The following is a 144,179-nucleotide window of genomic DNA, read 5'->3' on the forward strand; positions in this document are numbered from 1 at the left end:
TTTTTTGAGCCCAAGGATGGCTATGGGGGTTAGTGCTGCTGGTCAGAAGCAGTTGCTCTTTTATTACCTGTGTCGTGCTCCATTTTATGGCAATGACAAAAATACCCGCCCTTTTCTGTCCACCTCATGGCTTCTGAGTTGTTTCCTCCTATGTCTGCAGTTGGTACTAATAGTTTAGAGGGGGGATAAGTTTGGTTAATTAAAAGGAAAGTTATTTGCAATCCATCATTTGTTTTGGTGGCTCTACAATGAAAAGAAAAATTGTGATGCAAACCAAGGCTATTTTCCTATTGCTCTTGAGACATCACCCTGGGGACCGTTCCTGGAACCCTGTAAAATCATATTGAGCAGGGGGACGACGTGAGAGCGCCTGTTCCAACATCAGAAATAAGTCGATTGCCATCAAACAATGCTTTTATGTGAATCCCAGCAAGAGCCCACTGTAAGCTACTTAGTTGGGAAGGCAGTAAATGTCTCCACCAGCACATGGTGTTCCTCTTCAGAGCAGGAGATGTGTTTCCCTCCCCGAACAATCCAAAATAGAATCTGGAGCCATGGACACAGTGTGCTCTCTTTTGTGGTAAATGAGCAGTTCCAGTGTGTCAACGTGGACAATTTAATAAATCTCCTCAGTGGGCCCATCACTGTAACACATTGTCCTGATTCTGTTTGTCTGTTTTAGTTGTTGTTGCTTTGCTCAAGATTTTTTATTTTACTAACCTTGGCCTCAGATTCCTTTGTCAAGGAGGAAAGAACACTCTAAATTGATTAGCTTATTCATTTGGATAAAAGTACACTTTGTATTTTTTGCAACCTGAGAAGAATAGTCCCAGTCACTCTCAATGCACAGCTGTAAGAGGGCACAGAGATGGTTTAACAACCATGGTTTTCTGCCTTGATTAAACCCATTTCTATAGTTAATAAATTCGACTAATTTTGATAAACGTTTCTTTATCTCACTTTACCGTTTCCCTAATGCAGATTGGAATGAGTTAGTTCAAGTAAAAATAGCGTCTAAAAGAACAAAGAGAAAGAGATGAGACTTGGGTACTCAAGATGGATATTCAGGCTCTTGAAACATGAAGCTGTCTGTATAGATTCTTTGAAGTAGTCTCTGAGCTGGGCAGAGTTGGCGACGCTGCCCAAGGAGGTTTACAGACTTAGATTTCAGTCATGTTCCCTAGCTCCCCTGAATGACTCGGTGTCCAGTAGCGCAGGGAGCATATACATAGATGTAAGATTCTGGACTGTTGCAAGTTGTTCTCGTGAAATCCTTTGCTGTTATAAATGCAGTTTCTATATCTAGGGAATGGAGACTATAAATATTTCCCATATTTAGGGAATGCCCACTTTCTCTTCCTTATCCAAATAATCTCTGTGAATGAGTGGGATTGATGCTCTTTTCTTGCCTATTAGTTCATTTAAAAGTATCCGAGATCCTAGTTCAGCAAATAGTACCTGCTCTGGGCCAGGCTCTGTGTCAGCACCTTTTCTTTCAGTTACTCCTTCCAGCCACCCTGGAGGATAGATATTATCCATCAATTTACTGATGAGGACACAGACTCACAGAGGCTGCTGTCGCCCCTGCACCAAGCTGCATGGTGTTATGGGTGACTTAGAAAGACCTCCTTTATTTATTCATTGCTAACAAGTAATGTTTCAGGCAACTAATATATAAAATGCCAGACATTGTATTCAGTGTTGGGGATGAAAAGGTAGAGGAGTCACTGTTTTTGCCCTCAGGGGGCTTTATGCCAAATAGGACGATGTGGATTTTATTTTTCATTATAAATTTGAGTTGCTGTGTTTCTTGTCGTTTTAAATCTCCTGTATTGTTTGTACTTGGCTTTAAGAGCATACTTGCTATATGGCCCAGGCTGAGCAGGACCTGTGGGGATGGGCTTTGCCCATGACAGACAAGCAGACATAGCCATCACAGAACAATGGTCAGGCAATGGCAACCTGATTTGAGCTACAACAGCGCATGGATCCGAGAATCTCAAATTTTGAAAAATAAAATTCACCCAATAAGTAAAAATGAACCTTTGAAGAACCCAACATACACCACATCTATTTACCTTATTTGCAGGAGGAACATTCACGCCCTCACTTTGAGCCAATTTAGTCTTATCTCACACAGAATTTTAAAATGATTGGTTATCTACTTGCAGCCAACAGTAATTTAAAAAAACAAAAAAAAGAAAGAAATTAATCCTTGGCCATTAGGTGGACAAAAGAAGAAATTAGTTTATAAAACAAACAAACAAACAAACAAAACAACCGCAACCATACTAATTTTGCTGAGGGCTGATTTTGTCCACCTGATCTGGGGGATAGTGCAAAAAGTGTTTTTAGCAACACAGAGGAGTTTAAATCATGTGCATCTGATTTGACTCTCCCCTAAAGAGAGCGATTGAGTTTAACAGTCTATTTTCAGAAGCACTATACATTTTATTGAAAATAACTGCATCCTTTACCCTTTTGCTCCATCTCCTCTTGTCTCTCATTGGCTCTAGTGTGTTGATTATACCAGCCAATCATTAACTATAAAGTTTCTGCAAACCAAAAGAGAGTGGCTTTCAGTCTCACACCCTCACAGTTTAACAGGGACATGGACTTGCGTTGGAAAACATCAAGCTAGAGTTTCATTACCTTTTGGCAAAACAGTACTTCCTGGAAGCCTGCCTAAGTTGCTTCGTGCTGTCAGTCACTAGTTGAAGCTTCTCCAAGGAACACCCACACTAATGATAAAGAAGGCCCCATGAATCAGAAGGGAACCAATGGGCACACTGAATTCAAGTGTGAAATTGCTAGCCATCTTGGCAGGGGGGTTGTGGATCTTTGCTTAAGAACTTCCATTTCCAGTTGGCACATGGGTTACTTTGTTAACCTGTAAAGAATCTGTTTTTGAAGGAGCATGTGACTAACTATTTTTGAGAGCAGAGTTATAAAATTGCATGCAATGATGGCTCTTGTCTTGAGGGGGGGAAAGAAGAAGTAAAAAAAGGGCACTAGGAGGACTTGCGTTCAATATTTTAAATAACTATAATATGCTAGTTACCTCAGGAGAAGTTGCTCTTTAAATCTGAAGGTGAGATAGCAACCTTAAATTTCTTTTTCTTTGAATGAGGTACGCAAGAGATTTGTAGTGTTCTTGTCTGTGTAGACACAGAGCAATTCAGGATCTGAACCTGGGGTAGCAGAGTAAGACAGATTAGGAAGAGTTAGAAATACAATGCAGATGTCTTGACTTGAACTTACATGTTCTACATGCTCGTCTCACGTTTTTATAACTCATTTGGATAAGGTGCCCGCTCTTCAGAGATTGATATTTTATAGCCAGATGACTGAAAAACATCGATCTCTGGGTCATGATGGTGAGAGAAGCGTGCTGTGAAGGAAATCCCTGGATGAGAACAAGACAAGGAATAATCTGGTATCACTCTCAGTAAGTCCTTTTGCCTAATTTTGCAAAACCTTACATTTGATTATTTTTAATGCCTATACTTGAAATCTAATGTTTAGTTTTAATGTAATTATGTGCTTAAAGCAATGAAAAGAATTTGAGATTTATTTTCCCAGTGATCAAGTATCTAAGGCACCTAAAAAGGATAAACATAAATGACACATTAAAAAATTCCTCAACTGAATTTCTCCTCTGACTACTATATAATCACATTTTGTATTTTCTAGGTTTTATACAGTTTTTAGATTATCCAAATATTTTTATCTTACCTTCTTATCTCATAACGTCCAGTTCATAAACTCATCCTCACTAACTACCACTACTAACGTCACTTCAACATTTTCATCATTATTATTGAAAATGTGTTAAGCTCTTGACACATATGAACTCCCTGATAACTCCCAATTATCTGATGAGGTAGATCTTATTATTATCTTGAGGCGAAACCGGGGCACAAAAAGTTCACAATTTGCCTGTATTTTCTCAACTTGTTTATATCACTGAAGAGGACATTCTCTTACACATTTTTCTCCATTGCCTTGGACCTGGTGAGTGAGACCTTAGGGAATTTTTAATTTTAGCCCTTTATTTTGCAAAATGAGGGCACTAAGGATCACATAGAAGAAATGACACTCCTTTGACACTCAGCCAATACTTGACAGAGCTTTGATTAGAACTCACATTTCCTGATTTCCAGTACATTGATCTTTCTAATAGTACTCATGGCCCTTATTTTCTAGGTAATGCAATCTTCTCCAGAATGTCCACTTCATAGGAGAAAAATAAATGCAGAAACCAAAGCTTTTTTACTCTTCCATAAAATGTTTGGTAGGAATGGAGACAGCCTATAGATAGGATTCTTAGGATATTTTTATATTCATTGCTACCTGCCAGGCCCTGTTAAACTGGATATTTCATGGGTAGCATAGAATAGCAACCATTTTTAATCTTTATAGAAGCCACTTCATTACCAGTGTCTTTAATTATGAAAGGACATAGTCTAGTATTATTACACTCACTCTCTTTAATATTATTTATAAATGAGTCTCATTGAGTTATATTGCAAAAACATATAGTATACATTCCTGTATCTAAAAAAATAAAGTTAAATATCACATCCTTAGAACAAGTTGAGAAATACTTGAGCAACTTTGAATATTACTTGATTCACCTCTTCAGTCCTTAGAGAATTTTATTCCTACTCAGGACTAGTTCTTCAGGCCAATGTAAGATAAGTTACTTCTTTTGAGGGAAAAGGAGGTGGGGAGTAGGTGGAGGTGGGCAAAAGGTGATGGACACATGATACAGTGTGCAGATGATGTTTTATTGAGTTGTAGACTTGAAACCTGTATGGTTTTGTGTACCAATGTCACCCCAATAAAGTCAATTAAAAGTGCATGGCTCAAAATGGAAAATTCATTGTTGATTAATAAGTGTTAAAAACAATTAAAGATTCAAGTACACTAAGGAATGTGTAGAAAACATGTTTTCTGTCCATTAATGGCTGGTATTCTAAAAAATATGACTGTATAGGTCTTCTAGTATTTTAGGGTGCTCAATGGTATTTAATTGTAAAAACTAAATATGATCCTTCTTATAAACTCTGTTAATTGCAGAAGAGAATTTCTGTATGAAATTAAATTAATTTTAATCCTTTGTGGTGAGGAATTTAGATTATGAAGTACCCAAAGGACTTCATTATGAGGCAGCTTTATTTATAAACAGGGCATCAATCCACCTATTTTGCTTTTGAGCAAGATGCAAACTTAGGTAAAATATCCCTTGGGGTGAGGCAGATGCCTTGAAAAGTTGCATTAATGACTATTTAGAGTAACTGTTTATGATTCATGAGCTAAGCGAGGTTATTTTCCTGTGGCTCATCAGACCATCTGTAAGTTGGCCTGCCACCGGGCTTCAAAAGAATAAATACATAGTAAAAAATTCTGAGTTAGAATTGAGGCTGTTTTCTTAATTTAATTTGAAAAGTGCTTTAGTGTTTTTATTTTTAACCCAGTCAAATAGCTTTTATTTAAAGCTCTTTATATAAAACACTTCATTAAAGTCTAAGAGTGGACTGTAGGTTAATTTCAGCATATCAACATTAACATAGGGTAATTCAGTAAAGATTTCTCATTTATTTTGCATACATTTCCTAATGTTTGAGTATATTGAGTATACCAAAAAGACAATATACATGTCTGGGAAACTCAGAGAAAACTAAGAAAGTAATAATATTATATAACCACTTCTCCGTTCTCTAAATCAGTGGTTCTCAACCTGTGGGTCGTGACCCCTTTGGGGTCAAACGGCCCTTTCACAGGGGTCGCCTAAGACCATCGGAAAACACATATATAATTACATATTGTTTTTGTGATTAATCACTATGCTTTAATTATGTTCAATTTGTAACAATGAAATTGGGGGTCACCACACCATGAGGAACTGTATTAAAGGGTCACGGCATTAGGAAGGTTGAGAACCACTGCTCTAAATACAAATAAGGTGTCAATGATTTTAATTATGAAGAGTATATTCATATATTTAATGATTAATGATAAGTATAACACCTAACAACACAGAGTGAATAAAAAACAAGGAGGATTATCCACTGCTTCCTCCTATTTTTTGGATATTCATAAACTTCCAGGCCCTTTTACAAGCATACCTAGATATATGCATATACATACATGTATGTAATTTTTTTTTAAAAAAACATTGACACCAGATTATACTTATTCTATGATAACTCATGTTTTTAAATCTTAAAAGTTAACAGCCCTGTATAAAGAATACACTAATTTTTAACAGCAGCACATTATGCCATGTATCCCCTTTAAAAAAATCATTCCCTTGTTGATAGGCATTGAAATTATCTTCATTTTTTAAAATAAACATACTTTCTATTGAAGACATACTTATAAATTTTCCAATAACATTAATTATTGCTATTTTAATAGGTTACATTTATACTTGACTCAAAATTTAAAAGATACATGAATATATGACAAAAAATAAATCTCTCTCTCACCCTTATATCAGGATCATTCAGTTTTCTTCCTTTAATTGTAAATCCTTCCAGAGATTTTCTGTGTGTATGTGTGTGTATAAATTTTCCCATTTTGACAGTTGCCAGATGGGAGGGGCATGGGGAGGGTTGGGTGAAAAAGGTGAAGGGATTAAGAAGTACAGATTGGTAGTTACAAAATAGTCATAGGGTTGTAAAGTACAGCATAGAGAATATAATCAAAAAAGATTATAATAGCTATGTATAGTGTCAGATGGCTACTAGATTTATTGAGGTGATCACTTTATAAGTTATATAAATGTCTAATCACTGAGTTGTACACCTGAAACTAATACAATATTGAATGCCAACTGTAATTGAAAAATAAAAATTTATTTAAAAAATTTTCCCCACATATGCTGCCATAATCTATATGCTTCTCTGTACCTTGCTTTTTAACTTAATAATAGATCAGTCTATTCAAACTGCCTATTTCTTTTTATTGACTTTGGAGTATTCTTCTGTATTGGTGTGTTATAATTTATTTACCCTACTGAGTGGTAAATAATTCCTTATTAACTTGTTTCTCATTTTGATTATTACAATAAAGTGAATATCTTTATATGCATATCATTTTCATAAGTGATCATATATCTGTAGCATCTTAAGTGTGGAATTGTTGGAACAAAGAGTATGTGAAACTTTATTTTGAAAAACTTTTAATCTCAATCATTTTTTTTAGAGAGGTTGTACCAATATACTTTCCAACCAACAATACATAAAGGAATACACATTTTTTATAATTCATTTTGCATAATGCATTTTCCCTTCAACTCTAACATTGTTCCTCTTCCTCTCTCGATTTTATCATGGCAAAGTGGTAGATGAAACTGTCACCTCATTAGGATTCTGTTTACTATTTTAAAAGATTATCAGTGAGGCATATTCATGTGTTTAAGAACCATTTGTATTATATTTTCTATTAATATTTATTTTTCATTTTCCTCAATTTTACTCTTGGACTTTTCTTACTGAGTTATGTGAACAGTTTACATTAAATGCTATTTATTAGCTTTTTTTTTTTTTAATTAGTGAAGTTGGTTGAAAATTTCCACCCCTCTCCTCCTCAAAGTTGTCATTTGTCATTTGACTTTGGTCTTTTAGCAATGCTAAAAGTTTTTTTTATATATATAGTAAAATTTATCATCTATTTTTAATGGTTTCTGAATTTTGTTTGACATTTAAAAAGTTTATTTCCTTTTCCAAGTTGTTTAAAAAGATCATTTGATCTTTTTAGTACTTTTATGGATTAATTTTTTTTCACATTTCGATCTTATATTCATCTTGAAATTATTCTATTTCTTTTTCTGTATCAATTTTTGACTCTCCGTATAGTGATTTAACTCTCAATTTACATGACACAAACCTTTACAGATTTGAGAGCCTTACTCACTTCACTCATTTCCCCCAGTTGTTTTTTGGATATTCTGAAAGGCTTATTTCATAACCATCTGAGTATGAGGCAGGATAATCCCTTGCATATACTCATAGTTTCTGGAATGAGACAGACTTTGATATAATCCTGACTCTGCTATTTATAAGCTGTGGCACCTTCAAAAGATGTGAGTAGCTGATGGTCATAGCAGCAATAATGCCTACATCTTAAGTTTGGTGGGGGTATTAAGTGAGATGGTACATGAGATCCTGGTACACAGTAACTTCTTGCCAATGTTAGGCATGTTTATCACCATCATTATTATGTAGATGTTAATATCCTAATATATAAAAAGCCAGGGGCCATCACGACTGAAACAATCAGACAGATGATCGAACAGCAGGCTGTGTGGGGAGACCAGGCCGGCAGGGGGGGCAGTAATGGGTTATCAGGCTGGCAGGCAGGTGAGCAGTTAGGAGCCAGAGGTCCCGTATTGTGAGAGGGATGTCTAACTGCTGGTTTAGGCCCGATCCTGGTCGGGCCTAAACCAGCAGTCGAACATCCCCCAAGGGGTCACAGATTGGAGAGGGTGCAGGCTGGGTTGAGGGGACACCCACCCCCCCTGCACGAATTTAGTGCACCAGGCTTCTAGTTGAATAATAATGTTGTGATTATTATTATTATCATTATCAAAGTCCATCGGGAAGGTAGAGTCCCATTGAGATAGCTTCTTCTGCTGATCTCAAGAAGAGCCTAAGTGATGTCAAAGGTACACCTAGTGGAGATGTCACTGTCTAAGGGGCTGTCTCTGGCCAGGCCACACTCCCAAAGCCACAAGATTTTAAAGCTGGATTATGTTGAAAGGTCGGGAAAGAGCCTGTCCCCTGATTGTGCACTGTGCATTGCCACCTGCGCCCTAAAGAGCCTTGCTTATGTTCACCATGCTTTTCATGAAGGCTGCAGACCCACACTTATCTCATTAGGAGATTGAAATGCAGGCCATTAGGCCTTGTGAGTAACAGGTATAAAAAATAAAAGTGAGCATATTTATTACCCCAGGGATTCAGAAAATTTAGAAGTCATAAAGGAAAGCATCAATTGATTTTAGTATTTAAAAGTTCCAGAATTTCTGTACAATAGATGTTAAAGGCAAAATTAAAAGACAATTGTCAACCTGACAAAAAAAAATTTATAAAAGACTTCATAAAAATTAAAAAGGAAGAAAACCTAATTGAAATTCAAAAGTTACAAATAGTTAATAAACATGTGAAAATGTTCAAATGCATATTAAAACAGATATATTTTTGCCCTTCAGCTAGACAAACATTTAAAATATTTATAATAGCCAAAAGCAAGGTACATGGCAGGTAGAATGCAATTTGGGAGTACTTGAAAATGATACTCTACCTACACTTTGAACAGGCAAATGCCACGTCTAAATACGTTTTCTACATACATGTATGCACTGAGATATATGATTAAGGGAATCAATTTTCACATCATAAAGAAAAAGTGAAAATACCCTAAATATCCATTAGTAGAGGAATGTGAATATGGAATCCTAAATAATGGTTAAAATCATATACACTGTTTATTTTTATTTTTCAATTACAGCTAACATTCAATATTATTTTATATTAGTTTCAAGTGTGCAGCATAGTGGTTAGGCATTTATATAATTTATGAAGTGATCCTTCCACTTGGCACTGTAATAGTTATTACAATATTATTTATAATAGTAAAAGAATAATATGCTAATTAGATGGGACAGGCGAACGACCTTCTGGACATCCTTCTGGACGAAGCCACACTGGTGGGGGCCGAGGCAGAGGTGATTAGGGGTGATCAGGCAGGCAGGCAAGCAGTTAGGGGTGATCAAGTAGGCAGGCAGGCAAGTGGTTAGGGGCAATCAGGCAGGCACGCAGGCAGGCAGACAGGAAGGCCAGCAGTTAGGAGCCAGTAGTCCCGGATTGTGAGAGGGATGTTCGACTGCCAGGTTAGGCCTGATCCCGTGAGGGATCCCAGATTGAGAGAGGGTGCAGGCCGGGCTGAGGGACACCACCCTCACCATGCATGAATTTCGTGCACCAGGCCTCTAGTTAATTATATTGCCTATGCTGTACTTCACATCCCTGTGACTATTTTGTGCGTATCAATTTGTACTTCCTAATACCTTCACCTTTTTCACCCAGCCTCCCAGCTCCTAACATCACATAAATTCTGACAAGGAAAGATTTCCCAAACATATTATATGGAAAAGCAAGTTGTAGAACAAGTTATATAGTGATAAGAAGTCCTCCAGACAAAAGTATGTAGTGTACATACACCTATGTAGAAAAAACGTCCGGAAGTTTGCACACCTAAATGTTAATTTAGAGTGCTTCTGATAAGAAGAATGGGAGCCTTTGATAAGGTGGGCACAGTGGGCGATAGGTAGGAGAGAGAGTGTGGGAGATTTTCACTTCTCATTCTCCCCACAGGCATGCCTCGGAGATACTGCAGGTTTCTTTCCAGACCACCGCAATAAAGCAAGCATTGCAGCAAAGCCAGTCGCAATCTTTTTGCAATGTGTAAAAAATGCAATGTCTGTGAGGCACCATAAAGTGAAGAGCAATAGAACGAGGTGTGTCTCTACCCCTTTGTTGTTTAAAAGATTTATGATTAGAATGTATTTGAATAATTGTGTAACTAAAAATTTGTATAAACTCTGTCACATTTAATGGTGAAACTTAATGAAGTGATTACTTCAAAAACCTCACTTAAGAAAATTTATATTTTCAGAATACAGTTGGAAGACCACTTATGAGATCACAAATAATCAGGGCGTGTAACAGGATTGTTCACAAACTACAAAAGTTGAAGACTGGCTTCACCACAGCACGTGTTTTAAGAAAATGCCGTGGTCCTCATTAGAACTGGAGCTGGGTTATAATGAGGTGATTTTGCTGACAAACTGCGCCCAGCCTCATCTGCTAAATTCTGCACTGCAGCAAGTACTGTCAGCCTCTGGGATGGACTTTCCCTGCTGCAATCCTGCTGAACTTTGACTCTTTAGCATATAAGAAAAACAATGGCAGAATACAACGTCCCTGGTATCATTAGGATTGGGAAACCGTCTTGCAGTTGTTTGGCAAAGCTATTGCACAAGGACATCGTTAATCTTCCTTGAAATTTCATGAAAAGGAGATTTGTACTCTAATCTTCCTGAATTATCTGCCTCTAAGATTGGCCTTCTGTTCATTGTTTTCCTGTTTTTGACAATGGCAAGGGTCCAATCTACAGCGAGTCCAACAAGAGCTTCTGGCCAGTTGTCCATCAGCTACAACTGGAAGCGCAGATGGAATCCAACGTGGACCCACATTCCAACCCATGATGGTGAATGCCTAGAGCACTGGTTTGAGGAGACTATGAGACTGTGATGAGATTTGGCGGGAGAAGATCAGTCATCTTTTAGTGATGAGTGATGCCTACCTTGGGCATAGGCCAGGGGAAATGGGATACATGGGTTGTTTCTTTGCTGACCATGACCCATTGGTTAGGATCTATGTTGTAGAAAGTAATAGGTATTTAAATCTCTCCATGATGTGAGACCTCCCCTTCTCTAATCTCGTTTTCCATTATGTTCTACTTCATATGTGAGACTTCAGCGACGTCACAGTATTTGTTGCTTCCCACACAGGCCATTCTGTTCCTTGTTCTGTGGAAGTTTCACCCCCCACCCCCTCCCTTGCTGGCTGCCTCCTACTTGCGGTTTGAGGCTCAGCCTGACATCTTCTAGAGAGGGTGATTTGTCTGACCTTTTCTTTCTCCCCTTGTTATTTCAGGATGGATTCAGTGCCTTGTGCTTCCTCCTCAAAGTGTCCTAAGAATATTTCCTTTATAACATGTGTTTCCTGTTATTAAAATGATCAGTTTGCACTTGCCATTTCCTCTCTAAACCGGAAGCTTTCCCATTTTGAATATTTTATTCATGTACGTATAAATATACAATATGTTATCAGATTATATGACTAAACTGCATCTGGTACATCCATGGTGCTGAATTAATATTTATTTAGTTGAACTTTGCCATTTTAATTATGTATAACCTTGTAGTATATATAAATATTTGTATTGAAGAGAGCTTTCTGGCTGAATTATATCTTCCTTAAGGGCAAGGTACCTGGAAACATAGATATTAAAAATAAGTTAAAGCTGCCCTGGCCACATGGCTCAGTTGGTTGGAGTGTTGTTCCATACACCAAAAAGGTTGTGGGTTTGATTCCCCATTGGGGCATATATTCTAGGTTGTAGGTTCGACCTCCAGTCAGTGTGCATATGGGAGGCAACCTATATTGATGTTTCTGTCTCTCTCCCTTTCTCTCTAAAATTAATAAACATATCCTTGCGTGAGGATTAAAAAAATAAGTTAAAGCATAAAGGTGCTTTAGACATTATCTTGTTAATATACAAAGTGTCCCCAAAACTATATAACAGCTGATAGTTCAATTTTGAAAATGAAATATATGCATGTTTCGGGACACCCTATATTTCTCCTGCAATTATATACAAGAGGAAAAATGAGGTTAGGAGAGGAGGGTAGATTATGTGGTTAAGCTTGATTTCTGGAATCAGACTGTCTGGGTTCAAAGCCTGGCTCCACACTTCCTAGCTGTGTGAACTTAGATGTAAATTATGAGCTTCAGTTTTCTGGTGCGAGAATGAGGTCAATAATGTTAGGTCCCTAATAGGAACTATACGTATGTTTGTTCAGTGAGAAAACCCCTTTTTAATGCTTGGTAACATTCCCATCATGTTGCAAGGACTAAATAAATGTTAGCTGCTGTAATAGTTTAAGCAGTTTTCCCCTGAACACAGGAGTTAGTGCAAGAGTCAGGAGAATCTGTTTTCTGACTTCCATTGCAGACACTTGAAGAGTTTAATTGTTCAGTTTCTATGGCAGGCTAGGTGTTCCTAGTTCTTGAATTGGCTCAGCCCCCAACTGCCTAATACATAGCATGTTTTCTCAGATGAGGGCTTTTTGCTAGAGCCTTTAAAAGTAAGTGTTAGGTGAAGAGATTAGCCCAAAGAACATATATGCATAACCCATAGACACAGACAACAGTGAGGTGATTGCCAGAGGGAAGAGGAAGGGGGGGCTGGGTGGAGGTGGGCAAAGGGGAGGGGGGAACATCTGAAAAAATAAAATTAAAGTAAAAAAATATGTGTTAGATAAAGGGAATGTGTTCTACAGCAAAAACAAAACAAAATGAGAATAATAACAAAATATTTTGGACTAAGTGAATAGACAAATTCTATTCCTCACACGTGATAGATTATGTAAAGCATTTATATTAGTCATTGAATACATTTAGAGTCAAGTTTGCTTACAGTCGTTTTAAAAAAAACCATCCAGGGTGAGTCATGGGGAAACATGCCTGGCTGTGTCTTCTCAATGACTGTGTGTGTATAAAATGACAAGCTTTTGCAAGTCATTGCTAAAATCACTATTTGAACAATATAACCACTGTGAATAGTGCGAATAAATTATTCTTCTAAACATTGTTTGTAGCATTTCATTTTGTTGAGGTTCTTGTTTTTAAATCAATTGTTCAGGATTCTCATTAATCTGGAGAAATAAAAAAATATATATTTTTTTACCATTGCTGTGGGGCAACCAGTTGTGCATCCCTTCAGCTCTATGTAGAATGTTCTGTGTGCTGTAACAGAACACCTATTACCTTGCCTTGCCTACAATATCAGCTATGAAGACTAACAAATATTATTTCATATTAACCATACTCACTAAAAACTAATAATATGTATATGATCAAATTAATCAGTTTTTTAAAGATACCAGTTTTTAATAGCTATTTTAAAAAGTTAACCAGTTTTACTAGGTATCATCAAATGTCTTTGAATAATTCCAGCTTTGAAGAAGACACAATAATTCTGTTTTTACTGAAAACAATAATGCAAAATTATAGATTTAGATTAGTGTATGGTAGGAAACAGTTCTTTTTAAGAAGGGGTACAAAAAAGAAACACAAAAGAAGGGGTAGATGTTATTTATAGAGTTTAAACTAGCATGGGACCTCGGTTCTTTATGACATTGTGATCAAACCCCAAACTGAGACTGCTCACCCGCAATTTCCTTGTTAATGAGTAAGAACTATGCCATAGGCCACCGGCTGACCCATCATTGGCAAAGTGGAGCGACTTAAACCAATGAGAATTCATGCTGTGGGGTCAGACTCACTGCAACCCAACAAATCAGAAGGCAGGAGATAATGAGTGATGGAGAAGAAACCAACAGTCTGTGCTATATCATATCTAAAAAATCTATTCAAAGACTTAGTACTTAGAAGATGTGTTATCTCAGACTAAGGATGGCATTCCCAATGATCAGGCATTCATGTTCATAGACAGTTAAGAGGATAGAAGGTGCACAAAAGCAGTAACTATTGTGAATTTAGTTGTAGTAGTAAGCTGTATCCTATTTACTTAATTTTATTTTTTGTTGTTAGAGGGGGTGGGGAACTACATGGTGCAGTGATTCCAGAACCCTCTCTGAAGGTGGGTGTTAGGTATTAAAGCCATACATCCCAAGAAAATAGTTACTAAATTAATGAAATTGATAAAGGGATTCGTTTACAAATTCTATGCCATCATAACTTCAGCTCTTTTTAATGGCTGTAAAAATGTGTTCTTTTAAAAAATTTTATCTTAATTGTTGAAAGTATTACAGATGTCCCCCTTTTTCTCCATTGATTCTCCTCTCCCCCTATCCCCCCAGGCCTTCACCAACTATTGTCTGTGTCCATAGGTATGCATATATGCGTATAAATTCCCGGGTTAATCTCTTCACCCCCCTCCCAATTCCCTCTGAGATTCCTTATTACTGCTTTAGTGTCTATTCACAAATGATATGTATTTTGGAAAACTTTTATGATTTCAGGCTAGTAACTGGTGCTCATTAATAAAGAGGTTTGAATTAATCAGTAAGACTAATGTTACAACAAGAAGTTCAGTAATACTAGTTGTTCCCAAACCTGGCTATAAATCCGAATCATATGGGCTTTGAAATTCCAAGGGGTTATGGGATAGTTGAAGAGCATTTGTGTGAAAAATGGAATGAATGGTTCCAAGTATTTATAATTTGAACAGTTAGAGACATTTTGTGACCTATGGAGTTTAGAGTAACAATATATAATGTAAACACATCTGCTCTGAGCACGCTGGCGTTCTTAAATGGGGGGTAAAATATAGTCAGGTGTGCGTAAAAAGATTTTTAAAAATTGAACACACTGACTTGTGTTTGCCTTTATCCGGTGGTTTTTAACTTTCTTGATTCAAGGGCCTCATTGAGAATCTAAACAAGGTTATGGAACATTTCCCAGAGAGATTCACATTTGCATATTCACACAATGTTTTGAATATCAATAACTTGTTCTCTAATGTTCTTGGTCCTATTAGAAAAACTGAAGCAGCATAACTAATAACAATAGATACTGTTAATGGAGTCCTTGCCAGTTTTCCAAGTTCCACTTGAAACTACTGAATTAGAAGCTTCGGGGGCTCACAAACACACAATTTGATAAAGTTCCATTGTTGTTTCTGATGAAATTAATTGAATCCCTCTTGATTAGTCAGAGAAACAAGGGCTTTAGAGTCAGACAAACTTGAGTTAAAAATCAAAACTTTACACTCAGGAGCAGGGGCAAGTCAGTTAAAATCTCTGAGCCTTAGTTTACCTCACCTTTAAAATGGGAAGGGTAGCTGTTCTTATGAGAGTATGGTAAAGATAAAATGAGATAATGTACAGCAGCATCAGCGCACATCCCGAGCAGACAGCAAGCACTATCACATCTGTGCTTTACGGTAGGCACTCATAGGAGGCTTGATTTGTTTGCAATGAGATTATTGTCCAAATATTCAGTAACTATTTGAACCAAGAAATTCGTGGTTATAATATTTACATGAAATGTTAAAAACAGAAATTATGATACTAAAACAAAGATAAAATAGCAATGACATCAGCTAGAGATGGCTCTTATTTGAAGCACAAAATGTACAAATACATTAGCAAGCCAAACCTTCACAAAACAAAGCTCACTGACCCCGATACCCACAGGTCTCATCTTTAGCCCCAATTTTACAAGGCTTTTGGAAGGTTTCCAATTCCTAAAGCTTTCAAATTTCCATGCCAATCAATAAATTCTTGTTGGTGTGGAAAGAGACTATTTCGAGTCCAAAATAGTCCTGAATTGGGAAAAGGATAAAACAATGTGTAGCAACAAACAAAAAGGATTCTTTGAACATGATGCAATAGGCATCATGGAGAAGAGTTAAGATTGGGATATTTACTCTGATTGTTTTATTTGGTGAACAACAACAAAAATTCTTATTGCAAATGCTAGCTTTGAAAAGGACAAAAATGGGAAGTCTGGGTTAGGAAAAAACCCTACACAAGAACAAAACAAAAACAATAGTAGAGGCATTAAGTGAAATACTTCAGGAAATGGAAAAGGAGAGAGTGGCCCAAAACTGGGGAAGCAGTGATGCCTGCTGGCATTTGGGGAGGGATTTTAAGCTAATTTACCTGTAAGTTTTCTATTAGTTCTTATGTTAATGAATCTTTGACTCATCCGAGGATCCGGAGGTGGGGGTGGGGGGATAAGGCTACAGAGGTGGTGGTGGTGGAGGGGAGGGGGAGGGGGGTATGGGCGTGTGGTAGATCTGGAGCATTAAGATCAATGATGGAGTGTTCAGAATAGTTTCAGATCAATAAAAGAGCTTACTGACATTTAGTGACCCATTATTATTCTTAGAAAAACAAGATTTAACATATATATGTGTTCTTAGCTCCTGAGTATTCTCTCAAAATGGAGTGTGGGGAACTGTCTGGGAATCAGTACCTTCACAAAGGACAGAGCTAACTTACGTTTGCCTTTTTGTAGTGGTTTTTACATTTTTTCATTCATGGACTTCATTAAAAATCTGAAAAAGATTGTATATACCCTTTCTAGAGAAATAGTTTGCATTCACATATAAGCATAGTATTTTATGGATTGATCATGACTTTTCTAATGTTCTTGCTCATCTAGGGAAATGGAAACAGCATACCTGGTAATAATAGTTTCAATTATTTATTTTTTAAATTAAGCTAATATTGGCTAGTAGCTATTATTAATCCTTTATTATGTTGAAGACATTGTGTTAAGCCCTTTATATCATTGAATCTTCACTTTGACCCTATGAAATAAATAATAATTGACCCCATTTTATAGATGAGAAATCTGAGGGCTTTAGGGGTGTTAAGTAGCTTGCTTAAAGCTCTACAGCTAGCAAGTGGTACAGCCTGCAATCAGACTTAGGTCTGTTTGATGCCAGCGCATATATTCTTAAGCAATCCTTTGTACCACCTCTAATTTATGTATATAATTTTTAATAAGCATTTAAGATCCCATATCTCAACATAGGCTCTAAAGGACTAGTGAACAACATTCTGAATTGATATGCTACATTGTGTGTGTGTGTGTGTGTGTGTGTGCGCACAATATTTGTTTATCCTGGAGGTCCAGACCTTTACTCTGATTCCCTCAGGCTATCTCATTTAAAACTAAAGTGTTGGTCATTTAACTCTGCCAGATTTTAGTTAAGGATTAAGTCAGGCCATCACAGAGCCACATATTTGGGCCACACTGACCATCTTTCCTCCACTTCTGTCACCCCACAAAATTGCTGCTATTGAGTAGTTTTTGGAATTATGTCCTAGTCTTAAATTGAAGAATGCTAGCAAAAATAGCTGAATAAAATCTACTACTGCATTTACTTTAGGAATATTTTAAGTGTATTTTAAAATTTATCTTTCAGAACAAAACCTCAAGCAATAAATTGCTTTTAGATGAAAAAATCATCTTCCTTATGTGTAATAAAGAACATAATAGTGTATCCCTTTATTTAAAAATGTCAGATTCAAATCTACACCAACTTTAGTATCTGTGTAGGGGGTTTTGGGCTACATATTTGCATTTTACCTTTTCCTAAGTTATGGCCATTTACTCTAACTTGTATTTTCCCTTGTTTGGAATATATCTGTATATATTTCCATGCATTCTTGTAAGGTATCTCTGATGTTTTATGGAACATGGAAGAATATAAACAAAAACGTAACTTTCTCTTCTTCCTTCTTTTAATCACTCTATGCTTAAAAAGAGGCGGAGCCTTGAAATCTTGCATAATTTGTTCTTTAATACCTTCACCTTCAAAGATACAAGGAAATGGTTCCCAGTTAGGGGAATATAGCAGGCTAAAATTCATACATAGAGTCAACTATTTCTCAGGAAAGAACTTTGGATTTTCTTAAGCACTTGCAATAAGTGATTGGTAAGAGCCTCCGTGCCTTTGAGCATGGTTCTTAAAAACATTTAAGTCAGTTGAACCAATTGTGAGTTTTGCTGGCAGACTATAAAAACATCCGGAAAGATCTGAAGACAGCTTCAGTGGATGTCTGCTTGAAAGCATGTATCCCTAACATCTTACCCATAGTCTTGGTTTTAATTACCTCCTGCACACCAAGAAAACTTACTTTTTCTTCTTCAAGTCAAGATCAATCTTATAAACCCTGGAACTATATATCTAACTACGGGCTCCTCAGCTCTACTTGGTGATCCAGTCATTTCGAAGTCAATATCCGAGATGGGATTCCTATGCATACAACCTGACTCTTCTCAGTGTTCCCTCTGAGTGAATGGCATCTTTGGCCACCCAGTGCAGACCTCAGAAGCCTGGGTAACACCATGAATAATTTATTTCCTTTCCTGTATCCTTCTCTCTCAAAACAGTTCTCTCCCCTCCATCTTCCCCACCAAAATTGGTTTCTGCCAAAAATATTTTCGTCACCCAGGTGACTGAATAATTCTCCGAGCTACTGACCTAGATTTTACTCTTGCCTAGGCACAGCCCACTCTCCACATTAGATGCGCCAGTGATATTTTAGCACTTCAGTATGATTAGCCATTCCCTTTATTGAAATTTTTCAGTGACTTCCCATTACTTTAAAAATTAGGACCCAAATCCTTAATGTGGCCTAAAAGACACTGTCCTGATCTAAAGACTTTGGACTCATCTGTAGCAGAGAATAGGTTTACAATGTACAAGTACTTTAAATCATCAAATGACATTAATTCTTGTGTAATACTCACAGTGAGAATTCATTAGAAAGGAAATGGAGAAACAAGGACTAACTTGATCATAGTTACACAGTTATCAAATGGCTGATATGACAATAATTCAAAGGTCTCAACAAAATAAGTCCACTTTTTTGAAACAACAGGAACAAATTTAACTTTTCATGTATTATAGGAATGTGGAATAATACATTCTGTGTTGTAGGCATTTAGTAAATATATTCGGAATAATTATGTTGATTTATTTATATTTTTATTAACAAAAAAAGATGCTGAGATCTAGGTCTGTTTGACTCAAGTGTCAAGGAACCATTTTCTTCACATAATGGTCACTCCATTGAAAGAATGAGTGAAGAAAAGACAGGTATTAGTAGTAGTGTTTTAACATACACACTGAAGATGTATTAATGATTCAGAAAATATAAAATTTAAGTGAAACCTTGGGGCTTTGTGGAAGTAGTCTTACCAATCAAGATATAAAATGCAAGTTTTCTATCTGCTTCTATGCCTTGTGCCATCAGCTACTTTGACCTTTGAAGTTTATGAAAGAGTATAAAGAAGTCCTTGTTCTCCATTTCATTTGTCCTAAAAACATAAGAGCTTGCTAGAGTGTCTGTACTATAGCATGACATGTTCCAGGACCTTGAAGAGGAGATGACATGACAACTGGTTGTTCACTTCTCTATCTCTACCTTATTTTCTGGGCTTTGTCTTTTAAGACATAGTGGCACCAGGGTAATGGGACAGGCCAATCTCTTCAGAGAAATTCATCTTTGGTGCTTTCAATTGAAGACTTGACTGTCAATCGTCCATAAAGATAAACCTGGTAGTGCAGTGATTGGGTTCCTCACTACTGTGTGTGTGTGCATGCACACACACACACACATGTATATGCATGTGTTTTGTGCATGTCTGTTTTTTGCTTTGGATTCTGATATGACTCCCTTGTGAAGTGGTAAATCCACATCTATATGGGTGGGAAAAGGGGTCTCATAATAACGTGGTAGAAGAGGAAGATTCTTGAGGGGAAAAATAGAACATTTAGAAGACGGACTTTAAAAAGGTCTAAGAGCACATGTCTACTGTTCTCCTGGGTCAGCCTCCACCCATTGTTAAAGAAAATTTCTGCCCAATAGTCCACAGGGTAATATGCCTGGAGCTGGAGGGAAATACCTCTTTAAGAGACCACAAGATAAAATGAGCAAATGATATTTTATGAACTATGTTGCTTGGTTGTATGTTCCTATTTGGTTTTGTTTCCTTTTTCATTATATCTGAGCTTTCAATGGAGTTTGTTTCAATGCTCCAACCCTGTGTCAACACCAGTTCTAGGAATTTAGAGAACAGTTGTGTTTTACATTTGAACAGGAATATTATAGGGTGAACATTCTCTTCTATGTGCTCCTCATGTCCCCACTCCCATGTGGTGGTGTCAGAATTCATTACTGAGAAGGTTATCCATTCACTTCTTTCCCTCATTACAATATTCTCTCCATTGAAACCTCAGAAATTATCAGACTTGATGGATAAAGCCAGGCTCTGGTCATCTTAGAGGAATAGCTGTAGGATCTTTTGAGAAATTGAGTTTCTCTATAGCTTTCAGATTTCTTTCTAATCATATTGCTGTTATCTGAAAGAGATTTAAGAAGAAAAAGTTTTTCTGCAAAAAAGAAAGAAAAAACCTTAAAGGTACAATATATAATTACTTGACACAATACATAAATAGTCAACTATTGTAATAGCCTGATAGAATTGCATTCAGTCTGAAATATAATTTATCAACAAATAAAGCCATGATTTCATAACCTTTCTTCTTGGAATGGGTGAGAGACAAGGAACATTTTGTGTAGGAGATAGGGAGCAGGAGGGTGGGAAGTAAGAGAGACTAGAAATATCAAAGACGAGCTGGGGTCACTTTGCCTTTTTTTCCTGGAGCAAAGCATATTTACTTTCAGCCAAATGTGGGCCAGCGGGCCCTGCTCCGAGTGTGTCTGCTGTGTGTGGGAAGTGATAAGCTGTAAGCTAACTTGGTCTTGAGTGATGGATCAAGTATTGGGTGACTTTTCCTCCAACAAGAGGAAAGTTTCTTAGGAAGAATCTGAACCCAGACAGTTCGTAAGTAGAAGTATCTGTGGTTTTTACCACTCTCAACACAGTAGATAAGTAGATAGACAAGGAAATAATTTACCACATCTTCCAAGATGTTGTGGTTTGCTGTATAGTTAATAATTCTAATGTGGAGGTCATCTCAAAGAAAATGGGAGGTTTGATAGGGCTGATTATGAACTTTTAAGAGCAGAGACACTTTAGGGGACCCTTATCATACGTACCTCACCTGGCAACAGGATAGTCAAAGCTATTGGATCACAGACAATCCAGCAGGAAATAGTTGAGTTTGGGTTTTATTGAGATCTTCCAGCATATGTCTTCACTCTCCAATTGGTACCTCTGGAGCTTCCAGCAGCAGTGCTTTCATCATTGTTCCCTTCAGTTTCTTGTCTTGTTATGTTCTAGAACAGTGGTTCTCAACCTTCCTAATGCCGTGACCCTTTAATACAGTTCCTCATGTTGTGGTGACCCCCAATTTCATTGTTACAAATTGAACATAATTAAAGCATAGTGATTAATCACAAAAACAATATGTAATTATATATATATATAATGTTTTCTGATGGTCTTAGGCAACCCCTGTGAAAGGGTTGTTCGACTCCCAAAGGGGTCGCGACCCACAGGTTGAGAGCCGCTGTCCTAGAAGAACCCCTGACTTCTGAGTTTAGAAACAGGTGGCTTGCTCCTAAGGGTAGAAAGTAAGACTTTTAAAAGATGTTTTTATTGATTTTACAGAGAAAGGGGAAGGGAGAGAGAGAGATGGAAACATCAATGAAGAGAAAGCGTCATTGATTGGCTGCCTCCTGCACACGCCCCGCTGGGGATCCAGCCTGAAACTGGGGCATGTGTCCTGACTGGGAATCCAACCGTGACCTCCTGGTTCATAGGTCAATGCTCAACTACTGAGCCACGTCAGTGAGCAAAAGTAATACTTTTTGATAAACATTTTTCAGGGCTTTGTCATTTGCAGTCTTTTTTATTTTGTACATTTTTTAAAATATATTTTATTGATTTTTTACAGAGAGGAAGGGAGAGAGATAGTCAGAAACATTGATGAGAGAGAAACATCGATCAGCTGCCTCCTGCACATCTCCTACTGGGGATATGCTCACAACCCAGGTACATGCCCTTGACCGGAACCGAACCTGGGACCCTTCAGTCCGCAGGCCGATGCTCTATCCACTGAGCCAAACCGGTTTTGGCTATTTTGTACATTTTATGTTTTATATTTTGCTTTTGAAAAATTGGGGGAACCAAGGCCGGGCCAGACAAATAAACAGGCAAATAGAAACAGATAATCATGTGGTCTCTTCCAGTAGGAAACAGGTCTCTCATGGCAACCAACATCCGTACATAAATTTCATTCATCATCATGACAGAAGAGGAAAACAAAGATCCTGTATTCTCCAAAGAATTTCATCAGCAATAGTAAATCCTTGTAAATTGTAATTATATTTAAGCATTCAACTTCTTTCTTTCTCACACAGTGATTAAAATTCTGCTCCTTATATTTGTTCTACTTTTTACAAAATTAAAAGGACTTTTATGTCATCTTTATCATATTTCATATTATCAAAGATTTTGTCATGGCAAAATATTATTATCCCCATTTTGTGATAATAATAGTATTAACATTATATTTGCACAATTATTTAAAAGCATTCCATTCACAAAATAAGCCTTGAGGATAATTTCCCCATTTTATAAATGAAGAACATAAAATGTGGTGAAGTTGTAGCTAAATCAGGCTTAGAGGAGGTCTGAAACCTCACTTTCTAATTGTAACTTTAGAAAAATTAATCAACTTGCTTAAATTTTGGAAACTGAATAGAATCCTGGGCTTCTGTATCCCAGCTTGTCATTCCTTTTTGACCACCCACACTTTGAACATTGATCCCATTTGGAGACAATTACCTACCATATAAATCCCTACCTCTCTCTATAAAAGCCTGGTGCTCAGCTCCCAAGCCTCCCTGGAAGCTGCAGTGAAGGTGAAGAGAGCCAGAGCTAGTGTTCAGATGTGGCAGTTGGGAGGTTCTAGCAGAATCATCCACTGTCCAGCCAGACAGTTCCTTAACCAACACTGTTTGGTCATTTTTAAGGTTTACTCTCTCCCTTATCCTTCACTTTCTACCCAAACCACTGTCTCTGGTTTAGCAATATGAATACAAAGGGGGGTGAATCTTTAGTTATAAGAATGCTGCAGTGTTGAGCTAACTTATTTATTCAACAAATTTAATGCTAGGAAAAGCAGAATTGGGGTCATGTGATCGAGGGTCTTAAATGTCATTTATTCAACAAGTATTTATTGAGTGCCTATTATGTGCCAAGCTTATTTCAGATGCTGATGTTAGAACTGCCAGTGCTAGAACTGGCAATATGTCTTAGATAGTTTTCAGTGATAGGACTACGTTTGTGCTATAAAAAGATCCTTCTGGCTGAAGGGTTGGGTGGAAATGTTGAGAGGAGTGAATCTCAAGAGAAGGAGACCAGTTATGCACCATTTGACATCCTATATAATAAAAGGCTAATATGCAAATTGACCAAACAGCAGAACAACCAGTCGCTATGATGCACACTGACCACCAGGGGGCAAATGCTCAACACAGGAGCTGTCCCCTGGTGGTCAGTGCACTCCCACAGCGGGAGCGCCACTCAGCCAGAAGTCAGGGCTGATGAGCACAGTGGTGATGATGGAGCCTCTCCTACCTGCATGGCAACACTAAGGATGTCCGACTGACAGCTTAAGCCCGCTCCCCTCCAAGGGCTTCCTGACTGTGAGAGGGTGCAGGCTGGGGGCTGAGGGACCCTCCCGAGTGCACCAATCTCATCACTGGGCCTCTACTTTCAAATAGAAGAAGATGGTGATCTGAATAGAAGGGTGGCAGTAAAGTAGAAAGAAGTGAAAAAAATTGAGCACTTTTTATAAAAGTTGGACTCTATAGTAAATGCTACTTAATTGGATGCGAAAGATAAGGGAAAAAGAAGAGATGAGGGTGGGGAAAAACAAGGCATCTGGCTTGAGTGGTGACAATTACTGAGATACGTGAGACAGGAGGAGAAGCAGGATTGCGGAGCAGGCTACATAGGTAGAGATGACAGTAGGACATATGAATCCAGAGTTCAGGAGCAAGGTCAGGGCTATAAACAAAGATTTAGGTGTCTTGAGCACATATCACAAAAATAAACGAAAATCATGGTCATGGATGAGAACACCTGGGAATAATGTAGAGAAATGAGATAGTGTAGTAGTTCTCAAGGTGTGGTTCAGGGACCCTGTGGGTGCTCAAGACCATTGCAGGGGTCAAAAAGGTGAAAAGCACTTCCATAAGTAATACTAAGATGTAATTTGTCTTTTCCACTCTCCTTCTGGTACAAATGTCCAATGGAGTTTTTCAGAAGCTACATGAGGTGTCATTATGTGGTCACTTCGAAGGCTAATGGATTGTGTGCTTGTATATTCCTGCATTTTACGGATTTTTCAATTTATATTTCTAATAGGGTAAATGTTGATAGATATAACCCACCGGAACATAAACTCTTTGGGGTCCTCAGGATTTGTAAAGTATAAAGGGGTGATGCTATCAGAAAATTTGAGAACCTGTGTGCTAGAGAATTTCGCACTGATTCTACAGACAAGGGTGATCATTAAAGATGTGTGGGCAGGAAGAACATAATCAGAGTCATGTTAGTAGAAAATTGTTCTGATGGCAGTCTTGAGGATACATTTTGATAGGGATAACACAAAGCTGTGAAGGTTAGTTGGAATTACTCCTCAGGTATGAAGTTATTATGGACTTGGACTATGGAAATAAGAGTATGAATGACAATGGACAGCACAGAAGGAAAGTAAACCTGTTTTTATTATGAACTGAATATGGCTGCTGCTGAAGAGGTGAAAGGAGTAAAGATAACTGAAGCTGGACCTATGTGAGGGAAGAAAGGTCTTGCTTTTCCTATAATTTTAAGCCCAGAGAAAATGATTCCTAACATCTGATGAGGATCCAGGAGATGAGCATTGTCCAACAGAAATATAATAAGAGCTACATACGTAATTCTAAATTTCCTTCTAGCTGAATTAAAAATGTAAAAAGGTAAAATTTAATAATATATTTTATTTAACCCAATATATCCAAATAGTATCATTTCAATATGTAATTAACATAAATACAGAGTTGGTTTTTTTAGGGGGGTTACTAAGTCTGAAATCCAGTGCATATCTTACACTTACAGTGCATATCAATCCAGACTAGTCACATTTCAAGTGCTCAATAGCCACAAGTGGCTCGTTTTAGACACAGCCGCTTTAGACGACTCTTTTGCTTGAGTCAATATGATCAGAACCCTAATGTCGATTTGTCTGTGGTTGAAAAAAAAATCCTTTCTGAGTTACTTATCCAGAAAGGGATGGCTTTGTATTGAGCCATCTAACTCTCTTACCTCTTTGTGACCTCACTCTGGTACAACATAATTATAGGCGCATTGTAAGGGGATGACCCAATAGTGGTGGCTTGCTTACTTGGAACTGATTCTCTGACCTGCCTTTTACAGGGAGAGCCCCTATTGAATGCAGCTAATCAGCCCAGCACATTGACATTGGTTAGTGGAAGGGAAAACATAAAGTTTGAGTAATGTGAAAAGACCATATTAATAGTTTTAAAAGGATATGACAATCAATGAAGGCGGCAGCCATTTTGGAAGGTAGGGAAAACAGATAATTTAAGTACTGAAAAAAAAAAACCTAAGCTCTTGACAGTGGCTGATGAGCTAAGAAACTGCTTTGATATTTCTCATTATTCATGTCCACAGAGTGATCATTATTTTCCCCTATGTGAGACCCGAGCTGTCCCATAATACAGGCACATTGAAGGCACATATGATAGCATCTCAATAAAGGTCCCTGAACACGTGACGATGTTTATGAAAAATAATTAACAAAAGAAGAAGAAGGAGAAGGAAAAGAAGAGGCCAAGATTTCCTAATAAGCTGAGTGGAGATGAATGTGTCATGCACTTCTTCAGGGAGACTGTAGTTTAGGGAAGAAAAAATGCAGTAACACGATGAAAGATTAGACCTTGATTGTATATAGAAAATTATCATAGTATGCCTCCTCACCATATGCTCATTCCATGGTAAGTTTATATGCCAAAGTGAAATAAGAAAGTAAGATGCATGACATTTGGGTTTTTGGAAAGAATAATAATAAACAAATGAACAAACAAAATAGAAACAGACTCATAGATACAGAGAATAGATCAATGGTTGCCCAGAGGTGAGGAAGGTGAAGGGGCTAGGTGAAAAAGCTGAAGGAATTAAGAAGTCCAAATTAGTAGCTGCAAAATGGTCACAAAGATGTAACGTACAGCTTAGAGCAAAGAGTCAATACTATTTTAATGACTATGTATGGTCCCAGGTGGATACTGGAAATATTGGAAGGTTCCCTTTATAACATATATTATTATCCAACCACTACTCTGTACACTGAAATTAATACAAAATTATATTGAATGTACTGTAACTGAAAAATAAAGTTAGAAATGAATAATAAAAGAAACCTGCATGATAAAAAAAATTCCCAAACAACCACATCCAAAGATTAGTCATTTTCAAAGTTCAATTATCACACACACTTATTTGCCTTATTGTTTTGGAATGCTATTCTGCAAATGTATCAGATCTTTTTAATCTCAGGTCCCTATTTTTGATTCCCTTGCTTATGTAAGAGTTACTCACCCATAGTCTGTTTTGCTGATGGGTTATGAACTCCTCGATTATTTGTTGTTGAAGCTTTCTTTTGATTATGAGAATCTAGGAGTCATGATGTAGTGTTGCTATGGTAATGAATATGTACAAATAGAAGATTAAGGGTGGGGGGAGGTTAAATCTTGTGACACATTAGCATATAAATTTCTTTTCAGCGAAATAAAAAAGTCTCAAATGTACATTTTTCCATGTTATATATGCAAAATATGAAAGATGTTATATCACATCTTGAACCATGTATTTGTATTGTTTACATTAAATAACAGAAGTTAGTCAATATACTCCAAAGAGTATTTTCTTAATAATATTTTATTTAAAATATATTGGATTAAGATTGAGTTAATTGCCCTAACCGGTTTGGCTCAGTGGATAGAGCGTCGGCCTGCAGACTGAAGGGTCCCAGGTTCGATTCCAGTCAGGGGCATGTAGCTTGGCTGCGGGCACATCCCCAGTAGGAGATGTGCAGGAGGCAGCTGATCGTTGTTTCTCTCTCATCGATGTTTCTAACTCTCTATCCTTCTCCCTTCCTCTCTGTAAAAAATCAATAAAATATATATTTTTTAAAAAAGATTGAGTTAATTTCCATGTATGTATGTGTGTATGTATAAATAACTTATACTTTTAAGTAAAAAATGGGACATGTTGTAAGGATGAAGATCTTTTCTTGGTTGCCATAAAGGTGGCCTTAAGGACTGAAGAATATAGAAATATTTATAATTGCCCGAGAATGTCTTTTATTTTCCAAGCTTCTGCATTATTGATATTGGAAGAAGAACATGCACAAGAGGACAGAGGGAAATGGTTTTTGAAGACCTACATTAAAATACTCCTACAAATTAAGAACTTGGATTTTTGACATATTAACCTTTTGTTGTTGTGTCACAGAATTTTGCACCCAGAATTCATGATTCTTTCATTGGCTGGCCATATACCGACTGTCAAGGCACTTAACAATTCTTTTGGTGTTTTATACTGTGCTTAAGACAAAGATCTTTGCTACCTGATAAGGATTCATTAGACCAGCACTGCCTAATTGAGATATTACATAAACCACATATGTAATTTAAATTTTTCTAATAGCCACATTAAAAAATAAAAAGAAGTAGGTGAAATTCATTTAATAATATACATTATTTAACCCAATATGTCCAAAATATTTTTATTCAACAAGTAAAATATATAAATTATTAATGATATATTTTACATTCTAATTTTGTATTATATTTTTAAATTCCAGCATGTATTTCATACTTACAGCACATGTCAGTTTGAACTAACATGTTTCCAGTGCTCACTATCCACATGTGGCTACTGAAGACCACACCGTGTGGCTAGCAGATTACCATAGGCACAATGCACCATTAGACTAAGAGGAAAGTGTTGAATTTGTTAAACTATTGAAGTTTTTCAACACCAGAATTCTCTGGAAAAGAACCTTGCTTCCTTGGAAGATCAGAGCTTTCCAACTTGCAGGGATGTTACTATTTTCAAGAGACAAAAGAAATATGTGGGGAGTAAATTCCTGACATTGGTGTTTACTGATGCCTTATGACTTGGCACAGTGGTCACATTCACTGCCCTGTTAATCCCTGTCATGGGTCTGAGAAATAGAGGGTGGAGGGGGTGCAAGTTCCATTTACTTTTGAGGAAGCAGGCCCATAGAGGACTCTACCTCCAGCTCCTTCAGCTCCGAATCTCTCCAGCCAACCATAGATTACCATGTAGGGCACAGTTACCAAATAATGAGCAAGCCAAGCCAGACAAAACGTGTGTCCCAGCAATTGGTTGTCTTTTTTTTTTTAAAGCATCTGTTTTGTGGGTGTCTGAAAGGGCTCAGGCTTGTCCCACATCTTTTTTTTTTTTTTTTTTCTGTTTACTTGATCCAGAATAAAATGAGAACAATGTCTTTTTATGCTTGGGAATGTTTTGATTCAGCCAAGGTGGTGGTGGTTGAAATCCTCAGGACTGTCACCATCATGCATCAAAGCTCAACAGTCATCCCCCCTCCCCCCCGCCCCACTCCCAGCCCCACCCCAGCCCCGCACTGCGGGGTCCTTGGATGGTAAAGTCAGTTGTATATATCACTCCACCATAGGTCTTTCATAGACCTCAGAAAGACCACTTGGTTATTTCCAGCTGAGCTAGGTGAAGAAGCAAGTAATCTCTCTTACTCAAGGCAACTCATTTACATGACAATCACTTTTCAAGGTGCCCCATAACAGTAGAAATAACACCCGTACTGGATTCTTGGCTTTTGGTTGTTGTTGTTGAGGTTAAAATACTACCATTCACGTCAATGTGCGCGTAGGATTGAATTTAGGCTAATTGCTATTAATTGGTAACGTTACCTTTGTATTTTCCATCACAATCCACATGGGGAGCACACCCATTACATAATAAGCTCCAGGGATTTAAACAGCACTTAAACAAGTTTCTAATATATTACTTTAAATCGTCCTTCACCTCCCCTTAAACCTTGTATATGATGTCCGCCCCCCCCCCCCCCCCCCCAATTTTTAATTGCTGAAAACTGTAGCTGCCGGAGATATATTCCATAGGATGAGTCCTCACCCTCATCATCTGGCGCAAGGGGGTCTAGCTTGAGTCGCCATTTCATACAGGGGAGGGCCGCAGGAAATCATCCCGCAAGAGCTGAAGTTTGTGAAACTAAAGCAAAGGGTAGCCAATGCAGTCGAATAATTGGTTATTTCCGGGGCTGAACAGAGAGGGCGCCCTTCCACAGACCTGTGCACAGCCCGCACCGGTGGTGGGACAGGCCCGGCGGGAATGCACGGGGGTGTCTCAGGCTCAGTCTAGTTGGAAAACCCGTAGGGCACCGGACTACAAACAAACGCCAAGAGACCTGGACGGGCGGGTCTTCTGTAGCGACCTGCGGAGCGGACCACCAGAAAGCAATTGCTGCAGGGCTTAAGTTTCCTAAAGTCTTAGCAGGGCTTTCCCTGCCGTCCTGACTCCCACCTCCAGGCCAGGGGCTCCACGCCACCCCACTCCCTTGCTTCCCTCCAGCTCTGGGCGGCCTCTGCCAGCCGGCCCGACAGCGCCAGGCCCCAGGCGGTTCCGAGGGCGCAGGGGGCGGAGGCGCGGCGGGGGCGGGCCCTGGCACCCTCCTCCCCCACCCCGCTCCCCTCCAGCGCGTCCCTGGGGTCAGTGGCAGGAGCGCGGCGCACCGCCAGCCACGAGGGGCGTGAGATGGGGGAGGCAGAGGAGGGGTGCGCCCTCACGGATTAGAGCCAACCGCGCACTTCCGAAGGCTGCGGGGCTGCGCTTCCCTCCGGCGCCCCGGGAACTTCAAAGCGGCGGGCGCTGCCCCGGCCGCCAGGTCCGCTCTGGGGCCTCGCAGCCCCGCGCGGCCGCCCGGTGGCCATGACCCGAGCGCTCGGCGCTGCGCTCCGCCAGGCTCTGCTGCTCGCCGCGGCCGCCGCGCTCTCCGCAGGTAGGACGGGCGCGGCTGCCCCGCGCTCACGTGGGGGTTGGGGGGTTGGGGGGAGTCGGGGATCGTCCGCGGGCGGGCGCGGTAGTTGAAGAAGGTGCTGGGAGCAAACTGACCTTCCACGGGGCGGAATGGGAAGCGCCTGTTGGATCGAAGGGGCGCGGGCACCTGACGCCTGGCAGGCGTAGGGGCAGACAGGTGTGTTGGGGACAAAGCCACCAGGGGAAGGGGAAAAGCGATAGGGACCGTGTGGGGTTTGGGTGGTGGGTGAGGTAGGTGACAGATCTGGGGGCAGTTCGCAGCGGAGGAGAGTGTGTTGCTGGGTGTGCGCGGGGCTGGGAGCTGAGTGGCACCAGGAGTTCGCCCTGCAAGTGCCTGGGGGACGCTCTGTGCTGAGCTCCGCGCGGAGCCGAGCCAGGGGGTGGGAGGCTGCGGAGAGGTGGGGGCGATTCAGACCGAGTTTGAGGAGGCCAGGGATACCTCAGAAGCCGCTGGTGCCAAGCTATGTCGGCGGGAGTGGGAGCTTAGATCTGCGTGGTTTGCAACACACGTTGCTTTCGAGGTACGATCTTTACCAAGAGTTGCAGGGGAAAAACATTCTGGCAAGCGTCCCAGCGTTTATAACAGGTCTGTTTCTTGATAGGCTAAGTAGCCCGAGCTAGAAACCAAACGTTTCTTGATAATGTTTACTAGAAACTGGGGCAAATGCATCTTTGGTAAAAGCGAAGTGTGCTGAGATGGAAAACACATTTAATTCAGAAACTGTTTTCATTATAACATTATCCTGGGTTATGGAGAGCAGGAGCAGGATTCCTTGCTAACTCATTTTTGAAACATTTCAGTCAGACGTTTAAGACATTTGCACATAAAAACCTGGTGCATTTTGGTAGAACTGCACTTGGCCCGGAGCTGACTTTGATGCGTTTTTGTTTTCCCAGATGACAACGTGTTTGACGTTAATAGCGATACTCCGGGGTGGGTAGCTTTCCTCTTAGTGACAATTCAGGAGACTGTTGTGAGTAGTGTGATTGCTGCATGCACAGATTTCAGTGTTTCAGGTGGTCTGAGAGAAACACTACATGCATTTAAGTGAAATTTTGATTATTGGGAGGGATTAATTAGGAAAGCAGTTACCCAGAGGTTATCAGGAAAATGATGAGATAAAGTGAAATATTTTCATTCAGAGGTAGTAAAATCATAAATAGGGAAAAAACTGACTGCAGAGTCTTTATAAGAAATGGGTGGGAACTCTGCTAACTTGGAAAGAATATTCAAAGTACTGATAGAATTTACAAAAAAAAAAAAATATATAGTCTTCCAGATATTTTGACTAGACACCTGTGAAATTGCCTCCGCAGGCTGTCCATTCAGCCTTATTTATTTGGGGAGCTAATAGCTTAGCTGCAGAGGTTTAAAAAAGACTCAATTATCTTTTTATATCTCTTGAAAGGTATGTTTTATTCTATGACAGAATCTTTTAGAGAATTTCAGAGACCCTGGGTATAGCAGCATGGCAAAACAAGCCCTGCTATGTTCTGAAAAAGGAATGGAAACTTTTGACATTGAAATGTACAAAATAGAAAAAAAAAAGAATATCCATTCAAATTTGATTGTTTCCTCAAAACCTGAAGGCTAAGAAAAATGCCTGATGTGGAGATAATGTGTCAATATAGTAGAAAGGTGCTTACCAAACTTGAACTTTACAATGAACTTTTGAACATAAATCATTTTCAAATCTCTTAAAGAAACTTTATCCTTCTTTGTATCCCACAGAAAAAAATGTCTGTTGCTATTTACATTTTTGATTCTTTATATTTGTGCAAATCTTTGATTATTTGGTAGGGGGATTCAAGGTTATTTATTTATTTATTTATTTAGTTGTTGTTAATCCTCACCCGAGGATATTTTTTCATTGATTTTTAGGGTGAGCGGGAGAGGGAAAGACAGAGAAAGAAGTGTCAATGTGAGAGAAACACATTGATTGGTTGCCTCCTGCCCGAGCCCTCACCAGGGCTTGGGCTGGGGAGGAGCTTGCAACCAAGGTATGTGCCCTTGACTGCAATCAAACCCGGGACCCTTTGGTCCACAGACCGACACTCTATCTGCTGAGCCAAACCAGCTAGGGCTTATTTATTTATTTAACCTTCTAAGTTGTTTTTCTCATGTGGTTACCTGGTCACTTTTACAAATTACATTGTTAATCATATTGGCCATTTTTGAAAATGTACATGCCATTATTGGCATGTTATATGAGAAGGTGCTATTGACAAGATGACATAGCAAAACTGCATGACAGAAAATGCCACCTTCCAGTTTGGCTCTGCTGAGCACCAGATCTAGGACCTTAAATATCTAAGGACACTGATAAACCAATAAAACGCCTTTTGCTTTGGCTGTTCTTTGCAGCAGCTCTATCACATCAGATGTGTCATGCCTCAACAGCATAATAGAAACTATTGCTCTTGATGAGAATCTCAGTGGGTAATCACTGATGAGAATTTAGAGAAAATATTTATTGGTCCAGACCGGCTAAAAACTAGGCTCCTCTGAGTTACTCTCATTATCTAGTTTGGGTTTCTTGATGTTTTATAAGAAAGCTCTGAAATAACCTCCCAACAGTTATCCTAGGTACTAAACAAAGAATTGGCAGAAAATGTCTCAAATTATAAGTTGTGCTTTGGATATTACATAGATTCATACCTTCTCCACTAATTTTATGGAATTCCTTCGTCTTCTGGTGGGGAAAGGATTACTAAACTGAAAACGGTTTCATTTAATAACCAGGGTGGGGGTTGGCTTTTCAGATAGTGATATTCTTACCCCCCCCCCCCCCCCGCCACACACACCCCCGCTCCTCACTACCACCATACACTTCCCACTATACATTTTAAGCTTTGCTGGATTTGAAAGTGAACGCGTTGGATTGACTGGGTTTATAAATGCAAAAGGTATTGTCACCTTTGCCCTTCTTTAAGCACAATCATTTGTTGGTTGATGGACACAAATGTGGCAAGAGGCTCTCTGTTTCCAAGGAACAAACTTCTCCAGCCCAGAAGAAACTCCATGCAGAAGTCCTTGGGGGCATATTTCTTCACTGACTATAATGCTTCAACCCGTTTTCTAGCCTCAGATGTACGAAGTATAAAACAAAGAGTCCCCTGATTCACTATAATCATAGAAAAATAAAGGATTTGTGGTGTGAGAGAGAGGAAGAAAAGATGACACCAAATTTTTGACCCAAGCAATGGAAGAATAGATCCTTACGTGGGTTGAGGCCTGGAGACAAGGGGACAGTGGCAGATTTGAAGCCCAGTTTTGGTTATGTTGAGTTTAAAGTGCTTATTAGACATTGAAGTGGAGATATCAGGTACGTAATTGGTTTTATGCACCTAAAGTTCAGGTTATAAGACTGGTCAGTAGATAAAAAATATGGAGCTAAGGGCCCTTATAGATAATCTTAAAAGATACATTAAATAGAGTCACAGGTTTAGCAATCATAGAACACCCAGTTAAATTGAATTTCAGATAAACAACAGATAATTTTTGATTACAAATATGTTCCAAATGTTACATGGTATATACTTATATTCAAAATTAATTGCTGCTTAATTCTACTTTAATTGGTGTTCTGTATTTTTATTTGGCAATCCAACATTAAAGAGATATTGTGGTGAGATGACCAGCTTCTGATACATGTATATCCAGCTCTTGCATCAGAAAGAGGAGTATAGACCTATTTCTAGCCCTCATCTCCTAAAACTGCTGTTCTAGCTCTGTTGCTGTCCCATATGCATCTCTGGATGGGTCACTGCCAGCTCTTTGCACTATTTCCACTGCTTCTGAGTCAACGGGGAGGGATACCCAGCCTTTCCTAACCTTACATGAGTAGCTTATTAGGAAAGGATGTGTGAAAAAGATAAGAATAACTCTCTAGACTCCCTGCAAATGATTGTTAGTGAAAGAAGTTGGTTTTGCCAGCATTTATTGTCTTTTGAGTGTGATTGTTATTTTCCAATGCATTTTTAGAATACTTTCCTTTTGAATAAACATTTATATGTTTCTCTTATAGAGGAGCTGAGGTCCAGTTTGTTGACTTTTTCTAGGCAGTGCTCGTATCACTTATTGTAAATAAGAGAAGGTTAAGAGGAGAGGTGAATGGGTAGAGTCAGGGCTCGAGCCCCACAGGACCTGATAACAGACACAGTTCGAGGGTTAAGAGCATGTTCCTACAAGAGCGATTGCAAGCCCTTTGGGAGAGGGGCAGGGATATGTAAATGTCAGCCAGAGGCTGTTTAGCTCCCGCTATAGCTCTGTCTTGATCTGCTACCAAATGACTGGTATTGGCTTTATTTGGTGATTTGTAGGTGAAAGTGTCCTTTAAATGAATAACTGTAGGCCCGGGTCATTAAAAATCTCAAACAGATATGTTCAAATGTAAAGGGTTTATTTTAATAAACATTTAAAATGAGGGCTAATTTTTAAGTATAGATAGAAAAAAGAACTAAAAAGGGGTGGGGAGCCAAAACCGGTTTGGCTCAGCGGATGGAGCGTCGGCCTGCGGACTGAAGGGTCCCAGGTTCGATTCCGGTCAGGGGCATGTACCTGGGTTGCGGGCACATCCCCAGTGGGAGATGTGCTGGAGGCGGCTGATTGATGTTTCTCTCTCATCGATGTTTCTGACTCTCTATCTCTCTCCCTTCCTCTCTGTAAAAAAAAAAAAAAAAAAAAAAAAAAGGGTGGGGAAATGGAAAATTCTAAGAACAAAGATTATACTATGTATCATTCCTTATCATTTATATATGTGAATTTTTTTCTGGATTTTCCATTGCTTTGGGCTTCTGTGTCTTAAATTTTTCCCAGCTGATATTCAAAATCTCAAGGTTTCTTTTTACATTGCTTAAGAAATTTGGATAATATTAGGATATGTTCATAAGTGATATAGAAATGCTACTTTTGCTAGGGAACCTAGGAATACCTAGCTACGACCTTGGCTTAGTTGTGCCTAACTCTAGTCTGAAAGGGGTAACTAGGGGACACCTAGAAAAGGGAGGCAAAATAAGGCAAAGTAACTGTTTTGTTACCTGGTGTTTTAATCCTAAATTGCATGGCAGAACTCTAATATACTCTCCTTTTCTAAACTTTTATTAATTATTAAATAGCCTAAGGATAGAGAAAGGAGGTATGTGATAAATCAGAATCCAGAATCCTGACACCAATACAGTCAAAAGTTTATGCAGTGCCTGGCAAAATAAAGCCAGCGTACCAGAGCAGGGAACCTCTATCTTTAATACTTGACCTTAGTCCATCCTCTATGGCAACTCCGAAAAGAGTTCTGGGCGATAAACTCCAGGGTCACTGTTCAGTGAGGGAAAGTCGTGAGTCTGTGGAGAAAGGTGGTTAGGTCTCTTCTATGAGGAAGCAGGTCCTGTTATTCCCAACTTTCTATAAAGAGATGCAAAAGAAGGCATCATAAGCATGAGTCCTGTGCTTTTTGCATTCTTTGAAAGCTGGATCCCTAAGGCATGTGGGCCTCGGTTCCCTGGAATCTGAACAATACAAATCATTATTCCTTTCAATTGGGGATCCAATAAAAAGTAAAAGGGAAGGAGGAGAGAGATTCAAAATGGCAGCAGAGTAGGTGGAAGCTACATGCACCTCCTTTCAGGATCAACCTGGAATTACAACTAAATTACAGAACAATCATACTGAATAACAAACTGAAGACTAGCTGAAGGATTTACAGAAGAAGCCACATTGATATTGGTAGGAAGCGTAGAGACATGAAAGGAGTTGGCCCCACTCCCATGGGTGGCAGCTGAGGGATATCTCAGCTACAAGAGGGTTTCCCCTGAGAAGTTTGAGGTCTCAACCCCCAGCCCAGAGCATCAGAACAGGGAAGAGGCACCCACATAACATCTGGCTGTGAAAATCAGTAGGAATTTTATCCATCAGGGAGGGACAGGAGTTTTCTAGAGACACAGGCACCCTTTTAAAGGGCTAACACACAACAATTTATTCACAGTCACTTAACCAGGGCTGTGGTGAAGGGAGGGTGGAGCAGACTAGAGTCTGTGAAGAGAGTCTGAAGTTTCTGGCTCTGAGGAGAGCCCTGAGGGACAGACTCCAGGATCCCTGTGCTGAGTCATTCTTCAATACCACAGTTGCCATCGCCATCTTTCTGGGGTGGAACACTCCCCTCTGTGTGGCATCAGCTTGAGGGAATGCAATAGCCTACCCTCTGGCCTCCCTCTTGCACCACCCTGTGGAGCTCACATTCTACTGAGGAATCAAATGCCTTGGCCAGAATATAGAGGTCTGGGAAAACTCGGGGTGTCAGTGACTTAGTTGTGTGGCTTTGGGTTGGGCGCTATTCTCCCACTTTCCTGAGAACCTGACTGGTGCTCCCCCCTTACAGGAGATCCACTAGAACCACTTTCTGGGCTTCCGGCGGACCCACCCTGTGGGTTCTGGCTCCAGCTCAGATGGCCCCGCCCACCTGACTTCTGGTGGCTCCACCCTGCCAAAATCAGGGCAAAATCTGACTGAGTGGTGTGGTTCTGGGGAAGGGACCACACCACTCATATTTCCCAAAGCCTGACTGGTACCTTCCCCTCATGGGAGATCCACTAGCCCCATACTCCTGACTCCCGATAACCCCACCCTGCTTAGCTCCATCTCCTCATGGCAGAATCTGGAACAGATGGAGCTGTGTGCTTCACAATAGGAGCCATTTTTTCCCTTGCACACCTGATCTGGGCAGAGGCCTCCCTTCACATGGCCAAATCGTGGTCTCTTTGGGCATGATAAATTCTGCCAACCTCACCCTGATACCTCCCTGAGACCCTGCTTCACCACAAAGGTGTGAGAACACCCACTGGGTGGCAGTGACACCACAAGCCAGGCTCCCCAGCACTGCACTAAGTTTGAATTTGTATCAGTTTGGTGAACATCACTCATCCCTATCAGGTGACTCATTGTGAATGTCTCATAGGCAACTTGAGTACAGCCAGAGGCTCTTTCAGTGACTGAGCCTAACAGGTAGCCTAACAGGTGGAAGCAGATGGAGGTGGATCTGGATGCCTTGGGACTTATGCTGACCTCCCAGGCAGGTGCTGGTAAAAGCCAGCCTTGGTGTACATCTTGGTCCTTCCTGAACACACCCAGGCCCAGCAGAGGCAGCTACAAACTGTAGATTGCTTGTAGCTCCAAACAAATTGCCAAGGGCCAGTCACAGGCAGCAACATACATTGCCTGCACTAGAGTCCCTCTCAAGAGGCCCAGAACCAATAACTCAGTGGCCAGCTTCAGACAACACAGAGAAGGATCCAATAAGCTTCACAAGTGGCATATCTAAAGGGAGATCTCGGCAGGCACCAAACCCTGCTGAGTCAAATTCCACTTCATGGAGTCAGCATCTGCACAGTAGGTTGCATGCCATGGTAGGGGTTGAGCCTCACAGTTAGTCAGCCTGAGGGTCTGTACCATACATGGGTGGGCCAGGAGCAATCAAGACTCAATTACAATAAGAGGGCCCATGTAACGCACACAGGGGACATTCCTAGAGCACCCAGCACAGGTGATCAAGGCGATTGCACCAATGGAGCCCAGAGGACACCTACTACATAAGGCCTTCCCATGGAGACTGGGAGTCATAGCAAATCTAATATACAGAAAGAAATCCAAAGAGGTAGCCAAAATGGGAGACAAAGAAGCAGGCTCCAAATGAAAGAACAGGATAAATCTCTAGAAAAAGAACTAAATGAAATGGAGGCAAGCAATTTATCAGAGTTCAAAGTAATGATTAAAAGAATGCTGAACAGAATGAAAAAGGACATAGAAACCATAAAAAAAGGACCAGACAGAAATGAAAAATATAATATATGAAATGAAGAATACACTAGAAGGAATAAACAGTAGGTTGGATGAAGCAGAAGATTGAATCAGTGGTTTGGAAGACAAGGTAGAAAAAAACATCCAATCAGAGCAAAAAAAAGAGATAATAATTTGGAAAAAAAAATGAGGATAGTTTAAGGGACCTTTGGGGCAACATGAAGTGTAACAACATCTTCATCATAGGGGTACCAGATGGAGAAGAGAGAGAGCAAGGGATTGAGAACCTATTTGAAGAAATAATGACAAGGCTTCCCTAACCTGGTGAAGAAAAAAGACGTACAAATCCAAGGATCACAGAGAGTCCCAAACAAGATGAACCCAAAGAGGCCCAAACCAAGATGTATTATAATTAAAATGGCAATGTTAAAGACAAAGATAGAATTTTAAAAGCTGTTAGAGAAAGAGTTGGTTACCTACAAGGAACCCCAGTAAGACTCTCAGCTGATTTCTCAGCAGAAACATTTAAGGCCAGAAGGGATTGGCATGAAATATTCAAAGATATGGAAGCAAGAACCTACATCCAAGACCACTTTACCCTGTAAGGTTACCATTTAAAATTGAAAGAGAAATAAAGAGCTTCTTAGACAAGAAAAAGCTAAAGGAGTTTGTTACCACTGAATAAATATTACAAGAAAAGTTAAAGGGCCTGTTATAATAATAATAATAATAATAATAATAATAATAACAACAACAACCAAGTAGAGGAACATAGGTAAAAGAATAAAATGGCAATAAATATATACCTATCAATAATCACTTTAAATGTAAATTGCTTAAATGCTCCAATCAAAAGACACAGGGCAGCTGAATGGATAAGAAAACAAGGCCCACATATATACTGTCTACAAGAGACCCACTTCAGAACAAAAGATACACACATACTAAAAATAAAGGTCTGGAAAAAGATATTTCATGCAAATACAAATAAAAAAAGCTGGGGTAGCAATATTATATCTGACTAAATAGACTTTACAACAAAAGCTATAGTAAAAGACAAAGAAGTATACTACATTATGATTAAGGGAGGAATCCAACAAGAGGATAAAGTGAAATAAACCAGTCAGAGAAAGACAAGCATCACATGATCTCACTTATATGTGGAATCTAATGAACAAAATAAACGGATGAAGAAAAAAGAAGATCCAAAGACATTGAAGCATGGAACAGACTGACATATTTCAGAGGGAAGGTGGGGTGATAGAAAGAGATTAGCCAATGAACTTATAAACACATATGCATAGTCCATGGACAGATAATAGTGTGGGTAAGGCCTGGGGAGGGGATGGAAGTGGAGTGGAGGAGGTCAAAGGGGGGAGAAAAGGGGACATCTGTAATACTTTTAATAATTTTAAAAAAGAAAATAAATGGTTATAATCCTAAATATTTTTGCACCAACATAGGAGCACCTAAATATGTAAAACAAATGTTGATGGACATAAAGGGAGTCTGGAACTTCGTCCATATATAGTCATAGTAGAGGATTTTAACACCCCACTGACATCAACGGATAGATCTTTCAGAGAGAAAATCAACCAGGAAACGGTGGCCTTAAATGACATACTAGATCAGATGGATTTAATTTATATCTTCAGATCATTTCACTCCAAAACAGAAGAATATACATTATTTACAACTGCACATGGAACATTTTCTAGGATAGACCACATGTTATGACACAAAACAAGTCTCAACTTTAAGAAGATTGAAATCATGTCAAGCATCTTCTTTGACCATAATGGTATGAAACTAGAAATCAATCACAAGAAAAACCCCTGAAAAACACACAAACCATGGAAGCTAAATAACATTACTAAACAATGAATGGGTTAACTGTGAGATCAAGGAATAAATTTTAAAAAATACCCTGAAACAATTGAAAATGAGAAAAAACAACTCAAAATTTATGAAACACAGTGGAAGCACTTCTAAGAGGGAAATTCATACAGGCCTATTTCAAGGAACAAGAAAAATCTTAAATAAACAACCTAACTTTACACTTAAAGAAACTTGAAAAAGAACAGCAAACTACACCTTTATAGTCAATATTTGACAAAGGAAGCAAAATCCTACAATCGGGTAAAGATAGTCTATTCAATAAATAGTGTTGGGAAAATGGACAGATATGTGCCAAAAAATGAAACTATACCACCTTCTAACACCATACACAAAATGAACTCAAAATGGATTAAAAACTTAAAGGTTAGACTCAAAACTATTAATATCCTAAAAGAAAAATAGTAAAAATTCTTGGGCATTTCTCATAGCAATATTTTTTCTGATATATCGCCTTGGGCAAGGGAAATGAAAGGAAAAATAAGCAAATGGACTTCATCACACTTAAAAGTTTTTGCACAGCAAAGCCAACCATCAACAAAATGAAAAAGACAACCAACTGAATGAAAAAAGATATTTGCTGATACATTTGATAAGGGATTAATATTCAAAATTTATAAAGAACTTATAAAGCTCATCACTAAAACAAACAATCCAGTTAAAAAATGGGCAAAGGACCTGAATAGAGATTTCTTCAAAGAGGACATACAGATGTCAAATAGACATATGAAAAGATGCTTAATGTCACTAATCATCAGAGAAAATCAAATTAAATTTGCAATGAGATATCACTTCACACCTGTCAGATTGGCTATCATCAATCCTGTCTAATAATAGACAAACATGGTAATTAACCATACTTCCACTACACTTCACAGTGGCTAATCAGCCAGGATATGCAAATTAACTGCCAACAGAGATGGAGGCCGGCAGCCATGCAGCTGAAGCGAACATGAGGCTTGCTTGCTCCAGTGAGGGAGGAAGCCAGGGTTCCCCGCCTGCTGCGGCCCAGCTCTGAGCTCCGGATGCAACAATGTTGCAATTATAGAAGCTAAACAAACCCCAGATACCTGCTTTCAGTGGCAGCGGGCTCAGAGCTGGAGCCAGCTCTCAGCTCCAGTGACAGCTATAGAAGGTAAATAAATCCCAGAATAAAAAAAGAAAAAGAAAGAAAAAGGAGGCTGGGAGCTTCAGTCGCCCGCCAGCCTGAAAACACCCCTCAGCCCCTCACCCAGACTGGCCAGGAACCCCAGTGGGGACCCCAACCCTGAAAGGGGTGTGACCAGCCTGAAAACAGCCATCAGCACCTCATCCAGGCTGGCCAGGCACCCCGGTGGGGACCTACACCCTAAAGGGTGTGTGACCAGCTGCAAACAGCCATCAGCCCCTCACCCAGGCTGGCCAGGCACCCCAGCAGGACCCCTACCCTGATCCGGGACACTCTTCAAGGCAAACCAGCCGGCCCCCATCTGTGCACCAGGCCTCTATCCTATATAGTAAAAGGGTAATATGCAAACTGACCCTAACAGCAGAAGGAATGGGAATGACTGGTCACTATGACACACACTGACCACCAGGGGGCAGATGCTCAATGCAGGAGCTGCCCTCTGGTGGTCAGTGCTCTCTTACATGGGAGGAGCTCTGCTCAGCCACAAGCCAGGCTGATGGCTGCCAGTACAGCGGTGGTGGTGGGAGCCTCACCTGCCTCCTCAGCAGTGCTAAGGATGTCCGACTGCAGCTTAGGTCTGCTCCCTGCTGGCAAGTGGACATCCCCCGAGGGCTGCCGGGCTGCCAGAGGGATGTCTGATTGCCATCTTAGGCCCAATCCCCCCCGGGGAGCAGGCCTAAGCCAGCAAGTGGTCACCCCCGAGGGGTCCCAGACTGTGCGAGGGGACAGGCTGGGCTGAGGGACCCTACCCCTGAGTGCACAAATTTTTGTGCACCGGGCCTCCAGTATATATATAAAACTTAGCTATGCTTTATATACATATACTAGAGGCCCGGTGCACAAAAATTTGTGCACTCAGGGGCGAGGGGGGTCCCTCAGCCCGGCCTGTGGCCTCTTGCAGTCTGGGACCCCTTGGGAGATAACGACCTGCTGGCTTAGGCCTGCTCCTGGGTGGCAGAGGGAAGGCCCAATCCCTAGGTGCAGCCCCTGGTCGGGCTCAGAGCAGGGCCGACTGGGGAGTTGGAGTGCCGCACCCTGTCATGCACAGAGCAGGGCGATCGGCAGGTTGTGATGCCACCCTCAGTCACGCTCAGGGTAGGGCCGATTGGGGGGTTGGGGCACCGTCCCCTGTCACACTCAAGGCAGGGTCGATGGGGAGGTTGCGGCGCCACCCCCTGTCATGCACAGAGCAGGGCCAATCAGGGGGTTGGGGCTCTGTACCCTGTCACGCACAGAACAGGGCCAATCAGGCGGTTGGGGCGCTGCCCCCTGTCACGCACAGAGCAGGGCCCATCAGGGGGTTGGGGCACCACCCTCTATCACCCACAGAGCAGGGCCGATCAGGGGGTTGGGGAGCCGCCACTCTCACACTCAGGGCAGGGCCGATGGGGAGGTTATGGCTCTACCCCGTCACACACAGAGCAGGGCCCGTGGCGGGGGGGCGGGGGGTAGGGGCACCGCACCCTGTCACACACAGAGCAGGGCCGATCAGGGGGTTGGGGCGCCTTCCCCTGTCACACACAGAGCCGCAGGGCAATCAGGGGGTTGGGGAGCTCCCCCCTATCAGGCACAGAGCAGGGCTGATCAGGGGGTTGGGGCGCCTTCCCCTGTCACGAACAGAGCAGGGCGGATAGGGAGGTTGTGGCCCTGCCCCCTGTCACACACAGAGCTGCAGGGTGATCAGGGGGTTTGGGCGCTGCCCCCTGTCATGCTGATCCCGGTGCCGGGAGGCCTCTCGGCTCCGCTGATCCCGGTGCTGGGAGGCATATTACCCTTTTACTATATAGGGTAGAGGCCTGGTGCACGGTTGGGTGCCGGCTGGTTTGCCCTGAAGGGTGTCCTGGATCAGGGTGGGGGTCCCCACTGGGGTGCCTGGCCAGCCTGGGTGAGGAGATAATGGCTGTTTGCAGCTGGTCACACATCCTTCAGGGTGGGGGTCCCCACTGGGGTGCCTGGCCAGTCTGGGTGAAGGGCTAAGGGCTGTTTTCAGGCTGGGGGTGACTGAAGCTCCCAACCGCTCCTTTTTTTCTTTTTCTTTTTTTTATTCTGGGCCAGCTTTAGCTTTGAGGCTTGGCTCCAGCTCTTAGGCCTCCGCTGCTGAAAGTAGGTTTCTGGCCTTTGCTTACAATGCTGCGATCCTGCTGGCTGAAGCCCGGCGGACTAAAGCAGGTTTCTGGGGTTTTGTTTAGCTTCTATATTTGTTACATAGTTGCTTAGAGTTGCAGCTCAGAGGCCTGCAGCAGCAGGCGGGGAACGTTGGAGTCCTCCGTCACTGAAGCAAGCAAGCCTCATGTTAGTTTCAAGCTGCCTGGCTGCCACCGCCATCTTGGCTGGCAGTTAATTTGCATATTGCCCTGATTAGCCAATGGGAAGGGTAGTGGTCGTACGCTAATTACCATGTTTCTCTTTTATTAGATAGGATATATATAAAACCCTAATATGCAGATAGACCGAATGGTGGAACAACTGGTCACTCTGATGTGCACTGACCACCGGGGGCACGCGCGGAACATGGCAGGCATTGGCAGCAGGTGGTAGAGCACAAAACATGGCAGGTGTTGGCTGCAGCGGGATGGTGGAGCAGGTGTGCAGGGGCACCAGACCACGGCAGGGCACCGGTTGCTGTCATCAGGATGAGCCTCTGATGGTTACTGAAAATTCTTTGTTCCTGTGTGCCATGGTCCCGCCCAGCGCTTGCACCTGCTGACAGCGCTGAGTGATCGGGGGCCGGCGGCGCTGAGTGCCAGCAGCAGGTGCAAGCGGTGGCTGCTGGCCTCGATTGCCCCAAAGGCTTTTCCACCTCTTTCTGCTTCTGAGAGGCGATTGGGGCAGTAGCCACAGCTTGTACCTGCTGCTGGCACTGGCCCCAATCACTCTGAACTGTCAGCGGGTGTGAGTGGGGCCAGTGCCATCAGCGCCTGGGAGCCGTGGCTGTGGGAGCGGGGCTGCTGGCAGACAGGGTGTGGAGGGCCGCAGTGGAAGGGGCCAGACGGGGGCATGGAGGATGGGCTGAGACCTGCCCCTGTGCCCACTACAGCCTTGTGACCCATGGCTCCTTTCAGGGTGCACAAATTCATTCACTGGGCCCCTAGTAAATCAATAAATGTTGGCGAAGGTATGGAGAAAAAGGAACCCTTGTGCACTGTTGGTGAGAATGCAGATTGGTGCAGCCACTGTGGAAAGCAGTATGGAGTTTTGTCCAAAACTTAAAAATGGAACTGCCTTGTTACCCAGAAATTCTACTTCTGGGAATATAGCTGAACAAATCTGAAATATTAATTCAAAAGTATATATGCACCTCTATGTTTATTGCAATGTTATATACAATAGCCAATATTTGGAAGCAGCCCAAGTGTTCATCAGTAGATGAGTGGATAAAAAAGCTGTGGTACATTTACACAACAGAATACTACTTGGTTGTGAATAAGAGGGAAATGTTACCCTTTGCTACAGCATGGATGGACCTACGAGCATTATGCTAGGCCACTCAGAGTAAGACAAGCACATGATTTCACACATACGTGGAATCCAATGAACAAAATTAACTAATAAGCAAAATAGAGACAAACTCATAGAGAGCAGGCTGACAGCTATTGGGGGCAGGTGAGGCTAGGTGGGGGACAATGGAGGGATTGACTAAAAAATAAAAAAAGAAAGAAAATTCATGGACATGTACCACAGTGTAGTGATTGGGGGAAATAAAGGTTTGGGGTAGGTGGAGGTGGGTACAGGAGGGATAAATGGTGATGGAAGGATACTTTATTTCGAGTGGTGAACATAGAATATAGAGTACTGATTTGTTGCGGAATTGTGCACTTGGAACCTGGATAACTTTGTTAACCAGTGTCTCCTCAATAAATTTAGTAAAAAGGGATAAACAAAACAAAAGGAATAGCTAGCAAGGAGGTGAATAGAAGTATGAAATAGCTAAAGAATACTTTTTTTCCATAGAAGCCAAAACTCAGCTATTCTCGGGAGATGTTCCCGTGCGTTCTCACATGGCTCTTTACTTCATCTATTTTGATTGGCCAACCAGGCTATGCTCTGCCCTGATTCTTCCCTTTTTCTCCTCTGGACTAACTCCCTGTTCCTGTTGTTTTCTTCTTCTTTTTTCTCTTTTTGTTGTTGTTATTGTAGGAATGTGAAGAAACTGTTACTTTGGAACTGTTTTAAATTAATCCCCTCAAGAATTCGTGGGTGAATCATTTAGTATGACTCAAGAACTTGGCTTATTATTTTTTAAAACAATTTAAATGTGCGGGTGACTTAAGCATCCCAAATTAGATCAATCTACTTTTTCATTAAACTTTTCACATCAAGAAAATGACTAGTATACTCTAATTTTGAAAGTGAAACACATTTTTTCCTGATCTGTTTTACCATCCTTATCTCATGACAAGGTAAAATGACAAAGATAGATGCCATATCTCTGTATGTTGATTAAATTTCTTAGAAATTTTTGTTCAAAGCCATAATTGATTGAAATAAATACTCTGTGGTCAAAAACAGGATTAGAAAACAACCTAATCCATCCAGATCTTGACTATGATAATTTCATTTTTTTAAATTTATCTTTATTGTTGAAAGTATTATAGTTGCCCCATTTTATCCTCCCATTGACCCACTCCACCCCGCTCCCACCCCCGCCCCAGGTCTTCACCACACTATTGTCTGTCCACAGATTATACACATATGCATATCAGTTCTTTGGTTAATGTTTACTTTAATGCAAAATGTTTAGTTTCATAAATGCATGCTTATCCAAGAGATGTTAACTCAGAGAGTCATAATCTAGATTAACACAGCTTTAAGGAACCAGATTCATAAGTGGTGCTATGTTGTGTTTTCAACTTGAAGATGGACCAATAGAAATTATTATTATAAAATCATTACACTAAAGTGGGCACTGTCAAGAGGTGAAGTGGTAAGAGTGAAAAGAACCTAAACAGAGCATCCAAGAGGTCTGAAACAATATCGAGTTGTATAGCTTATATGTAAGTGTAATCCTAGGTGGATGTAATAAAAAATATTTTAAAAGGTATTGGTTAATAATTTCCCAAATACAGTGAAAGATATCAAATTAGTGGAATAGAAATAGACTCATACATATATGATCAATTGTTCTTTTTATTTTAAAAAAAGAAATAAAGGCAACTTAATAAAGTATAATCTTTTTACCAAATGATGCTGGAACAGGAAAATAAAACCTAAAAACGTGCCTTGCACGTCTATAATTGTTAATTCAGAATGACTCATAGACAAAAAAATCTAATAACTATAAAACTTTAATAAAAAACACAGAAGAAAATCTTTTGATCTTGGGTTAAGAAACATTTCTTAGATGACAGTACCAAAAGCATATTCCATAAAAGAAAATATTGATGTATTGGACTTCATCAAAATTAAAAACTTCTACTTTTTGAAAGATAGTGTTAAGAGAATGAAAAGACAAGCTGTGGGCTGGAAGATAGTATATGCAAAACACATATTAGATAAAGCACTGAATCAAAATACATAAAAGATTCTCAGAACTGAATGAGAAAAACAAAGAACCCAAAAGAAGTGTGGAAAGCAATAGGCATATGAAAAGGTCCTTATCATTACTAATCATCAGACAAATGCAGATTAAAACCATGATGAGATATTACCTCATACCTGTATGGCTATTATCAGTAAATCAACAAACAATAAGTGTTGATGAGAATGTGGAGAAAAGTGAACCCTTGTACACTATTGGGAATGCAGATTGATGAAGCCACTCTACAACACATTATGGAGTTTCCTAAGAAAAATAAAAAATAGAAGTACTTTATGATCCAGCAATTCCATTTCTGAGTATATATATCCAAAGAAACATAAAACACTAATTTGAAAATATATATGCACCACTGTGTTCAAAGGTGCATTACTTATAAGAGCCAAGCTATGGAAGCTACCCAAGTGGCCATCAATAGACAAGTGAATAAAGAAGATGTACACTTATCCAGTGGAATATTACTCAGCCTTAAAAATGAGTGAAATTTTACCATTTACAACAACATGGATGGACCTGGAGAGTATTATGCTAAGTTAAATAAATCAGTCAGAGAAAGACAAATACCATATGGTTTTACATATATAGAATCTGAAGAACAAAATGAACAAATAAGACAGAAACTGACTTAGAGATACAGAGAACAAATCAAGGGTTGCCAGATTGCAGGGAGGTTGGGGGAATGGGTGAAATGCAAACGGATTAAGAAATACAAATTGGTGGTTGCAAAATAGTCATGGGGATGTAAGGTGCAACATAGGAAATACAGCCAATAATATTGTAATTACTATGTATGGTGCCGGGTAGGTACTAGAATTATTAGGGGGGTCACTTTGTAAATTACATAAATGTCTAACTACTGTGCTATACACATGAAAATAATATTGAATATAAACTATAATTGGAAAAAATAGTGCTGAATAAAAAGGGGGGAAAAAAGAATTGGACAAAAGATTTGAGCAGATAAAGAAAATACATGAATGGAAAAAAGAACACCCAAAATGCTCAATATTATTACACATTAAAGAAATGCTTATTAAAACCACAGTGACATGCTATTGCACACCTATCTGAATGGCTAAAACAGAATGCAAATAATCCCCCAACAACAAACAAGCAAACAAAAACAAAGTTAACAATACCAAGTGCTGACAGGAATGCTAAGTAATAGGAATTCTCATATATAACCCGTGGCCTATATAACCCGTGGCCTATAGGAATTCTCATATATAACCCGTGGCCTATAGGAATTCTCATATATAACCCGTGGCTATAACTAAAGCCACTTTAGAAAACATAAATACACACTTTTTATCAAACCTAGAAATCCCACTCCTAGGTTTTTAATGAAGAGAAATGGAACTTATCCTATATAATAAAGAGCTAATATGCAAATGGTCATCAAGCCCTCATGCCCTTGTGCACTCGTGTCTTGTGCTCTTGTGCTGGGGCCAGGGGACCTGAGGCCAGGCTGGGGTCCTGAGGTTGCGCCCCTCGCCCCTCGCCCTAGTGCCAGGGCCGGGGGACTTGATGCTGGGCTGGGGGACCTGAGGCTGTGCTCCCCACTGTGGCGCCAGGGCCAGGGGACCTGAGGCTGTGCCCCCAGTCTGGTGGGTCTTGACAGGGGGCCTGAGGCTGTGCCTCCCACCCTGCAGGGCTTGACAGGGTGGGGCTGGCCAGGTCTGGTTCTCATGCGATTTTGAGGTGCACACAATGGGTGGGGACTTGACTCTGGGTCCTGCGGCATGCCTCAGACTCTGATAGGAGGGAGATTTTCATATACATTTTATTAATTTTCTTTCATCTCTGACACTTCTATTATAGAGAAAGGGCAAATAGTAATATTAAAATATTTCCTCTAATTAACTCCCTTTTAATGTGCCCAAATTTCATGCACCAGGCCACTAGTTTCATATAAAATCTGTATGTCATTATTTGTTACAGATTTATTCTTAATCCACAAAACCTGGGGATTAAGAATAAACATTCTTTATCCAGTATATGGATCAACAAACTGTTGTACATTCATGCAATGAACTACTGATGTATGCAACAACATGAATGAATCTCAAATACCTTAAGGCAATGATGGGAGTCAGAATCAACAGGCTGCATTCATTTCCATTTTGGAGAAGGGAAACCTATGGAAACAGAAAACATCATTGCCTGCCAGGGGCAGTAGGAGTTGTCTAAAAGGGTGTATGAGAAAATTTGGGGGGAGAGGTGATTGAACTGCAGCTGTCAAATCTCATAAGACTATATACTAAAAAGGATGAATGTTATCATATGTAAATTATATTTCAACTAGAGGTCTGGTGCACAAAATTTGTACGCTTGGGGGGTCCATCAGTCCGTCCTGCGCCTCTCGCAGTCTGGGAGCCCTCGGGGGATGTCTGACTGACAGCTTAGGTCCGCTCCCACCACCGCTGCTGCTCTCGCCAGCCGTGAGCCCAGTTTCTGGCCTAGTGGTGCTCCTCCTGTGAGAGTGCACTGACCACTAGGGCGTAGCTCCTGCACTGTCTGCCCCCTGGTGGTCAGTGTGTGTCATAGTGACCGGATGCCCTACCTCACACCATATATAAAAAATAACTCAAAATAGATCAGTCCAGGCCAGTCGATTTGCATATTACGCTTTTATAATATAGGATAAACTTGACCTCCTCCCCAAATTGGAGTGCATGTGTGTGAACTAAGTCTTATATAAATCAGGAAGTCAACAGATAATGTTTCAAATTGGTTTATCAAGAACAGCAGTATATTTTTAGAGGTAATGTCTTAAGATAGCAGTTCTCAACCTGTGGGTTGCGAACAATGAAAATACATCCTGCATATCAGATATTTACATTACAATTCATAACAGTAGCAAAATTACAGTTATGAAGTAGCAACAAAAATAATTTTATGGTTGGGAGTTACCACAACTTGAGAAACTGTATTAAAGGGTCATGGCATTAGGAAGGTTGAGAACCACTGTCTTAAGATAATGTCCTAAAGAACAACAACAAAAATAGTTAAAAATGGGTGCTTCTGGGAAGTGAGACTGGGTAGATGTAGGTCACTAGACAAATGCTTTACATTGTCATTCTTTCTATACTATATTTTTTATCATGTGCATTTGTGATATTGATTAAACAAACAAATAAAAGTATTATAAAATTAAAAATATTTCATTTACTTTTGTTGTACAAGTTCTATATAAGTAAGTAAGCAAAATGTGTTTTGTGTATATAATCTTCAATCTGTAAAATGGCATCAAGTAGATAGAAATGAAACAAAATAGGATGTTAGGCTGTGTTTTGTTCATGGGAGTGGTAATTTCTTCTCTTAGCAAAGGAAATTATAACTGAGGGACATTATCCATACATAGATAAAGCCCTTTGCAAATGCAGCATTACTCACCTGCTCTTTTAGGTTAAAGCATTTGGTTAAACTTGAAAGGTCATTTATCACCTAAAAGGGAGCACTTATGGGCTGTTTGGGCCCTTTTAGCTGGTTTACTATAGCATTAAGCTTGCTTATGGAGAGATTTGCTTGCATCTGCAGTCTATACACGAGCTCATTAATGCATTAAGAAACCTCATTTTGCTGAGTCAGGTTAGAGGTATCCCTTGTTCAGTACAGTGTCATGCACACTGTGGGCAATCAGCATTTTTTTTATTGTCTTTTTCACAGTCAGGGAAAGTCACTATGCCTGTTTTGACTCAATTCCAAGACAAATTACAAGATGACATGAAAGGTTATGGAAAGGTCATCAGGCTAGGCTAGTCTGTTGGTTTTGGTCCCCAAGGTCAGGTCATTTTCCAGTGTAGTGTGGGAGTCATACTGTGATACTCATGAATTTTCAGGGTCAGCCCTGCTTTCAAACATGCTAGCCTCTTTTCAGACTACAGATTCCAATTTTGAAAGAGCAAGAAGTGACTTTAACAAAATAATGTTGCCATTAGTTTCTGATCATTGCATTTATATGCATTCATTATATGAAATTAGGGAAAAGTGTTGAAAAATGTAAAAATCATATTTAGTTTCATACCTCAGAGATAGCCACTATTAATATTTTGGTATATTTCCTTCTAGTTTTTATTTCTATACATATATATGTTACATATATGTAAATTGAGATTATATCATGGGTGTTCTATGATCCTACTTTTTTCATATTTATAGTGAACAATTTCCACTCTAATTAAATATTATTAAAAACAGGATATTATGCCATCATACGGATTTTCAAAATTTATTTAAATGTGTTGTTGATCTGGGGACATTAAGGTTATTTTCATTTTTTACTTTTGTGAATAATAACTCTGCAATGGAAATTTGAAATAAAATTTTATCTTTTGATTATTTAATATAGAGGAAGTAGCAATATGATCCAATGATCATAAATATTTTTAGGACTCTTGAGACAAATATGTAACATTGTACTCCGAGAAGTTTATACTAACTGATACTCCACCATCTGTGTATAAAGTGAAATTTAATTGATTCTCCCCTTCCATTTCTAGGTGTTGCAATTTCCAGTTTGGCAAATGAAAATTATGTCTTTCTATTAATTTTCTGTTTTATTAATAAAATTAAAGTTTTTCATGTTTATTGACAATTTTCCTTTCTTTGTTCATCTACTTTGTACATTTTTCTGTTGACAGATTTGTCTTTTCCAACTTTATTTGTCAAATTCAAGAGGTGACTGAGAAGCAAAAAGAAGTGTAGTAACCAATATGAGAGTTAACAGTTTAGATGCTCCTATTCTTTGATCATGCTCAAATGCCAAAGTTGTGTTTGTTTTTATTTTTTAAACAAAAATGTTTGTTTGTTTGGAGGTGCTGATTTTATCACTTTAGTGTGGCAGTGTCATTATAGAAGAAAAAGTTCATCAAAGCTGGAAAGGAGTGTCAGAAAGTTATTTTTAAGGAGTGTGGTTTGGGCTTTGAATGTTGAACTCTCAACAGCTCATAATTTGTAATAGCAGGAGCTTAATTTTTAGGTGTTTTGTTTTTAAACATCTACTGTGTGTCTAAAATATCTTTTAATCACATAAAACTCCTGTGAGATAGGAATCATTATCTGTGCTTCACCATTGCATAATTGGATTCAGAGAGGTGGAGTCACTTTCCGAGCCACACAGCTGGTCTAGCAGTGGCTCAGGATTTCAGCTACAGAAGTGAAGTCTCCCAAAGCAACAGGATTCTTGCTGAATTCCAACAAGATTAAACTCAATTGAACAGAGTTACTAAGATAAGGTTGTTTGTTGCTGTTGTTTTTTGTTCTCACCTGCCTTTGACTTGCCTTTTGTTCAGTCTAATATGAATCTTTGAGAATTCTCTGAGGTCCTCCAATTTCCTTTTTGTAATTCTTCACTTTTACGTCCTGAAATGTATTTATGTTGCTGAAAAAAAAAGCAGTTATTTTGTTTAATAATGCTTTGATAAAGAAAGGAAAGTACAATTCTAGGAAAGCCCTTTAACCCACTTTCTAAAGCAGCTATGATATATATATTACAGGTCCGATGCACGAAATTCGAGCAAGAGTAGGCCTTCCTTCCCCTGGCTGGCTACCAGCACCACTTCCCTCTGGCACCCAGGACTCAGGCTTCCCATGCAGCCCTGGCTTCGCCCAGAAGATTGTCTGGAAGGGTCTGGAAGGACGTCTGGTCTAATTAGCATATTATGATATATATAAATATATATATATATATATATATATATATATATATATATATATATTAAAGTTATAGATGGGAAAATTTTATCTCCCACTCCTCAGCTCCCACTGCCACCCATCTTCTCTGAATAGAGGGGCTGATGATGCTGTCCTTTTTAATTTGCACAGTATGAGTTCTTCAGAGTATCTAAGCTAAATCTTTTGGGGTCAGTGTTAAGAAGAAGCCCAGTTGGAATTAGTCTTTAAAAACTTTCCTTTATGCCGTGGCCAGTTTGGCTCAGTGGATAGAACGTCGGGGCTCAGTGGATAGAGCGTTGGCTTGCGGACTGAAAGGTCCTGGGTTCGATTCCGGTCAAGGGCATGTACCTTGGTTTTGGGCACATCCCCAGTGGGAAGTGTGTAGGAGGTGGCTGGTCGATGTTTCTCTCTCATAGATGTTTCTAACTCTCTATCTCTCTCCCTTCCTCTCTGTAAAAAAATCAATAAAATATATTAAAAAACACAAAAAAAACAAAAAAACTTTCCTTTATATCACTTGCTCTCCTCTTCCCCTTTCAACTCTTCACTGCTATTCTATTTTTACTTAGATCAGTTTCTGACTTTGGATAGTTTCCTTTTATTTCAAGATTAATAATTATCTATTCCTTACCATATCTGATTAGATAAATGAGCAGTTGTGGATTGGGATAGAAATTTCTGACAAGTGAGCCCCTGAGAACTCTTGAGGACTTTAACTTTTCCATTTTCTTTGCCACTTTCATGCTAAATTTGAGACAGTTTTGTGTCTTTTTCTGCCTATTCTTTTTGCCCTGTAGTTTGATGATTAATTGTTGATTCCTTACTTTTTCTTTACTGATTTTTTTTAATCCTCACCCAAGGATATGTTTAAATATATATATATATATATATATATATATATATATATATATATATTCAGACAGGAATGGAGAGGGAGAGAGAAATATCAATGATGAGAAAGAATAATTGATAGATTACCTCCTGCATGCCTCACACTGGGGATCGAGCCCACAATCCGGGCATGTGCCCTGACTTGGAATTGAACCGTGACCTCCTGGTTCATAGGTCAATGTTCAACCCCTGAGCAATGCTGGCTGGGCAGGATATGTTTTTTTTTTGTTTTTTTTTAAATTGATTTTTAAAGAGAGGAAGGGAGAGAAAGAGAAACATCTATGTGAGAGAGAAACATTGATCAGTTGTCTCCTGTATGTGCACTGAGAGAGGATTGAATCCACAACCTAGGCATGTGTCCTGATTGGGAATCGAACCTACAACCTATTGGTGTATGGGATGATGCCCCAATCAACTGAGCCACCTGACCAGGGCTTTACTGATTGTTTTTATTTGCCTCCTTTAAACAAGTCAGAGCTTCTTTAGCTTTTAAAACCTTATGTTTTTTTTTATCATTAAATTTTTGTATTTTCTTCCATCTTTCCCGAACAGATAGACTGTGTCACACTGTTTTCATCACCAAACTCTCTGTATCCTCTCCCATTTGGTTTTTATCTCCCCATCTCATGAAGATTATAATATAAAATTAGGCTTCTGTGACTTAATAGATCTCTAAAGTATTAACTCAGAGTATTTGCTTCAGTCTTCACCAGAGTGGTTTTTATTGTGAACTCTACTTCCAGGACAGCAGCTTCTTTGTCCTCTGGGTGCGCAGTCACTCAAAGTGCTCTTTCTGATACGACATGGCCATTGATGCACTCATTTCCTAGGGTCATAGGACTTTAGAACAATTAGAGATTATCTAACTGAATTCTTTCTTGGACAGATCAGTTGAGGACACAGAAGCCTCAAAGCCCACATTCAAGATCAAGGATAAGAACCCTAGGTCTCCCAGGTGGACTCTAAATGCGCTAGACTGGATCAGAATTCCTCATGTTTCTTATCTTTACATGGATTCATTTTCCCATACATTTCAACCACATAGTAGGAGCTATTTCCCCCTACTGTGGGGGAGCATGAGGCTGCTGTGTTTTCCTCAGGCTGATGGGGGCTGAAAGGAGGGTGTTTTAGGACTGCTGGGAGAGTGGGGGGAGGAGCAGTACTCTGCATGGGGGAGGGGAGAGGACTGAAGATGATGAACAATTGTGCTCCTCAAGACACACCACAAAGAAGCCTTTACTATTGCCCCTGCCCTTAACCCCAGCTGTATTAACCAGTGCTCCACCTCTGTGTCCAAAGACACTATGTAGCCCAGTTGGCATGGCTTAGTGGTTGAACATCCACCTATGAACCAGAAGGTCACAGGCTTAATTCTCAGTCAGAACACATGCCCAGGTTGCAGGCTCGATCCCCAGTGTGGGGGGTGCAGGAGGAAGCTGATCAATGATTCTTTCTCATATTTGATGTTTCTATCTCTCTCTCTCCCTTTCCCTTCCTCTCTGAAATCAATAAAAATATATTTAAAACAAAACAACAAAAAAGCAAAGACTCTATGTACACATTCCTGACTTACCTGGTGCATGGATTTGTGCACATTGAAAGGAAATCAATTAGAAGGAATATTTTAATATTGCTATTTGCCCTTTCTCTATAATAGAAGTGTCAACCAAATTCACAATCGACAATGACAGATCAAAACACATGCATGCGATTGGTGCCAGTGAGAGCTTTATATGTATCACTCATGCGTGAGTCAACTTAGCTTTTAAAATCTATACTAGAGGCCCAGTGCACGAAATCTGTGCAGTCGGAGGGTTGGGAGGTCCCTCAGCCTGGCCTGAACCCTCTCACAGTCTGGGAGCCTTCGGGGGATGTCTGACTGTTAGCTTAGCCCCGCTCCCCGCCTAAGCCATCAGTCGGGCATCCTTAGTACTTCCGGGGAGGCAGAAGAGGCTCCTGCCACCGCCGTTGCACTCACCAGCTGTGTGCCCGGCTTCTGGCTGAGCAGCACTCCCCCTGTGGGAGCACACTGACCACCGGGGGGCAGCTTCTGCATAGAGCGTCTGCCGCCTGGTGGTCAGTGCGCATCATAGAGAGCAGTTGTTCTGCCATTCGGTTGATTTGCATATCAACCTTTTATTATATAGTATATATAAAAGCCTAAGTGACCGAACTACCAGTCGACTGGTCACTATGATGCACACTGACCACCAGGGGGCAGACGCTCAATGCAGAAGCTGCCTCCTGGTGGTCAGTGCACTCCCACAGCCAACCTCCCACGGCCATTCAACCTCCCACAGTCCCTCCCCCTGTTGACTGGCCCCGATCACCCCAATAGGGCCGGCTAGCCAACCTCCCGTGACCCCGATTGGCTCTGATCACCAGCCAGGCCGAGGGACCCCACCCATGCAAGAATTCTTGCACCAGGCCTCTAGTATATAGATAAACTTGCTTAATTATATGTGCTTTCTGATTTAGCTAAACTTTTTCCAGCCAGTGAAGCACCCCAACTTCTCTTTCATGTAATTGTCAGCAACATAGCCCTAAATATCAACACAAAGCTGATTACTATTGTAGATCACGCGGGGAGAACAAAAGGTAAAATATTTAACTGTAGCAGTGTTTGACTATATTCTGTGCAGTGAGAAAACTGAAGTCATTTTCAAGTTCCACCATTTCTTACTTCTTTTCAGGTGGGTCAAATTTCTAAACTTTCTACATCTCCATTTTCCAGCTAATGAAAAGAAAATAGGACTCTATTGAGTCTCCTCTCTACTTACTCTAGGACTTCTGTGAGGATCAAATGAGATGAGGCACAGGAAAATGCTTCACAGACATTTGGTTAACCTGTAAAATGTTTACACCTGGCTATAAAGCAAGTTGGGTTCCTGGGCTGAAGAAACTCCAAGGAGGCTAGTCGCTAGGGAGAGGAAGCCAGGCATTGCTACATGATGTCATTACCGGGCATCCACAGTGACCGTTTCCGGGCTGGGCTGGGCTGTGGGCCACATTTTGCGCCATGGGGTCTTGGCAGCATTGGCTGCGATTTGGTGGGGTGTCGCTCTGGGGGTGGTGGCAGGGCCTGTGTCCCACTTGGGGGAAGCCGAGTGTTGGTTTGTCGGTGCCAGGTCCATGGTGCCATTTATTTTTAAATGGCCAGTGCGCATCACGGCAGCTCCTGTGTTGAGCGTCTGCTGCCTGGTGGTCAGTGTGCGGCATAGCTACTGGTTGGATGGACAGACACTTAGCCTTTTATATATAGACAATCCTTGGGTTACGTCGGACTCGGCGTACATTGTTTCGTGGTTACCTCACCATCTCCCATTTATTTATATAAAAAAAGTTCCGTCATTTCGACGTATGTACATATCTGCTTTATGTTTTTTATTATTTATTTACCACAAGGTCAGGAACTGTTATCTTTCTTTTAATTTTTTTTTACTGTTTCACTTCATTACTGCTGTGTATGTGCTCCATATGAATGACGTAGGTGCTTATGTAGGTGGGTTCCAACTTATGGCGAAAATCGCGTTATGTCATGCTGTAGGAACAGATCTCCGACGTAACCTGAAGAACCTACTGTATATAGATTCTTTAATTCAATAACATCTGTAAGGAATGTTCTTTTGGCTTTCCTCCACTTTCTTAGCTCTTATCACAGTATTTGACATGTAGTAAATACTTGTGATGGTTAATATTATGTGTCAACTTGGCCACAGTAACTAGATATTTGGTCAAACACCAGTCTGGATATTGCCATGAAGTTATTTTTAGGATTAGATTAACATTTAAATTCATAGTCATTGAATAAAACAGATTACACTCCATAATTGGAGGGCCTCATCAAATCAGTTGAAGGCTTTAAGAGAAAAACAAATTGAGGTCCCCTGAAGAAGAGGGAATTCTGCCTCTAAACTGTCTCCAGAGTTGCAACATCAACTGTTCCTGGGTCTATAGCCTGCGGGCCTACCCTCCAGATTTTGGAATTGTCAGCCACCACAATCCAGTGGGCCAATTCCTTAAAACAAACTTCTCTCTAGAAATAGAGATAGAGATAAACATATATATGTATGTATCCATATAGTATATACTATTGGTTCTCTTTCTCTGAAGAACTTTAATACAATATTCATGTTTTTTTAAATAAATTTTTATTGATTTCAGAGAGGAAGGTAACGGGAGACAGAGATAGAAACATCAATGATGAGAGAGAATCATTGATTGGCTCTCCCCACCCCCCGGCCACACGCCCCCATCAGCCCCACAACCTGGGCAGGTGCCCTGACCGGAAATCAAACTGTGACCTCCTGGTTCACAGGTTGATGTTCAATCACTGAGCCATGCTGGCCAGGCACAATAGTCATATTTTTAAGTCTAGTTAACATCCATCACCATACATAGTTATAAGAAAATGTAAGATTGCACATATAAATGAAATTGTATAGTATTTTTCTCTCTCTCTGACTTATTTCATTTAGCCTTATTTCATCATGCCTTTAAGACTCATCCACGTTGCTGCAAATGGCAAGATTTCATTCTTTTTTTTATGGCTGAATAATATTCTAATATATATAAATACAGTAGTCTCTCTTTATCTGGTTTCACTTTCTGGGATTTCAGTTACTTGCAGTCAACTGTAGTCTAAAAATATTAAGTGGAAAATTCCAGAAATTCATAAATTTTAAATCCATGTTGTATATGTTACCTGCTTGTTAGTCACTTAGCATCTGTCTCAGTTATGAGAGAGAGAGAGAGAGAGCGAGAGAGAGGGAGAGAGAGAGAGAGAGAGAGAGAGAGAGAGAGAGAGACCGCATTTTCATCACTTTTATTACAGTATATTGTTATGATATTTCATTATTAATTATTGCTGTTACTCTTAATGTACCCAACTTATAAATTAAACTTTATCATAGGTATGTATGTATAGGAAAAACATAGCAACTATGAGGTTTGGTCCTATCTATAGTTTTAAGCAACCATTGGGGGCCTTGAAATGTTTTCCTCACACATTAAGGAGGACTACATTACCACATTTACTTTATCCATTCATCCATTGACAGACATTTAGGTTGTTTCCATATCTTGGATATTGTAAATAATGCTTCAGTGAATATGGGGTGGATATATCTTTTCAAGTTAGTGCATTTGTTTTCTTCAGACAAATACTCAGAAGAGGAATTGCTGGATCATATGATAGTTCTATTTTTAATTTTGGGGGGAGCCCCCATACTGTTTTCCATAGTGACTGCCCTAATATACATTTTCGCTAACAGTGCACAAGAGTTCCCCTTTCTTCATATCCTTGCCAACACTTACTATGTTTTGTGTTTTTGATAATAGCAGTTAAAAAAGGTGTGAAATGATATCTCATTGTGGTTTTGATTTTCATTTCCCTGATGCAAATTCTTTAAATTCTTTAAAATTGTAACATTCTATGAATAATGATTTAAAAAATAATTTTTAATATCTGGAACTTTACCATAAAGTAATTCACTTATCATCTGTCAAAGAGATTGTGTATTATCTCACACCACAATCAAATTCTTTGTGAATTTAAGGATTAAGAGTGGAAGAAAATATTGAACATTTAGAAAATATCTGGGTAGGGGTTTGCCAAGTTTGAAGGCAAGAGAAGCAAGTGCTAACTAAAAGACTGGTAATCAAAAGGAAATATTTGGAAACAGTTTTTTTGTTTCTTTTTCAAAAACAATGAGGGTGGTATGTTAGGAAAAAAACAAATATGGAAGTGGGATAAGTTATATGTAACACATATGACAAGGACGTATGTCTTTATAAAGAGCTCTTTCAAACTGAGAAGAATAAATTTAAAGTTCATACAAGAGATAAACGGCATGGGTAAAAAATTTACCCAAGAGGAAATCTTTGAAAGGGAAGGAACTATTTGAAAAACAAAAAGTTCAACCCCATTAGTAGGGAAATGCAAATTAAAATATGATGCAACTTCCATCTATCATATTATTAAGATTTTAGCGAGACTAATGCTGACTAATGCTGAGTGTATTGTGAAATGGGTACTTTCATACAAGGCCAGTGGAAATCATAATTGGTACAACTTTTCTGGAAAGCCCTTTGACAACGCCTATCAAGACTGTCTGATGTTATAATTACACTTCTGGGACTCTAGCCTAGAAAATTAACTTGGTTAAAGATTAATCCACAAAGATATTCAACAGAGTGTTATTTAATTGCAAAAACTGGAAAGAACTGAAGTGCCTAAGAGTAAGAAAATTCTATAAGCCACCATTTAAGCTAATGTTCGGAACTATAAATGCCATCTAATAACTATAAAGAAGAGATTATAAAGCTCATGATGTAACGCTGTCAGAATAAAAAAAACACTTAAAGCTGTGTTTATAGGTAGAATTTGACTATAAAAAACTGCTATAAGAAAAAAAAACACTGAAAGAAAACATAACACAATAATTATAGGGTTTTGAGTCATTTTATGAATTTGGCTATTTTTCATTCCTCTGTACTTTTCAGTTTTATGCAATTTTTAATTTAATACATGTGTACTGGTTTTTTTCTCATAGGCCATATCCTACTCTAGGTGTTGAGGATATGATGGTAGATAAGACTGGAAAGTTCCCTGTTTTCGTTTTAGTGGGGCTGAAATAGTAAATAAGCTAATTACAGATTGCAATAACAACCAGAAAGGATGGGGAGCAGAAGATCATTTGTCCAGGGGACTGTGTGAAGGTCTGTCTTAGGTGATGTCATTGGAGCTGAGACTTGAAGAATTGGAAGGAGAAGAAGAGCAAGGGGCTGTGAGGGGGAAAGAACTTGTTATTTAAAGCTACAAAAGAGACCAGTGTGCCTGGGGGACTGAGATCTAAGAAATTGGGTTTGAGAAATAGTAAGAACCCGGACTTACTAGCCTATTGGGTCATAATAACAATTACGGATTTTGTTTTATTTTAAATGTAATTGGAATCCATTGAATATCACTCTTCTCCCAAGCAGGAGACAATAAAATGTGTCAAGACTGAACAGTTTGATGAGACATCACTTACACTGCCAATGTAAGAAAAGAAAATACCTTCTCAAATTCCATGAGAATTATATGGGAGGATAACAGAAGAAAAGTGTCCTGTGATAAAGGGACGCTGTTTTTTTGTTTGTTTGTTTGTTTGTTTGTTTGTTTTGACATGATGCTCCAGATGGGAGACCCCAAATAGTTTTTTTTTTTAATTCCTTACATGACTACAAAGTCTAAAGTTGTGATCATGTGTATATTGTGATTAAGGGATCAGGCCAGAGCCTGCATCTAATCCAACTAAGAAAAGCTGTGAACTTTCCCTCCACCTCCTCGAAATATCATACTGGTATTGAAAAGAACATTAGATTCTCATAGGATAAATATAGGACAAGAAAAATCATCTTGTTATCCACTGCAGAAGTTTCATTGAAATAACAGTGCATGATTTTGAGTACAAACCTGTCCTCCTTGGATGCTCTTTTGTAAACACAACTCTCTCTTTTTGTCTATCATGGATAAGATAACCCTAATGTTACTTATATAGAGAATTGGGGCACGAGCTAAGAGCAGCAGAGGGCTATAAAACTGGAGGGGTCTTTAGAAATCTTTTCGTCTATTTCCTGACATCATCATATTTTAGGTGAGGAATCTACTAGTAAGATGTTGAGGTTGAGAAACTTGTCTGAAGCCTTACGTGGTTCATGGTAGAGGGGGGCTGAAAACTCAGGTTTTATTTAGTGCTGCTTTGGGACCGAGGACATTCAGAATGACCAGTACTATCATTCAAAACATGCTAGAACCTCGGTAAATAGAGCCCTGTGCTGGAAGTGAAAGTTTTCCTGGGCAGAATCCAGTTAGGATGAACCCATCCCTTCTCAGCTAGAAAGTTGAGGCTTTCTTGAATGAGAAACATATATGCCACTTTGCATAAAGGGACAGTTTTCCTTTGTCCTGAGTATATTCCTCCTATATTTTAGGAATTCTGAATTTCTTTGGATACAGCCTGGCAAATAGAATTTCTAAAAGTCGAGTCTCTATTAAAAGCTCATTTGATCCAAAAGTTTGCGTTTATATTGCCCATATCTTATTGCTTTCTTCTTCTACTCTACTTTTCCTTACTAATAAGAAAGAAAAATGCTTTTAAATGCTCGTATGACAAGAAATCAAAGTTCTGAAAAGGAACAGAAAAGGAAAAGAAAATCTTTGCCTGATTTTCTTTGCTTCTGTCTGGCTTTACCTCATAGTCACGATTATTGGTTGTATTGGCTTCTTTCTTGTTTTCATACTTTCAGATTCAGTACACTGATGAGCTTGAGTTGTATATTTTTTTAAATTCAAAAGCCTACAAATGATGAATATTACATATTCAGCAGGTCAAACTAAAGAGTTTTCTGAAATTAAAAAATATTTTGTGTTCACTAGCCTGCTCTAAAATTAGGAATATTGGCCTGGCCGGTATAGCTCAGTGGTTGAGTGTTGACCTATGAACCAGGAAGTCACTGTTCGATTCCCAGGGTCAGGGCACATGCCTTGGTTGCAGGCTCGATTTCAAGTAGGGATTCATGCAGGAGGCAGCCAATCAACGAATCTCTCTCATCATTGATGTTTCTATCCCTCTCTTCCACTCCCTTCCTCTCTCTGAAATAAATTTTAAAAATATATATTTAAAAAATAAAAATAAAATTTGGAATATTGAATTAACTAATGTTTGGAAAAGAGGAAAGGGTATGTGTCAGAAATTTACATAACACACTGGTCAATAGTTATTTTATTATAGAGAACCAAAATGTTGAAAACTTAGGAAATATAAAACCAACTTATTGCAAATCGTATCTAATTCAAAACAATGATTATTTCTCAAGAAATATTTGATCACTTTGGTTCATTTTTTTGTAGTGTGATAGTTTTCACATCTCTGGACACCAGCGTGTGCTTGCCATCACCTGTAAACATGGACAAAAAGTTATTTTCTGGTTGATTAGAAATGTGCACATCCATTGGTTTCATGCAGGTAACAGATGTCTTGAGGTAACAGATGTCTTGGCTTTTACAGACTAATTGACAAAAACGGGAAAGAGGATAATTAAAGGGATGGGACTAGACACAGGGAAAGTGCAGTCTTCCTTGTGGGGAAAAATCCAATAGCCCTCCTTATTATGGGTAATTACCTTCTTCTTCAATTTCATTTGCTATCTTTTTCCATATGACTCAAAGAGAGTATAAGGGCAAAGTATAAAATAAAGAAACATAGGGCTGGACTAGTCTGCTAGTAACAGGATTTATCCTGTCATGGAATATTCTAGTATAATTGACTCATTTAACAGCAGTTTAAAAAAACAACACAACAAACAAACTATGAAAGCATAAGTCTAATCACTAATGGCAACTTAAGTTTTCATTGGCAATACAAAGGTTCATGTTGAGGATGGTTGACATAAATATGGTTTAATTGTATACCAAATGTGACCATGTTGTGGATTGGTGGGAAAGAAAAATTGCAAGACTGAACGAGGTGTGTGTTAGATATACATCTTAGGCTCTTGTAATTTGCTCTTTGTTTTCTGTCAGTGCTATAGTACTGCCAATTGACCTGAAATAAATGAGAACATTTAGCAGATGTTTGCAGCTGTTATCATCAACAAATTCTCAATTTTGGCAGTGTTTTCCATTGTGCAACATTCAAAGTAAGGTGTCATTTACTACCTCTTAACTGTATAATCTGGATCTATATTCTTCTTCTGATTTATTCCTTTCACTTTAAATGAAGGTAATTTTATAGCCTGTTAGTCAGTGAGTATCCATGTTATTCCTTGATGAGAACTATTATGCAATTGTTTTCTAAAGAGCTAGTATTGTTTTGAAGAGAAAGTATCAGGTTAGGTACCTAGAAGCTTACACTTATTTCAAAATTCAGATAACCTGAAAGATTAGGTTCTTTGGGCTTGATGCAAGGCCCAGGCTATTGACTTTTATTGGACCACCTGTCTCCTCATAAAATAGGTAGGTAGAATTGTTTTAAACATATTCAATGTTTTAAAAGGTAATTGGGACAATGCAGATCAAAATCTCAATTATTAAGTTGATTATTAATTTCCTTCTGCTGAATAGAATTACATTTTATTCACATTCATTAGAAACTGGTGAGATGGGAGAATGGTTTCTGTCCCCATTTTTAAAAAAATCAGCTTTAGTAAAATAGAAGCAACATTTGCTTGAGTAGTCTAATGACCACATTAATTCAGTTACTTGATCTTTTTGAGCCTCATTTCATCATCTATAAAATGGAGATAGTGACAGGTAACACCCACAGTTGCACTGGGAATTATACGCAGTGATAAACACATGAGGAACTAGCATATGTCTGATTGTTGAGTACTTTACGGTTGTGTTCACTCAGTGGGTCCATATTCCTTAATTGCCTTGGTTTCCAGGTTAGGCTTCTCTTGGAAATAGAAAATTCAAGGAGGCTCTGATGAGGTGTCTAGTAACAAACAGATTGAGATTGTGTGTCAGGAGATTTATAATCTCAACTTCAGCCCCTAAAAATATGAGATTGAAGAATAAACAGAGTAGAGTCAGTTTCTTTAAATCAAAGAATGTTCCTTATTTTGTAATTGTGAAAATCCATAAATTATAAATTTATAAAGTCATAAAATGCTGGTACCATATGAGACTTCAAGATTTCTGGATCCGCTGCCTCCCCCAGTTTATTTCTCATTTTTAGAGGAAGGCAGTGAGAGCCCATGGAATTCAACATCTTCTCCAAAGTCAATCAGCCTGTGAGTGACAGAGCTGGGACTGGGACCTTCATCTTTTCCTGACCTTTATCTGGACTGTCACCAGACACCACCCTGCTCTGGGACTGCCTATCTAGGTTCTAGCACAAACAATGAAAAGAATGAGAACATTGAACTTAGTGAGCAGAGCAGAAAAAAGATATATTTCCTTGTTATGCCTTTGAAATGGTCTGTGCACCTAGTTATTTCAGCCATTCCTTTATGGATCACCAATATATTTTGATTGTTTGCATAGGACAATGAGCTTCATTTCCTTCAGTAGGAAAAATACATACTCACTAATAATTGCATAGTACTTTCTAAGTACCAGGCACTGTTCTAAGGACTTTACATAGGTAAGCTAATTTATTCTTCATAACAACACTATAAAGAAGTATATTTTTCTTATCTTTCATATAAAGAAATGGAAGCATAGAGGGGCCAAGTAATGCCCAAGATTACAAAGCTAGTCTAACTAGGATTTGAAGGCCTTGAGGTTGGAATTGGAAGATGCTAGAGAGATTTCACTTTCAGAAGACACTTGGGTGGGTGGATCCTCATTGTATGAGCTCTCTGTTATGCAAAGAAAGTGACTTAAAAATCACATCACTTAGATTTTATATATCTAGTTTTGCTGAATACCAACAAATCTAGATTATAGAGTTCCACCATAGCACACAAATATCAACAACAGAGTACATTTATTTTATTAAAAAAGTTAAAAGTATATCCACTTTATTCATGTCCTTTCCCCTCTGCCCTCTTCCTCTCAGCATTTTTAAAAGTAGTTCTTTATTGTTGAAAGTATTACATATGACCCCCTTTACCCCCATTGACCCCCTCCAGCCCACCCCTGCCCGAATGTACATCTGTTACCCTCAGAGTACATTTAAATTGATCACAACTGGAATAAATAGAAGAATGCGCCATTATGCTTGGTCCAAAGTTGTTAACAAAATAGTATTTTAGTTTATGTTTGTATTTCTCTTAGCACATAGGAATGAAAATACTTCTGGGGATGATATTCTACTAGTCAAGAAAAAATTATCAAAGGAAGATATAATTTCTATTAATCACTATGTAATTTTTTCTTTCTAACTCACCCTTTTATATAAGAATATTATCCATATTTGCTCTTATATTAGTAGTTGAAGTTGAGTATATTAATTGCCATTTATGTATTGAATATTTTATAGGTATAAACTCAGCTCCAAATTGACCAATTAGTAATTTAAAGACTTTCATTTGAGTAAAAATGATTGCATTGTAAAAGTTTGGATAGTCAGATAATTGTTGGGGACAGTTATAATTTTTTTAAAAGTTTATTAAAATAAAAATATTTTATTGTATTTTTTTAAAACAATGGTATTAATAAAATTTAAATAAGTTGCTCATCACTTTCTGGACTTTTCTGGCTGACAGATATTTTACATCAGAATACAAGTACTGCATCCCTTGGACCATGTGAGTTAATGTGTGTGTGTGTGTGTGTGTGTGTGTGTGTGTGTGTGTGATGTGCGTGTATGGGAAGTGGGGAATGTGGAGGAAATCTGTGAAGCGAACAAATTAATTTAGCAAAATGTAGTTTTTTTTGAAAGTTTTATTGCAGTAGATATATGAAATTGTATAATTGATGTGTTTTGCTTTATTGAATAGATGTGTTCATTAAAGAAAATTGCCTGAAGGTCATGGTGTATATTCAAATGACTCTCATGCTAACATGTATTCATTAGTGAAGAGGGGGAAGTATAATGGCTCATCAGTGCCTTAAAGTTACTAGGAGGATAACAATGTTAAATGTTACAAAATATACCTGTAAAGACTCACACTATTTTTTTTAGCTGTAAATATCTATGGTTAGGTTTGTATTTAGCACATTCACTTAAAAGATTACAGGAGAAAGAGTAAGTGAACAGAATAAACTGTGCCGTTTGGTTGCACAGCTGCTGTGATCACACTTGAATGTTCCACAAGTGATGCCAGACAGGCCCCTCTTGGTTGCTGTGTTACTGTATCCTAGTGTTTCATAGGAGCTATTGATTTAGGAATGAGCTGATTAAGCTTAAGAAGAAGAGATTAGAGAGACCATGGATGAGAAAATTGTTTTAAAATATAATAGCAATAAATTCATAAGCATCCAAACAAAGTAAGTGACGATTGGGCAACCTGTTTAAACAAAACACCTGACTCAGAGAGCGTTAATGTGTTCAGCATGTATTTATCTGGTGCTGTTTACTTAATCCCTCCCTCAATTTTCATTAAGATTGGTTTTCTACACCTAGGTTTGATGAAACACATTTGCATGATGTCTTTTGTATCTTAAAGCTTTTTTTGCTTGCCTTACACTTTCCAGGACTGAAGTGTGTATGTCTTTTGTGTGACTCTTCAAACTTCACCTGCCAAACGGAAGGAGCATGCTGGGCTTCAGTTATGCTAACCAATGGAAAGGAGCAGGTGATCAAGTCCTGTGTCTCTCTCCCAGAATTAAATGCTCAAGTCTTCTGTCACAGTTCCAACAATGTTACCAAAACCGAATGCTGCTTCACAGATTTCTGCAATAACATAACACTGCACCTTCCAACAGGTAAGGGGTTTATCTTTGTTCATTCCAAGTTTAATTCTACTCTTGGGAAATCATACACATAGTAGAAATCAACCTGTTTTGTGTTTCTTTAAATACAATCTGTTTTACAGTTCTCTTTATTTTTTTTTCTTCCTTTGGACCTGGTAAAATTGTCAAACGTTTAGGTGAGGTTGATTTTTTAAAATTGTGCAAGACTGTCAACACATTGACAACACATTATAATTTTGAAGAAATTTGTCTATGTGAATTACATTTTTGGAAGTGATGAATGGACCTAAAGTAAATATAAATTTGTGTGGATTATTTTAAAGGAAAGACACTTAAATATACACCAAGGAAAGAAAAAAGAAAAAAAAGAGAGAAAAATAAAATATTGTAGACTTCCAACTTGTATGGAGACAGAAGCTTTTATTATGGGTACTTTCTGCACAGCTTCTTTATGTGCCCACACTCATGTGAAAACATTCAGTAGCAGAAAGATATTATTGTTCAGATATATTCCTGCCTTCCCCCAATGTCATGGTGTTTTACCCCAATTTACAAAATATTGAAGATCTTAATCTCATATTTTATCAGCAATATGGGATCTGAAACTTTGGGGGATATTAATTCAAACCAAAAACTAACTTATGACATGAGAATGTCATGTTAGTGAATCTTCTTCGGTATTTATTAATATAGTAATAAGTGAGTGCTTGTTGATATGTTAATGTCTATATACAGATACATACTCTTCCTTATAAATTAACATTTTAAGATACTGTTATCCTCTCTTAGGCATTTGTATATCACCATATCAATATTCCGCTATAGTACCTTAAAAATTTTTTTTCTTTATTGATTAAGGTATTACATATGTGTCCTTATCCCCCCATTGCCCCCCCACACACACCTCCCCCCTCATGCCCTCACCTCCCCATTGTCTCTGTCCATTGGTTAGGCTTATATGCATGCATACAAGTCCTTTGGTTGCTCTCTCCCCCTTATCCCCACCCTTCCCTACAATCCCTCTGAGGTTTGATGATCTGATTGATGCTTCTCTGTCTCTGGATCTGTTTTTGTTCATCAGTTTATGTTGTTCATTATATTCCACAAATGAGTGAGATCATGTGATATTTATCTTTCTCTGACTGCCTTATTTCGCTTAGCATAATGCTCTGCAGGTCCATCCATGCTGTTGCAAATGGTAAGAATTCCTTCTTTTTTACTGCAGTGTAGTATTCCATTGTATAGATGTACCAGTTTTTTAATCCACTCATCTGCTGATGGGCACTTAAGCTGTTTCCAAATCTTAACTATTGTAAATTGTGCTGCTATGAACATAGGGATGCATATATCCTTTCTGATTGGTTTCTAGTTTCTTGTGATATATCTTGTGATATATTCCTACAAGTGGGATCACTGGGTCAAATGGGAGTTCCATTTTTAACTTTTGAGGAAGCTCCATACTGTTCTCCACAGTGGCTGCACAAGTCTGCATTCCCACCAGCAGTGCACAAGTGTTCCTTTTTCTCCGCATCCTCGCCAGCACTTGTTGTTTGTTGATTTGTTGATGATAGCCATTCTGACAGGTGTGAGATGGTACCACATTGTCGTTTTGATTTGCATCTCTCAGATGATTAGTGACTTTGAGCATGTTTTCATATGTCTCTTGTCCTTTCTTATGTCTTCTTTCGAAAATTATCTGTTTAGTACTTTTAACTTATTTTAAAAATAATCTGGCTGTCCTTTTTTTAATGAATAACTTTTATTTTATTTAGTACCTTGGAATCAATACCACAAGTGTAATCAGGACCCATCTTTTTTAAAAAACAATTTTATTATGGTATAATTTAGATATAATGAAACACATTTTAAGTTGATAATTTGATGAATTTGACACATATAGGATGTCCCCAAAAATGTATACACTCTTTAACAGCTGATAGCTCAATTTTGAAAATGAAATGTATTATAATAAACACATACTCTGTATGTGAATGGTTTTTAATATCTCAATTTCTAAATGTTAATTGCTAGTATATTAAAATTAATTTTGTATATTCACCATATTTCCTACAAAGCTGCCAAAATAACATATTATTTCTAGTAGATTTTGCAGATTTTTGATGTTTTTACATATATAATCATCTGTGAATACAGGAAATTTTAATCTTCCACTCTGATCTGTATGCATTTTATTTCTTGCTCTTGCCTTTTTTTGCACTGGCCAACACTGCCAATATGATGAATAGGAGTGATGAGAGTGAAGTTCCGTGCCTTTCTCCTGTTCTGGGAGGAATGTCTTCACTTTTTTACCATTAAGTATGATGTCTTTTAGTTCTTTTAATAGATGCCTGTCATCAAGCGAGGAAACTTACTTTTATTCTCACTTTAGGGGAAAGTGTTCTTATTGTGAATAAATATTAAACTTTCTCAAGTATTTTCATGACTTTATTGAGATTATCACATGATTTTTCTCTTTTAGTCTATTGATATCACAGATTACATTAATTGCTTTTTCAACTATCTTTCATAATAGGGAAGATGTGTGTTGTCTATCCAGTAATTATTCCTATGTGACAATTCATTGAATTCATTTTCTTTTTACTTAAACTAAGAATGTGCTTCTGATCAAGGCATTGTGTGATAAGCTGATATGAAATGGAACAGCGCTGTATATGCAGTCATCCGGTGGCAGGCTGTTCTCGCTGGGAGGCAGCACTAAATGGTTCTTAGCTGTGTTGCAGCAGCAGCTGTTTGGAGAGGCATTGGGAATCTCCAGGCTGAGCACCGACACAGCCGGTGCCAGGAACACCGCTGCTTCAGTGTCATCAGTGAGTGTGATTGATATCCCCTGCTCTGCCTAGCAGGGATTTATCAATTTTAAATGTGATCACGTATAGATGATATATACCGTATATATGAGAGCATTCTGAAAAATAGATCGTATGACATTTCTATAGTCATTAATACTCTGCATCACTTCCATGGGCCAAGAAAGAAAAGGTTGGGAGGTGATCAGAGGAAGTTGGAGAAAATCTGAGACATCTTTTTGAGGGAAGCCAAGTGGATCCTTGCCTCTTTGGCTCATTCATTCATCACCCTGACTGTGGGGCCATTTCTGGATAGCTGCCTTGATGTAGGGACGGTAACTCAATCGTATCATATTTCAGCTGGCCCTCTTGTTCCTTAGATCCTGTGTGTAATATTGGGCTCTTGCTTCATTTCTTTGTGACAAAGTTCCCACCTTGAATACAGCTTGTGACATTTTTCTCCTCGCTCTTACTGGTACGAGTACTGGTTCTCTCGTACTTGGCAATTAGAGAACTGTAGGAACTCACACTTGCCCTCCTAAAAAGCCTCTTATGTGTTTGACTAATTCTTAAAACTTTAGACTAATGATTCTCATTCATGTTTCCATTATGACACAAAGACAGATGTAAATTTTACATAATTTTCCCAACCTGCATTCACACACAACTGAAACAAGAATTTTATAAAATATTCTTACCATTAAAATGTGTGAGATACTCTATGCTCTTTCATTAAGTAAAAATGTTGGTCAGACCCCGCTAATAAGTTCTGTTTACAGTTTAAGAAACACTGTTTTGCTGATATTTAAAATGTGGTGATTTTAAATGGAGCAAGGACATTTATTATTTTAACTTATTAGTAAAATACCTATTAAGAATCTAGTTAATATTTTAATTTTAAGTGTTTTTTTCTTTTAAAAGGCCTTTTTAAAAACCTCCTTTTCCATTCACCTTTAATACTAAATTGAATTAAATTTATGTGTAATTAACTCAGATCTTTGTAAGCAGTATTTGCTTTAGATCATATTAAATTCAGTCACTTGCCCTTAAAACATACTTTCTTCTCTGACATTGCATGTGGATTTAATTTTTAGAAGTTAATAAATTTTTGATAGAAGTAATTTTATAGTTTGGTAGAAATACTTCCTTCCCTGAAATTTATTGAGGTAGATATGTTTTACGTCACTGGAGTGACCTTCCATGTTCAACTGTTATCACAAACTAGAGGCCTGGTGCATGAATTCGTGAATGGGTGGGGTTCCTTGGCCTGGCCAGTGATCAGGGCCTATTGAGGCCGTCTCGCCTGCCGGGGTCCTGCCCCAGCAGGTCCAGGGGTTCCCAAAGGTGTAGACGGAGTCGGCGAAGAAGGAATGACTCGGAGACAGCGTTCAGTTGATCAGCAGCCTAGCCAGGATCTCTAGCCAGGATCTCCAGCCAAGTTCTGGTCTGGATCTCCAGCCAAGTTCTGTTCAGGATCTCCAGCGAAGTTCTGGTTAGGTTCTCCAGCCAGGCTCCCCAGGTTCCCCAGCCAGGTTCGGTCACCAGATTCTGTAGCCAGGTTCTTCAGCCAGGTTCTGGCTAGGTTCTCTAGCCAAGTTCTGTAGCCAGGTTCTGTTCAGGATCTTTTGCCATGTTCTCTCGCTAGGTTCTGTCTCTAGGTTCTGTCTCCAGTTTCTGTGTCCTGTTGTCTTGTTACATCTGTATTTATACCAGTTGATTCCATCCTATTAATCTCTATTCCAAAGGTTAGGGCGTTTCTAATCTCCATTCCAGGGAGTAAAGATTATGTAGCTTAAGCATGATTGTTCATAGTTAAAGTGATTAATTACCTGCCTGGCACTTAGTTGAGGGGTTTATTCCCTCCCTAACTTCAGGGGAAAATCCCTACCTGGGGAAACAACCTTTCTCAGAGAGGAGACCTTGGTTAAAAACACATAGTGCCAAGAAGGTGAGCAAACATTTTAAGAACAGTATGCCATATATGCCAGGTCCTTTGAAACAGCAAGGATGGACCTGCCCCTGGCACTCGCCCAGTCCTGATTGGGGTCAATTGGGGTCATTGCTGCCAGCCGGCCTGGGGGAGGGACGGTGGGAGGTTGGCTGGCAGCAGGAGGTTGGCTGTGGGAGCACATTGACCACCAGGCCGGCCCGGGGGAGGGACCAAGGGGGGTTGGCTGTGGGTGTGCACTGACCACCAGGGGGCAGCTCCTGCATTGAGCATGTGTGTCATAGCAACCAGAAGATTGGTTAGGGCAGTGGTCGGCAAACTGCGGCTCGGCAAACCGCGGCTTGCGAGGCACATGCAGCTCCTTGGCCCCTTCAGTGTGGCTCTTCCACAAAATACCGACTTCTGCGCATGGGCCACAAAGTTTTAATCGCACTGTATGTGCGCACCCGCACGTGGTATTTTGTGGAAGAACCACAGTGAAGGGGCCAAAGAGCCGCATATGGCTCATGAGCCGCGGTTTGCCGACCATAGGGTTAGGGTCTATTGGTCGTAAAGGTCGCTTAGGCTTTTATATATATAGATACTTAGAGGACTTTTTCTGTGTAAAACTTGAAAGACAACAACCATTTCCAGAAACAGCCCTTTATTTGACTAGTGCTTGAAGTTCATGTTCCCACTAATGGGAAATATGTTACTATTTTCACAAAAGAAATTTGAAAAATTAAAAATAGACTATGCAAATCAGTTAAATAACAAAAGCATATATATTTTATGTAGTGTACCCTAATATCATCTTCCTGTTTGTTTTTAGACCAGATAAGAATAGCTATCTTCAATTACAGAAATATCTGCCCATCTTTCTGGGATTCTACTTTTCTTACTCTCTCTCCAGTGACCTTTGACCTCGTACGCTCAGACACCATTAATATACAGTAACTCGTGCAGATTGTCCACTCTTAGCTTTCTTTGAAATTAGGAGAGGAGCCATGTTGGTGGGGAAAATTCACCTCCAAAAAGTAACTGATGTATTCTGAACTCTTTAAGAATATTTCTGGTTTGCCCTGACTGGTGTGGCTAAATGGTTAGTGTGCTCCATGCATTGAAGGGTCTCAGGTTCGATTCTCGGTCAGGGCACATATCCAAGTTTCGAGTTCGATCCCTGGTCAGGGCACATACAGGAGGCAACTGGTAAATGTTTTTTGTTTTTTTCTCTTCCTCTCCAGATTCAATGAAAACAAAAACATATCCTCAGGTGATGATTAAAAAAAAATAAAGAATATTTCAATTTCAAAAATATAAGACTCATTTATACAAATAATATGCACTTTTGGGGTGGGGGACACCAGGTAGGGTAAGCAAATAATAAACAAAAAAGTTTCATTCACATAGGAAGACGTTTTGGGTGTGTTTTTCTGCAATGTGCTCTCTCTGTGAGCCCTCTTATAAGTTCTCACAATTCCTTCACTGATTTTACATAAATTTGGCCTTCTGTAGCTATTCCCCATGCCTCTTAAACTCTTTTTCTCATATTTGAATTTCTGATAATTCCAATATCTATAGTTAGTTTGCTGTTTTTTATTCTACTGGCTCATATTCTTTGTGGCTGTTTTCCTTGTGTGTTTTGTGATTTTCGATTCTAAGGTCATTTTTGGGGATCCATGTCTGAGGAAACGTTTGAAACCTATATTTAAAATGCAATGTGCTCCTTCAGAGAAGATTTACATTAGCTCTTGCCAGGTATCTAGGGCTGATGTTTTGATTAAGATTCTTTGGCCAACATATGGCATGAATTCTGGCTTTAAGCCTTCCTGTATGGGTCCATGCTTGTGGTAAAGAACTATTGAAGATACTTTTTTTTCTTCTGTGCCCAAAATCAAGGCTGAGACAGACAAATAGATGAATATGTTCACTGTCTGTCTCTGAACACCATGTTCTGTTTTGTTTTGTTTCCAATATAATGCCATTCATAGTTTCCTAATTTATACAAGGATCTCTAATCTGACCTTTCACTATTTCAGGAAGCAGGTTTTTTTAAAAAAATATTTTCATTGATTGTTTTAGAGAGAAAGGAAGGGAGAGAGAGAAAAACATCTGATCATTGATCAACTGCCTCCTGCACTCCCACCACCCACAACCTGGGTATGTGCCCTGACTGGGAATCAAACCGGCAACCTTTTGGTGCACAGAACCACGCCCAACCACCTTAACCACACAGGTTAGGGCAGGAGCCAGTTTTTATCTCCTGATCTTGTGAACCAGTCTGGTAAACTAAGACTTAGCCATCAAGAACTGGCCAATACCTGTAGGGCAAACGGCAGCCCTGGAGTTCAAGCACCTCTCTCACTTTGTACTGTAATTTTGCCTGATGAACAGTTCTTTTATTTTCCCACCAGCTTAATCACGTAATAGAAAAAAAGTTTTTCATTTATAGTTTATTCAGCATTTTTTGTTTGTGCTACACCAAGAAGGGCGTCTGTGGACATTTAAGTGTAACTTGATAGAAGTGGAAATTCCAGGACAGTTTATTTTTGAAATGATGCTGGCATAATTATCTATCCATCTGGAAGAAAATAGGGCTCTACAACAGTGTCATACCATATACAAAAATAAATTACAGCTCAATTAGATATCTAATTGTGAAATGCAAAACAATTTAAATGTCAGAGGAAAATTTAGAAAAAAAATGATTTTTGTGACTTTATAGTGTGAAGGCTGTTCTTAAATAAGACAGAAAATCCAACTGCTATAAAAGGAAAAGATAAATATAATTGGCTACATGCAAACTAAAATAAAAATGAATGGTAAAAGATAACATAAATAAAACCAGAGATAAATTAAACATGGGATAGAAATATTTGTAGCATATATGACTGAAAAAATAGTAACTATAATATTGTCTCTATGATTTATTAACAAAGAGACTCAGTAAAGTCACCAGCCTACTTCCAGATTTCTTGTTATGTGAATCAGTGAACACCCTTATTATTTAAGACATTATTATCTAACTTTCTCATAATTTTATCTGATACTTTTTCTCATGTGTATCTTTTAATCTAATAAGAAAAATGTTGGGTTTTGTTATTAGGGATCTCAAGGTTCAAAAAAGATAAAAGTTAAGAAACATAGTTTGCTCGAGTTGGGTTGTCTAATAGAGTCCCCATGTTTAGCAGAGATATCAAAGGTCTCTTTCCTTATTGAAAGTGTAAACCGGATATAAGCCCATCTTCTTATAATCCCAGAGAGGAAACTTGGGCTTATTATTTAACAGAGCAGGGAGGGAAAAAAAAGAGGAGAGAGAGAGAGAGAGAGAGAGAGAGAGAGAGAGGGAGAATATGAGAGAGAGAAAGAGAGGTAACATAAAGAAATTATCCAAATATGTTAATAACACTTAAATGTGAATAATTTAATGTAAATAGATAAAACATTTCAGTTAATAAACAAAGGTTATCATATAGGACCATCCAATTAAATTTTTTAATGTATAAAAATGAAAGTTTATAGAAATGTTGAAATTATTGTGACGAAAAAAGATAGACCATGCACATATTAAACAAACAAAAATGTTAATTTATTTTTATATTAAGAGCAGACAAAATAAACTTTAATATTAAAAAAAGAGTAAAAAAGGGTCAGTTTATAATGGTTAAAGTTTCAATTTACCAGCTATTCTTAATAAATTGAAATTTCTGTGTGCTTAAAGAGAATAGTCTCAAAAATAAGGAAAATATTTACAAATCTATAAGGAGAAATAGAGAAGTCAACAATCTCAAAAGGAGACTTTAATAAACCACTGTTGGTAATTGATAGAAATAGATTAAAAATTAGTAAGACTATATAAGGTTGAAAGAATATGATTAATAACAACCTAATATTTTAGAAAATTACAATTTACCAAAGCTGAATAGTCTTATGACATTATAAACTTGAATGAGTAGTTTTTTAAAATGGTAGTAAAAATACCCATAAAGAAAAATTTAAGCCGAACCGGTTTGCCTCAGTGGAGAGAGCATCGGCCTGAGGACTCAAGGGTCCCAGGTTCGATTCTGGTCAAGGGCATGTACCTTGGTTGCGGGCGCATCCCCACTGGGGGGGCGTGCAGGAGGCAGCTGATCGATGTTTCTCTCTCACCGATGTTTCTGGCTCTCTGTCCCTCTCCCTTCTTCTCTGTAAAAGATCAGTAAAATATATTTTTAAAAAAAGAAAGAAAAATTTAAAGCCCAAGAGACTGTAACAGAAAATTTGCGAGGAGAACCAAGATGGCGGCATAGGTTAATGCCGGAGATTGCTGCCTTGAACAACCAAATCAAAACACACCTAAAAGATGGAACGGACATCATCCAGAACCACAGGAAGGCTGGCTGAGTGGAAATTCTACAACTAGGAGAAAAGAGAATATCATACCCAGACTCAGAGGAGGCGCAGTGCTGAAGTGAAATACTCAGGTACGGAGTGCGCGCGGAGCGGGCTGGCGGCAGAGGGTGCGGTTGGTGCTTTCAATCGGGAGGGAGTTTCAGATTCTGAGCTCCAGATCCAGGCGAGTCTCTAGGGACCCAGACTCAAACGGGGGAAACGGGACTGTCTGGCTTCAGTCGGAACTCGAAGGCAGCTTTCTTTCCGAGGTTTGCAGCAGTTGCTGGGACTCTGTGAGGCAGAGCCCCTAGGGACGGAACTGAGAGCCGCCATAACTGCTCTCTCCGGCCCACCCTGTTGATCCCGAGCCCGATCGACCCACCCGCCCCGCCCAAGCCCTGCACAGAGCCATTTGCCAGATAGCCTCAGGCAAAGGCTAGATTAGCATCTCCCTAGAGGACAGAAGTTTTCCCACTGCAGACACAGCTGATTCTCACAGCCAGCTGGCCTGGAGGTCAAATCCCCCTAGTATTAACTACAACAATCAAGGCTTAACTACAGGAGGACTGCACACAAAGACCACTAGGGGGTGCACCAAGAAAGCATAAAAAATGCGGAGACAAAGAAATAGGACAAAACTGTCAATGGAGGATATTCAGTTCAGAACCACACTTTTAAGGTCTCTCAAGAACTGTCTAGAAGCCGCTGATAAACTTAATGAGATCCTCAACAAATCTAATGAGACCCTCGATGTTATGATAAAGAACCAACTAGAAATTAAACATACACGGACTGAAATAACGAATATTATACAGACTCCCAACAGCAGACCAGAGGAGCTCAAGGATCAAGGCAAAGATTTGAAATGTGAAGAAGCTAAAAACACCCAACCGGAAAAGCAAAATGAAAAAAGAATCCGAAAATATGAAGATAGTGTAAGGAGCCTCTGGGACAGCTTCAAGCGTACCAACATCAGAATTATAGGGGTGCCAGAAGATGAGAGAGAGCAAGATATTGAAAACCTATTTGAAGAAATAATGACAGAAAACTTCCCCTACCTGGTGAAAGAAATAGACTTACAAGTCCAGGAAGCACGGAGAACCCCAAACAAAAGGAATCCAAAGAGGACCACACCAAGACACATCATAATTAAAATGCCAAGAGCAAAAGACAAAGAGAGACTCTTAAGAGCATCAAGAGAAAGAAACTCAGTTACCTACAAGGGAGTACCCATATGACTGTCAGCTGATTTCTCAACAGAAACTTTGCAGGCCAGAAGGGAATGGCAAGAAATATTGAAAGTGATGAATACCAAGAACCTACAACCAAGATTACTTTATCCAGCAAAGCTATCATTCAGAACTGAAGGTCAGATAAAGAGCTTCACAGATAAGGAAAAGCTAAAGGAGTTCATCACCACCAAACCAGTATTATATGAAATGCTGAAAGGTATCCTTTAAGAAGAGGAAGAAGAAGAAAAAGGTAAAGATACAAATTATGAACAACAAACATGCATCTATCAACAAGTGAATCTAAGAATCAAGTGAATAAATAATCTGGTGATCATAATAGAATCAGGGACATAGAAAGGGAATGGACTGACTATTCTTGGGGGGGGGGGAAGGGGGGGGAGATGCGGGAAGAGACTGGACAAAAATCATGCACCTATGGATGAGGACAGTGGGTGGGGAGTGAGGGCGGATGGTGGGGCGGGAACTGGGAGGAGGGGAGTTATGGAGGGAAAAAAGAGGAACAAATATAATAATCTGAACAATAAAGATTTAATTAAGAAAAAAAAGAAAAAAAAAGAAAATTTGCTAAACTTCTAGGAATAGGTAATTCTTGTACAAACTTATCCAAAACATAGACAAAGAGGAAACATTCCTTAACTCATCTGATGCATATCCTCGAGATAAAAACCCACCAAAGACATTATGAAAAAAGAAATTATAACACATTTTCATTTATGAAGATGTACGTAAATATCCCAATTTCAACATGGAACCACATATGAAAAGGGGTTCCGGGAAACACAGTACAAGGGCAAGGGAATGAGTATTCTTTAAATCAGGATAATGGTTACTCTTGGGGAAGGGATAAAGTTGTGATTATGTGGGAGTAAGGGGACTGGGGGATTGGGATTTTATAATTATTTCTATACTCAACCTGTATACATATTGTATGTACTGTTTTGTATATTTATTACATTTCATAACAAAAGAACAAAACATCATTTTAAAGTAATTTTTGAATATAGTAACTTTATGGAAGTTACACATTCTATTAACATCTGGAGTTGGTATTGAGAGCTATCTGGTCAAGGACATTATTTAACCCTTTTCTTATAAATTCTTATACTGACCTATTTTGTTGCACATATGTTCTTTTTCTAATGAAAAGAAATCTAATGGATGGATCAGAGTTTACTATGACTATAAATAAGTATTTCAAAGATATCTAGTTTCTTCCGATACTCATTTAGTCCAGAGCCTAGACTTTTAGCTGGTTGTGTGGCTGTCCACCTAACAGACAGTATTTTCAGCTACCCATAAGGTAAGTGTGGCCATATGACTGAGTTCTGGCTAATGAAATGGGTGGCGTGTTTTGGAGAACTTCTGAGAAGACTCCAAAACATTACCATGCCACCCTCCCTCACACTGCATGGAAGTAAAGGATGGAGTTTTAGCAGCTGCCTCGGACCATGGGGATAATGACTACACCTCAGGGTTGGCAACAAGAGAGATGCAAGGAGCCTGGCTGAACACTTCATGGAGTCACATTGCTAACATTGGATGACCCATCTTCCAATTCCTTTTACATGAAAGAGAAGAGAAAACTTCTATTTGGTTCCCTTTGTTATTTGTAGTAAACCCAGTTCTAATGAACACAGAAACAGCAAAATAGGTCATCCAGAATTTTATCTACTTATTGTATCTGGCCCACAGACAAGTTTTGTGTGATCTACACAATTTCTGGAAAATAAAAGTGAATTTTTTATGATGTTAAAAGTTAAGAGTCTTAATATGAAAATCCTAATGTGTGATTTTTCATGAAAAATCAGGAGGTTTAGCATCCTCGATATCTTTCTCTTCTTACCAGCTGGCTGAAGCTGAAGTGACTGGCCCTTCCTTATTGGGCATGGGCTTTCCTCTTCATTCATTCATTCATTCATTCATTCATTCAATTTGTACTAGTATAGCCGATAGATATTGAAGATGGTTATTTATAGGATTAATTTTGATAGGAATTACTATTTAGTTCATGCTTGCACTAATTACTACCCTTCATATGGAAATAGACTATTCAACAAAAACACTCAAGTCCCTGGCATCTTTTTGTTCCCAAAACCCAGTGCTTGCAAGGCTAAGTATAATAATAATTTCTGATGTTTCCTTTCCGATTTCAATAGACTATTTTAATAAAGCTATTATATTTTTTACTAACTCAAATAATTAGTTTTAATAAAGAAAATACATGTGCAACATTAAAACATAGGTGCTTTATTAACCTCAGAACAATTTCCACCTACCTGTTTTATTCTGTGTGTAAAGAGAAAAAGAAAACTGATTATTTGTATCAGTTAAGAGTATGTGAATAATGCATATTGATTAGGCACATGTCTAAATTAGTATTTCAATATAAACCAAACTGAAGGAAGATAAACATTAGAATCTAACTTATCAAAAATTAATAATTTTAAAGCATGTTATAATTATAAAAAAATCCAACATTTAGATAGTGAACAATATTCTTTTGGGAGTTTAAAAGTCTTATTTGCATTTCTTTACATATTCATGGTTGTCTCTTTTATGGTTTTTTTACTTTAAACATAAATTCATTGGTCTCTAGTCAGTGTAAGGTGACATCCACAGGCTGAGAAATGCTCACGGGACCCCTTGTGGAATTGTTCTGCTATCACATGAACAATCCATTTATAGCTCATTCTCTGAGAATTCAGTGCACAGCTGGCAGGTGCGCCAGATGTTCCCCCCTCCACCCTCCCATAAAATGAAAGATGCTATGAATTTCATATATTGGAAAGTGCTGTGAAATACAAGTATACAAAGAAGTCGAACTTGTGCTTTAAAAGTTTAATGTAGGAAGATAGGAAGCATTTCTTGTCTCCAGAAACAAGTATACTGATTTCAATTATGAAATTTTGTTCATAGGGATGTAATGGGACATTGAAAGTAAAATTTATAACCAATACTAAATTTAGAATTTTACATTATGTAAGCCCCTACTTTCTCAGTTCTATAGACACTATTACCTATTTACTCAACTATCTTTACTGGTGATTGAACTAGGTCACAATATGATTATCTTACATCAATCTTTTCTAAGTGAACAAGCTGCTCTGTGTGAATGTGTTACCTGTGGGAGAAATTATATTAGTATGAACTTTAGGACAGAACACTGTAACTTTTCCTTTGTCATCAATATTTTAATGTGCCTTCTCAGAACAAGGCTCTCTGCTGTGAGCTGGGGAGACAGAGATACGACTATGGGTGGAGCGCCAAAGGAAGTTTTCTTTTTCCCATGTAGAAGGTTGGCTTGAGGAAAAACTAAAATATTCTTCGAGTAATTATTATCTAGTGTCTTCACAGAGTATATGCGTTTTGATGGCAGATTAAGAAATGAATCTCTGGATCCATGCCCTGAAATTAAGAAAAGCGGTGGGGTCCATTTAAATTCTCTTTCCTATGCTGTATTAATCTCACTTCTGCCTGAGTCAAACTTTCTTCATATCCCTTGTGCCAAAATATAGTCTTTGAAGAATATAGACTATATTCTTCAGTCTAACATTTCTATTTTCTTAAAATATAAAAGTATTATTATACTTACATTCAGATGCTAGTGGATGAAAGAAGATTGGAAGCTTCTCCGTGTTCCTCACATACTCCCAGAAAATCAGCGGCACAAGAACTGTTCAGGAAATCTTTTTATGTGTGGTGTTCCCTGCCTGCCATACTCTCATCGGATCAGGCCAGATGAAGACAGTGTATGCTTTTCCATTTAGAAATTGAGCACAGACCAACAAAATGGTCTGTCAGTGGCTCATCTGATACAGTTCAAAGGCAGAAATAATTCTCATGTTATTTTTATCACTGTCATGGCTCAGTGATAGAAATATTTTATAATCTCTAAGATAAAATATTTTATAATCTCTAAGATGCTGTTCAGTACTTGAGGTCCATGTTGATCAAAACTAACCTGTTTGACATGATTATTTTTGCTCTGAGAAAAAGGGAGACCATTTGCTGTTCTCTATAGTGGAGCAGATTGGAGGGATCTAACTGAAATAACTTCTAACTGGATTATTCCTGATGACATTTATAAGGGCGACTATGAGGACACAGGAGGCTAGGACAGGCGCAGGGTGTGGAGGGGCTGCCTGCCATCAGCGAGTACAGAATTGCATGGGGGTGTTAGATAAATAAAACTGGCGTGTATGCTCCAAAGAACTGTACTCAGAGAACTACAAGACACTGGAAAAAAGAAATAGAGGAAAATCCAAGCAAATGGAAGAATATACTACGTTTATGAATTGGTAGAATTAACATCATTAAAATGTCCATACTATTCAAAGCAATCTATAAGTTCAATGCAATCCCTAATAAAATACCAACAACATATTTTACTATGCTGTACACCTGAAACTAATATAATATTGCATGTCAACTATACTTTAATTAAAAATATCTTTACACTCCAAATTGAAATTAGACATGAAAACAAACAAAAAATATAAGGTGTTTGTGACTTAGCTCCTTAGACTCATTAGTTACATATTCTTTTATATTGGATTGATTCGTCATGAATGGAACTCTTCATGATGATTTTTTTCTCCCACCTCCCTTGATCTTACAATAAGTTTCCTCCATATTTTTACTTACAAAATTGCTTTGGAGTTGTCCCCTCGCTGGATCATGTATTCCTTGGTAGAGTCTAAATGCCACGAGTGTGTGGGTGGTGCCCACCTTCTCTGGCATCCCGCTTAGAGAGTTGTCTTCGGTGCAGCATTATACAAGCCAATCCATCTGGACCCAGCCTTTGAACCAATTTTGTAAAGCAACAAGAAACCAATTAGAAATGTATTTTCATTACCATCAAGCAAATGTTTGAAATGATGGTACCCGCATATAAAGATGCTTTAAAATGTCAGGTTAAAAGATGGTCATCATGAAGGTTTGGTAGATTTCTCATTGCTTAGTGTGTCACTTGATATTTTTTTGAGGAATAAAATTATTAATTATTCATTTGTTACTACTCTCTTTCTCTGCATTGTCTTGGTTTAATGCATGTGGAACTTACATAAGGGAGATATTTGTGAGCTAGGCTCTGACTCATCTAGACTAGTGCTTTTCTCTCTTTTGCTCCCCATCCTCTTCTATTTAATTACTAGGGAGTGAAGTAACTTTAATTAGCAATGCAGCATTTCCCAGACCTCATTTTTGGGATTAACATATCCACTCCCCCCCCCCCCCATGGGGAATGCATCTCAATTGACAATCTCAAAAATTGGGAATGATCAAATAATAAGTGTTCCCTTATGATAAAAAATGTAAAACCTGCTCGTAAAATTAATATGCTAATCAGAGGTAACTTATCAAAATGTCTTCTTAACTGCACCATTGTCTCCTTCTACCATGACTCACGGAGTGTAGACTACAGTTTTTCTTCATTTATCTCCTATGAAGATGACAATCAACATTTGACTTAGAAGACTGTTTTACAAATGTTTGCTTTAAAAATTGCTCAGTGTTTTGGGAGGTCTTTCTGGATGGTGTTGCTAGCATTTTTCTAGCTGAGTAATCTTTTTTTCTTACTAACTTGTACCAGTAAATTTATTCACATGAAAAAGAAGCATTACCCTGGTGTAATAAACATTCCTGAAAGCAGTAGCCTTCTCTCGAGCATTATTCTATTTTCAGGGTTGCTGACCTTTTGCTTCCTTATTGGTTGCCATAGTGATGATCTGAGCAATGCATAAGGGAGCTTTACTAAAATGAGGGAGTCAATAAGCTTTTTAACTGTGATGTTTATATTGATAGTTCCTTATAACATATATCAAAATAAAATTTACCCATATAAATGTATCCAATAGTGGGATTTTATTAAAAAAAATGTTTAAATAGATGTTTATGTAAATTGCAAGTGATCGAGTGTATTCTGTGGCTTTCTTAGAATACTTTTGTGAGCACATAAACATATAGATAAAACTTGAGATGTAAATTTGAAAGATCCATGTGAAATGCTTAATAATGCTTTTATAAGCAAACTTCAGAAGTTGCAAGTGCCATGGTTAATGATTCTAAAGCAAAGTCAAGTTAGAAAACTCTTACCCTTTGTCGTAAGAACACTCAAGGCCAAGCTCTCCCCATATGCCCCTGTACAACTTCTAATGATTTCACAGGAATCCCGAGACACACAGGAGAAGGCAACCTGGTGATCTGCCAACACGCAGGAGGCACAGTAGAAGAGCATGAGTTATGTTTGTTTCCAAAGTTCACTTAACAGCTTTAAATCTTTTACTCATTGGTTGTAGCTAGACTAATATTTTTAGGATTATAATGAAACTTCTATGTACACAATTTTGAGGATTTTGATTATTTGTCCTTTAGAATTACATAATAATTGTTTTCAAATTATATTAATATATTCTGGTTGCAATGGTAAGTAAAATGTAATTACATTTAATACAACTCTATGGTTGTCAGTTGCAAAGAAGGAAGTCTGAGGAGTGACTTAATTCACAAGGTCCATTATCACGGTAATTTGTCTAGACTCTCAGGTGCAGGTGTTATGCTATTGATTCCGATGCCTCATGTCTAACTAACCCTCTCACTGGCCTGTGCAGAGCAACTGGCCGGGTGCTAGGGGAGGGTGCAATTTGCTCAAGGCACAATAGCCACATATAACCTGCTTCTCTCTCTCCAAAGCCTGCATTTTTTCTTCTCCTTGATGTTCGAGAACCTATAATTAGGTTAAGACTCCAGAATTATGTATCCCTATTCTATTAAATATACCTTAAGGTTTATTGAAAACAAAAATCAACATCCCCTGATGCTAGGACTAGAGGATAAAATTAAATTGATGTTGAGGCTGTCAGTAGTGTGTGAAAAAAAACAAACTATGTGCTTATTTCAAGTGTCAAAATAACTTCTTTGAAAAACACAGGCAATATCTGACATCATAGATTTTTCACGTATCACTGTTTTTTCTAAATTAAAAAGATTTCTTAGATATAGGACGAACTTTAAAAAAATTTGGCTCCATGTATTTTAAAATTAAAGTGCCAAATTTAATTATATCCTGATGTTATTTGGTTTCAACTATCATATTTATTTTTCTGAAATGAAAAATCTTATCCTTTACTTAATAAAAGTACAAAACTAGTAAGACTTCTAGTGACTCTGCTATTCAAGATCTAGTTGTTGACCATCTACCACTGTAAAATGGGACATCGCTGGGAACAAAGCAGACAAAGTTCTTCCTTTCATGAAGCGTATGCTCTTTGGAGGAAATCAAATAATAGATAAATGAATAGATGATGTGCCAGGTGGCAGTAAGATCCAGGAATTAAAATAAAACAGGAAAAGAGTATAGAGAGTGAATGGGGAATGAGAAGGAAGGACTATTTTAGAGACGGTTGTCAGCCAAGACCATCATTTCCTGCCAGGATTATTTCATTAGGTTTCTCATTTGTCTCTTCTTGTGCTCCTAGTGACTTCACATAGCAGCCACACAGAATATTAAGTTGGATCATATTTCACTTGCTCAAAATCCTGCAGGAGCTTCTACTTAGAATACAATTCCCAGACCTTTGAGCCTGTAAGACCCCACATGCCCTTCCTCTCTTTTCTTCCCTGGCCCCATTTCTTTATCTGTCTCCTGGCCTACCTCACTCGAGGCCTAGGTTGTCCTGAACAAACCAGCAGGTCTCCATCTCAGAGCACCTTACTCTTGCTGTCCCTCTGACGGAACACACTTCTCTGAGACACCTTCTGTGGTAGCTCTCAGAGCGGCCTTCTAGGATCACTCTATCTAAAGTAGCGCTAGCCATCACACTGTCTCTTTCTTCTGCTTCCTTTATCTTCATAGCACTTATCTCCACTTGCTGGGTGCGTGGAACATAAGTATCACAAGAGCAAGGATTTGGTCTCTCTCACCACTGTATCTCCACACCTGGAATGGTGGCAACAAATTATTGCAGGAGCTCAGTAATTACTTGTGGCATGAATGAGTATGAATGAATGTGCTCTAAGAATGGGCTGCTGGAAAATGGGGAGAAAATAGGAGAAAAATGTCAAATGCTTAGAGGTTTTAAAAAGGATCCCTGCCCTGGCTGGTTTGGCTCAGTGGATAGAGCGTTGGCCTGTAGACTGAACTGTCCCAGGTTATTTCTGATCAAGGGCACATACCTCGGTTGCAGGCTCGATCCCTGGCCCTAGTTGGGGCATGTGTGTGAGCCAGCCAATTGATATGTTTCTCTCACATTGATGTTTCTCTCTGTCTCTTCCCCTCTCTTCCACTCTCTCTAAAAATCAATGGAAAAATAGTCTTGGGTGAGGATTAACATAAATAAATAAATAAGGAGAGAAGAAAGAAAGAAAGAAAGAAAGAAAGAAAGAAAGAGAGAAAGAAAGAATCCCCCGTGTGAGTGCTTTCCGTGGTCCTAATTCTGTCTCCATTGGCACCTGGCATAGCTATTCCTAGCTGCAGCCTGACCCCAGCCTCCTTTCCCATCCTTGTATACAACACAGCGAGCCTTTGTCAACTGTCATCAGTGTACACTGCACACTATTGATGTGAAATGTTGGTGATCACATTTCCAATTTCCAAAATATTTTAAATGGGTTGATTGATGGTCATGTTCTTTTTAAATTGCAGCCTCACCAAATGCCCCCAAACTCGGACCCATGGAGCTGACCGTTGTTATTACCGTGCCAGTGTGCCTGCTGTCCGTGGCGGCAGTGCTGAGCATCTGGGCATGCCAAGGTCGACAGTGTAGCAACAGGAAGAAAAAGAGGCAGAATGTGGAGGAGCCCCTCTCTGAATGCAACCTGGTAAATGCTGGGAAAACTCTGAAAGATCTGATTTACGATGTGACCGCCTCTGGATCCGGATCTGGTATGTGCCTGTGGTCCATTTCTTAAGTAAGGAAACTCTTATTTAAATGCTGGAGGCCCGGTACATGGATGTGTGCACTGGTGAGGTCCCTCAGCCTGGCCTGTGCTCTCTTGCAATATGGGACCCCTAGGGGGATGTCGGACTGCTGGTTTTGGCCCGATCCCTGCAGGCCACCTGGGGGATGTGGCTGAAACCGGCAATCCGGGGAGGAGCCCAAACCCGGGCGCCACACTGCTCCTGCTCATTGGGCCCTGCTGAGCTGCCGCCACCGCTTGGTAGCGCTGTCGTAGAGGTGGGAGAGGCTCGCGGCCGCTGCAGCTGCGCTCAACAGCCATGAGCCTGGCGTCTGGCGCCCATCTGCCAGCTGAGTGGTGCTCCTGCTGTGGGAGCACACTGACCACCAGGGGGCAGCTCCTGTGTTGAGCATCTGCCCCCTGGTGGTCAGTGCGCATCATACCGACCAGTCGTTCGGTCACTTAGGCATATATATATATAGATAAATAAAAACAGCCCTAGCCAGGTGGCTCAGTTGGTTGGAGCATTGTCCTATACTAGTACACCAGAAAGTTGTAGGTTTGATCCTCAGCTGGGGTGTGTATGGGAGGCAACCAGTAAATGTTTCTCTCTCTTCCTCTTCTCTCTCTAAAATAAATAAAAACATATCCTTGGGTGAGGGTTAAAAAGTAAAGAAACCAGTAAAAACAATTTTTAACAAAAAAAGGACCCCAATATGAATTCTGTCATTTCAAATGCTTGATCTGGTACATGCTAAGTTTTGACATAGAAGTTTATTTTAGGATTAGAAGAAGAGAAAAAACCATCATGGCCTAAAGAATTAAGTCTTTTCCGTTGGCTTTTGAGCCTTTAGGTATTCAGATTCTCATTCTGGCAGTCCTTCAGAATTCCTGAAGCATGAAAGAGTCTCTCTGCTCTCCCCTCTCCATTATGATGAGGAAGAAAAATTGTTGCTCCCCTGGTAATGGTTCATGTGCACAAAGGAGTTACTGTATCTAAGGAGCTGAGTTCTGAGCAAGAGAACTCAGTTATGCAAAGTAATGTACTCAGAGCACCTTTCGCTTGTGGTTATGAAGGTCTTCCGAATCTGTAGGTACCTCTGGGATGTGTGGGGGAAGTTCCCAGGGAGCTGACCTGAAATTAAAATCAAGACTATGTTCTTAAAGCACAGAAACGAAAGATGAAAGGGAAGAGCAGAGCACTGGTGTGCTGGCTTTTGCTGCTGAGGTTGTATGATAATTCTCTTCGTCTTTAATGGAACTCCAGGACCTGCTGACACAACTCAAGTACAGGGCCCGTGTTCAGGCCTAAATGAGCCTTTCTCGTAGCACAAAGCGTCTGAGGGCTTCGTGGGTTTCTGGTGATAGAGCGGAGTTTCCCCTGTGATCACAAACTCCCGGAGGGGCAGCAGGCTCCCTGCTCTCATGTACACGTCCAGAAATCCTGTCAGCATGCGGTGTTGCTGAAATATGGACTAGGGTGAGGCTAGGTGAGCCATGTCAGACGCCCCTGCATCTCCCCTTGCTTTGGAAGGATTATTAAGGATGATGACCCCAAACATATTTCAAGGAGCACACAGACAGGCACAGTTAACAGGGGTCAACAAGAGAAAGGCACTGGCATCTATATGAGCATCATATGTAATAGGATATAGCTATGGACTCACCACAGAGTCCAGAAAGGAGAGGCCTGATGGTGTCACCCAGGGAACCCAGGTAGTTGGCTGCTTCTGGGGCAAGATTGCCTGCCCTCTCACTGACCAACCTCTCAACGTTTACGCCCTCCCTGCACAGATTAGGTGGCGGATGTCCAGGGGAGGAGCGTTGGCAACGTGTCTCCAAACGACAAAGTTTATAACACTGAAATCCAAATCAAGTTATTGGCTAGAAAGATGCTATTCTTTCTTTAAAAGTAAAACTTGTTCAGTTCACTACTTTTTTCTTCCTCGAGTATTACATTTTGGGGCCCATTGTGCCCTAATATTTTGAGCGCTGGCAACAGTGTAGGCACAGAATATGTGCACAGAGAGCTCTGATTTGTGCCAAGTTCCTTGGAACCTTAAATAATTTCTTCATGAGGTTCAAGTGATTAAATAACCGTCGACTTAATTACCACCCAGACATTTCAGTTCGCCCGTGTTAGGTTGAAATGTGTATTTTGGAGCAACTCTGAATATGTTTAATATGACCAAGGATTTTTCTTTCAAATAAACGTTCTAGAGATTTTATAACTGGAGACTGTATATTTAACAAAGTAGTCATGAGCCAGGACATACAATGAAAAATTAACATTCAGTTTTTTTGCTCCTTCTGTGCGTCTTTAAACCCGAGTCTGGATTTATTGACTGCTGGACTCTCTCCTTTTTCGGTTATCCTAAAAAGAACGCTGTAAACGTACCAGTGCAGGGATGACTTTTGTAATGCACAATTCGAAAGAGCCTTAGGCATGTTCCCCTAGGCCAGCTGCATATGCGTCCTTGGCAGTGACCACTGGCTAACGTAAGTGAGGGCAGCACTGCCTTTCCTAAGCAGAGCTGGTTTGTCTGCAGCAAGGCTTCTGCCACAAAAGCTCCCCTCCCCGCCCCCCCGCAGAGGGGATCGGCGGTTCTGCTTCTCTTAATTGGCCGGTGACCTTAAACGAGAGGCAACTTTGTCAAGTGCTGAGAAACAAAAATTGTGAAGCTTATCCTTGACCTGGTCAGGGACCAATTTCAAAGAGATGTAATGCCTGCGAGAGAGGAGCATGGACTGCCGTGCTCCTGGGCTGTCTCGGAGAGTGGACAGTGTCTCGGTGGCTTCTAAGAGACTGGATAGGCTGCTGCTTTGCTCTCATGATAGAGCACTTCTGACTGACAGTGACATGAAGGTGCCATGTTCCATCAGACAGGCATCCGCTCCTGCAACCCCCATGATAAAGAGTAAAATGAACCAGGAGGAGAAGCAACATCCATGTATCTTCAAACAAAATCTCTAAGTGGACAACCCAAGAATTAGATTATCTTGGGGGGCTGCTTTGAATGATACCGAGGGAACTTTCATTGAGTTTTACAGTCTCAACTTAATTGCTGCACTGAGTACCTTAAGTCATGTCTTACTTTGTCCCTGGTGTGTGGCACTGATTGGGTGCTTGATCAATTTTCAATTTGAAAGCATTGGCTTATCTAGTTCTCTAACCAAATATCGTTGCATTGTTGTTGGTAACGATTGGTGGTGGTGACGTTTTTGTGAGTATGTGTGTGCATGTCAGGGAAGGGAGGAGAGAGATTGGGGTTGAGATTTGACTTAATAATTGTTAGTACAACTTTTTTTTTTTAATATATTTTATTGATTTTTTACAGAGAGGAAGGGAGAGAGATAGAGAGTTAGAAACATCGATGAGAGAGAAACATGGATCAGCTGCCTCCTGCACAGATGTGCCCGCAACCCAGGTACATGCCCTTGACCGGAATGGAACCTGGGACCTTTCAGTCCGCAGGCCAACACTCTATCCACTGAGCCAAACCGGTCTCGGCGTTAGTACAACTTTTACTGTGTGTGGTCAAATGGTAAAACTGACTGTAGCCTACAAAAATAGCCCATATAGTTTGCTGCTAGCAATCTTCCCAGCAGGGGAGAAATGCATCTTATCCACTAAATGGTGAGAAAGCAAGAATCTGGACTGAAGACCAGTGTTTTAGTTGTAAATCGGCCTCCCCACTAACAGCTTATTCCTGGGCCACTCCGTGATTACTGCGGCCCCCCATTTTCTCTTTCCTAAAATGAATAAGGGGAACCAGATGATCTAAGAAGAACTTTATGGCTGTGGGGCTTTTTGACTAATTGTTGAGACCCATAATAGCAAACTTCCAATCTGTGCTTATGTAGCCATAGTGGGTGGTTCTCGTGAGGATGAGAACATGTGAATACACCTTGGCTCATCCCAGGAGCAGAGGCGCGCCCTCCAGAGCTTGTGCAGTTGTTGCTCTGAGGGTTTCCCCACTATCGAGCACAGTGACAACAACTGCACATGACTCTCTAGATTAAATTCTACTGTAAACTCTTTATCTGTTTTCCTCTAATTATGAGTCATATACCCACTGTAGAAATTAAGAAAATGTACAATATTAGAAAGAAGCCTATCACAGTTCCCTTTGATGCCACTAAATAGAAGTAGCATTTAGTATATTTCCTTTTTCAGTCTTTTCCCTGTGCATAGTTTGAATAGCTAGGTACACTTACTTAAATGGATAGAATTTACTGCGCTATTTTATTAAACACAGCAAAAGCATTTAACCGAATCATTAGGACATAGCTCTTCGTAAGCAGCATTATTATTATTGGCTCTGAGTAATTTGACCTAAGACATAATATTGAGGACTAACTATTACTGAGTGTGTAATATGCTAGATACTGTGCTAAGAGCTTAACATGCTTGCTAATTCTCATAGTATCGCTATGAGATGAGGGATACCATTACCTCCTGCTTTTCAGACAAGGAAGCCAAAGCTTAGAGAAGTTCAATAACTTGCCCTTGGCTACCATGTGGCACAGCTGAAATGTGAAGCCAGGTTCTTCTTATTTGTGTTATTAATCTCTGCACTATCTATAATAATAAAAGCATAATATGCTAATTAGACCGAATAGCCGAACGACCTTCCGGACGTCATTAAGGACGTCCTTCCAGACAAAGCCACTGCGGTGGGGGCTGAGGCAGAGGCAATTAGGGGCAATCAGGCAAGCAGGCAGTCAGAGTGATAAGGGGAGATAAAAAAGGCAGGCAGAGTGGTTAGGGGCAATCAGGCAGGCAGGCAGGCAGGCAGGCAGGCAGGCAGGCGAGCTGTTAGGAGCCAGCAGTCCTAGATTGTGAGAGGGTGCAGGCCGGGCTGAGGGGATCCCTCCTTTCCCCCCCACCCCTGCACGGGCCTCTAGTATTTAATAATTTTCTATTATCAGACACCTTTCCTTATTTTTCCTATAAATAATAATATATTAAACATTTTGACAGAAATTTTGCAATTACATTGAATCTTTGGGATAGAATTATAGAGGTAGAGTTATTGATTCAAAGAATCTAAATATTTTACATGCACTTAGAATATATTTTCTTTGATGTCTTTTATTCTGCAGAAAATATCCATTTGATATTTTCTATCATTGCATCTTGCTTTTAGATAACATGATTATCTTACTTGATTGTTGAATTTGATTCTTCACTTTCCAATTTTAATTTGTTTTAAAAAAATTCTCAAAGAATTCTTCTGCGTTCCCAGTTGTACTAGGAACCAATATGTTTTATTTTAAAGGCTAACCGCATTTTTTTATACTTTTGTGTACTTAATAATCTGACTGGCTTTAATGTACAAATCAGGGAATTCAGCAGCAATTCTAGAAAGATCAGATATCTGTAGCAGCAGGCTATGTCTAAGAAATTTGTATTTGTGAATATGAGAAGAGAAATTCATATTAAGAATTTGGAATATGTTTTTAGCATGCTTTGACATTAAAGTTTTGGTATAAAGGTGCTTATTTCTTCAACATCAATAAAATTATTAAAGTGCTTAAATGTTGGCCTTTTTATGTGAAAATACCGGTCATTCTGACAGCTCTTTTCTGGCACTTACTGCTCTTCACCATCCGTCCCATCTTTTCTTTGGTTAGGGTTACCTCTGCTGGTTCAGAGAACAATTGCCAGGACGATTATCCTCCAGGAGATTGTAGGAAAAGGCCGATTTGGTGAGGTCTGGCATGGAAGATGGTGTGGTGAAGACGTGGCTGTGAAAATATTCTCTTCCAGAGATGAAAGATCCTGGTTTCGCGAGGCAGAAATTTACCAGACGGTGATGCTGAGACACGAGAATGTCCTTGGTTTCATTGCTGCTGACAACAAAGGTATTTTCAATCTAACCGGTTTCAGCAAAGAAAGTGTTATGTCTATTATCAGATGAGAATAAATCATCTTTTTATTTTAATAAAGTCTACATGAAAGTCTAATTTCTTTATTGAGAAAAGAAAAAATCCTTTCTTTTCTCCATAGATACACGTGCGTAACCATACAATAAAGCAGGGCAAAGGGCAAACCTGTCATATGAAATGATGATGACACTGTAGCCAGGTTGACATTTTAAATATTTGACGACTGGTGAACTTCCCAATCAGATCAGAAATTTCAACTGGAACAGAATCCTGCCATGCTGGTTTTTTATCCCTGTGCTTGGTGGATCATGAAGAGATCTGGAGGCATCTTGGTGGGGGTAGGGGTTGGGGCGGGGGCTGCTTTGAGTGTCCAGGGGAAAGGAATGTCACTGGGGGTTTTCAATAGTAGCTCTTAGCTAATCAGGACAGAAATATTTCAGTGTTTTTGCTGGGGTCCAGCCCCAGCGGGTCCAGGGGTCCCCAAAGGCGTAGATGGAGTTGGCGAAGAAGGAATGACAAGGAGGCAGCGAAGAAGGAACAATACGGAGGCAGCGTTCAGTTGATCAGCAGCCTAGCCAGGATCTCTAGCCAAGTTCTGGTCAGGATCTCCAGCGAAGTTCTGGTTAGGATCTCTAGGTTCTCCAGTGAAGTTCTGGTTAGGAGCTCCAGCCAAGTTCTGTGTCCATGTTCTCTTGCTAGGTTTCCCAGCCAGGTTCTCCAGGTTCCCCAGCCAGGTTCTGTAGCCATGTTCCCTCGCTAGGATCTCCAGCCAGGTTCTGTAGCCATTTCTCCAGCCAGGTTCAGTCACCAGGTTCTAGTCAGGTTCTCTTGCCAATTTCTGTAGTCAGGTTCAGTCCAGGATCTTTTGCCATGTTCTCTCGCTAGGTTCTGTCTCTAGGTTCTGAGGCCAGTTTCTGTCCAGGATCCTTTGCCATGTTCTCTCCAGCGAAGCTCTTCTGTCTCTAGAGAACGTTCTGTGTAGGTTCTGTGCCTAGGTTCTGTGTCTCGCTGTCTCTCTCTCTGTGTCTTGCTGTCTTGTTACATCTGTATTTATACCAGTTGATTCAATCCTATCAATCTCTATTACAAAGGTTAGGGCGTTTCTTATCTCCATTCCAGGGAGTAAAGATTATGTAGCTTAAGCATGATTGTTCGTAGTTAAAGTGATTAATTACCCGCCTGGCACTTAATTGAGTGGTTTTATTCCCTCCCTAACTTCAGGGGAAAATTCCTACCTGAGGAAACAACCTTTCTCAGAGAGGAGACCTTGGTTAAAACACATAGTGCCAAGAAGGTGAGCAAACATTTTAAGAACAGTATGCCATATATGCCAGGTCCCTTGAAACAGCAAGCATGGACCGGCTCCCGGCATGTTTTGATAATTGATACAAATATATCAGTGAATGCTAGTTGAATGCTCACCTTTGCCAGGACTATAGTTTTCATCTGTGCAACAAGCTTAAACTCCAGGATGCAAGCTTTCTGTCACCATTATGGGAATGGCAGCAAGCAAGACACTTTCAGTGAGATTTTCTATTGATGTACTTTGAGTATGATTTATATCTTGACCTTTAACATTAACAGCACCAAACAGTATCATTTTTTGAGTTTTGTGGAACAAGACAGAGCATCAGCTTTCTGGTATTTAAATAATACTTAAAAAATATTGTATATATCCCAGAGCAATCAGAGACTGGATATAAAGTTTGTAGATTACCTATGCTCTCTTTTCTTTTTCCTTTTTTTCCCTCTTTTCTTTTTTTTTGCATAACTTTTATTCATTTAACTGTACATTAGTTTCCTCAAAGGGGAACAGGGAACAAAGGTGAGTGTATCTCCAGTCCATTGGTTTTTATTTGATTCAGTAATACATAAAGAACTTTGGGAGGTAGAGATTGTAACCTCTAGCTAAAAAAAACAAATTATCTGTGGATATCTGGTACCTACCAATACCTATAAAACTTAAAAATCTATGATTATTTTTATATAATACTAGAGGTCTGGTGCATGGATTCTTGCACTGGTGGGGTTCCTCAGCCTGGCCTGCGCACTCTTGCAATCCGGGACCCCTCGGGGGATGTTGGCTGGCCTGCGGGGATTGGGCCGAAACTGGCAGCCCAACATCCCCTGAGGGATGTAGTAGTGTGCGAAGTGGCAGGCAGCCGTGGAGCAGCCTGAGCCTGGACCGAGCACCACACTGCTCCCGCTCATCCCAGCCCCACTGCACCTGCCACCACAGTGGCCCGGTAGCGCTGTCTTGGAGGCGGGAGAGGCTTGAGCCCAGTGTCTCTGAGCTTGGTCAGCTGAGCACGCTGACCTCCAGGGGGCAGCTCCTGTGTTGAACGTCTGCCCCCTAGTGGTCCATGTGAGTCATAGTGACTGGTTGTTCGGTCATTTAGTTAGTCGCTTAGGCTTTTATATATATAGATAATCTGGATCATGAAAGTATCCATTATTAATTACATGGCAAAAGAGAAACTTAGGTTATTATACATTTTGGCCATGATTACATTTGCTGATGATTTATTTTATCTGATTTGCTAGAGAAAAACTGTCTAAAGCCAAGATGAGCTTTAAAGAAAGACTCTTTCAGGAAACTTATATGCTTACTAGAGGCCCAATGCATGAAATTCATGCAAGGGGCTTGGCCCTCACAGCCATCGTGGCTTGCCTTGGCCCTCGCAGCTGCGGCTTCATCCAGAAGGTCATCTGGAAGGATTTCCGTAATGTTGTTTGGCTGTCCAGTCTAATTAGCATATTGCACTTTTATTATTATAGACTAGAGGCCCGGTGCACAAAAATTTGTGCACTCGGGGGGGAGGGGGGGGGTCCCTCAGCCCGGCCTATGCCCTCTCGCAGTCTGAAACCCCTCAGGGGATGACCACCTGCTGGCTTAGGCCCCCCCAGGGGATTGGGCCTAAGATGGCAATCAGACATTTCTCTGGCAGCCTGGCAGCCCTTGGGGGATGTCCACTTGCCAGCGGGGAGCAGGCCTAAACTGCAGTCGGACATCCTTAGCGCTGCTGAGGAGGCAGGAGAGGCTCCACCACCACCGCTGTACTGGCAGCCATCAGCCTGGCTTGTGGCTGAACAGAGCTCCTCCCATGTGAGAACGCCCTGACCACCAGGGGGCAGCTCCTGCATTGAGTGTCTGCCACTGGTGGTCAGTGTGTATCATAGTGACCAGTCATTCCCAGTCCTTCTGCTGTTAGGGTCAGTTTCAATATTACCCTTTTACTATATAGGATAGAGGCCTGGTGCACGGGTGTGGGCCGGCTGGTTTGCCCTGAAGGGTGTCCCGGATCAGGATGGTGGTTCCGCTTGGGTGCCTGGCCAGCCTGGGTGAGGGGCTGATGGCTCTTTGCAGCTGGTCACACCCCCTTCAGGGTGGGGGTCCCCACTGGGAGGGGTGCCTGGCCAGTCTGAGTGAGGGGTTGAGGGCCGTTTTCAGGCTGGCGGGTGACTGAAGCTCCCAACCACTCCTTTTTTCTTTTGTTTTTATTCTGGGATTTATTTACCTTCTATGACCGTCACTGGAGCTGAGAGCTGGCTTTAGCTCTGAGGCTCGGCTCCAGCTCTGAGACCTCGGCTACTGAAAGCAGGTGTCTGGGCTTTGTTTAGCTTCTATAATTGAAACACTGTTGCAGCTCCAGCTCTGACGGCTGAAAGCAGGTATCTGGGGTTTGTTTAGCTTCTATAATTGCAACATTGTTTCTTAGAGTGCAAGCTCAGAGCCCAGCAGTGGCAGGCGGGGAACCTTGGCTTCCTACATTACTGGAGCAAGCAAGTCTCCTGTTCGCTTCAGCTGCGTGTGTGCCGGCTGCCATCTTAGTTGGCATTTAATTTGCATATCTCACTGATTAGCCAATGGGAAGGCTAGCGAAGTTATGATTAATTACCATGTTTCTCTATTATTAGATAGGATATGCTTAGCTCCTGGGCACAGACAATAATGTGGTGAAGGCCTGGGAGGGGTGGGTGCCAGGTGGAGGTGGTCAATGGGGGGAAAAAAAGGGACATCTGTAATACTATCCTATATAATAAAAGATTAATATGCTAAGTGTCTGGTTGTCCAGTCGGCCATTCAACCAATCAAAGCGTAATATGCTAATGATATGCTAAGGCCACTCAACTGTTCGCTGTGACATGCACTGACCACCAGGAGGCAGACAGTTGACCAGTCAACCAGTCGCTATGATGTGTACTGATTACGAGGGGACAGATGCTCCAATCTGTAGGTTAGCTTGCTACTGGGGTCCAGCCATGGAGCCCTCCTGCAGTCCTTCCCTGGCTGGCTTCCCACATCCCTCCCCAGCCCCAATCATGCACCAGTGGGGTCCCTCGGCCTGGCCTGTGACCTCTCTCAATCTGGGACACCTCAGGGGATGTCGGAGAGCCAGTTTAAGCCTGATCCCTCAGGCTAGGCCGAGGGACCCCACTGGTGCATGAATTCGTGCACTGGGTCTCTAGTCAACAATAAAGATAAATTAAAAAGAAATAAAAGATTCTTTCCAAATTCTTAACTACATATTCTTTGAAAATATATCCAGCCTATTGAAAATGAAACATTTCTTGTTAAGCTGTTAGAAATTCTTTTCCTTCCTAATGTTGAGTTAAACTACCTCCTGGTTAGATTAATTAGAATGTGGTGAAAGTAGTAATGACTTATAGTTATATGGATCATCTTGATGGGCTAATTTAATCATGATGTTTATTGGATTATAAAACAAGAAAGATCATTTGCACAAGAAAGATCATTCTTGATTTTCTCTTCTTCAGTTACTGGTCTACCTGTCAGTAGCTTCCTTGTCAGTAGCTTTGTACCTGATTCCAAATAGTCTCTAACATCACTTTCATCATCATGCATTTTTGTATTTTTTGCAACACTTAAAGTTTCACTTTTTAGTCAACTGTCTGACAAAGACATTGATGTGAGAAGGCAAAGATAGCCACTGGTGTTAAGCTGGGAGAGAGGTGTGAGTAAGGGTTAGTTTTATATAAGGTCAGTTTAGTAGTAAACTTTATGATGTTATGCTTATTTTTTTCATTGCTAGGAAGTGTTTTCACTACCAGCTTTGGAAATTAAATGCTTGGATAAAGAGGAGCTCTTGTACTTAACACTAGGTAGAAAAAGTCCTTAGCAACGATTTTTTTATAGTTTTGTTTCTCTGAGCATTGGAACTGGTCAGGAGTGCCCAGGGCTATTGTAGACACTTTATCCTGAAAGCTAAAGCTAACTCTAGGGACTATAATACCTGAAGAAGACTTAGGCTGTTTTTTTCTTCTGCTAACAATCTTTTCTAAGCTTGATTAGCTTTTGGTTTAATGGGGGAGAACTATTTGAAAATGTCTAGTTATTGTATTTGGCTCTTAATATACAATATTTGGGGGAAAATCATCAACTTCATATTAGAAAGGTAAGTAATATTAGCATTCTTAGAATGTTAGAGCTCCTATGGCAGTACGAATGCTTTGTGTAAATTTTTTATATTTCTATTTTTTATTGGTACAATGTTTCTTAAAATCTCAAGAGAAATTTATAACACAACACTGAGCCTAAATGCATCTCTCAGTAGTTTCTCCTATAATGTGGTTGCTATCACTGGCAAATATCAAGGGAATAAGGAAGTTGTTCAGTTAGAATCACTGCCTCCCTCACAGATTCCTATAGCTATGATGGGGAACATATAACAGGTTGTAATATATCAACATCTTCAGGAACTCATTGAGACTTTTTACTTTATGAATTTGAACCATCAGCATTATCCATGAAGGAATTAACTTTGCTTTGTTAACAATACAGATTTACTAGAAGCACTGACATTTGTTAAAAACTTTTGGCTTCTTTTTCAACATATATTTACAGCACCCCAATTTTTTCCTGTTAGATAATGGAACTTGGACCCAACTTTGGCTTGTCTTGGAATATCATGAACAGGGCTCCTTGTATGACTATTTGAATAGAAACATAGTGACCGTGGCTGGGATGACCAGACTGGCACTTTCCATAGCTAGTGGTCTGGCCCACCTTCACATGGAGATTGTTGGTACACAAGGTAGGTATTTTATTTCCCAGTTTTTCTCCTTAAATATGAAGATAGGAACACTAAGTTGTATTTTATTTATTTATTTTTTTTAATCACCACCTCAGAATATTTTTGCCATTGATTTTTTAGAGAGAGTAGAATGGAAGAAGGGGAGAGAGAGAGAACATTGATGTGAGAGAGACACATCGATTGGTTGCCTCCCACATGCATCCCAACTGGGGCCAGGGATCAAACCTGCAACCCAGGTACATGCCCTTGACCAGGAATTGAACCGATGACCCTCCGGTCTGCAGGCTGATGCTTTACCCACTGAGCAACACTGCCCATGGAGGAATACTACATTGTCTTTTAGTGTTTAATTGTATTTTATTTTATTACAGCTATCAAATGTAAAGAAACACTAAAGGTACTTTATAAAGCTGAAGATTTTGTCATGATAGAACCAACTATCATCTACATACTTGTCATTTTGTATATCATCCATAATAACATTTCTTTTCTGTTTACTGAATTAATAGAGAATTGGCTCTAGAAAGTCATTAGTTCAGTCAGAGTACTGGTTCTCCAGTTTGGATTCATGATCCTTTTGATTTCTTAAAAATGATTGAGGACTCTCCAAAGTTTTTTTTGCCTGTGAATTATATCTATTAATATTTACTATATTAGAACTAAAACTGAAAAATTTAAAAATACTAATTTACCTAAAATAACAATAATTATTTAACCAATTAAATATTAGCATAAATAACATAATTTTAAAAAATTCACATAATTTTATAAGGCAAAAACCAGTTTAGTAAAAATTATGGTTTTGTTTTACATTTCTGCAAATCTATTTAATGACTGGTGTAATGTCTGGATTTTCATGCCTGTTCTTCATTCAATCTGTTCCAACATGTTGCTTTGTTTGAAGTATGGGAAGAAAAGGTGACATCGTACAGACATATAGTTGGAAAGCAGTCTCAAGGACCCCCAGGGATCTTCAGGCCACATTTGAGAACAGTTCATCTAGGATCGTAGACGTTTGAAACATGTTTTGTAAGAGAATATTTGCTGTGTTTTCATGTGTACATAGCAATGCTAATTCTTTCCTGTTCATTCAGCAAACATATCTGAGTGGCTACGAAATGTGACCTAGTGACCTAAGCATTGAGGGCACGGTGATGACTGAGACACAATCTCTGCCCTTATTCAGTGTATAGTCTAGCTGGGAGAGGCAGATAATTAAACATATATATGAATAAGTAAGACATATGAAATAGTGATATGAGCTATAAAGAAGGCAAAATGGGGTACTCTGATGGCGAATGACTTCGGATGAAGAATAGGTGGTCAGAGAAGACCTCTTTTAGGCGACATGTGAGCCAAGTCTTCAAAATAATTCCTTTTGGAGAGATTCAGTCTTCAGTAATGACAAAAGTGAATATTCTTGTCTCATCCTTCACAGGCAAACCTGCCATTGCTCATCGAGACATAAAATCAAAGAATATCTTAGTGAAAAAATGTGAAACTTGTGCCATAGCAGACTTTGGTTTAGCTGTGAAGCACGATTCCATACTGAACACTATTGACATACCTCAGAATCCTAAAGTGGGAACCAAAAGGTAAGCCAACTTACTTTGGCACTAAGTCTTACGATTGTCCCATACACATGAATGTCCGGGATGTGTATAGGGACGGGGGCAGAGTTCCAAATGGGAAATCATTAGGCCCAAGAAAACAAAAAGTCTTCTCTGGGTCACTGAGAAATGAGTGGCGCAAGGGTTATAAAGCAAGGGGAGTTGGCATTTGGTCTTACAGAAAGTAGCCAGTTGGCCAGTGGAGACGCTTGGTGAAGGAGATGGTGGTATATTGTTTTTAGTGTGTCACATTCTGAGAACATATTTTCCTACAGAAAAGAGGAAAACAATGTCCCCCGAAGCCTTTATACCTCACAAATGAACTGAAACTCAGGGCTAGTTCTACATGCTCAGATTCTAAACAACAGATACGAATCTATATAGTGGACGTGAGAGGTGAGGACTGTGCATAATGCTTACATATATGCACTCTTGTGTTCTCTCAGTATTTGAAAATGTTCTGTAACAACTTCTGCATTTACCCATAGTTGCATTTAACCTTAAGTCTCCCAAATTGATGATGAGTTCGGACACAGTTCCCACATTCAAGGAACAGAATCTCTGAGAGTTAAGAGCGGACTTGTATATTATCAAGTATACCACACATGTATAGGACGGCCCCATTTGCAGTGGGACGTCCGGTGTTTCCTTGTTGTGGCCAGCCTGTGACCATGGGGTCAGCATGCTTCATTTCCTTTTATTTGTATTTCAGGCTCTGTGCCCCTTTGGCATCCTCCCAGGTTTCTTGACCTTGAAATGAGAAACAACCCAAACATTTCCTGGAGCTGTTAAAGGCCCTTGAGAAAGGAGAATTTCTAAGCTGGCATAGTCAACTTCCAGGCCATAATTGAGAGTCCAGGCCAGTCCCTCTGAGTCCTCCACTTGGTTCCTGGGAGACTTGAATGAGGCCCCAGAAACACTTCAAGACCGTTTATTCAGCCTGGGCAGCCCTATGGGGCCTCCTTTCTTTTCCTTATAAAAAGCGAGCTTTGACTTTTGCCCATCGTACTGTCCCCACATTAGGAGCTCTCAGGGGAGCCTTGGATGCCAGATTCCCTGGGATCTAAAACTTTTAAAAGAGTTTGGGAGCGTGTTGCACCCTCGCCTGAAAACTCTGAGTAGTTCTCGAAATCTCCCTAGGACAGCTCGCTAGGCTCAGTCAGGTCTCAGAAACCGTATATTACTTTGGGTTAGTCCTGTTAAGATAAGAGTGTAATTTTGTTGGAGCCAATATAAAATGTACTAGTATATGTTTCTTGGAACCAGTGTGTCCATTCAGAACAGATTATTGTGGGGCACTGCTGAGCTCTGTGCTGGAGGACTGGGCCTACCATGAATAAAACCTACTCTTTGCCCTCAAGGAGCTTTCCTTGGCAAGGAGCTACTGGTGGAAATGGAGTTTCGTCTCTCCTATTGAGTGTTGTGCTTACTGAATCCCCTCCGGCTTGTGCTTTCCAAGCATTTGCCTCCTGGCACACATGCTTTAATACCCCTCGTTCTATTAAAAATATTTTTTAAATGATGGTTGAGTCAATATATGTATTATTTAATCTTATTCTGTTATAGTACAGTGGTTCAGATCCACCTGTAAAACCGATGTAAGCTATCTTCACTTATATTTTGTATCAGGATTTAATAAGATTATGTTTTACTGGACTGCTATAAAGCCATACACAGAATCTGACATGTGCATTTTTTTAAGGTATATGGCCCCTGAAATGCTTGATGATACAATGAATGTGAATATCTTTGAGTCCTTCAAACGCGCTGACATTTATTCTGTTGGTCTGGTTTACTGGGAAATAGCCCGAAGGTGTTCAGTTGGAGGTAAGATGTTGGGCATATTCTTTCTGTCTGCTTTTCTTTGATGTTCTGAATACGAGATATGATGTTCTTTTTTTTCTAAGCACTATATTAAATGATTTCTTACTAGTTAAGAGAATACCTATTGGCATATATTTTAAGTGCCAAAAGTAGAGTGTCCTGCACATAATGGGAGATTTTATATTATGATTACCGCTTATGTGGGGGTGACAGTTCTCCTGATAATTCTGATTTTCATAACGATACTTAGCAAAGCACTTGAAATATTTACTCGAGTTTGTATGCCATTAGCTATATCCCTATTTTATACCAGAAATGAAATCCAAAGAAGTGAAATGGCTTGCCAAGGCCACAGGACTTGAAATGAAGTCTTCTGATTCTCAGACTTTTCTTATTCTTTTCTTTCCTGTGATGAGGAATGTGTGGGGTATAAAGTGGAGGTCAGAGGTGAGCCAAGACTAACTCCTGACTCTACTGCTCCCAGCAGTTTAGAGATGAATAATGAGAGGAAGAATTTGAGAGAATGAAACCCTACCAACGCAGTCTGATGGGACTGTTCCATCAGTGGGAGAAAGTAAATACTGGGATTAAATGGTTTAGAGGCTTATCTTTCGAGTGAGACAGATTTAGGGCTAAACTAAACCTTGGTTTAACAACTTCCTGAACATCTGACTTTAGGCAAGTTACTTGGTATCATTTTCCCCAATTGTGAAGTGAAGAAATGATAAAACGGACCCCACTGGCTTGGAGGATGTAATGGATTAATTCAGTTAATTCAGGTGAAGCTTTTAGCACAGAGCAAACTCAGATAAACATTCAATGAAAGAACTGTCCTTATTTAACCACTACCAACTTTTTGCATTTTGTATTGATCTCATTTTACCTTACATCAATCTCATTTAAAAAAAAGAGAAAAACTTAAAATTGTGTTTGAATGAGGAAACATACGTTCCCCCTGTATTCACTGACAAGATAATAAAACATTCAGAAAGATGAAACTATTTCTAGAAGCACTGTAACTACACTGGAAACCCTGAGCCTGTGGCTGAGTTCCAGATCTGCCACGAATAGCTGTGTGACCTTCAGCAACCTCACGACTCTCTTTGTGCCTCAGTTTCCTTGTTCTGTAAAATAGGAATAATATAGCACTTTCTTTAGCCAGTGGCTTTGAGGAATGATTAGTTAAAACAGCTAAAGGGCTTCGAACAGTGCTTGGTAAATATCAAGATTCAAACATATTTGTCGTTATTTATATTGATATTTGTCTAGCTTTGCTTTTCTGTTTTTGTCCTTACATTTTCTTCACCTGTCAGAATAGTAATGTACTATTAACACAATTTGAAGTTCATTTTCCAATATTATGACACATCTTAAATGTTTTAAATTAAAAGGACTGTGGTTAATTCAAATGATTTTATCAGGAAATTCTTGAATTTAAGTACTAATCTGATAACTAAGGTTTAGTCTTTGTCTAAGTATTTGAGACTCTTTACATATTAACCTTCATGTTAAACCATCCGTCTTCAAATACTTTGCTTACTTCTTTGGAACATTCTTAGTTATAGAGGTTCTAAAATTCAAATGTAAGAAATTCAGCTCTTAAAAGATTGCCTAACAATTTAAAAAAAATAAACCTATTTTATTTTGAAAAAGTTATTTAATAGAGAAATATACTTCACTCATAGCAATAAGGCCATGCTATAAATTTTATAATTAAATGTTATTTTTTCTGAATTGCACAGTAGAATGATATGTAAATTAAAATTTATAGACTTTTCATAGTATAAATTATATTTTATATAACAAAATTATATAAATTTAATATATTTACATGAAATTATATATAATATGTAGTAGATAGTTATATAATAGTATTATATAAAATAATTATATAATTTTTGTCTAAAATTTATGTAATTATCAAGATTACATAAATTTTTATGAAGACGAAGGGATTAGTTAAAGAACATATTAAAAATAGCCCATGGATACAGACAATAGTGTGGTGAGGGCAAAGGGAGGAGAGTGGGGGTTGGGTGCAAGTGGTCAGAGGGGTGGAAATGGTGGACATCTGCAATAGTGACAACAAAAAATTTAAATAAAAAATTTATAAATGTATATAACTATTCAACCGAATACTTTAAACTTATATATTTAATTTTTAAAAAATATTTTTATTGATTTCAGAGAGGAAGGGAAAGTGAGAGAGAGATAGAAACATCAATGGTGAGAGAGAATCATTGATTGGCTGCCTCCTACACGCCCCACCCTGGGGATCGAGCCCACAACCCGGGCATGTGCCCTGGCGGGGAATCGAGCTGTGACCTCCTGGTTCATAGGTTGACGCTCAACCACCGAGCCACGCCAGCTTATATATTTAATTTTATAGTGATGCATAATTTTAATAGACCTGACTTTCTAGTTTCCCATGCTACCATTTGTGCCTAGAAGACTTAACTAATAAATTATTTCAAAGTAAGCATCTTTATTATTCACACTGGGAAATTTAATGTGCAAATTTCTTATAGGAATTGTTGAGGAGTACCAGTTGCCTTATTATGACATGGTGCCTTCAGATCCCTCAATAGAGGAAATGAGGAAGGTTGTTTGTGATCAGAAGTTTCGACCAAGCATCCCAAACCAGTGGCAAAGCTGTGAAGTAAGCCTAAATTCTTATGTATATTTTTTCCTATTGTAATTGTGAGGTGAGTATCAGGGAGGATTTTCACAGACCATATAGTTCTTCTCTTTTAATCTAGGCATCCCATTCATTTCATATATGTAGGTTTATGTCTTTGATGTTATTCCCTTTAGCTGTAGTATATACACCTAATGCTAAGTTATGGGGCAGTAACAATCCCAGGTTAGGCAACTTTCAACAACACCTGTGCTCCCTGTGGTGATTCAGAAATCCAGGTGATTTTGATCTTGGGATGCTATCTCAATGCATAATTTTTAGGTGTCTAGGCCAAGAAAAGAGAGGAGCTAGAGCAGTGGTCCTCCGGAATGAGGCCCAGAAATCAGGATTTTAAAAAGATTCCCAGGTGATTCAAATGTGCAGCCAAGGTTGAGAACCACTGAGCTAGAGAGTCACACACTGGCTCTTTAATGATTTGGCTCCAAGTGGCTCACATCCCTTCCAGAACCTGGTCCCCTCTCACAGGAAGGGGCCAGGAACTGTGGGGAGCGAGGCATATGGGGGTACTCAATGTCTGTGCCACAAAGAGTATTGCAATTTCAGTCACCCTTTTATTCCATAAATTATTCCCAATGCCAAGCCCTGCAGAAGCGTGAGTGTATTCTCTTTCCTCAGAAAAGCTTCCTTTTCTGGCAGGGACAGTTGTTGTTTATCTCTTAATCCCCAACCCCACATGCACTAACCATCATAGAGGAGACACACAATAAGTGGTTATTGCAATGCTGGTTCTGCCGTACCTGCGGATACTTTTCTGGCTCCCACAAAGAGAAAGGAGGGAAGGTGGGGAAAGGCTGTAAACCATCTCCCCCACCCCAGTTATTACTGTATATCTTCTGCCATACTTAAATGTAATGCTTGAAGTCTTTTTGTAAGTTACATGTTTTAATTTGGCTTTGTCATAGGCATTATTTTATACAGTTGCTTCCCCCCCGCCCCCCATGCTTCACTCAGCTCTTTCTATTGAAGGCAAGACTTATGTCTTGGTGTTTCTATGTAGATAGCTTACCTATGTACTTACTGTAGAGGTAGAATTTGAGGCATTTATAACCAAATTGAAATTAAAATTTTTCTTATGTTAATAATTTCATATATACGAAAGAATAAATGTCATATCTGTAAAGTTTATTATGTAATAAAAAATGAAAAGCAGAAAATCCAGTACCAAGTTTTAAAAATTGAAAATTTCCAGCACCTAGGAATATTCTTTATTCCTCTGAGGGGTTTCTGTCATAACTAATTATTTATTGCCTTGCTTTTCTTTAGAATTTTGCCATTTATATATATATATATCACTTACTTTTGTATATTGTGAAACTTATTAAGTCTCACTGTAGATTCTTCGTAAATTTTTTTTACTTTCTCTTACATATTTATCTCAGATCTGTTCCTTTTTACATCTGTGTAGCATTTCATTGTATGAACATAGCACAATTTCTTTAACCACTGTACTGTTGATTGTCAGATCTGTGATTTTTCATTTTTTTAAAATAATGCTGCTATGTGTGTATGTATCTGTGTGTGGAAAAATTCCTTTAAGGTATTAAATTATAGACTCTTTTGGAGTGTCCACATATATGATTATGTCTCCAAATAATGAGAGTTTTGGGACCAGTCCTCATGCCTTTTCCTTCTTTCTATTGCACTTTTGAGGATTGCCAGTGTAATGTTGCCTAGAAATGGTGATAGTGGATATCTTTGTTTTGCTCCTTAGAACTTTGTATTTTCTACACTTAACTATGATGTTTGCTGCAGTTTTTGTTTTTAAAAACTTTAATTAGGGTAAATAAAAGCTAACTTTTATTTGATAAAATGTGAGGTGATTATATAGCATTTCTTCTTTAGTCTCTTTAAAATTTAGTAAATTTATGGGGGTGACATTGGTTAATAGGATTATAGGTTGCAAGTGTGCATTTCTATGATACATGATCTGTATATTGCATTGTGTGCCCCCCCACCAAAGTCAAATTATCTTCCATCACCATATATTAGGCATGTCTCCACCCCAATCCCCCTCACCCTCTTCTCTCCGGTAACCACCACACTGCTGTCTGTGTTCAGAGTTTCAGTTTTATGTCTTACATATGAGTGAACTCTTATGGTTCTTACCTTTTTCTGACTAACTTATTTCACTTAGCATAACATTCTGAAGGTCTATCCATGTTGTTGCAAATGGTAGTATTTCATCTTATGTCTGAGTAATAGTCCATTGTGTATAGGTACCACATATTCTTTATCCAGTCCTCTATTGAAAGACACTTTGTTGTCTCTATTTCTTGGCCACTGCACTCCCAGAATAGACTTAATAGTCATTTTTTATGTAATCAACTTTGTGTATTGCTTATACATACAATTTTTGTCTATTTTTGCCCAGTATTTTAGTTCTATCTTATTTTGTTTTAACTCCATGCATTAGATATTGGTGTGATTTTATACCATTATTGTTTGTTTAGACTTATGAACATGTTTATAATTTTCTTTGTTCAACATTCCTTCTTGGCTCTCCGAGCTTTCTTCAAAGATCATTTTCTTACTTTCTAATGTGCATCCTTTGACCATATTTTATTTAAATTGTTTTTTGTTAGTGAGGATCTAGTGGTTGTAAGCTCTTTCAGCATTTGGGTGTCTGAGAGAGTCTTTATTTTGTCCACAATCTTAAACAAATAGAATAGTTTATCTGAGCATAAAAATGTAGGTTCAGAGTTGTTTTCTCTAAACACTTTAAAGGTATTATTTCACTGTCTTCTGGTTTCCTTTATTGCTATTGAGAAGGCATCTAATTTGTATCTCTTTTGAATTAATTTTTCTTTTCTTCCTGACTACTTTAGTGTTCTGCAGTTTCTTATGATGCATTTGGTCTTGATGTCTCTTGATTAGTCTTGGTTGGAATTTTTGAACTTTCTCATTCTGATGATTTGTAACTTTCCTTGATTCTGCAAAATTCTGAGCCATTATCTCTTCAAATAATTTCTCCTCTCATTGTCTCTATTACTCCTTTTTAGAAAACTCATTGGATACCTATTAGACCTTTTATTTTACTTCGCTATTTTCTTATTCTCCCCTATTTTCCATATTTGTGTCTTCATACAGCAGCTCTCACATTTATCTTCCAGTTCATTAATTCTGTCTTAAGATGTATCAAATTTGCTATTTAACTCACCCATTTAGTTATTTTAATGGTCATGCCTTTTATTTCATTGTTTTGGAGAGAGAGAGAGAGAGAGAGAGAGAGAGAGAGAGAGAGAGAGATGAGAGAGACATCAATTAGTTGCCTCCCACACATGCCCCAACCAGGGATTGAATCCGCAACCCTTTGGTGAACAGATGATGCTCCAATTGACTAAGTTACAGTGGCCAGGGCTTAATGGTTATACTTTTTATGTCAATAAGTTTTTATTGATACTTTTCTTTTTAAAATATGCTCTTGTTTTATACTTATAGTTTGAATTTCCTCTACTTTAAACAAATTATTTTATATATTTATTTTACATGTTATATCATTTAGTTCTAGCATCTAATGTTTCGATGGGTCTGACTTTACTGCTTCTTGTTTCATTGACTCTTGCTTATGTTACTTTATTTCCTCACGTGCTTGTGGATTTTCATGATGAGCTCAGGCTTACTGCAACACTTTAAGACTTGGGTTTGATTTTTTTAAAAAACAAGAGCTAAGAGTTAGACAATTTTCTTTACAAAATTCCTTCAAAGTCTGATTTATCCTTACACTCAGAACTTCGCAAGCATCTTGCTCTGACACCTTCTGGGTGCTTCAGGCTGTGTTTCCTCTCTCACACGTGGTCCATCAATTCTGAAATTCTGCAGTGAGATCAGCAGATGCCCCCAGAGCAGCCACGAGGCTTTAGTGACTTCTTGTATCTCTCTGCATTCATGCAGTCTCGTCATCTTCTGCTGGGAGTATTTATTTTACTTATTTACCAATTCACTAATACTGATTTTTTAAATTCAGAATTTTTAATATTTCTATTTAGATCATTATTTTATTGTGGCATACTTTACGTATGCACAAATCTTGATATATAATTTGATGACCTTTTTAAAAATGTATGCATGTGTGTGCTTACTACCCAGATAAATATATGGTAAATTTCTAAGCCATCCCATTTCCCTTATATTTTTTTTATCATGTCTCTTCTTAGAATATTTTAAACAATAGCCATTCTACCATACCCCCAGGAATCAATGGATGAATTTTCAATGAAAAGTTAGCCTCTGCCTTAACTGGTTTGGCTCAGTGGATAGAGCATTGGCCTGTGGACTGAAGGGTCCCAGGTTCAATTCTGGTCAAGGGAGCATGCCGGGGTTGCGGGCTCGATCCCCAGTGGGGGGCTTGCAGGAGGCAGCCAATCAATGATTCTCTCTCATCATTGATGTTTCTCTTTTTCTCTCCCTCTTCCTTCCTCTCTAAGATCAATAAAAAATGTATTTTTAAAAATAGCCTCTGTAAAGTAAATATACATGTGTGTGTGTTGACAGGATTGTTGAAGAGGTTTGGTCCTAATCTCCTTCTCATATTATTTTTTATTTACCATTTGTTCATCAGAGCTTAGCATCAATTTCTGGATTTGTGGTTTTGCTTCTCATGTACTGTGTTTTGTGTGAGTAAAGTCTTTGGTATCTTTCTCTCTTTAAGGCACTCCGAGTGATGGGGAGAATAATGCGCGAGTGTTGGTATGCCAATGGGGCAGCCCGCCTCACTGCCCTTCGTATTAAGAAGACTATTTCTCAACTTTGTGTCAAAGAAGACTGCAAAGCCCAATGATGATAATCATGTTAAAAAGAAATCTCTCGCAGCTTTTTTCCCCCATTTTCCCTCTTTATGTGAATGTGTTTTGCCTTTGTTGTTGTTGTTGTCTACCTCAATGATAATGCAGTACAGTATTTAAGTGTGCAAAGGCAGCATGAAAAAAATAACTCACATCAAGCCGGAGTTGACTTTATCCAGTCTTCATGTTGTCTAATTTTATTTTGAAAAGCAACACATCAGCTCATGTATTTAATAAGAAAGATACTGTAAAGGTGTAAAAAATAAGCTATATAAAATAATAAGCATCATTAAGGTTTTATTTTACTTGAACCAAGAGTGCATGAATGAATGGAGAAAATGTGTTGAAAAAAAGTGAGATGAAAACAGTCATTAAAAATATAAACTAGAATATGTTATGTCTAATCAAAATGTAACATCATTCAGTCTATGGCAGTGGTTCTCAACCTTCCTAATGCCGCGACCCTTTAATACAGTGACCCCCAACCATAAAATTATTTTCGTTGCTACTTCATAACTGTAATTTTGCTACTGTTATGAATCATAATGTAAATATCTGATATGCAGGATGTATTTTCATTGTTACAAATTGAACATAATTAAAGCATAGTGATTATTCACAAAAACAATATGTAATTATATATGTGTTTTCCGATGGTGTTAGGCGACCCCTGTGAAAGGGTCGTTCGACCCCCAGAGGGGTCACGACCCACAGGTTGAGAACTGCTGGTCTATGGTGTTCTCTATTTTTTAAATTAAGCAGGATCATAAAAAAATAAATATTGCTCCAAATTTAGTATACAAAACAGAGAACTGGAGCTTCTCAGTTGGAAGGTGGAAGTGAGGTCTGGGTCCCAGTAACTTGGTCCCCCAACCCCTACCTTTCCCTACTCTTCATAATCCAGCAGCCCCTGAAGCAAACAGTTAGAAAGCCACTGAAATAGTTACTTCCTCTCATTTACAAAAGAGATGCTTGACATCTGGAGACATGGAGAAATGTCTCAAAGTCACACCACTAGTGGGAGAGCTGGCTCTAGGTCTGAGCCTTGGGACCATCCACACCGCAGAGATAGCTAGCTTCTTACTGCCCTTTTAATTCCAACAGTATTTCTCTTCCTGTGCCAAAACTTCTTTCGTGATGGTATTTGTGGTTTAGTGACACAAGACAAATTGAGGGGTTTTTTTTGTTTGTTTGCAGAATCATAATGGATCTGCATGAACTCTTAGGACAATACCCATTGATGTTTTTTCCATAGAGCTGTCAGAGTCACCCTATTTGTTAGACAAGTACTAATGTTTTCTAAAAACATGCAGCGGTAAATCAAACATAAAGATCCATTGTCAGAAGATGTCTTTAAGATGCGTTTCAGAGGTCCCTATTACTTTTGTGCATACACATTTAGAAGGAAAAGAACAGAAAAGGAAGAGGAAACTAGGAAATACCTTGAAAAAAATTAAGAAACCCTTAAATGAAGTATAACAACCAAATTCCATAGAGGGTATCAGTAAGTATAAATAAACATTTCCTACCCTTTCAAAATGAGTGAGTGAGTGGGTGCAGAAAGAAGGCTCATGATAATATTGCCTGTATTCTACTTCCTGTGGAGATACTAGTGGAAGTGATGAATTCTGAAAAATACATAGAACATTAAATATTTCCTACAAATCTATAATTCTGTTTTGGTGAAGGAATTTGGTGAAGTTTAACATGGTATCTTTTATTGTCCTAAAATACTATTTTCTAAACTCTGTTCCTTAGAACACTCTTCTACTGAGATGATCCAAGACCAAAAGGATTATTTGATAGATTCTTAGAATGTGATTCCGCACATTAGTGTGTTGTGTGCTTTGATGGGTCTAGCAGTAAAGAAATGTTACTTGGATTTCTTTAGAATGGATTTCCCAAATTATTTGACCACGGAACCTTTTTATTAAGAGGAGGGCAAACCTTTTATTACTCCAGATTTCAATGTTCTACAAAGCACAGCTTGGGTGACAGTGTCTGAAAAAAAACAAATATATATATATATATATATATATATATATATATATATATATAATTTTTTTTCACATAGACCACACTGCAGTGCTTATAATTTACTTATCTGTGGACGTATGTTACTGAACCCTTCTTCATTTGACTGGGATGATATATCAAAGCCAAAAACCTGGCAGCTGTAGTGTGTATATACTTTCACTCTCACTCACCCATTCCTTAAATAATGTGGGGCATCCCATATCTTCCTTGCCAATATTGGGCACAATAGGGAAATTAAAGGATAGATAGGTTCTGCCTTCAGGGATTTTAAACTCTAACTTGAGAATGGGAACAGACGTGTAGAAGTGTAGAGGAAGAAAGCAAATTGCCAAATAAATATAGCACAAAGTAGGATGTTTTGAGTTCTATATGACAAGATGATTTGACTTCCATATGACAAATTAGGATGTTTTCAATTCTGTATGACAAAGTAGGATGTTTTGAGTTCCATATGACAAATTACTTTCAATTTGCAATACAGGTAGAAACATCTTTACTTGGCTATTCCAGACAATCTAAATAATATGTGAACTTTTAAAAATTGCATATGTGAAGGATTTTTTAAAAAGCTTATGTGAAGGGAGTAATCTTGCTCATGCTTGTTACCTTCATTTCTCATAGATTGTTTCTGCATATATGAGAATGAAATTATTTATTTACTATGGTTGTACTATAGTTTCAAATAAATGAGGATAACATTTTCTGTTTTACTCACTTATGTTGGGTGAATATACTTACTTAATTTTTAAGAAAGGCTGTTTTAACCTCTCCATTTTCCTTGTCATTATGTTTATAATTTATTTGAGTGTGTCCAAATATAATTTCATGTTTTTATTGGTGCAACTTTCAATTCAGAAAAATCTGTACATTTTGAGATTTTTTTTGTTTTTATGTTGGCTAACTAGAACTCCTAACTCAATAGTTTTATATTTTAATTACCAAGTACATTATTTTTAAGAAAGGGGGTAGATTAACAAAAATGATTAGAAAAATTAAAAGTTCTAATTTTTCTTTATTCTCAAAATTATAAATAGGAAATGCTCACTTAAAAATAAGATAAAGTTTAGAACATTAAGCAAATTTACTGTATATATATATCTATGCTGTAAAACTTTTTTGTTTTTGATGGAGTCTTATTGTGTAATATTTATTTCTTTTGAATTGTGTTAAAAACAAAAAATATTGTTCTTTGATTCAAAGTGTCATTGTTCTTTGCTCCTTTTAAATATTTTGTCTTTGAGTATAATATAAATCTTGAGAAAATGCTATTTATGAAATTTCAGTACTGTATAAAATAGTGAAGGAATTTATATATGCAGCATCACTCCCTTAAAGTAAGGGAAACAATATTTGTTGACAATGATTTTAGCATGAACTTGTTGCCTTATAATCTTTGCGTGTAATTGGGTACAGACTCGTGTGCTTTCTTCTATGTCTAAAATATTTGGCATGTAGCATCAAAAGTTCTTAATTTTTGTTCTGACTTGAAAGTTAAGTGAAATATGACTGTGTCATGCACTATTTTAGGTGTAGCAGTTGCTTTTCGTCTTTACACTTTCAATTAACTTTGCATTTTAAATTCCATGATTGTATGAAAATAGTATCCTGATTGCAGTGTCTGAAGACTTAAAAACCAGGTTTTAATTTAAAATGAAGATCTTTAATAGATTCATTGGAAGTCCCATCATAATTTAGCATTGCTTTTACTTTAGTAGAATGATTAAACAAAACAAAGGAAAACTGCTGTGCTGGAATTTTACCACCATGTGACTTACTGGGGCAGAGAAAACCCAGGGCCATCTTTGAGTTTACACAACAGGACTAGGGCACCTACTAGCAAATCATCTGAGAGCAGGGGGCCCACATTTGCCAATATACAAAATCCAACGTAAAATTGCTTGGCAGGGAATAGTGTTTGGTTAATTGTTTAAAATAAATATGGAAATGTATTTTGTTTAAATAAATGTATTTAAAATATGGATATTTTATTTCCCACCAGGAAGTTAAGAAAGTAGACGTAGAGTATCAAATGAATACAGTTGATGGCAATTGATGTTTTCAATATTCGTTCCTTTAAAGAAATTTACAAATATACCATTTTAATTTACTTGGAATGTTTGAGAATTAGTATCTTAAAATGTTATTGTTGTGGTCTTTGGAGATATTCTAAGTATCATTTTTCTTGGGAAACATACTACTTTTATGTGTGACAATGCTTTGCATTAGCCCTCCATAAACTAAGACCTAATGTGGACTTTATGTCCTATTTAGTGAAGAGCATAATCTTTCTGCTCCTGAGGGCTTTTACTAAACAGAAAAAATGTCAGTTGGAAAATGAGAAAATTAATCAAAGAGCTAATATTAAAAAAATTCTATAATACAGGCAGTTTTAAAAAACATTTCAATGCAAATTTTCAGATATTTGACTTCCTTTTTCCCCCACTAGATTTTCTTTTACATTTCATTCTTTTTCTCACCTCCTTTTCCCCTCACTGTCTTCCAAAATTAGGTTTAGTCTCTAATTAAAAACCCCCACACTAGTTATTATTTAATTTAATCATCCCAGTACTTATTCTAATGATGGAGAATCTATCGCTGGTCTAAATTATTACAGATGTGTCACAGACAAAAACAAAACCAGAACTTGCGAATCATAAAAGATGTAAAAGATTTTCTAATTCAATTCCCATATTTTTATAAATGAAGAAACCAAGAATCAGAGATGCTATTTATTAGCAGAACTGAGAGCCCAGTAGGGACACCCACCATGGTGCCCTACTATATCCAACATTCATAAATGAAAAAATACTTAACGTGCATCTAAACCTACCTTGAATGTGCCATTTGATAGTGATGATCAAATCTTACTCTTTATTTCTGCTGAAATAATTTGCTCACTTATGGTGAGGTCGGTGAGAAAAACAAAAATGGGCTAAGGAAGAGTTTTAAATAGCTAGGTAGTGCTGAATAAATTTTAGGAATTGTGAGAACATGGAGTTTTCTTAGTGCAAGTAATGATAAGAGATGCTTCATAACTCTCTTTTTCTCTCCTTTCTCTAGGATTGCTGTTTCTCTTTATGCATTGGAATGGGAGTGAAATATGATTTGGTAGTTGAATTTGAGACAATGTTAATAGCATATTATCTTACTTCTAGTTTCTCATTAGTTTATCTTTGGTACTCATCTTTTTTCTTACATTAAAAATTTGTATTTCCTCAATTCTAAACACTCTGTAATTCCTGTTCTAGTAGTTCTAGCCCCTGCCAGATAGCTACAAAATATTAAATTCTAGTTCATTTTCCACAATGACTAGTGTCAAGCTCTTCTCCTCTTTTGATCCTAGACTGGAGAAAATTATTCAAACTTAATCTGAGTTTCAGGTTTTAAAATGTCCTAAAAACAGAAAATGAGATTCAGATCTCAAAAAAAGGGATTTTGGATTGCCTTTCAAAGGACTAACACTAATTATACTTTTGGTAGTGTGACTTTTCTTGTGCCTAAGAGCACCAAACTTCTTGACAAGATTTTACTTTCCCATACCCACATATGAGAGGTTGCATCTCATGCTTTCTCTAGTAATGTTTCACTCGGCCTGATGAAGAAGGTGTTTGTTAAAGGTGGAGTGGCTTTCTTTTACACTTTAAAGAGGACTATCAGTTTAGTTATATTCTAGCTTTCAGCTAACATATAAGGAATGTGTCTACAGTTGCCTTAATGCTAAAGTCCACTTAAGAAATAGTGACTTGAGCAGAGAATGTGAAATCTATGTCCCATAATGTGATTGCTAATGTTATTCCTGCATACTATTGCTTGTTTTGCTTTGGCCATCTTTTAAAATTAAGCTATTATACCATATGGTTTAAATACAATATTATATTGAAACTAGGTAATAATCCCCATTTTAATATCTCTCTAATGAGGGCTGCCAGGGTACTCCTTAATTTAGTTGGGAGAGTATCTCATCCTAGATTTTAATATTTTCAGATAGGACTATATTTTCTTATTATTGGTCCATGTTATCCTACACAAAGTTTTCCTCTCCAGATCTAATAGTTTTGACTGCAAGATGCTTACCCTGGGTTACATGCACCTGCATGGTAAAAGAGCCACTAGGAATCTGAGTGTATTGGGAAATTAGCCCATGCTGATGCCACCGGATCCAGCTGGGCCTGTGTGCTCTGCACACACACTCTCAGGGGCAGGTAGGGGCTGAAATCCAACCTGCAACTGGATCCTCAACTCAGAAATAGTTTTATATTTTTCAGAAAAGGGCCCTGATTATACATCTTCTGAAAATGAGAATGAAATTTCTAAGTGGTTTTTGCATCTGCAAACACAATAGAGAACTGAGAGGAAAAAAGACATTAGATTTTCATCCTAATATTCCCAAAACAGCAAAAGCAGTGTATGATTTACCCTGTTGATTAAGATTTTTAACTCAGACATTCTGCACCAAAATACATGGACCCTAATTTTGGTATCACTGAGTTTTCATTCCATTTGCAAACATATTCATTGACTTTGCCTATAAAGGGGCAATTACATGCCTAAGTTCTGATTAGTGCAGGTATAGAATGAGACTTACCAATGTCCCCATTTCCTCCAGTAGGCTAAATACAAGCAATTAGATTTTTTTTTTTTAAATCCAACTATTTTTTCCCCTTTATATAAAGTAAGGACATCTGAGCCAAAATATTAAATTCCAGTTCATTTCCACAATGACTAGTGTCAAGCTCTTCTACTCTTTTGATCCTAGACTGGAGAAAATTATTCAAACTTAATCTGAGTTTCAGGTTTTAAAATGTCCTAAAAACAGAAAATGAGATTCAGATCTCAAAAAAAGGGATTTTGGATTGCCTTTCAAAGTACTAATACTAATTATACTTTTGGTAGTGTGACTTTTCTTGTACCTAAGAGCACATTACAAATGTCAAAACCATTGCAGTTTGACACTGTGAAACATGCCTTGAACTCTTGAACTACTGTGAAAAAAAAGCACTGTTGTAAAGACTTATTGTAAGCTAGCTGATGTTCTTAAGTGTGTAACATATAGTATCTTTTAACAGGCCCAAGTGAACGTATATAAGCAATATGAAGAAATAGGTCTTGAAATGAAAATTGGGCTATAAATGGTAGCAAAAAGTATGCAGGTGGCAGTTTTAATCATTGCAATTAATTGTTGAAGCTGAAGAGAATTCCAAAGAGAAATGAGTGATATTCAGGTGTTTCATGGATTTCTAGTTTGTGGAAATATGTATATTTTTGTTTAGAAATAATATTATTTTTAAATTTAGAAAGAACTCAGTGATAGCCTTCATACCAAAATGTTTAGCTTTACTAACAGCAAGTCATAAAGTATTTATTTTAAAGCTTTTTTAATATAACTTTTAGCTGCTTCCTGATGTAAATACTTATTGGCCTAAATGTTATATTTTTATGTATGCATTTTCTGAAAGTTTATTGTTTTGTAAAGTGGCAAAGATAATAAATTAAGCACTCCTTGCACTTGTTTCTGTGAAGCATATAGAGCTCTATTTTAAATAAAATGAAAATGTGTCATCTTTTGGTTTCTATGAAATTATGTTCTATCATTTAAAATTATATTTACATTTGCATGCATTATAGGGAGGGGGTTTGGGAAATTGAAGAGTTGGCCCTTGAACTTGGCTTCCTTCCTTCCCGGCAGAGACACTTTCTTCTTCAACAGCCCCTTCTCTAGAGGGCACGTAGGATAATAGATTTTGTTTGATTTTTCTTGTATAGTAACCATTCTTTGCATTTATTTAAGCATTTATTCAAAGACTCCTGGGTTGGCCTGCTCTCAAGTCTAAAATAGCTTCTTTTACACTTAAATTTCTAAATAATCACTCGTTCTACCAGTGCTTTAGGTACAGGGAACCTGACCCCCTCTCTGCCTTCATTTCAGGTATCCCCCTACCTCCAGCCCCAACTGCTTTCCTGCCTCTTTCTGTCACTGAACTTGCCATGCATGTGCCTGTCCCAGGGGATTTGCTCTATTTCCTTGGCCTGGAATATTCTTCCTCTGGATATTTGTATGTTACCTCTTGTCACCCTTACTCGATAGAGTAGCACCCTTTGTCACTCACTATCCATTAATCTGCTTTATTTTCCTTTATAGCACTTTGTATTAACTATTTTATCATATATCTTTTAGTATATATTATCACAGGGACTAAAGCCTTGAGCACTAGAATTAGGAGTTTTGCACAGTCAAAAATACTCTGTGCTACTCATGGCCCTCCACCTCTCCCCCCAAAAGTCTGTAATAAACCTTAAGAGAGAATTATAAACCCAACCAAGAATAGCTTAGCCAAATTTATAGTGGCTTTTCCAGAATAACATTATGAGAAGATTAGGTTGTTTGGTTTATATTTTCAACCCTACAATGATTCTCTCTGCCCCCTCCCCAGCCCTCCGGAACTTAGCGTAAGAGAGGCGGAGCACAGTGTTGGTTTTACTTTTGGCATGGGTTCTTCAGTTCCTTCCTCCCACCCCCAACCCCCATTTGGGGGCAGTTCTGTTATTGTGTTCTCATAATCTTACATTAAGTGGGTATGAACCAGATTCACAAGCCAGATATTCTTGCTCAATAGTCCTGAGGTCAGGTTCTCATCTGGCTGCATTTAGCTTCTTCTTGGGGTTGTAGGGAAAGGGCAAATATTTACCTCATGTCAATCTAGATTGTGAAATTTATGCATGAAATAAAACAAATGCTGTAGATTCAGCAATACCACTAGTAGTGTGTTTTTTCCCCCTTCAGTTGTAATAACTTTTCAGCATTTTGATTTTTTAACACTAAAGTGCAGAAGTTGGTGAACATCACATTGTTGACATACTTTACCTATGAATGAAGTTGAAATTGAAGTTACTTTTGTCCTCTTAGGATGACTCCTAGAGATTGAGGGAATCACCAAGTCCAGGCTGTTTTACAGGGTGTCCTAAAGTGAGATTTTTAAGAATACTTAAAAGAATAAGAATTGAAGGGGGAAGAAGGGGGACATATATAATACATTCAACAATAAAGTTTTAATTAAAAGAAGAATACTGTCTGACTTTTAGAGGAACTATACATATGGTGTGGTTAAGAATAGTTATTAAAACTTTTATTTGACTACCTTCTTTAAAATTTATTTAATGAGAAACATTTTTCAATAGAGAATTTTTTGTTAGCACTATATCTAACAAAATTGTAATTACAATCCCTTGTTTTATTGTGAAAACAGATTAAAATTCTTTTCCCCTCAAATATTAACCAACAGATCTTTATCAAATATTGCTACTAAGTGCTCAGTATAACCGTCATTGCCGGTGGTGCTAACAATAAGCTTCAGCATTTAAGAAGATAATCTATTTAGGAAGACAAGTCATAGGGAAGAAATTATTAAGGCTGATTGTGAGTACAGATATTGGGGTATGAGTTAGGTTGGAAGATTCAAGAAAATGAACAAGTTGAAGTTGCAGGTTAGGAAAGATTTTTATAAGTGTTATGTAGACAGAAAAGAAGTCCCTGATAAGAAAAATGTAAGAATGCTCATGGCAGTGAGTAACCTATAGGACTAGAATGGAGGGTTTTTATAAGGTTCAGATTATAGCATTTGAACTTAATTTGCCTTTGAGGGAGACTAAAGATTTTACAGTAGCAATGATAATGTGAATTTGGTGTTTAATAAAGGCAGTAAAAGTTACCTTCTTAGAAGATTTATTAAAGAACCCTGAAGATTCTACTCTTACTCCCTCCCCACCCTCCACCGCCCCCACATTGGTGAATATTTGGAGATAGACAGCAAGTAAGGAATTTCAAGATGAACTGTACATTGGGGTGAAGTAGTGTCTTTCTATGGTGCTTTCCCCCTACATTCTAGTGTGTCTCAAAAGCAAAGCAAAATATATTCACAAGAAAGAGAAAAAAGAAATGAAAGATTATTAGATTATTAAATACATGACCCAGAGATTTTTAAAGCACACGCACACAGAGAAAAAAAAATCATTTAAAAAGGTCTACCTTGTAATTCCATCTCCGCCTGAAGAAATTCCCAGGTGCCACTGAACTGTGCGCAGTAAATCTTAAATATAATCAAATTGGATTTAGAAATACTAATGGTGATTTCACAGAAGAACCCTTGCTTCAGCAACTTAGGAAATTACACTTGATTTTCTTTTGAGTGTTACTCAATTGTGCTTGAAATTGTTCATTTGAACTCTTCTAAACAAGAAGCAGGTGGTTCAATGTGGGTGCTATTTAACATTTACACAAAACATTCCAAACACAATGCACTTTTGCCCTTTGAATGTCATCCAGCGTTTGCTGTCCTTTTTTTGCCGGTCGATTTGACCTCACTGCATCCCTGAAAGGAGAATCAGTTCAAAAGTAGTTACCTGCTAGGGAGCATTAGACTATTTTTATAATCTTCCAGCTAAAGCTTTTAATGTGGCAACTGCTGGTTACTGAAGCATTTTAAGAAAAAGGAACTGCTGAGTTTGCCTTTAACTTTTAAATGGAGAAACACAAGGTGACACAATCACATGAGATATAAATGAACCAGAACAGGGAAATACAGCTTAGTTTTCTGCACAAGAGCGAAAGCAAGACTTTGCAAAAACACATTTCAATTCTATAACGCAATCTGGATCTTTGCTTTTACATAATACATGAACTAGTTCATGAAATCCACTTTTCTCTAAGTCAGCTTTTTTTTTTTTTTTTTATACCAGAAACACATGGGTGATATTATGAACCTCTTACTGAGAATCCAGTTGCTGCAAAGTAACTATTAAATACCCCAAATTTACAAACAGGTAGGAAGATGAATTTCAGAAATACACAGATGTGGCTACTTCTTTGTTTCTTTTTTCCTTTCTGAAATAAACTTTTGTGGAAGTAGGGTATATTCTCTGTCCCTATCTCCTCTCTGCCCACTCACTCCTTGATCCACCACAATTCACCTTTTGCTCTCATTGCCCCTCTAAACCTTGATTTCTCTACACTCACGAATGATTTAGCCTAGTGCAAGGAGCATTTTACTCTTTTCTTATTTAGTCCCTCTAGGATTTTTGACACAGAATGTCCTCTCCTAGAATGATTTTTTTTTAAATTTCTGAAATACTACTTTCTTCTGGCTCTCTTCCTTATTCTCTTTTTCTCAGTGCTCCTCACCTATTTCCCTTCCTTCCTTCCTTCCTTCCTTCCTTCCTTCCTTCCTTCCTTCCTTCTTTCCTTTCTTCCTTCCTTCCTTTCTTCCTTCCTTCTTTCCTTCCTTCCTTCCTTCCTTCCTTCCTTCCTTCCTTCCTTCCTTCCTTCCTTCCTTCCTTCCGTGTGTGTCCCTAAAATGCTAATCTTTACCCAGGATTGTGTCTTTGGCTCTCTTCATCCTAAATTTCCCTTTTTGGTGACCTCATCCACTGTTTTGTCTTTGAGAAAACTACATATTTGTTTCTGAGTTCTCTTCTAAGATCCAGTCCTAATTTTCAATTGCTTCTTGATTTATCCACTTGAATGCATTATAGTTACTTCAGACTGGAATGTCAAAATGTACTTTTGTGTGTGTCTGACTTCTTTTGCTTAGATAATGTTTTTGAGATTCATTCATGTTGTTGGATGTGTCTGCAGCTTGTCTTTTTGTATTTCTGAGTAAAATTCTAATGTACTAACACGTTACAATTTGTTTTTATCAATCATTTGTTGGATTTTTCCAGTTTGAAGCTATTTTGAATAAATCTGCCACAACTATTCATGTATAGGTCTTTTATGGATATACATTTTCATTTCTCTTGAATAAACTAGGAGTGCAATTTCTAGGTCATATGGTAAGTGGCAAATTATTGTCCAAAGTATTTGAACCATTTTACACTCTTGCTATCAATGAGAGTAACAGTTGCTCCAATTTTTTTTTTTATTTGAACCTTTCTAGTGGATATGTGTAGTGTCTCACTGTTATTTTAATTGCATTTTTTGTGATGGCTAATGATATTTAGCTTCTTTTCCTGTGAATATTGACTCCTATACTGTGAAGTATATTAAAATATTTTGCCTGTTTTTTATTGGTTTGTTTTCTTATTATTGAGTTGTACGTATTCTTTATATATTCTAGATACAAATATTTTGTCAAATGAACTCATTAACTTATGTCCTTCAAGACTAACCTATGCTCATGCCTATCATCCCTCTTGTTCCACCCCCAAATCAAGTTGTACTGTTTCTACTTCCTTAGGCTATCTCTCTCTCCTCTCCAACTTTATGCCACCACTGTTTTAATTTGTTTCCACTCCTATATGTTTTCTCCCTTTCAGATAACATTAGCAATTGTTCTCAATAATAGATACGATGGCTCTAAATAATAAAAAATAAGATGGGGCAAAACCTATTCTCCTTCTTTCCACTTTTCAGATAGGAATGAGCAAGTTCTACATATTTGACCAATAGGTTCCTGGGAAAAAGAATATCTTCCCAGTGTTTTGCAGTATTTCCCCTTTGCAGATATGTTGTCCTGGCTATTGGAATCAGTCTCCTGAGCCCAAATCTAGTTCTACTTACTCATAGTTTTGTCCTGAGTTGTCCATACTCTAAATGGTTTCTATCTTCTATTTATTGAGATTTGATTTGTGGACCTGAATATGGTTTATCTTGGTGAGTGGTTTTCTGTGTGCACTTGAAAATATATGTATTCTGTAGTTTTTGTGTATTGTGTTCTATAAATATAAAGTCAAGTGGCTTAGTAGACTTTTTAAAAAATATATTTTTATTGATTTCAGAGAGGAAGGGAGAGAGAGATAGAAACATCAATGATGAGAGAGAACCATTGATGGACTGCCTCCTGTATGCCCTTGACTGGAATTGAACCCAGGACCCTTTGGTCCACAGACTGACACTCTATCCACTGAGCCAAACCAGCTAGGCATTAGTAGACTTTTTAAGCCTTTTTGTCCTACCTGATTTCTCTGTCCTATCAATTACTGAAAGAAGTTAATTGTGGACTTGTTGGTTTCTTCTTTCACTCAATCAGCTTTTGTTTACATATTTTGAAGTTCTCTTTCTTTGATGTATATGTTTGTAGATTTTATCTCTTTTTTTAAAAAAATCCTCACCTGAGGGTATGTTTATTGATTTTTAGAGGGAGGAAGGGAGAAGAGAGAGGAAGAGAGAGAAATACCTATGTGAGAGAGAAACATCAATCAGTTGCTTCCTCTACACATCCCAACTGGAGATTGAACTCGCCAACCTAGGTATGTGCCCTGGCCTGAAATCGAACCCTGAACCTTTTGGTGTTTGGGAAGATGCTCCAACTAACTTAGTCACCCAGCAAGGACAGATTTTATGTCTTCTTGATAATGAATCCCTTTATTCTTATGAGATGTCTGTTGTTATATCTCATAATATTCTTATTCTGAAGTCTATTTTTTATGATATTAACAGAGATACTGCAGCTTTCTTATGATTAGTTTTTGCATGGTATATATATTTGCATTCTTTACTTTCACATATCTGTGTCTTTATATTTAAAGTGGAGTTCTTAAAGATAGCTTATGGTTGAGTCTGATATTTTTATCCGGTCTGATAATCTTTACTTATAAAAACTGGAGTGTGTAGACCATTTAATAATTATTATGTTTGATTTTAATTTCTGCCTTGCTGTGTTTCAGCTGTTGTTTCCTTTTTGCTATTTTCTTATCTTATGTGGGATGAGTTCAGTATTTTCAGTATTCTAATTTATTTCCTCTATAACTTAATAGTGATATCTCTTTTCCTAGGGATTGTTCTAGGGTTTACAATATGAATTTTTTTATGATAAATGTTAACTTACCATAATCTACCTTCAAATACTATTGTGTCAGCTTATAAATAATATAAGAATTTTAGGAAATATATTTTTATTTTCTCCCTCCTATCCTTGCTTTTATTATATAATTTACTTTTATATATGTGTAATTTCACAAAATATTGATCTAATTTTTACCATAAACTGTCAATTATTATATTTTAAATGATTAAATTAAACATTTTGTATGAGGACTATTCCCCCATTATATTTAATATATACAATGGTCTTTATTTATCTGTGTACTTTTGAGTTTTAATCTGATATTATTTTCTTCAGTCAGAAGATTTTCCTTTAATATTCCTTATATGCCGCAACCTTTGTGGTGGAGTTCAGGATCTGAAGGAGGAGCCGAACCATAAATGAAAATGCTATACAAGAAATATGAATTTAGGAGGCATTGGGTGCCAGGTGGAGCCTCTTTCTTAAAGAGACACACCAACTTCTGGCCTGGTCCACTATTTATTTACTTGAATACACATTTGCCCTTTAGCAATGCATACAGGCATATCAAAGGTAAAGTTTGGTAAACAGTAAAAGGATTATCAGGTTAGGGAATTTGCCTTGAGCCACCACTTATCTCAACACTAACCATCTGTGCTTAGCATCGGACCTGCTAATGCCCAAGGTCCATCGGCCTTCTGCGTTCCTTGGTGCACTCTCATGGCAGTATCGGTAAGTGGTGTCTTCCTGCACTTATATAGTACTCAATTTTCTCAGCTTTTGTCAATGTGAAAATACTTTCATTTTTGAAGAATATTTTTACTGGACATAGAATTCTAAATTAACAAGGTTTTGTTTTTTTTTTGGTCAAACCTTTAAAGGTGTTGTTTCATCATCTTCTAACTTGTATTATTTCTAATAGGATCAATGGTAATTCACATCTTCCTTTGCTTGTATTGTACCCTTTATTTGCTCTCCTAAGATTTTCCCTTTTCACAGGTTTTCAGCCATCTGATTTTAATGGACCTAGTGATTTTCTTTGTTTTTATTTTACTTTTGTTTTTATTGAACTTTTTGGATCAGTGTGTGTATAGTCTTCATCAAATGTGGATATTTTCTCTGGCCCTTAAAATTTTTTCAGATTTTTTTCTACCCCATGAACTATCTCCTCTTTTAAAGGAGCTTTAAATACATGTATATTAGACAACTTGATAGTGTTATATTGGTAACTGAGATTATATTCATTTTGTATACTTCTTTTCTTCTGTGCTTCTATTTGATTCATTTAGATTATGACTTCAAGTTCATTACTCCTTTCTTTTGCATTTTCCAATCTCCTGATATATGCTTATACTGAAGTTTTTACTTCAAATATTGTATTTTTTAGTTCTAGAAGTATCATTTGGATTCCTTTTGCATTCCTCTAGGTCTGTTTCTTTTAACTGCTTTTTCTCTTATTTATGGATTATATTTTACTTCTTATTTGCATGTCTAATAATCTTTTATTAGATGGTGGACATTGTAGATTACCTTATTAAGTGTCTGGATTTTATTTGCCATCCTTTCTGGAGTGTTAAAGTTAGATTTAGAAGGCATTTAAGTGGCTTGAAGAATAGTTTTATCCTTTCAAGTCTTATTTTTAAAACTTTGTTAGGGTAGGCCTAAAGTAGCCCAACTCTAGGGTTAATTTAATCACATTATAAATTGTGGCCTTCGTGAGATTTCAACTGAATACCCCAGATTTAAATGAGCTCTCTACAGTCTGCCTGGTCAGTACTCAAACATCTCCTGTCCTGTGAGAACTCTGGGAATTTTCCAGTTTACAGCTACTCAAAAATTGTTCTTTGTCTTTTTTCATAAAGATACACCTAAGTAAGCAGTAAATTTTGCTAAATGCTACTTAGCATTTAGCAGAAGACTCAAGGGTACCTCCATGAAAACTTTGGAGCCATTTCTCTGTGAAACTTGCTCCTGTTATGCGAATATGAGTTATCTTAGCTTTCGCAAACCCAACCTCTGTCTCCTTAACTCACTGAGACTACCATGCTTACCTTGGTTCCTCCTTTTGCCTTACAATCCTCCAGGAAGTGCTTCCAAGGAAAGATCCTGGACCAACGGTGGGATGCTGGTTTCATATATTTTCCTTGTTTTAGGGATTATATTCCTGTGTTTCCTATGGTTGTATGTCGGGAGACTATCATCTATCTATCTAACATTATATATAATATAAAATGTATAATATCCCATGAATATTTAACATATCTATTTCACACTTAACCTGCAGCATTGCACATATATTTTGCTTATTTCAGATTTTTAACTATTTATAGAAGGAGGACAATTATTGTATTGAGAGTCTGTCTTGGATGGAAACAGAAATTTGTTTTTATTGTTAAAGCTTTTACTATACTATATTTGTTTTTCCAAAAAACTTGACTATTTATGTACTAGGTTTCTAAGACTCAATCTAGTTGAATGCATCAGCACAAGTATCTAAAATAAAATATTGGACACATTTAACTGATTATAATTTACTAATAATGTAAAAAGTTCCATGTATTTTCCTTGAAACTCTTTACAGAGAAACAGGCAATGAGAAAAAGATCAGAAGAGCTTCAAAATCATTTGCTCATATTGAGGAGTTGGTATAGACCAGTGATTTTCAACCTTTTTCATCTAATGGCACACATAAACTAAATTACAAAAATTCTGTGGCACACCAAAAAATTTTTTTTGCCTATCTGGCAAAAAATAGGTATAATTTTGATTGATTTACAACAACAAAATAACAATAATAGTAATTAGCTACCCTTTTTGTTCCAAAGTAACTTTAAAAAAAATCTGGTGCCTATACTTGTATATAAAGATTTCAGGTACCAAGAATTAAACAAGCAGATGCAACCTTATTACGCGGTGTTACCAATAAGATGCAACTCTACTCTATGACCTATATCTTTATGGTTCAATATAGGGCATTCATGCTGGATCCTATTGTTGCGTTGGCTGTTGTCATTTTTTGATTTGACAATGTAAGGGAAAAGAGGTCAGTGCCCCTGACTAAATCGTCAGGTACTGAATGTTTTAAAAATTCTTCTGTCACACTTGTCCCAAATCGCTGGTATAAACAGATGGTGGGAGATGTTGAATGATAATAGCTTTTTAGGGATGGATTACTTCTTAGCAGTGCAAAATCTCAAAAATACCTTCTGAAATGTTAAGTTTCATTATAGGCATAGTTTGAACATAATATTTTGTATGGCACCTAAATTACTTGCATCTTTAGTGTTATAGTTCTCTATGAATTTTGCAATTTTTACAAAACTCTAGAACATAATCAGTATTATTCTAAATGAATATAGGTAATTATACATACTTTTGACACTTCTATCTTATTTCTAGCAGTTACTTTTTTTTCCTCCTCTGGAATAGTGGGATTGGAGTACTAGGTGATGAACATGCTTCCTAATATGGCCCTAATGCTCCCCTTTATAACTATTACTTTTTCTTCTTTTCCTGATTGTGGGTATTCTTCCATTTTCCACTCTGCGTGCTCCAAAAGCAGTAGATAATGAGAATTGATTTAGAAACAGAAAATAATTTTGCTTCATTACTTCCTCCAAGGCTTGGTCACCTAGGTGCTCTGGCCAAAATAATCTAGCACAGTTGACATGCAGCATTACAGGAAATAAGTCCATTTTCTAATAATATATTTCTAAAGCATTGTACTCTATGATATATACTATAGCATTAGTTCTTAATCATATTTTTCCTAGTATTTTAAGAATCTGATGGGTTCTCTTCACATAAAAAAATTATGCACACATATATATTCATGAGATTTTTTTCATTCAATTTAAGGCATCTTTAAAGACCATGAATTTACCCTATGTTAAGTTACTACTTTGGATGAGGATAGAAGGCAAATGTATGTTTTTCTTGAGGCAGGGAGCTGACATGTGTTGAGCATTTGTTTTTGTGTTTTATTTATTTATTTATTTATTTATTTATTTATTTATTTATTTATTTATATTTGTTTTACTTTAGCACCATTTATTAAGTGACCTCAGCTGTTATAGCTGCTATGTGTCATCATGTTTTTAAACATAAAATGCTCTTCCAATTCCTCCTGTCAAGGAAAGAAGGATTTTCCAAGGTGCATACCAGTAGAACAAGGGACTCAATGATGACAGCTTCAATGATGGTGCCATTCTAAGAGGAAGAGGGTCATGGCACATTCAACTGTGGCTTCCTGAGGTTTGACAAAGGAGGCTGTGGAGCATTTTTTCTCTCCATGTAAATTATTTCATTTAACTCTTTTGAGGTAGACTGTACTTTCTAAATATGGAGGCAATAATATTTTTAGTCTGACATGCTCTTCCAGAAACTTGCTATTGCTCCATCTGTGAAATGTATTCCTCCCGCACTTGATCTTATGGGTCCTGTGTGACTGTCTCAATGAAAAGAATGTGGCGAAAGTGACATACGTGCCTTCTGAGGCTGAGTCACAAAAGGTAATACATCATATCCTGGCTCACTATTTCCCCCAAAATGTTCACTCTTGGAATTCAGCCACAGGTTGGAAGCTCGGGACACATGGAAAGATCATGTGTAGGTGCTCTGGCCAACAGCCCCAGGAAAGATCTCAGCCAACAGCCAGTGTCAACCATCAGGCATGTGAGTTAAGAGGCCCTCAGATGATTCTGAGACTCATACATAGGTTTTAATTCTACCAACTGAGGTCCGAAACACATCATGGAGCAGAGACAAAATGTGAATTCAGTCCTCAGTCTTTGAGCTGTCCCTGATAAGGCTGAGATAAGCAGAGATAAGCATCACCCAGAGTCTTCCTAAAATTGTGGATTTCTGAGCAAAATAAATATCAATCTTTAAGGCCATTAAGTTTTAGGGTGGTTTATGGGCAGCTGTAGGAACCTGAAACACATTTTGATTTCAGGAGGTAAGTGCAGCCAAACTCAACCTAATACATGTGGTAGCAGCTTTAGGACCAGAAGGTGGGAGGAAATGAAAAGCATCTTTACAAGATGGTTATTGAAATCTTAAAGGGGTCAAAGAAACTATTAGAGGAAACTTCATGGACCATTAGAAGGTAGTTGGTGAGGACTTTAAGAGAATAAAATGGTATTGAAAGCTAGAGGAGCAGGGACTCTTATGTAGTGATGGAAAGTTTAGCAACAATGTGTCCTGCAATAAGGTAGGAAATGAAAAATATACCTATTTCTGAGCTTAAAAGATTTGCAGAAAGAGGATTGAAAGCGCATTGCTTTCTATCTGCTTCTAGCTTCCTGTAGTAAAATATAAGGAAGGGATATGAGCTAAAGATGGAAATGTTATATATAAAGTCTCCAAGACTTGCTGGGTTGGAAAAGAAAACTGTTTCTCATTCCCAGCCTCTCCAGATGGCAAATGATGCTAAAATTAAGATATGGCTTCTGAGTAGAGATCAAATCCAGAGTGCTGTCAGGAAAACATGTCTAAATATAAAACCTTTTGTTAAGGCCTCATAAAGTTTTAAAATAGTGCCTTATAGACCATGTCAAACAGACAAAAGGCCCTCCAAGGATCTTAAGGGGTGCTTCACAAATTCCTTTTATAAAACAATGGAGTTTCTAGGAATCTTAAGGTAGGCACTCTTAAAGAGGGCTCAAGTTAGAAAGAGGCTTATCTCAATAGGATTTGGATATACTGTAGTTGTTTAACGGGGTGGATTTTAAATTGATTCATAAGAAACCCACAGAGTGTTTAAAGGAATTTTTCTCACCTTCTACTGAAAAGGATAGAAGAGACAGTACAAAACTAAAAGAGGTCTTTTTATTCCCCAAAGTCTATGAGCAGGTAGCAGATAAAGAAAACCACTCAACTGCAAAGATTACCTACATTTTATGGAATAGGAAAGATAAGTTAATGGGTTGAAAGAAGCCAAAAGGCAAAGAGCTAGGTAGAATCCCTAGGTAGTAAGTCTGAGCCCTAATCAAGGAACTGGCAATATGTACCTGTCTGTATTTAAGAATTGGTATGAACCAGTGATGGCTACGTTTCATCAGTTTTCCCTTTTTGAATGTGAATACATTTAATGATTATCCTCCATCTATCATATCTTTGCTTGTCAGGGATTTGTGAAATATTTGAAAAATCTTTTTTAGTTCACAGATCTACATATCAAGAGGAACCACAACCAAAGAATTTCATCTGATTTAATGACAATTTCCTGGACCTCAAGCCTATGCCTGTAGAGCTTAAGAGATGGGTGATGGGGAAGAAATTAGTGTATTTTGCATGTGGAGTAAATGTGAATTCATGTGACCCCAAAGTGGATCGTGGCAGATTTTAGTTCTAAGAATAGTGGAAGCAATACTTTTGGTCCCAAATGCTCTTCCAGAATGTTGCCACTCCTTTATTAATAGAATTTATATTTCATCCCCTAAAACCTGTGTAGTTCATAGTGACTACCTCAAAGAATAGAATGCTGCAAAATTGATGCTGTGTGGCTTCTGAGGCAAAGAGCATATAATGAAATAGGGCTTCCAACTATGCATTCTCCTAAAAGCTTACCTTTGGAACCCCATATCTGAGGAAGCCCAAGATACTGGGAGAGATCACATATAGATTTTGGATGACAGTACCAGCTACGGTATCAGACAACACCCAGAAAAACTCCACACTTGTGAGTAACTAAGCCTTTACATGATTCTGCCCCCAGCCTTCAAGCTGCCCCAGTGACACAGAGTGGAACAAACAAGAGCTCTCCCTACCAGACTTTGATCAGATTATAGAATCAAGAATAAAATACATAAGCAAATTTTTAAGCCAATAAATTATGAGTGTTTAAAATCATACAGGAATAGATGACTCAAACAACCACCAAGAATATTGTAAGATAGGTATGCTTGTCTATTGCGCAGACAACGAAACATGCTAATGGCCACACAGAATGTAAGTGGCAGAGGTGAACTGTGGATGTGAGGGTATCTGAGTTCACAGTTTGAATTCTTTCCACTCCTTGACCCACTCCTGAAAGAGGGCTTAGGTGGACCAGAAAGACCATTAAGCGCTACCCTGAGAAGATTGAGCCCATAAGACGGAAGGTGGGATTGTAGCCTGCCAGAAGTAGAGGACTTTTTAAAAAACAAAACACACTTTGAAGTAAAAAAAAAAAAAATCTATGGTCCAATTCTGTCCTTATATTTGTGAGCTTTGGTGCAACCTTGAGCAAGCTACATAATTTCTCTGTGTACAAGTTTCCTCAATCGAGAAATAATGATATATTATGTCTTGCAAAATAGTTATATTTTAATTTTTAGGTTATAATTTTAAATGGAAACAAGAGAAACTATTATTATTATCTTTTTTAAAAATATATTTTATTGAGTTTTTACAGAGAGGAAAGGAGAGAGATAGAGAGTTAGAAACATCGATGAGAGAGAAACATCGACCAGCTGCCTCCTGCACACTCCCCACTGGGGATGTGCCCGCAACCAAGGTACATGCCCTTGACCGGAATCGAACCTGGGACCTTTCAGTCCGCAGGCCGACGCTCTATCCACTGAGCCAAACCGGTTTCGGCTATTATTATTATCTTAATGTGGTCATGTGAAAGTCCTGCTCGATTATGAGTGGCACACATCCATTGCTCTCTGACCTCTGATCAGATGTCAACACTGAACTTGACCATTGTCCCTTTCTCTTTTGAAATCCTGCTGCCATCTTTTCCCCTAGTTTCAGACACTCACTGCCCTCAGGGCCTCTAGCTACCAGTTCCTCTACTCCTCAGAACAGCGCTTGACATCTCCTTCCCCTTCCACACTATTCTGCCTTGACTTTCCGCTAAAATTGATTATTTGTTTAATGACATTCAAGTGCAGATGAGCTTTACCCTATAAGAACTTTGACTTTAAAATAACAGCTTATTAACTACCATGAAATCTCTAATTGATAGAATTAGTGGGAGAGAGACTTTTGTTCAGAGAGTTCTTTGCCTACTCTTTCTTTCCTCCCACAATAAGCAAAAAATAGTCCTGAAAGCTACTTTGTAACCGCTCTGCACCCATTTTGGAAAACACTGTATAGGGTGGGGCAAAAGTAGGTTTATAATTGTTCATATGGGAAATAACACAATAATAATAATACAAGAATAAATTGTGTTTTGTGTACTCACAACTGTAAACTTAATTTTGCGCCACCTTGTATATCCCAACAGGGCCCAATATAAATGAATTTGTTGTCTTGGGAGAGAACTAAGGTTGGCATCAAAACACAAATCATGTGCAGCGTTGGTGGTATAGTGGTGAGCATAGCTGCCTTCCAAAACGCAAATCAACTTTTTTTAAAACTAGAGGCCCGGTGCATGGATTCATGCACCGGTTGGGTCCCTTGCCCTGGCCTTTGGGGATTGGGCCAAAACCGGCTCTCTGACATCCCCTGAGGGGTCCCAGATTGCGAGAGGATGGTTCTTGGGTGATGCACCCCAAAATCAGGCTCCCTTCTCTCTGGTTCTGGGTACATCACCTGAGAACCACAGCTGCCAAGTCACTACAGCTTGGCAGCTCCTGCATTGAGCATCTGCCCTCTGGTGGTAAGTGTGTGTCATAGCTACTGGATGGAGCATCTGCCCCCTGATGGCCATTGTGCATCATTGTTACCAGTCGGCTGGTCGTTTAGACTTTATATATTTAGATTGTGACTTTCTTCTACCTCTTACCCTCCTCAGATAGTGGACAGAGTTAGGTGGACAGAGTTAAGGATCCTTACATAGCAAGTGCTTGTTGTAGCTCTCATTTAATGCCATCACCTGCTTGTGTCTAACGGTCTGGATTAGCCAAAGTTTATTTTCTTAAAGATATACTCACTATTAGTGATGATTTGGAACCAGTGAGATAGAGAGAGAGAAAGAAAAGGGTAATCATGTTGTTCCTTTGACTATAGGTAACTTCATTCCATTTTGACTGACACTGAAGCATTTCTCTGTGCTCTGCTGTGGAAGCTCAAGAGGTAGAAATTACAGAGAATAAAGAGTATAACTATAATGTATTTTGAACAGGCATTTGATTAACTCTTTAGGAAATATGCAAAGGAGATTTTTATAGCTCAGGATAAGGAGGGAGATGAAAAGAAATAGGAGTAGGTAGTACTTTTATCACATATGTTTGTACCATCCATACAACCCCCCCATACATAAAATAAAACTTAAAATGCATAATTTGATAAATATAAAAATATTTTATAATAAAAATTATTGAACAGCTTCCATTCAAACTCTGTTTCTAGTCAATGTAGAATTGTCCATTTTATCACATTCTTTTTAGATTTATTATTTTGAATTTTCATTTTGTTCAAATGCTTTGTCTTATACTAATTAAACCTGCATTTTACCATGGTAGCCTTCCATTTTTCTTAGCCTCAATCCAGTTTTCTTGAACACTAATTTCTGTGTCCAGGGCTCATGTCTTTATTAATGTCACCATATGGTGCCAGTACCCATTCTAGTCTCAAAGTTCCTATGTCTGGCTGTGTTTGGAATTTTCTGGGAAGCTTTTAAAAATTACACATTTCTAAAGTCTATACAGAGCTGCAGCATCATAATGTTTTTCATATCTGTCTCTTCCTTTCCATTCTCATTACTTTCACAAAGTCCAATCTCTATTAGCTGGCTTGTTGCAATGATGTATTAATTGGTGTCTCTAACTAGTCTCTTGTCTCCCCAAGAATGCCTTTGCCAGATTAATCTTCCTAAAATAGTACATCCCACAAGTTGTTTCAATGTTTAATAAACATTAATGGGTCCTTATCGCCCTCAGGAAACAATCAATTATCTTTAGTCTGACATTTAAGGCTTCTACAATTTATCTGCTACACACCTGTTCAACATACTCAGTACTTATAGCAAATAAGTCTATGAATCTTTCTGTTTCAGTTTGGGCTGCATAAAGCAATCTTCTTATAAAATGCTTTAGGCTTAAAAAATAAACATGTGTTTTCAGTTTGGAGTGCTGAGAAGTCCAAGATTAAGGTGCTGGCAGATCCAGTATCTGGTCAGGGCCCTCTTTCTGGTTTGCAGATCCAACCTTCTTGCAGCATCCTTATAAGGGCATTAATCCCATCATGGGGCTCTACTCTCATGATGTCACCTAGACCCAATCATCTTCCAAAGGCCCTATCTCCTAGTACTATCCCATTGGGTGTTAGGGCTTTGAGGGAGACATAAACAGTTGGTCCATAACACCTTTCTTCTTATTAAAAGGCATTCTTCCTATGATTTCTTTGAGATCATAAATTCTTTTAAATTTATGTTGAAATAATTTCTGACTTACAAAAAAGTTGCTAGTATAAACAATTCCTGATTACCCTTCACTCAACTTCCCTGTTAACCATTTACCACATATTCTATATAATTCTCTCTCTCTCTGCCATATATAATATTTACATTCTCTAAACACAAGGATATTCTCTTAGATAACCAAAATAGGAAGTTAACATGGATACAATACTACCCTCTAATCCACAGAAAATGAAAAGATAAGACACTAAATGGAAGAAAAGACTGGCAAAATATATATATCTGCAAAGGCATTGCATTGACAATATAAAAAGAACTTTTATAATTTAACTATAAGAAGATAAATGCTCCCCTCCCCACTGAGCCAAAAACTTGGATATCTCACAAAGAAGAGTGACAAATAGCCAATAAGCAAAGGAGAAGGTACTCAATATTAAAAATGCAAGCTAAAACCACAGTTAAGATAGTATTACACACTCAATACAATGCCTAACAATACAAAGTCAATATAACAACCCCAAGTGTTACAAAAATATGGACGATTGGAGCTATCATGCTTATGGGTTATAAAATCATTCAATCACTTTGAAACTGTTTGGCAATTTATTACAAATATACACGTAGATTTTTCCTATGATTTATCAATTCCACTCCTCTTTACTTATCTAAGGAAGATGCAAACATATGCCCACAAAAAGATTGTACAAAAACACTCATAATATTTTTATGTAGAAAACCCAATTAGTAGAAACCCCCCAAATGCCCATGAATAGAAGAGTTCAATTGTAGTACAGCCATACAATGGCGTACTATTCACCATAAAAGGAGGCTTTATATAAGGAATCTCATAGACATGATGTTGAGAGCAAAAAGCAAGACAGTTATATAAGGAATCTCATAGACATGATGTTGAGAGCAAAAAGCAAGACACAAAAGAACAAAAGTTCTGTGATTTCATTTATAGTTCAAAACAGGCAAAAGTAATCTGCGGTGCTAGGTGGCAGTGCTTGCCGTGGCAGAAAGAGTACTGACTGAAAAGGCTCATGAGAAATCATTCTGATGTGATGAAAATGTTCTATATCTTCCTTGGAATGTGGGATTTCCAGCTGTATACGCCTGTCAGAGTTGCTTGGCTCCTGTGTATTTCACTGCATCGATTATACCTTAATAATAAGTGTAAAACAAAAGATGTGGGTGAGACCTGGCTGGATAGCTCAGTTGTTTAGAACACCATTCCAATAAGTCAAGTTTGCAAGTTTTATCCCCATCAGGGCACATACAAGAATCAACCACTGAATGCATAAATAAGTGGAACAACAAATCTATTTCTGTTTCTTTCCCCCTCCCCCAACTCTGTTTCTCTCTTTCTCTCTTTAAAATCAATTTTTAAAAAAAATTGTGGGTGGGTGCAGTGGAACTCAGGTCCACTAGCAGTGAAACTACTAATGTCTCTAGATGGGAAGGCTTGAATGGGAACAGAAATCTCCAACATCTAAGAAGGAGAGTGAGTCCCCTACAGCAGGCCAGTGAGCTGACTTCAACAAGGGACACAGATAAACTTTGGTGAATTTGTAGGGATGGAGTCAGTGAAATAACCAGAATTCAATTATCCTCTGTCCCTTCTATCTCACCGCAGGGCTTGCCATTGGATGACCATTAAAAAAACCAGAGGGCATGGGAACTTTGCCTATGTAGTCCTTGTAGGTCAGCTTCTCAGGACACAGAGTGGGGAGGAGAAGGAAGGAGATTGGTTCCGAAGGGGAAAACAGAAGACACTTGGCATACACTTTGTTTTTACACAGCTCCAAAGCTCATCACTTACTTGTATAATAGTGGCTTTGCCAAGGTATTGTACACATTGAAGGGGCATAAATGGGTCGAGGGTATATGAAACAGAATTGAAGCTGCTTAGAAGTGAAAGTGAGCATATGATGGGATGAGGGACAGTGCAATTGTGGTAGGACCAATAGAATGAAGGGCCTGATAGAGTCAAAGGATGATTGGAGTTGGAGTATTAGAAGGGATTTTTGCGAATGAGACTATGGAAGGATTTAAGTTCATAGTAATAAAAGGTCAAGTATCTGTCCATGGCAATTAGTGGCTAAGGTGACATAAGAATAAAAAAATAATTGGAGAGGAAACAAAGTAACTAAGCAACCAGGATAATGGAAGGCTTATCTGTACCTATACTGAGAGCATCAAGAATTATTGCAGGATGCAGAGAGCTACAGAAAGATAGGAGTTAAAAGTGCCAAAAAAAATGATGAGAAATGGTGAGGGGGAGGGCAGCAGATGACTGCACAAAAGAGAAAAAGTGGGTGGCATAGTCTCTTAACTTGAGTCATCCTTGATACCTTTCTCTCTCAGCCCCCTGAGTCAACCAACGATTAAGTCCTGTCAATCTATTGCACCACTCCAGTCACCAGCCATTTAAAAAAGTATTTCTCACTGTTTCAAAACATTTGTTTTCTAATTGGTCTTCCAGTAACTACTCTTGCCAGTCTGCTGTCTTTGCTGCAGACACAGTGAACTCTTCTCAGTAAATTTGATTATGTCATGCCATCCGCCTTATCTCCCTCTAATTCAGCACTTACATTTTTTTCAGTGGGTCTCCACTGCTTTTAAGATTAAGAGCAAAATCCTTCAGGCCTAAAAGGACCCAGATGATCTGGCTCAGCTCTGCCTGTTTAGTCTTATCTAGTAATATATTCCCCTGCCACCTCTCTGTGCACCAGTCACACTATTTCTTATCCTACCCTACTCCAGGGTCTTTGCATGTGTTGCTTGCTTGGTCTGGGATGCGACCTCCTTTACCCCCGGGTGTTTCACCAGGTTAATCAGTGTCATCAGTGAAAACTCAGTTCAAATATCACCTGCCTAAGGAAACTATTCCGAACATTTCCCAGACTGAGCCTATGCTATCTAGACCCTTCATATATGGAACAGTATGAGTGCTTCTTATGGGAGACGTTCAAAGGACAATCTTATAGGGGACATGTTTAAAATTTATGTTGGCTTCTCCTTTGTCTGGGCTTATGCTCAGCTGGTTGCTGGGATAGAAGGGACTAATTCACATGAGCAAGAGAATACACTTAAAAAAGTCACCACTGAAGGCGGGTTAAATGGTATGGTTTTGGACAGTGTGTAACGTTAGCTGGCACTCCCTCAGATGCAGCCGTTAGAGCCTGATTCTGATTCCACTTTGAAGAATAAGAACTGGATTTTGAGCTGCATGCTTTGCTTCAATGTGAAACACGTTCCACTGGATCTAGACCTGCAGGGGCGCTGCAGTGTAGGAAAAGTGCAGGGGCTCCAAGTAATGACACCACGTGATAGCAAAAAGCACCAACAGTGGGCCAGTTTAGAGCTTGAAAACATTCCAGTTCTGGTCATGTTTGCACAACTCCATAGATTTACTTTAAGAATTACTGAATTGTACACTTAGAGTGTGTGGATTTACTAGTGTACCTGGGTAAAGGAATGGAAGGTATCAAAAATGATACCAATTCTCATCCAGACTCTTTAGTCAATTATGTCAGAACCTTTGGGGGTAGGGCTTAGACACTGATAGGCATTAAAAGCTCCCCAGGAAAATTTAGCAACATCTAACAAAGACATATATATATTTGCCTTCTGACCCAGTAATCCTGTTTCTAGGAAGTTATTCTGAAGACACACACCTCCAGCAATACAAATCACACACACACACGCAATGTTTTTTCATTGGAACATTGTAAATGCAAAATATAGGAAACCATCTGACCACCCATACACAGGAGAGTGGTTGAATAACTACAGTATGTGGACACAATAAAGAGTATATGTAGCTATAAAAAGAATGAGGAAGACCATTCCAAACCAACATATAGGGGTATCCAGGATATACTTTGAAAAAAAAGAACAACACAGAGTGCCAAAATATGTCTATAGCATGGCTCTCTTCAAGTATAAATGACAGATATAAGAAAATAGGCATATATATGCTAATTTATGAAAAAGGGGATATGACAAAGATAAATTAGAAATGAATGTAATTGGTTATCCACAGAGGTGGGTGTGAGTGAGTGGAAAAAATGAAGAAGTGAGAATGAGTAGAAGGCATGAATGGAGACACTTCTTTTTTTCTTTTTCTTTTTTTTTTTTCCTGAATCTATCTTTTTATTTATTTTTTTTTCAATTTTTTTTCTTTATTGAATAAGATATTACAAATGTGTCCTTCTCCCCCAATGTCCCCTCATCCCCCCAATCCTGCCCTCACCCTCATCCCCTGTTGTCCACATCCATCACTTATGCTTATATGCATGCATATAAGTCCTTTGGTTGATCTTTCCCCCTCACCCCCACCCTCCCCTGCCTTCCCTCTGAGTTTTGAGCATCTGATCAATGTTTCTCTGTCTCTACATCTGTTTTGGTTGGAGACACTTCTTTAAGCACATCCTTTTGTACAGTTCTGAGTTTTAGAATCAAATACTATTTCAGACATTAAAAAATAGATAAATAATATTAACCAGGATGTGTGGGAATGTAAACAGAATACAAATGGTAACCAATGAATCTAACTGTACTAGAAATGAATACCATAACCATAATAAATGGGATAAAAAAGAAAATGATAAACCTAGGCAATATTGGAAAACAGTATTTTGAATATATTCTACAAGGCCCAAAACAACAAGACTGCACAAATAGTGCACACTTTTGAGTAAGTTTGCTTTTCACAGAGATATGTTTTAATAATTGTTTAAGTACCTTATGTATATTGCAAATTTGAGTGAATGAGTAAATTGTATATAATCAGAGCCAATTTATCACTGCCAGAGAAAGGAGTTACAACTGAGGAAAGAGGGAGACTCTCTGAACTCTATGCATTAGAATGGAAGGTATCAGTTTTAATTACTTATATCAATCTATCTATCTACTTACACATCTCTACCTATTTGTATTATATCTCTATATATGTATACATACAAATAGATACAGATGTGCATGCATTTGTGTATGTACACATGTATGTAATGCCTCATTATATACATGTGTACATACTTAAAAGGCCTAGAAGCCTTTGACACCCCAGCAGCAATGAGTATACCCAATACCCAGACCTCATGTTCTAAGTACCACTTCCCAGTAAAAGGCTGAATCCAGGGCTGCATACAGAAGCCCAGATTATCTTGTGATGCCAGAAAGTAAGTATTCAATAAATGATGGGAGCATATTAAAAAGATTAGACATCAATCTGTAGCAGCTCACAAGTGCCAAAGCTGGGACAATTTGAGCAACAAAATAAACAATGATAAAACTGGATTATAACCCATAGAATAAAATAAGTATTGTGAGCCTGTAATGATAAAAATAGATAATTTAATAAATAAATAAAAAAAATATAAGAGAAAGGACTGCTTTTCTTACCTCAGGTCTTTTCTTCTCACCAGGCTTGATTACTTCAACAGTAAAGAAAGGCCTTTGAAGTTTTGAGTAATGATTTTCAAATTGTTTTAAAGTGCATGTTGTTGTTTTGATTACAACGAGTAGATTGTACCTGATATGTTTGCCTATTTTTGTAGGCCTCTTTTCTTTAAAAGGAAATCTGTATATAGTGCCCAGAGGGATACATAAATAATACAGGTAAAAATTAAATTGCTTCCATCTGATTGGGGGAAGGGAGGGTTGAGGGAAGGGGAGTGAGTTGGGAAATGATGCAGAGCCTGACCAACCAGCCACTCTCCACCCAGATGCCAGCCAATTCTGGAAGCCCTCTGGTACCGATGACAAAGTTCTTGTCTGTAGTTTGAAACTCTAAAAGACTGCTACAATTTTTCTGCCACATTCAAAAGCACTGGTCAGTTTCTCTTTAATCATGATGAAAAATCAGATAAACCCCAAATGAAGAACATTCTACAAAACATTTGACTAACTGTAGCATTTATGCTTGCCCCTTCCATTTTGCATTTACCATGCTACAATCCGGACTAGAAGGAACCGGCTATATCTTTTAGATCTAAGGCCTAATGGTAAACCTTCACCTCATAGTTCACTTGCTAGGAATTCACTTGGTGAAAGTTTGATGATCACTGGGGCTGGGATCTCCAGAAACTTCCTGGAGGAGGTGCTTCTTGAGTTAGCCCTAGGGATGAAGACAGGATTTTAATTAGTGAGCATTGAGTCATGAACCCTTATTAGTGGGGGCTGTACCCTGTGCTGGGATGACAGACCAAGGAGGCCAAGCAATGGGGAGCCATTAGGAGCTCTGAAGGACAGAGAAGGATAGCAGGTGCGGGCTGAGCTTAGATGGGGAACCCAAGACAGGGCATGTGAGTGTCAGCTGTGACCTGAGATGACCTAAAACCAGAAACAGAAATTCTTATGCTATATTTAAATTAATTCCCCAGTGTAGCCTCCTCAGCAAGATATGCCAGAAAGATAATTGGAATTGGCTAGTGTCCAGGTATCTTCAAGATCAAGTGCAAACAAAACGTAGGCAGCTTCAAAAGCAAAGCTTTTCCTGGCATTTCCCAGGACATGCCACACACCCTTATTCTCAGATCAAGCCCGCATCTTTTTTTCAGATCCACGCGGGAAAAGGATGACTGCTGTTAAGTCAGAGCACTCCACCAGGTAGTCGCTCTGGTTGGGCTGGCAGCACCAGCCAGCCGGCTGTTGGTGGGAGCATCCTGCCCTCTGCTGGATTTGGCAGAAAGAAGATTTTGCATTGCCTGCTAAGGAATTAATGAAGGGTGAAAGTTTGGAGTTTTATCTGAAAATAAACATTTGCTTGTATGTGGATCAGGTCTGATTAACCAGGGAATGCATCCCCTAAATGACACATGGATTCTTAGGGGATTCCCAGTATCCAGGAAAAAATATTGTTGTGGATCATACATATACTTTCTGCTGAGTAAGCGGGTGCAAAATATACAGAACCAGCATTTTTTAAAGAAATGTAAAGAATCAAAGCTGCATCTCTAATAATTGTTAAAGTAATCACATAGAATGATGTGATAGAAAAAACCTTGGGGTACTATTAGCCTGTGTTTATATATTAATTCTGCAAGACACTAAGTTTGCCTGAGACAAGGTTTCTTCATTTGTACAGTACTCGACCGACCATAACAGGAGACGGTGAGGGTCAATGAGCTAATAATGCTTGTGAAAGAACTTCACCGCGCCCATTAAAAGTGTGAGGTTTAAACATACCCGCTGTGCATGGGTTCACGCAAGAGGACGCATATATACGGTGTACACAAGTTCATAAAAAGTACAGAGCAACATTGTTCAATTGCTGACTTTCTGAAAATTTTTTGGGGGGTAAATTTGGGAAACATATCAGTATTTCAACTTTAGAGAATGAAAGGAACCTTCCTAGACACATTGCAAGAAAGCAGGATGCCCTTAAAATAATTTTTGTGAGAGGCTCCAGAGACAGAGCAACTTTTTTACTGGGTAGTATTTATCTTCGACTGCCTATCATTATGCTCTGTACAACCCGTAAGACCATCTATATTTTTCAGTTTCCAAAAGATAAAAATGGCGAACATGGAGTCTAAGGATAATCTTTCCCAGCAATCTAGTCCTTCCCTTTCTTCCTCTCCTCTTTGTTCTGGGCCCTTCCCTATCCCTCCCTTCTGTTCTCCTCCTGTTGGATTTGAAAGCAGAAATCAGAAGTCTCGATTAGCATTGCCATTGCTGTCAAGCTTAACTGTTTCTCATCTCCTTTACCCATTCAGTAGGTCTACTGTTTTCAATGCTGTTATTACAATTGGAGTAAATATGGTCCCAGTTCTTGAGCTATTGGCCATTCTAAAGGTGACGAGCTGAATGACAATGGTGTTGATATTAATGTAATAGCTCTTTAATTCAAAAATAGATGTTTTAACTCAATAATTCATTGAATTGTCTTTATTCCCTTCCTTAGCAGCTCTGCTTAATAAAGAGGTTTTAAGCATCCCATTTGTGCTTCCATCTGCAAAGTCAACCCAACTGCAACCCATCCCCTTGCCAGCCTCAGTAAGTGCTTTATGGATGCTCTGTAGAAAAGTCAACTTCAACGAAGATTTGAAACTAGACACTGAAGATACAAAGGAATAAAATGTGATTGCTCTACATGAAATACTCAGGCTTTCGTTAGATACCTATGTAAATAAATGTGATAAGCTAGTGATGTGGGAAATGGGAAGATGGCATCTGATCTTGAAGAATGAATACTTTTCCAGGTGGACAAACTGTGTGTGTGTGATTGCGTGTACGTTTGTGTGTGTGTGTGTGTGTGTGTGTGTGTGTCTTTGTGTGTGAGCGAGGGAGCAGCCTTCAAGGCAGAGGGTATCAAATAAGCCTGATATAGGAAAAATTATAAAATCCGTAGTGGCTAGAGTACTGGGGAGATGAGGCTGAGGCTAGCAATGTAGTTTGGGGCCGAATGAAGATGCTGTTTAACTGATAAGGTATGGAGCTTGAATTTCACTGGTATGTATGTTAACCAATACACTTGAGTAGAGAATCAATATAATACTTCCATTTAATTTAGTCAGGGATGTGTTTATTAAAGAGGGAAGTTGAACTTTAGATGATGGTGTAATTTCCTAGGACTTTTAAAATATGTGCAAATTTCTGAGTGAAACTGCAGCAGCCTGGGTTGGGTTAGTGACTCCCAGAACATACTAGAATCCTTATTAACATCTTTAAAACATAACAGCTTAAATCTCTCTTGATTCATCAGAAAGTCATGCATTTTTAAAAAGCAGTCACCAGCCTGGTCCAGTTAATCGTAAATAAAATGTCTGGAGTCTGTTGCCTAAGGAGAAAGATGTAGAAATGGCATAAGTCACTTTCTGCACCTGACCTGTCATTTTTTTTTAAATATATTTTATTGATTTTTTACAGAGAGGAAGGGAGAGAGATAGAGAGTCAGAAACATCGATGAGAGAGAAACATCGACCAGCCGCCTCCTGCACATCTGACCTGTCATTTTGTCACAGGAAATAAAAAAGAGGCCAGGAAAAAGACCCCTGGATAAAGGCTCTCCACTTCACCAGACATAAACATGTCTGATTAATCATTTTTTTTAAAAGCCAGGTTATTTACGTAAACTGCTTGGCATGTTATTTCTGATCTCAACTCTCCTTGTCCAGCCTAGTAATTCCACAAACATTTCAAAGGGACAGGATTACTCACAATCAAGCTTTGTTTGTAGCATCTTAAAAGAAAGCACTTTCAAAATATTTTTTCTTCAGTGTGTTTGCTCAGCACTTAGCACATTATAGACATTCTAAAGAATAGGGCACATTCCATTAAACAATTAGGACCAAAATAAAATGTAAATGAGTGTAGTAAGCAGTGTAGTCAAGTGCTTCCTACCCTGTCTAAGGGGTGAGCAAGTGGGCATGGCCTAGCGTGGGAGCCTGTAGGGGCCCCGACCTTGCCTGTCATACTTGCTCTTTTAACTGCAGTATCCAGCACAGAGTACGTGCTCAATAAATATCTGAGGAATTACAAAACCATGAATAGACTTGCTTTCCTAGTGGCTTTGCTTGCAATGGTTATCTGAAGGGCGTCATAAAGTAATAATTGCTCTATGACTACTTGGCCTCATGAGTTAATGTTTGCAAAGTGCTTTGAACTCCTTGGGAAAAAGAATGGTGTTTTTGTTGGCACCCTATCCTGTTTGCAGTGGCACAGACATTACTCCTCCCTCTCTTCCTCCAGCTGCCCATACTGTGCCCTCCCCCAGCCCCGTGCTGGGCCAGGATCTTCCAGAGGGCAGCCACATCGCTCTCTCTGCCTTCTCCAGCCCCGCAGGACAGGTAAGGACAACGCACACGCCAGACAGATTTCCTTCTCAAGAGACGCTGGGGAAATGGAATTTAGGAAGAGCTTCATGAGGCTTAGAGGGACCGCTGTAGAGAGGAAGGCAGGTTCTTGGCCAGGCCTAGAAGAAGCTATTGGGACAGACAGGCTGATCTGTGAGGACACATCTAACTAAATCCTGGAGGAGAGGTAGAGGGTGTTCTATGGGTGGTTGTGAGGATGTGCCCAAACAGCTGGTCTCTAAAGTGCATATGGTTATACACCCCTAATACAAAACCTCGACTCTAACTGGCAGAAACTACTGTAGTTTTGTTAGAAGGAACTCCTAAGACAAGCCAGATTTCTTTCAGATGGGCAAACATTTTAACTACTGTGATTACATTCGCCACAGTTTTTAAAAAAATATTTAATGATGGCACATGAAGGGGTTCTGCCTCGCAATAATCATAGGCTGCAAATTTTCCAATGTATTTATTACTATAAAAATTGCTTTTATTTTTAGGAACTTAATAGTTAAATAGTTTAAATATGATTTAGAAAAATAAAAGCTGTTTTTCTATTTAAAATGGCTGTTCTTTACGAACAAATTCAAGAAAAAAAATTTCCTTTTGAGGTTCTATTAGCTTTCAACAGATCATGCCTAAGAATTATTTCAAAGGAATGCGCAGAGAGCTGGTTACAGGTGCGGAATCATGCAAATGACTATCGGTGGCAGATCTTGCCTTTAAGGCAGGAACAGGTCCTATTTTCCACAACTTTGAAGTGACTTGTTTTCTAAACCAAATCATGAGGCTTTCAGTGTGTGGACTTTTTCATGATACATATTTATATGCTGGTTGCTGTACATGTGGCAAATTTTCTGTTTCTATAAATTGTTTCTAGACTGGCAATGAATGTTTTGTGGACAAAAGCTAACATGGTTTTCTGTTAAAAAGATAGACCATGTAACTGGTGTCTATTCTGTACTTGCTATTAATCTGAAACCAAGATCAAGCACAGTGAAATTCGTAGTTAGATCATAGTAAGCAACATTGAAACTCTGAAAGATTAACATGCCCATAAAAACCACAGGTGAAACATTGATTTGGGAGTGACTCCAGATAAGAAATGGTTTATTTTTCCACTTGATTCATTAGAGAATGAGGAATCCTGATTTTCCCTCTGTATAGGGCTTGCGAATCACAAAGGCATTATTGAATTGTTGTTGCTTTTTTCTCTCTTTTATTTTAAGGTATTTGATACTAGACAGTTTGTCCAAGTCCTGCAATAAACACATGGGAGCGCCCGTGGAAAGGGGAGGAGGGCAGCGTGAGTTGGGGTGAGATCGAATTTCCTTTCCAGAAGGTCAGTGTCCTGTTGCATTGCAGGGCGCTGCAAGTTCATTTAGCACAGAAGAGGCGAAACCTCATACCTTC

At 38.6% G+C, this 144,179-nt stretch overlaps 1 protein-coding gene across 2 annotated transcripts; it reads left to right on the top strand.

The window, feature by feature from the left end:
- Positions 1-30,115: 30,115 nt before the first annotated feature.
- Positions 30,116-110,304, top strand: ACVR1C (activin A receptor type 1C). 2 transcript variants are annotated; one of them, XM_081095174.1, is made up of 9 exons: positions 30,116-30,402; positions 66,526-66,756; positions 85,744-85,983; positions 91,635-91,865; positions 97,778-97,945; positions 99,384-99,540; positions 101,258-101,382; positions 103,908-104,038; positions 108,726-110,304. In XM_081095174.1, exons 1-9 carry the CDS (start codon positions 30,333-30,335, stop codon positions 108,852-108,854), a joined length of 1,482 nt encoding a protein of 493 aa, XP_080951300.1. In that variant the 5' UTR covers positions 30,116-30,332; the 3' UTR covers positions 108,855-110,304. The 2 variants fall into 2 exon arrangements, with proteins under 2 accessions (XP_080951300.1, XP_080951301.1); XM_081095175.1 differs by lacking the exon at positions 30,116-30,402 and adding an exon at positions 65,595-65,636.
- Positions 110,305-144,179: the final 33,875 nt, after the last annotated feature.

Source organism: Myotis nattereri (genome assembly GCF_964212035.1).
Source record: "Myotis nattereri genome assembly, chromosome: 7".
Lineage (NCBI taxonomy): Eukaryota > Metazoa > Chordata > Mammalia > Chiroptera > Vespertilionidae > Myotis > Myotis nattereri.

Bases quoted from the DNA above. Each gene is read 5' to 3' on its own strand.
- ACVR1C (XM_081095174.1), top strand. From the start codon at position 30,333: ATGACCCGAGCGCTCGGCGCTGCGCTCCGCCAGGCTCTGCTGCTCGCC. The intron at 30,403-66,525 runs GTAGGACGGGCG...TACACTTTCCAG, and splicing joins GGCCGCCGCGCTCTCCGCAG to GACTGAAGTGTGTATGTCTT. The intron at 91,866-97,777 runs GTATTTTCAATC...TTTTCCTGTTAG, and splicing joins CATTGCTGCTGACAACAAAG to ATAATGGAACTTGGACCCAA.